General features: G+C 37.3%; 17 protein-coding genes, 1 non-coding gene and 2 pseudogenes across 33 annotated transcripts; 7 read left to right on the top strand and 13 right to left on the bottom strand.

The window, feature by feature from the left end:
• The first annotated feature begins 6,839 nt into the window (after positions 1–6,839).
• On the top strand, positions 6,840–12,135 carry LOC103964347 (nuclear valosin-containing protein-like). Its single transcript, XM_009377283.3, has 16 exons — positions 6,840–7,341; positions 7,819–7,940; positions 8,045–8,133; positions 8,246–8,281; positions 8,541–8,634; positions 8,757–8,799; positions 8,890–8,984; positions 9,097–9,161; positions 9,253–9,749; positions 9,856–9,943; positions 10,062–10,199; positions 10,306–10,874; positions 10,964–11,099; positions 11,187–11,255; positions 11,361–11,492; positions 11,590–12,135. The coding sequence occupies exons 1-16, from the start codon at positions 7,124–7,126 to the stop codon at positions 11,701–11,703; spliced, it is 2,505 nt and encodes an 834-aa protein (XP_009375558.2). The 5' UTR covers positions 6,840–7,123; the 3' UTR covers positions 11,704–12,135.
• Positions 12,136–12,997: 862 nt separating this feature from the next.
• Positions 12,998–15,042, top strand: LOC103964346 (F-box protein At5g52880). 2 transcript variants are annotated; one of them, XM_048570997.1, is made up of 6 exons: positions 12,998–13,244; positions 13,538–13,716; positions 13,857–13,950; positions 14,057–14,232; positions 14,372–14,517; positions 14,692–15,042. In XM_048570997.1, the coding sequence occupies exons 1-6, from the start codon at positions 13,060–13,062 to the stop codon at positions 14,815–14,817; spliced, it is 906 nt and encodes a 301-aa protein (XP_048426954.1). In that variant the 5' UTR covers positions 12,998–13,059; the 3' UTR covers positions 14,818–15,042. The 2 variants fall into 2 exon arrangements, with proteins under 2 accessions (XP_048426954.1, XP_009375557.2); XM_009377282.2 differs by having other exon boundaries at positions 13,001–13,244; positions 13,562–13,716.
• Positions 15,043–15,555: 513 nt separating this feature from the next.
• LOC103964345 (reticulon-like protein B1) lies at positions 15,556–17,766 on the bottom strand. The gene is made up of 5 exons (XM_009377280.2): positions 17,466–17,766; positions 16,384–16,564; positions 16,146–16,287; positions 15,985–16,054; positions 15,556–15,878 (listed from the first exon to the last, which is right to left on the bottom strand). The coding sequence occupies exons 1-5, from the start codon at positions 17,695–17,697 to the stop codon at positions 15,709–15,711; spliced, it is 795 nt and encodes a 264-aa protein (XP_009375555.2). The 5' UTR covers positions 17,698–17,766; the 3' UTR covers positions 15,556–15,708.
• A 7,395-nt stretch (positions 17,767–25,161) lies between these two features.
• On the top strand, positions 25,162–27,051 carry LOC103964344 (membrane-associated kinase regulator 5). The gene is given in 6 exon segments (XM_009377278.3): positions 25,162–25,607; positions 25,610–25,831; positions 25,833–25,910; positions 25,912–26,347; positions 26,443–26,505; positions 26,589–27,051. Coding segments are annotated over 6 exon segments (1,041 nt in total). The 5' UTR covers positions 25,162–25,454; the 3' UTR covers positions 26,678–27,051.
• Positions 27,052–32,120: 5,069 nt separating this feature from the next.
• Positions 32,121–32,768, bottom strand: LOC103964401 (late embryogenesis abundant protein At1g64065). The gene has a single exon (XM_009377333.2). It carries the CDS (start codon positions 32,766–32,768, stop codon positions 32,121–32,123), a length of 648 nt encoding a protein of 215 aa, XP_009375608.2.
• A 3,076-nt stretch (positions 32,769–35,844) lies between these two features.
• Positions 35,845–36,411, bottom strand: LOC103964400 (late embryogenesis abundant protein At1g64065-like). Its single transcript, XM_009377332.2, has one exon. The coding sequence runs from the start codon at positions 36,409–36,411 to the stop codon at positions 35,845–35,847; it is 567 nt and encodes a 188-aa protein (XP_009375607.2).
• Positions 36,412–48,014: 11,603 nt separating this feature from the next.
• Positions 48,015–50,648, top strand: LOC103966157 (ABC transporter G family member 4). The gene is made up of 2 exons (XM_009379306.3): positions 48,015–49,909; positions 50,445–50,648. Exon 1 carries the CDS (start codon positions 48,076–48,078, stop codon positions 49,882–49,884), a length of 1,809 nt encoding a protein of 602 aa, XP_009377581.2. The 5' UTR covers positions 48,015–48,075; the 3' UTR covers positions 49,885–49,909; positions 50,445–50,648.
• A 5,006-nt stretch (positions 50,649–55,654) lies between these two features.
• Positions 55,655–57,618, bottom strand: LOC103966195 (annotated as a pseudogene).
• A 771-nt stretch (positions 57,619–58,389) lies between these two features.
• LOC103966194 (UDP-glycosyltransferase 88A1-like) lies at positions 58,390–59,878 on the bottom strand. The gene has a single exon (XM_048570970.1). The coding sequence runs from the start codon at positions 59,869–59,871 to the stop codon at positions 58,411–58,413; it is 1,461 nt and encodes a 486-aa protein (XP_048426927.1). The 5' UTR covers positions 59,872–59,878; the 3' UTR covers positions 58,390–58,410.
• Positions 59,879–60,789: 911 nt separating this feature from the next.
• Positions 60,790–62,443, bottom strand: LOC103964396 (annotated as a pseudogene).
• A 48-nt stretch (positions 62,444–62,491) lies between these two features.
• LOC103966155 (UDP-glycosyltransferase 88A1-like) lies at positions 62,492–64,111 on the bottom strand. Its single transcript, XM_009379304.3, has one exon. The coding sequence runs from the start codon at positions 64,063–64,065 to the stop codon at positions 62,638–62,640; it is 1,428 nt and encodes a 475-aa protein (XP_009377579.2). The 5' UTR covers positions 64,066–64,111; the 3' UTR covers positions 62,492–62,637.
• Positions 64,112–67,647: 3,536 nt separating this feature from the next.
• On the bottom strand, positions 67,648–69,441 carry LOC103964342 (trafficking protein particle complex subunit 1). Its single transcript, XM_009377276.3, has 3 exons — positions 69,025–69,441; positions 68,594–68,712; positions 67,648–68,013 (listed from the first exon to the last, which is right to left on the bottom strand). Exons 1-3 carry the CDS (start codon positions 69,361–69,363, stop codon positions 67,962–67,964), a joined length of 510 nt encoding a protein of 169 aa, XP_009375551.1. The 5' UTR covers positions 69,364–69,441; the 3' UTR covers positions 67,648–67,961.
• Positions 69,442–70,112: 671 nt separating this feature from the next.
• On the bottom strand, positions 70,113–73,284 carry LOC103964341 (protein SGT1 homolog). Its single transcript, XM_009377275.3, has 10 exons — positions 73,079–73,284; positions 72,872–72,941; positions 72,297–72,421; positions 71,957–72,089; positions 71,618–71,714; positions 71,399–71,464; positions 71,007–71,142; positions 70,845–70,927; positions 70,655–70,759; positions 70,113–70,501 (listed from the first exon to the last, which is right to left on the bottom strand). The coding sequence occupies exons 1-10, from the start codon at positions 73,236–73,238 to the stop codon at positions 70,394–70,396; spliced, it is 1,083 nt and encodes a 360-aa protein (XP_009375550.2). The 5' UTR covers positions 73,239–73,284; the 3' UTR covers positions 70,113–70,393.
• A 2,571-nt stretch (positions 73,285–75,855) lies between these two features.
• On the bottom strand, positions 75,856–77,761 carry LOC103966152 (probable NADH dehydrogenase [ubiquinone] 1 alpha subcomplex subunit 5, mitochondrial). 2 transcript variants are annotated; one of them, XM_048570992.1, is made up of 3 exons: positions 77,642–77,761; positions 77,274–77,605; positions 75,856–76,407 (listed from the first exon to the last, which is right to left on the bottom strand). In XM_048570992.1, the coding sequence occupies exons 2-3, from the start codon at positions 77,584–77,586 to the stop codon at positions 76,208–76,210; spliced, it is 513 nt and encodes a 170-aa protein (XP_048426949.1). In that variant the 5' UTR covers positions 77,587–77,605; positions 77,642–77,761; the 3' UTR covers positions 75,856–76,207. The 2 variants fall into 2 exon arrangements, with proteins under 2 accessions (XP_048426949.1, XP_048426948.1); XM_048570991.1 differs by lacking the exon at positions 77,642–77,761 and having other exon boundaries at positions 77,274–77,635.
• A 3,282-nt stretch (positions 77,762–81,043) lies between these two features.
• On the bottom strand, positions 81,044–83,229 carry LOC103966192 (probable WRKY transcription factor 27). The gene is made up of 3 exons (XM_009379349.3): positions 82,296–83,229; positions 81,950–82,063; positions 81,044–81,865 (listed from the first exon to the last, which is right to left on the bottom strand). The coding sequence occupies exons 1-3, from the start codon at positions 82,994–82,996 to the stop codon at positions 81,265–81,267; spliced, it is 1,416 nt and encodes a 471-aa protein (XP_009377624.2). The 5' UTR covers positions 82,997–83,229; the 3' UTR covers positions 81,044–81,264.
• A 5,458-nt stretch (positions 83,230–88,687) lies between these two features.
• Positions 88,688–92,222, bottom strand: LOC103964394. Its single transcript, XR_007253364.1, has 8 exons — positions 91,695–92,222; positions 91,416–91,510; positions 91,234–91,313; positions 90,906–90,947; positions 90,706–90,833; positions 90,122–90,302; positions 89,691–89,869; positions 88,688–89,529 (listed from the first exon to the last, which is right to left on the bottom strand). It is a non-coding gene; the product is annotated as an uncharacterized LOC103964394 (transcript).
• Positions 92,223–92,279: 57 nt separating this feature from the next.
• On the top strand, positions 92,280–97,188 carry LOC103966164 (dnaJ protein ERDJ2A). Its single transcript, XM_009379316.3, is given in 13 exon segments — positions 92,280–92,426; positions 92,994–93,224; positions 93,353–93,448; positions 93,603–93,723; positions 93,842–93,948; positions 94,078–94,295; positions 94,521–94,698; positions 94,789–94,908; positions 95,222–95,308; positions 95,754–95,864; positions 96,153–96,581; positions 96,583–96,904; positions 96,907–97,188. Coding segments are annotated over 12 exon segments (2,058 nt in total). The 5' UTR covers positions 92,280–92,426; positions 92,994–93,038; the 3' UTR covers positions 96,990–97,188.
• A 127-nt stretch (positions 97,189–97,315) lies between these two features.
• LOC103964338 (pentatricopeptide repeat-containing protein At4g21190-like) lies at positions 97,316–99,458 on the bottom strand. Its single transcript, XM_048570990.1, has 5 exons — positions 99,148–99,458; positions 98,937–99,035; positions 98,696–98,839; positions 98,194–98,406; positions 97,316–97,944 (listed from the first exon to the last, which is right to left on the bottom strand). The coding sequence occupies exons 1-5, from the start codon at positions 99,229–99,231 to the stop codon at positions 97,735–97,737; spliced, it is 750 nt and encodes a 249-aa protein (XP_048426947.1). The 5' UTR covers positions 99,232–99,458; the 3' UTR covers positions 97,316–97,734.
• Positions 99,459–99,961: 503 nt separating this feature from the next.
• LOC103964337 (DNA-directed primase/polymerase protein) lies at positions 99,962–104,032 on the top strand. 3 transcript variants are annotated; one of them, XM_048571178.1, is made up of 14 exons: positions 99,962–100,120; positions 100,388–100,521; positions 100,811–100,971; positions 101,089–101,235; positions 101,328–101,379; positions 101,493–101,667; positions 101,858–101,940; positions 102,140–102,352; positions 102,470–102,589; positions 102,693–102,849; positions 102,928–103,035; positions 103,188–103,253; positions 103,350–103,549; positions 103,701–104,032. In XM_048571178.1, the coding sequence occupies exons 1-14, from the start codon at positions 100,066–100,068 to the stop codon at positions 103,782–103,784; spliced, it is 1,755 nt and encodes a 584-aa protein (XP_048427135.1). In that variant the 5' UTR covers positions 99,962–100,065; the 3' UTR covers positions 103,785–104,032. The 3 variants fall into 3 exon arrangements, with proteins under 3 accessions (XP_048427135.1, XP_048427134.1, XP_009375545.2); XM_048571177.1 differs by having other exon boundaries at positions 100,811–100,983; positions 102,473–102,589; XM_009377270.2 differs by having other exon boundaries at positions 100,811–100,983.
• A 694-nt stretch (positions 104,033–104,726) lies between these two features.
• On the top strand, positions 104,727–108,640 carry LOC103964335. Of its 12 annotated transcripts, none has more exons than XR_007253395.1 (6): positions 104,727–105,207; positions 105,407–107,175; positions 107,349–107,427; positions 107,628–107,840; positions 107,963–108,079; positions 108,192–108,640. XR_007253395.1 is itself a non-coding variant. In XM_048571180.1 (6 exons), exons 3-6 carry the CDS (start codon positions 107,397–107,399, stop codon positions 108,273–108,275), a joined length of 432 nt encoding a protein of 143 aa, XP_048427137.1. In that variant the 5' UTR covers positions 104,780–105,207; positions 105,407–107,175; positions 107,349–107,396; the 3' UTR covers positions 108,276–108,640. The 12 variants fall into 12 exon arrangements, 8 of the variants coding, with proteins under 8 accessions (XP_048427144.1, XP_048427137.1, XP_048427138.1 ...); XR_007253394.1 differs by having other exon boundaries at positions 104,728–105,207; positions 107,349–107,414; positions 107,590–107,840; XR_007253393.1 differs by having other exon boundaries at positions 104,728–105,207; positions 107,590–107,840.
• Positions 108,641–108,843: the final 203 nt, after the last annotated feature.

Raw genomic sequence — 108,843 nt, 5'->3', positions numbered from 1 at the left:
GAGGTAATGGTTTCATTATTGGCACACACAGCAGCTGACGGATCTGCAATTCCATTGGCTAATGTTGGTGGAAGATCCAATTAACGTCCACATGTATAAAGATCCAAGACTTCTCTAAATGGAAATATTATGTGTGTGTGCGCGCGTATGTGTGTGTGTGTATATATATATATATTGAGTCAAAAAGGCCCTTTAATTAGAGTGAAGTTTTCATTAGTATTATAACTTTTTTATTTGATTTTTGGTTGGGTAGCACAATAGTTACTTAGCTGATTGGAAAGGCGACATGCAACAAAACATCAACAAGGAAAAGAAAGGAGTACACTTTGCTTTTTCATCAACAAGGAAAACAAGGGAGTACACTTTGACTGCTTTTTTCTAAAGCGAAAAATTGTGGATGCATAATTTTACTTTTTTACGCTTTCTGAAAATTATGATTGAGATCTCCGCAAATAAAATTATTTGAAAGATTATATATGCACAACCAACATGCATGGAATAGGAAAAACAAAAAGGTTTGGTGAATCATAACATCTCCTCTCAAAAGGGTATTGATTTCAGAATGATTTGTACAACAGAACTGAGAAGACTTGCATATACATCTCTGCTAAAAGATGTAGTCTCTGAGTAATTAGACAAACTAATTAACATCTACTTAACAAACTGTCAATAGCAATATTAGAATTGAACCTTTAATTACCATAGTTTGTTTTAGTTTTGAGTCAAATTCTAGATAAAATCAGCTGGATATATTTCCGTTTGGGGCCAAATAATGTTTATGTGGCCAACAAATATTTTGGAATACCTATATGCTGTCTCTCAGTGAGGACAACAATCACATCCGTTTGTAAGAGAGGTAAAGGAGTTTGAAGAATTATATGCATGGTTGAAAATTCTCCTCGCACAATCATGACTAGTTGATGAACTTCTCTATGCAAATTGCCAAATCATGAGAGAGAAAGCTGATAATTCACAAAAAAAAAAAAAAAGGGAGAAAAAGCCAATTAATTAACCTGTTGAATAATAAAGAAAGAAGAACAAAAGAATGTGTGTTGACCCGACCATGACCACCATAACTGCTAATTGTATATATATATTTTTTTGGTCTGTGCTAATTTTCCTTTTATATTGTTGTTTTTCTCTTAATTCTTTGCCAAAACCCTAATTTATAATGAAAGAAGCTTTTTGGGGCGTGGACCGGGACCTGTAGTGTGTGACTAAGTGAGTACTTGAGCAAAAAGTAGTTAAAAGCTAAAGTGGCATTGCGTGTAACCCACCAATGGAAATGTGGACAAAAGATTTGTGAACCAAAGCATGTGCAGCTGAGGTGTGAAAGCCCTCAAGGACCAAGAAGATACGATGGATGCTCAAAGGAATCTCTGTGACTAGTCTTGTAATTTCAGATCATCTGTCTCATATATTATATAGAGTATATACATTTTGCTTTTTTTAGCTATGACACATGTATTATTCATCAAATCTTACTTTAGTTTCTACCTTCTATTTTGACTCATTTTATCAGACTTCACTCTTTTCTTCTTTTCTCACTTTATCCCTTACACTCTATATATATTGTCTCACTTTAACACATGCATTCTTCCTCAATGTCTCAATTTATCCTACGTCATCAAATAAGTTAAAAAGAGATGTTAATTGTGCTAATGTGACATGGACAATTTAATCTTTTAACTTTGTTAGTAAGACCTACTCAAACCAGAGTTTGATTTTTCAGATTAAGAAAAATAAAGAAAAAGAAAGTGATATAGGTAGAGATTCTTGTGGTAGAACCCTAAGAATCTTTGCAAAAGGATCTGAAAACATTGAAATTGATTTGCAAATCTTGAAATTCAACATTCTCTTTTTATATTTCAACGTTCTCTTCTTATATTTTTCTCTTAATATGGAGAAATCAAATCCTAATTTGTGTTTAACCTACCTGCCATTACCCATGAGTTCCATGAACATTTCATGTATGTCAAAATAGTTAATGACTTTCTTAACTTATTTGGCGCAATAGGATAAAGTGGGATATTGAGGAAGAGTGTAAGTGTTAAAGTAAGATAATATAGAATATAGGGGGTAAAGGGAGGATACGAAGGAAGAGTACAAATAATAAGTTGAGATAATATAAAATGTAGAGAGTATAGTGAGAGAATTGATAAAGAGTAGAGGTGTTATACCTAATTAAAAATAAGCATATATATTTTGCCCTAAAACCATCGAGGGAAGACGCTCTAATATATAATGCATGTCTCAATTGATAAGTTAATGATAAGAGCTCTAACTGCTCACTAGCTCTTTCCGCGAAGCTTCTTATTGGCGACTGTATCTGTATGTGCAAGCAAAGTAAAAACCCTAAAAGCCATCCTTTTCTTTAGTTTTTAGTTCACACGATCACAAGTCACCGCCTTTGCCTGCATGCCTTCACATGGGAGAATTTGACGCCACAACATAATCCTTCATATTTTTATCAAGCTAGCTACACTACAGTGATACAGTACATGGATCCCCACTCACCCATCAGTGCCATCACACAAAAAACCAGAAAATAAAGTTGTGAAGTATACAACAAGAAAAGTAGGACGGGCAGAAATTGTATGAAGGGTTCTAAGATTGACTGTTTTCTCTTCAAATATTAATTTTAACGATGAACAAAAGCTTATATGCATATATTCTTGAACACTGTTATTGCCGTTTTATCAAACCTGGACTTAATCACACTTGCTACAACTGTGTAAAATATCTATCCTTGTTTAAAAAAAATTAAAAAAAAATTATTGTTTTTAAGTTTGTCTTAGCAAAAGTTATGTCAATTATATGGTTTGCGTTAGGGAATCTATGAAAATTGATGATTAAGCAACCATAATATCTCCAAATACTTAAATTGTATATAAACTCATAAAGGATTATCTATCAAAACCGTTTTAGGATTGTAATTAAGCTTGATTAGGGTTGTAACTTTTTTCTCCTTTTGAAACAACAATGTGTGGATACGAAGTTAACAAAACGTATAACTTTTGTATTGTGGCAGCCGCCTCTTTTAGTCATTTTGCACTTTCTGTAGTGGCAGCAATACTATTGAAACCCAAATATTTCTTCAAAAGAACGACGAAACGTGCAAATTACCTTTTTGAGTCATGTGCTTTCTAAAGTAGTGACCGAAAGTAAAAATATATAAAAATGAAAACCCTACATAAAGTAATTGAATAAGAAACAATAATATTCAGAGTCCAAGATAAATAATAATATCTTGGATTATAATAACTATTTTTTCAATTACCGACGTTGCGTGCCTATATAGATTTTTTACTTGTGTTTGAGAAATGAGTAAATAAAAATGATTTTAACGCTTACTAATTTGTTTGAATGCTCCATTAATTTACGGTTTCTAGCGGATTTCAATTTTACAAATTGCAAAGAAACATAATTTGCAAAGAGGTATATTTGATTCTACATATGACAATTTATGAAGTAATTCTTATAGGATGAGTCAGTCCAAGTTACAACGGGGGCGTACAATTTCCTTCTAAATATTGTTGCCAATTTGCTAAACCAAGATCACCTACACCAAATGGGAACATTTTAATTCCTTCAATCTGTTTCTAAAACAACTAGATTAACTGATAGCTAGGATCCTTAATTAGCAATAGGACAACGGAAAAACAAAGAGGAAGACTCTTTGTCAATTACTCTTCCCATTTCTCCCTTGTCCTCGTTGTTCTTCATTTGTGGATGACTACATAAAAACCGTAAATTAGTAAGTTCAATTTGCAGTTTAAATGAGTGGATGAAAGAAAAGCCGAATAAGCACTTATATATCCATCACTTAAGAGCAGATGAACCAAAAACTTAATGCAATTTTTAGGAGGTCTGGGTGGAGAGGAAGTCTGTGACATCCCACATCGCCCAGGGGACTGATCCTTAAATGTATATTCCCATCCTACCTAGCACGAGGCCTTTTGGGAGCTCACTGGCTTCGGGTTCTATAGGAACTCCGAAGTTAAGCGAGTAGCGCGCAAGAGCACTCCCAGGATGGGTGACCCATCGGGAAGTTCTAGTGTGAGTTCCCAAAAACAAAACCGTGAGGGAATGGTAAGCCCAAAGCGGACAATATCGTGCTACAGTGGTGGAGCGGACCCGGAAAATGGTGCGCCCCGGGCCGGGATGTGACAAAGTCTGTAGTTTGCATGCTTTGAGTACACTCTCTTCCTGCAGTGGGATTTTGTTAGAAACCCTAAAAGAAAGAAATAAGCCAATAATAATACAAAATGATTCTTTTATCAAAAACTGAAATTGGAAGAATACAGGAATGGTGCATCTGGTGACATACCTGTAAGCGAGAAGAAACTCAACCCTAATTTTTTTTTTTTAATAAACAATATTATTTACGTTAACACGGGGGAGTGGGGGAGGTGAGCCAAGTCTCTCAATGGGCTAGCAATAATGTGGTTTAAATTCATCTTTGGCAAGAATCAAACCTAATACCTCTCACTTACAATTAAATGAAAATGAATATTATTAAACCGTAGTACTAAATGGCAACTCAACCTCAATTGTGTGAATTTTATTTACACAACTTTCGTTTACTTTTTGCTCGAATGTTAAAGTATTTAATCCGCCAGACCTAACAAATAATAACTCATCCTTAATTTCTTACCATGCACCCTTCCTAAATAAATAAAATCAAGAGTTTCAACCACTTAATACTATAGTCTAGTGAAATTTCTCTTCGCTTTCTGCTACTTTTTGCTCAAATACTAAAGTATTTAATCCCCCGGACCTAACAAATTATAACTCATCCTTAATTTCTTACCATGTACCCTTCCTGAATAAATAAAATCAAGAGTTTTAGTCACTTAGTACTACGATCTAGTGAAATTCCTCTTCACTCGTAAGTGAGAGGTCTTATGTTCGATTCTTGACAAATGTGAATTTGAACCACATTATGATGACTAACATTGTGAGGCTTATCCCACTTCCCCACCCCTTATTGTAGATAATTAATGTTGTTTGTTCAACAAAAAAATCTAGAGTTTTAAGTAAATATCTTTAAAAAGAAAGAAAGAAAATATCATTTTAAACCTCAAATAAGTCTGTCATTACCATCAGATACCAATCCCCCACATTTATCACGAAAAATGGTCAGCACAAATGGAATTATTAAACTGCATACCATATACAAATAACAGAGATAATGTATATAGTTATTCGATCAAACACATTAATATGGTAGCAAGTCAATGATTTACGAACTGGATATGCTAATTTTTTTTTTAGACAAGTACGATATTCATTGATATGAAAAGAGGAATACATACAAATTGAATGATAGAGTGCATTTAGAATGGGCATTGATAAAAATCTTATCGGTGATTTTAACCCGGTGAAGGAAAAAGAACGTTATGTACCAACAAATTACAAAGTTGTACTATTCTTAAAAATAAGATTTGTATCAGATGGTTCTTCAAATCAAATCATTTGTTGATTCAACAACGAACTCGATATGCTAATTAAGTAACCGAAATGGAAAAAATAAAACCATAAATTATAGGCGTTATATATATAAAAAAAAGAAGTACATTTACTATAAGATCTCAACAAATATTCCAAAAAATAATATTTGGCAGTTGAACTAGAGTACATCAAATTACTAAATTTGATTGAAATTATTAATGGACATTAATGTACAACCAAACGTGTCGATTAACAACTATATCATTGAGAACTTGAGGCCACACCAAGGTAGGTACAGTTGTATATGCCCAACAAAATAATTCAGCATGTACCAAAAATAAGAAAATAGTAGAACATGGTTTTGTGTTTTCGTTTAAGTCAGAAAAAGAAATTATAAATGAAAATGTTGTTGAACCCAACCAAATCACAACTCAGCTATACAGTTGCAAGATGCAAATTGCGAGTCCCATGCATGCTACCTGCTGACACAACTTAAAATATCCCTAAATTTTCTGTTTTGTTTTTGTCTGTAAAAATATGGATGCATTCTCATCATCCCACTCATCCACGATAGATTTTTTCGGTGTACTCCAAATAGTCGACGTGAAAACTTTACAGCCTCAACATGGTACACCATTAACTTAATCACTTATTATTAGGTATTGAGTTTTATTACAAAATACCTCGATGATATTAAAGTTGAAAACTCTCCATATATATTAATTGTATTTTATTTTATCATATGACTGATGTGGGATAAAATTCTCCAACAACACCACGTGACAAGTGCTTCCAATACATATAAAACAAAGAATTAAATTGATTCTAAACAATATCTTGTTCTTGATAAATATTAAGTTTTGTAAACAATAAAGTAAATTAGAACGAAATAAATCTCCACAACTATAAATTTTTAAAGAATAATTTTCTTTTATCTATCTACTTGTTATGCTCTAATTGATTCTCAGATTGCAAAACCCTTTGATGCCTTCTCCTATTACAAGGTCAATAGAGTTCTTTTACTAAACTATTGGGTTCGAAATATTTTTCTCTGGTATAATGTTATCAAGGGCCTCGTACATGAAAACTCCTAAGAATAATATTAGTATAAAAATTGAGCAAAAGAGAAAAATACTTACTTTTAAAAGGAGAGGGGAAAAAAGCAAATTGTAAAAGTTAAAAGAAAAGAAAAGAAAGGAGGGAAAACTCACCAGAAAGAATTGGAGGTGACCGGTTAGTCAAAAAAAAACAACTAGTAGTACCAAAGGTGAAAAAAGAACGAAACTGTAAATTCCATCGTTTTCATCTGGTTTTTCTTTTCTTGGACGAGCATTTAACGTCCATTTGTAATAGGCATGCTATAAATAGCTGCAGAACAGAACCCCAAGAACATAAGTAATTCACAGCACAAACGTTGTATTCGGACGTGTGTTGTGTAACACATACATACGCACCCAAAGAAACACACAACAAATCTCTCTCTCTCTCTCTCTCCAAGTTTCCTTGATTGTCCAAAAAGAAATCCCACCAACCCTTCATGAATCTCTTCCCCATTCGTTGAATATCAATCTCGTTTGCTCTGTATCTAGCCGGAAAGTCCGGTGAAAAAGCACCACCTTTGTTCTCTGCCGTGAAGGAGTTGGCGTTTGTTCAAAAGGGTTGGTGAAGGATGGAACAGAAGCACATTCTGCTGTCTGCTCTGAGTGTTGGGGTTGGGGTTGGGGTGGGGCTGGGATTGAGTTCCGGGCAGGCTGTGAGCAATTGGGTGAATGGTAATTGCTCGGTGGATGAGGTGACGGCGGAGCAGATTGAGCAGGAGTTGATGAGGCAGGTTGTGGATGGCAGAGACAGCAAAGTTACATTTGAGGAGTTTCCTTATTACCTAAGGTAAATTTGGAGAGTTTCTAACTCAATACCACAATTTTTATATCAATTTTATGAGCAGGATCACATGGAAGATGGGTGTGTTTTTATGTCTAATTTTCCTTGTATGTTATTACAGTTCATATTTTCTTACTAATTTTGTAATAATACAATCCACAAATGCCAAGATTTTTTATCTTCTTTCTTGGTAAAATTTTGTTCACATAAAATCTGCTTCCAGTTGAAACTAATTAAGTTGGATTATATCTGCTTTTAATATAATAGTTATACTAATTTTTCTGGATTTTTTTATTTTTTATTTTATTTTTTTATGATGAGTTTCCTCAGCTATGGATATTGTACTTCTGCAAAATTGCTATTGAATCCAATCTTTGCTTGTATGGATGTTGAGCCTTTTTTATTTGACATTTGATTCGTTTTTTAACTGTTTTATTTTTGGATCATATCTAACAATTTTTGTTTTGATGATGGCGATGTCAGAGAGAGAACTCGGATGTTGTTAACAAGTGCTGCATATGTTCATCTGAAGCACTCCGACTTGTCCAAGCACACCCGGAATCTTTCACCTGCAAGTAGAGCTATTTTGCTCTCAGGACCTGCAGGTATGCTACTTAAAAACGTTACCCGATTTTGGCATTTTCCGCTGAAATACTCATACCTTAACCTTTTCCTTAAGCTAATCCAATTCATCTCTTGTTTCCCAAAGAACTTTATCATCAAATGCTCGCCAAGGCTTTAGCGCATCACTTTGAGTCGAAGTTGCTGTTGTTGGATATAACTGATTTTTCGATCATGGTAAATATTTGTAATACAGCAGTACTATATCAGTCACCTTTACATGTTTACATAAGTTAGATTTGGCTCGTAATACGGTAGTACTAAAAATCTGAATTCTACATGTTTGCAGATACAGAGTAAATACGGCTGTGCCAAAAGAGAATCAGTAAGCGTTCTCTGCTTCTTACTGAGGAACTAATCGTGTTTTTTCTTTTCCGGAGTCTTAGCGTACATCTTAAGTTTAGCAAGTGATGAAACCTGGATCCAAATGTGGTGGGATGCTTTTTTGTTTAAACTCAATGTTATGCATTTCTGCACTTCATGTATCTTTGTCAATGTACTGCAATTTTATTGAAAGGAAAAGTTCGAATTTGCTCGATTGGATTTTTTTGTTTCTTTCCTGATTCATTGCATTCTTTTTGTAGCATCATAAAAGGTTCATCTCAGAGGTGACATTGGAGCAAATGTCCAATTTGCTCGGTTCCTTCTCAATGCTCCCTTCAAGCAGGGACACTAAAGGTACGAAAGGAAATATGGCTATATCTTTTCGTTAAAGCTCCTCTGATCAACATGTCCTCAGTTCAGTGACTATTGGTAATGTCCACGCTTCACTGGTATTATAACTAATTGTTTTCTTACAGGTGCACTATGTCGGCAAAGTAGTTCTTCTGATTTCAAATCAAGGTACAGTATTGGGGGATTGATTCTTGTATCAAATGTGCCGGTGTTTATGAAATGTCTCGTTTCTAAAACACTGCTATCTTATACCCGCAGGGGCACAGAAGGGCCAACTCGAACGCTTCAAAGAAATGCCTCTTCTGCATCTGATATGAGTAGCATCAGTTCCAAATCTGCTTCGCCAAGTTCAGGTTTGTTCCTACAGAAAAATACTGGCTTTTTAAGAACGTAATTTGTGCATTAGTTATGCGCGGAATTGCTTTAAATTTATACTATCACTCTTACATTCTTTGGTTTTTTCAGCTCCTCTCAAACGCGTGAACAACTGGTGTTTCGATGAGAAACTTTTTTTGCAGTCCCTTTACAAGGTAATGTCTTTTCTTTTGGTTAGATACAAGGTAAGATTGCTTGAAAATGTTAGTAAAGTACTAATAGGCATTCATATTATTTCTTGTACAGGTCTTATCTTCAATGTCAGAAACTGGTTCCATCATCTTATGCCTCAGGGACGTCGAGAAGCTTTTTCTCCAATCACGGCGGTTTTACAATTTGTTCAACAAAATGTTGAAGAGACTTTCAGGGTCAGTGTTGATACTTGGTTCCAGAACGGTAGACACTGAAGATGATTGCAAAGAAGTCGACGAGAAGCTTGCTGCTTTGTTCCCCTACAATATTGAGATCAGTCCCCCGGAAGATGAGACTCATCTTGTCAGCTGGAAAGCTCAACTGGAAGAAGACATGAAGATGATCCAATTTCATGACAACAAAAATCACATAGCCGAGGTGCTTGCGGCAAATGATCTTGAATGTGATGATCTTGGTTCAATCTGCCATGCAGACACAATGGTAGTCAGCAACTACATAGAAGAGATTGTGATTTCAGCGATATCTTATCATTTGATGCAAAACAAGGATCCAGAATATCGAAATGGAAAGCTTGTTATATCATCGACGAGGTAGATACCAAATTCTCACTATCATAATTTCTTTGGTTATATTTCACTGCAAAACAGACTGTTTTATGATTTTATCTATCTAATTACGACTCTCAATCTGGAACAGTTTGTCCCAGGGATTGAGTATATTCCAGGAGGGAAAATCTGGCGGGAAAGATTCTCTGAAACTGGAGACCAATGCCGATTCCAACAAGGTTTTTCTTCTACTTTCATTTCTAACCTCTTGATGTTTTACATTTTGAGTCGCGGATTAAATGGACCTGCTGTTAACTTCTGATGACTTAATGGTTTACCATTTCTCTTAAATTTTAGGAAACTGAAGGGGAAGAGGCTGTCGGTGCAAAGACTGAATCGACATCTGAAACTGCAGCACCGGAAAACAAAGGTGAAGCTGAGAAGTCTGGTCCCGGGGTGAAGAAGGACAGCGACAATCCACCTCCGCCAAAAGTAGTAAGTTCAAGTCCTATAATACTATCCACAAAATCCACATGGTTCCCAATGTCTATTTTTTTTCAAATCTCCGTTGTCATATAAAAAATTCATGGTGTTTGTGCAGGAAGTGGCACCTGACAATGAATTTGAGAAGCGCATAAGGCCGGAGGTTATCCCTGCAAATGAGATTGGAGTCACATTTGCAGATATTGGTGCATTGGATGATATCAAAGAATCACTTCAGGAGTTGGTCATGCTCCCGCTTCGAAGACCAGACCTTTTCAAAGGTGGGCTACTGAAGCCTTGCAGAGGCATATTGCTTTTCGGTCCTCCTGGCACTGGAAAAACAATGCTGGCAAAGGCCATAGCAAGTGAAGCAGGAGCAAGTTTCATCAACGTCTCAATGTCCACGATCACCTCAAAATGGTTTGGAGAAGATGAGAAGAACGTTCGAGCTCTCTTCACACTTGCAGCAAAGGTCTCCCCGACTATTATCTTCGTGGATGAGGTTGACAGCATGCTGGGGCAGCGAACCAGAGTTGGGGAGCATGAGGCCATGAGGAAGATTAAGAACGAGTTCATGACACACTGGGATGGACTTTTGACAAAGACCGGGGAGAGAATTCTTGTTCTCGCCGCAACCAACAGGCCATTTGACCTTGATGAGGCAATCATCAGGCGATTTGAGCGGAGGTAATGATCCACATTGTGTTACATTCAGATTTTTTTCTTCCTTCTTTTTAACTGTCTGCTAATTCGAAATCTTTGTCTCTATTGAACAGAGTCATGGTTGGCCTTCCCTCAGTCGAGAACAGGGAAATGATCTTGAAAACTCTTCTTTCGAAAGAAAAGGTCGAAAATCTTGACTTTAAGGAGCTTGCAACCATGACAGAAGGATACAGCGGAAGCGATCTTAAGGTTAGATTTCGAGTTAACAATATTAATAACCAACCTTAAATTGTGATCAGTATAACGAACTCACAAAACTAAATCCTGGAAAAACAGAACTTGTGCGTGACAGCAGCTTATCGACCAGTTAGGGAGCTTATACAACAGGAGAGGCAAAAGGATGTGGTAATTCGCTACCTTCACACTCTTCCTCTGCATCGGCATATTCTTATTGTTTTTCTTCCCAATTCTGGTAATGCTTAACGACTTTGATAAAACTCGGAACTACAGGAAAAGAAGAAGAAAGATGCAAAAGGAAAGGGCACAGAAGAAGCTTCAGAACCGAAAGAAGAAGAGAAAGAGGAGCACGTAATTACCCTGAGGGCCTTAAACATGGAAGATATGAGGCAGGCAAAGAATCAGGTAACAAATTTCACTTTCTTTTCGTACACTATTCACAAAACTATCATTTTTCGTTTGTTCTGCATGTATCTTTATGCATGTCTGTGGTTCGATGCAGGTTGCTGCGAGTTTCGCTTCAGAGGGATCAGTAATGAGCGAGCTGAAACAGTGGAATGAACTGTTTGGCGAGGGTGGCTCGAGGAAGAAGCAACAGCTAACTTACTTCCTGTAAAATATTAGTACACACGGGGAAGCCGGCATCTTAGGCACCAGTCATCAGCTTCATTCTTTGGGAAGAATGTGAAGGTTTCGAGGAAGATGGAAACTCCACCTGAAAAGGCAACAGTGTTCGATGGCTTGCAACTACGCGACGATCAATTAGAAGCGGCTACAGCTCTGAACCTCCGGCGAAGGAAAAAACTTGCAGCACAAGGGACGTGTATATCAGTGTACAAAATGTAAGAGAGGGTGGGTTAACGGTATCCAGTAGCCACAGTTATTTGGGATTTTTGAGTCTATGTTCTGTGAAAAATGTGTGTGGTGTTGGGAGATGCTTGTGGGATTTTCAGATTGGTGAGAGGAAACTTGGACTGAATTTAAACAGCATTTGTGCACATTGTTCTTAAATTGTGTAATTATTTGATAGTGCAATGCTCTTTATGCATGTAGAGTTTGCTTTATTTTTTCATTATATATATACATATATGAAATGAAATTATCATTCTGTGAAATTGCAAGTCTATAACCAAATTTGATGTCTTATTAAAAACGAAAGTAGCACCTACGCCTGACAGTTCCATCCAGAATTTAAATATCAAAATTAAGAACAAGAACATGAATTCCAAGGTGAGAGCCTCTTCATGTTTTAAACTTTCTTACTCCGCATTGTGTGATTAGTTTAGGACGCCATTACTTTAGCATCCAAGTTACATTATCTTCATCTATAAAAGTGTCAACACAAAATTTTCTGCAATGAATAACAGAAGAACACATGTACAAATAATATTTGCATTAGATGAATGTTTAGGGTTACAATCTCTGTGGTTTATTCTTTTAGAAGAATATTCTCTAATTTGATCTCCAAAGTAGAATTCAATTCAAAGGCGATGAACACTTGATCTTGAACGAAATAGGACCATGAGGAGTTTCACGTGGTGGGTCGTCTTCAGCTTTGGTAGTGGATGAATCGGCATGTTTATGAGTTTGTAGTGTTTTGGAAAGTCTCCTTCTTTGTCGAGAATGACTTGTATGACACAGGAACAACTCTATAATAGCATTTCATGCTAATAGTACAAAGACATATTAACTCTCTATGTGTTTTTGTATCATTGCCACATAATGCTACTATAATGAAGTGTGTCATACACGTTGCTCTCCTAACCATCACAAAAAATTTAAATGAAAGTTGTATGGAAACTTGTTGGTCCTTCTTACGTAGCCCAATCAAATAATTAGAGCCCATCATATTATTGGTTGACAAAACTAGCCCATCAGAGTAATTGTAATATACTAATATCCGAAGGAACTCTTTCCCCTCTTCTCTTTCTCCTTTTTGCTTTTTTCTCCATTGAATCTCAGAGGGAGAAGCATGTCAAAGCCACTGGAGAGATACCAAAAACTCGTCCTCAAAGAGTCATTGCCCAAAATCCACAGGTACCCTTTTGCCTGCAGAGAGCTCAGCTTAATCCTCAGAGGCGCTTACAAGAAATTCCCCAAGAATCTCCAATCTCTCATCTTCCAAGACACTCTCACGGCCTTTCGTCTCCTTCCCGAGTAAGCTATTTTCCTTATCATTTCTCAAAATTCGTAACTTCTGTTTGTTCTTCTTGTGATATTTGTGAAAGATAGAGGATTTTGGCGTCTGGGTTGTCTCTGTTTTTCGAATTCTGAGATAAGTGTATTCAAAATTGAAACTTCATAACAATTTGGACTGAAAGTTTGAGATTTTGTTTGTTGTTCTTCTGATCTAATGCAAATTGTTGATGAGGGTAATTTGGATTGAGCTGAAATTTTGTTAATTTTAGAATTTATTTCGTGTTTTCGCTTTCTGGTTGCATTGTGTTAAGTTGTTTGCTTTTCTGGGAAGCTAGAATGCAGACGCGCAATGCTGTTTTGGCAGCCCATCTCCTCCTCCAGAGTGCCGAGGCCACGTTGCCGAAGCAAAAGAAGAATCTGGCTGTCGCAGAATACAAGAACGCAATGGTTGCTCATAAGAGGCGCAGTAAAGCACGCCAAGAAGAAAAGGGTATCGAGATTTTACTTTGTGTTTGCTCATATCTTAATATTTTTCGAAGTTTATCAGTTGGAGATCATGAAATTGCATGCTTTGATATGTTAATCGAAGAAGGTAGTCCTTGTTAACTGTTTCGCCTCCTATCCACATAGTTTCGGGTTCAACCCAGCTGCCACAAGATGTTCTTGTTCACATATTTGGTTTCCTTGATATGCAATCCTTGGCCTCTGTTGGACTAGTCTGCTGGTAATCCCAATTTCCTTCACTTAAGTTCACGTATTTGGTTTCCTTGATTTAAACTGCATTTTTAATCACCAATTGGGTCTAATGCTTCTTGATTGTTTTGATGAAGGTCGTGGAACATAGCGGCAAGTGATAACCATCTGTGGGAGACACAATACACTACTTTCTTCGGGAATTCTGAGGATGATAAGCTGATTAAGGCTAGGAAAATTAGTGGTCGACAGGTTGAAGATGAAGAAGGGTACACACTATTTTGGAAAGAAGCCTTCAAAAGGGCATATTTAGGTATTTTCGTGCTTCCCTAGAAACTAGAGTTTCAATTACGCTCACACATGCGTGTGTGTGTGTATATGTTCCGCTTCCTGTTGGATTGCAGGTGTGAAGTCATGAATTCTTACCATTGCCTAATATGCTTGGATTTCAGGCAGCTCATCGAAGAAATTGAAATCCGGTAGGGGATACTGTAGAGACTGCAACACGATTGTTTGGCTTGACAACAGGAAATGCTCAAATGAACATAGGGGACAAAATTCAGAAAACCAGCAAATTAAGCCCGTGTCACCAAATCAGGTATTTTCTATCATACTCTTTGCTCTAGTTTTTTCGGTTTTAGCTATTTGAATACAAGTAGGGTTCAATGAATACTAGCTGCGACAGTAGTCAGTATTAGTTACCTGGCAACGTGAACACCATCGTCCCGTTTCCGGTGAGCTTACATCGATCCCATATCTTCATCTTTTTCAGGTGGTTGAGTATCTGTTGGATGATTCTATATCAATGGTATCTTCTTCGGACAGTGATAGCGATTCAGATGAAGGGCCATTTTCCGGGTTATGGGCCTACAGAAGACCCTTTAGCAAGAGTCAGTGAAACCTTTCATTTAAACCTGAATACCAGTGTGTAGAGATGCTTGATTAGGGATGTGGATACGATAAAAACTTACCCATCGTATGTGTTTAGTAAATAACTTATACGATAACTGAACTTCTTTTGTCATACAAAATTAGGTTTGTGTTTAGTAAACAACCTATACGACTCAGTATCTTTATTTCGAGTTTAGATAGTTTATACGAATTAGTATCATTTTTATATTTAGATACGCTCTCTGGAACTTGATTTGGATTTCACTTTGCCATGTAACTTAAAAGTCACAACTTTACTCTTTAAAATTCGTCCCGTTTTGACGTGTGGGCTCTCTTCTTCCTGAAACTCAAAAATCTCCGTTATGCGTTAACATTAAACAATAAGAAAATATTAAGTTTAAAAGAAGAAATTAAAAAACCCACATAATGGAATTAATAGAATTATGATAATATGAAGCGAATTTTAAGTTTTACGAAGTAAAATAATGACTTTGAGTCATAAGAACAAGATAAAATTAAAATCGAGTTTGATGGGGCAAAATGAAATTAAGGTTGAGTCCTAGAGAATGACGTAACTAAAAATAAGCCAAACATAAAATTATATTCATTAGTTTGGTCGATTACTTCATCCACAAGAATCAATTCGAACATAGACGTAATATTGCCTAGGTGCCAATAGTAGGCTTAAAATCTAACGTAGAGAATAAAAACTTTCAGACAATAATAATAGCGAAAATTCCAGGCATCCATCTAAAACGCATATGTTCATTAAGCTGTGTGCAACCAGAGTACTAAAACATAAAACAGAAAGACGGTAACCTAATGGAATTAAACGATTCGACTAAAAACGGTGACTAAATGCGAAGCCTGGTAAACGCTTAACGTCGGAATGATGTGTCTAATCCTTCTTCTTCTCCTTCACTGGACCCTTGGGGATTTTACTCAAAACCTTGGCATCAAACACTGCGTACTGCTTCTTTATTTCGATCCACGCCTTCTCGCCAAGGGCATCAATCTGGTCATCGTATTTCTCATAAATCACGGGCAGTGTGTGCAGCAACACAAAAACTGCAATTCAAAATTCGGGATGATGTCAATGACAGAAATGAAGTTTCCCGAGTCTGAATTCAGAAAGGCACGAACAAAATTGAAACTCAAAAGAAACTGTCCTTACGTATGTAGAATAAGGTCAGAAAGTTGAACCATTTCCCAACCACCGATAGAATCCACAAGACGGCTATAACCTGATATCAGAAGCGCAACACCTAGTGAGTCTAATCAAATAAAACCTACACATACAGGATACAGCATAACTTAAAGAAATGATCAACTTACACCGAGGAATGCCTTCAAATCTCTCCCGGATGCAATATCCCGCAAAACATAAAATCCTTTGTTGAGTTCAATTCTCAGAGCAGAGGCAAGCTCAAGGACAGTCTTCTCTGGAATTTGAACTTTTGGGATTTGTGGTTGCGACCTGATTAAGTAACGTAGTCAAGTCAAGACCATACGGTATTGCATGAAGGATCAAAAACGCGAAAAAACAAAAAGCTAGAACACCCCAACGCCTTACTTGTTGATAAAGTTGGATGCATTGGACCACAGGTAAAAGACAGCCAGAGAAAGTATCAACAAATGGCACACCAGCGTGATTAGATGGTATTCCAGCAACTCAAAGAAAACCCATAAAACAGTGGCACCGGCAAGCACACTTGCAGATATTTTCTTGTTCCTCCATAGGAAGACATCAGCAGCTGCAATGAAAGACCGACATTAGATCGCAATTGACAGCCATTTCTTTCTAAGTTTCTTCTCACGGGCGTTGTTCATAAACGCACAAATGGAAAACTGTGCCAGAAAATCTCTTTTCTAAGGCACATTATTAAAAACAAATCGCCATTTTCCAAAAGGAATTGTTATTGGCACTCCAAAAATCTCATTCTACACTCTAAACTTTCTATATTTGGAAAGAAAAATACACTTGTGGATGAGGAGTGTAGAATGAGATTTTGGAGCGCCAATAACACTTCCCTTTCTAAATTCGAACTGAAGATGTCCATATTGCTACGGAAACCCGGACAAAATAAGGAAACACGATCAATGTATGTTTATTGCAATTGGCAATCTATACATATACACAAATCAGAAAGCACATAAACAATAAATAATAATAATTATTTAAATCAACAATTAAAAAAATGCCAAACAAATCCTCCCAAAACCACAACCACAGCCAACAAGGCTCCACGCTTTGCGTGGGTCAGGAACGTTCCCTCAGTCTATTGTACGCACCCTTACCCTTAGTTTGCAAAGACACCATTTCCAGAAGACGTGACCTTTTAGCCACAAAGGAGAAACATTTCTGTTGCGCCATACAACAATATAAATAAGAAGAACAAAATCGAATGAATAAACTGCGATCAGCTCGCTCAGACGAAGATTCATGTACATTTCTCAAACTTTCAAGTCAATAATTTCAAGAAATTTTTCACTTTCTATGCAATTCAGGCGAACAAAATGATCAAGAAATCAACTTTCAGAATTTCATCTTCTTCGTAATTTCCCACATTTTCCGATCAGCCCATCAAATCCATGCAAAAAAAAAAATTATATTAACATGTATAAACGGATTAAGACAGGGAAAGAATATAGTACGTTTGCCGCCGCCCAAGACCTTGTGAACGGGCTTTTCCCTGCCGAAGAGCCTGAAAATCTTGGACTTGACGGAATCGCGCGCCGACGGCTTTTCGTCTTCCACCTTGGCTTTGACGGAAGCAGCGTGCTTGGACTTCTTGTCGTCGTCGGAGTCCGACGACGACGAAGAGTGGTGGTTGTAGATCTTGTCCATCAGCGATTCAGCCGTGGGCGTTGGTTTTGGCTCCGCCATGGATCCTTTGATCGATGAGAGAGAGAGAGAGGGAGGAAATGGACGTGTTAATTTCCAGAGCGTTGATATCGAGTGTTATGAATGTGTGTGTGGAGGAGGGGTGGTTTTGTAATTTTATTTTTCTAGAGCGAGAAGTTAGGGAGATGAAATCTGGGCCGTTGAAGATGGTGAAGAAACCGAGGCTTCTGTGATCACAGCGTGGGCGTGACTTGTCCACTTAATTAATTACTCGCCGTTTTTAATTACTTTTTATTGTTTTTCTAATTATGTTTCCTTTTTTAGCAATTTAAATTGCAATCAAATTCTAATTTTTCAAAATATTTTTATATAGAGCTATTTGTTGGTTTTTTCGTAAAGAACTGTTAATTTTTCATCTAAATTTTAATTTTAGCGAACCATAAAGAAATGGACAATTACAAAGAAAAATCTACCAATAAAAGAATATTAAGTACAGGAAAGATGTCCAAATACACATCATGTATATGAATAAGAAACAATGAGGATGAGCAAAGGTTTGAGCCCGAAATGTACTGGTTTGAAGAGAAAGACCTTAGTCACAAAACCGATAAACCCTTGCAATATGATTATTATTTGCAATTTAGTTTTTCCCAAGTGGCTGTTTAGTGGCTGGAGACAAATTTCAAGTTTGCATTTCAAACTGTACTTCTTGAGTTCCGTTCATTCCTACTGTTGGTGAATCACACAATGTTGGTTAGGGGTAGGTTGAAATGTCTAGAGGTAACAAATCAACCTATTGTGTTGTTAATGGGTACCCATTAAGACCCATTTAGTTTGATTTTACCTTTTACCATCATCACCTCTACTAATCTCACATTTATATTATGATGATATCAAATTAAACGAGTCTTTAATAGGTACTCATTTCTAAGTCTTTTCGGCTTTCAGAATACTGAAAGTGACTCATCAGATAAACTCTTTTTTAAAGAAAAAAATTTAAGTATTGAAATTCCAAAACAAAAATGACTAAATGCAAAATCCGTGCAGGTATAAATTTGGTGAGAAAAAAAAAAAAAAAAAAAACTCAATTTAAAACATCTGAGCACCTGGCTATGAGCTTGAGACAATAAACAAGTTGAGGTCGAACCGAATAAATAAAAGGCTCCAAAATCATGTTGGTCTGGTTCGGGTGGAGGCTAACGGGGACGTCATTTGATGTTTATTGGCGTAACGGTATTGAAAAACTAAGAAGCATACGTGAATTAGACTAATTTAGAACAGGGTGTGTGATAGTCAAGTTCCATTTAAATATGAGTTGGATAGTTTTCTTCGTAATTAGAGTAATCTAAAACGTCGTGATATGAATTGCAATGCAATGCAACAAGAAATAAACTATGTACAAATTCAGAAAATACGCAAAATAGATGCTATAGTTCAAAGTTAAGAGGTACGCATTAATTTGAAATTGGTAAAACAGTGATGGAGCTGCCGGAGATGTTTTTGTGTGTTTACGTTGTTAGGTTTCCGACGTGAGACATGCTTCAACATTGCGGTGGCGGATTAGGTCTAAATTAAAATCCACTGCCCTGCAAAAGGCTTGTTGCTTCCGGAAGAGAAATGTTTAGGAAGAAAAGTTGCCAATCATTTGGGAGAAATGGAGAATATACCTAAAGCCTATAGTTGTTATAGAATAACCGAACCTCACAGAAGAATATGACTTATCTCTCTCTTCTCCCATTTGATTTAAGTTTTAACCAACCACACAACTAGCTAGATAATCCATTTTGTTTATTTGGATGGTTTGAACCCGAACGCAGTGTGTTGAGGACGGAACAACGTCTAACAACCACAGTAATTCGCTACGTCCAATAGACGACGACAAATTTTTTTTTCTTCAAGTAAATAAACGACAATTGTTGATAATAAAAATATTTCACATTTGCTAACACATTTCGTTTTATTTGGATAAAAATTGAAAAGACGTTGAAAATGATGAAAATAGGTCTCATTGACCCAAGCCCATGAAATCTGTTGGGATCAATAGCATTGAGGAGAGTTATCTGGGTCCCCCACCCAAAGTTTAAATTTTGCCAGATAACCTTTGTAGCCCATTCAACAAATTAAAAAGTCCAATAGAAGTTCTTGGCTGCCTGGTTTGGGCCGATCCAAAGCTCTTTTTTATTTTTTTTATTTTTTAACTTAACTTCTTCAATCATTTTTGAGATAAACTAATTTCTTCAATCTTTGGGTTCCACGCAACTGGTTTATTAAGTAAATCGACTTGGCCAAGTGTAGAAACGAGGGTGGGTGAAAGTAGGTTAGGTTTATAGTTCGAACCCCTAACTATAATAACAAAAAAAGGTTAAGTGTGTAAATTAAGAACTTGTTTAAACGTGTTTTTAAAATAACTGAAACAGATTTTAAAGAAAAGTTTTTGGCCTAATAACATACTGGTGTTTCTTGTAGGAAGCACTTCAAGCTTTTTCACTTCCACTTTTACCAAGAATTGGTTCCACTAACATTTTTACCAAAAGCTCCCAAAAGAGCTTTTAATTTTTCTAAAAATACTTCCAAACGAATCATAAGTTCAAATTCAGATGCCTTAACATGACAAATTAAACATGAATTTTGCAAGTGAACATCACCATCATTAGGTTAGACACCAATTAAACATGAAAACCCCACCAACAACTAAGTTTCTTCGAGGCATAATTTGACCAGCCAACCGCATCTGAAATTCTTAAGCAGACCAATGAGCTTTCTTTCACCGACTCAGAAACCCAACAGCCAAACGCACAATAACCAAACGAGTACAGAAAAAACCCTAGAAAGTCAAGCTAAGCTCTTGAGAAGTGAGTGGAAAAGAGAGTTTGGATGGGGACTAGTTTGATTCACCTGTGATGACAACAAGAAAAAAATTGAACATCTGATCATGGGTGGGGTTCACCTTCTTTGCTTTTAAGCAAAAATGCAAAACCTAACGCAAAGATGTGTATAATCATGATGATTTGAATCCTCTCCCAAACTTTACTGTTTAGAGTTTAAGAATCAGAAAATTCTCGATTTTTGTGAAAAATAGATCAGAATTCTTAATTTGTGTGAGATGTGATAGCAAAATGAATTAATGAAGACCGTCGGATTTAATTTGAGTAATACGAATTATCTATTTTTTGACTCCAAATAGTAAGATTCAAAAAGCATCTATGTCCCATAAAAAATTCTATGTTGCTTATGAGTATGAGATAATTCAAAAGTATCTCACACTCTAGAGTATTGCATACTCTGATTTTTTTTAACTTTATAGTACCTATAGACATTAACGGTAGACATTTTTAAATCATTAGATCAAATCCGATGATCACCAATTAACATTTTAATGTCGTTAGATTTTATTTAACGGTTAAACGTGAAACAATACGATACTTAACGACCATAAGGTATTCAAGAAAAATAATCATGACATGGGAGCTTCGCTTGTGACTTGGATTGCAGAATAATGTGATTTGACCAAGAAAATTACCCCTCACAAAGTGTGTGACAATGCACGACCTCATCCATGGGAATTGTTCTGGTGAGTTGGGGTGCAGAATCTTACAAGTTTAGGACAGCATAATTTAAAAATAGGACTAATATATTCTTCCCTATCCTAATAAGTACGTGTCATGTTAATGACAAAAATGTTGTGATTTAATCATGATTAGTAAAAGTATAGCCTTTTCTATTATGTCGTGCACACGGCAAATTAGACTTTTTGACATACGTTTTTTAGGATTTAGATCATCTCCTGAGCTAATGAAGATAATCTTTCTGATCCATCATCATAGACCGTTAGATTTTGATCTAACGGCTACAATTATTATAACTTTAAAGGGACCCTCCCTGTTTATAGCCGTTGGATAAAAATCCAACGGCCCACGATAATGGGTTAGGAGGATCCTCTCCATTAGCTCAGGAGAGGATCCAAATCCCGTTTTTTATATTTCATTTGTAGAGTTCATTTTAAAGTGTATGTTAACAATTTGAACGGTCTACATTTTAGTTTATCTTTTATAAATTATTATTCTTAAAATAAAAAATTAGACAAATCTAAAACCATTATGACATTCGTTTGTAGTGAAGAAAATAGACGAATACAGTTCTACAAAAGAACATTAAATTTAATTTAACAGTCATATGGTTTCAGATTTAAGTGATTTTTCATAGACATGATCTTTGAGATAAGATATTACAAAAAGATATTGTTTAATCGTTGAAATACATTACGAAGTAAGCCACATCAAAACATGTGTCAAAATGTGTGTCAAAAACGCTGAAATTTTAGAATCACATGATGCAGAAGTTTGGTTCATATCTTTGTGAATGGCTTAAAGCTATAATTTGAGGGGCAGTGAAATTAGTGTAGCTTCGAACCACAAACATGACAAGAATATGCTTAATTACCATATAAATTAAAGGCAGTGACAAAGAATTTGGCACATGGAGCATCCGATCCAACATGTCCCATTCCTCTTAAACCAACCAATTAGAATTTCTTTTCTTCACATGGTCGGAAAGATTATATAAAACAAAGTCATGTTTTGCAACTCATGCTATACAACTTTTTATATTTCAAGAAACTATGTTATGTTATGCACTCGCTACTTCAATATAACTTTTACATACAATAGATAGAAACGTAAATTAATCTATTCATAAATTAGAGTTGTAACTGTGTCGATTTTTTAACGCTCTTCTCTCCTCTTTATTCTCCATTGGACGGTTTGGATGGACTTCGTCATTCTTTACCAAGTAAACTAGAAATAGCTATATCATATCGAGATGTCTATCTGGTTTTCCGTCTCCAATGAGTTGAAGAATTTTTAAACACCTATTTATACTGTATTTTTTGGGGCCCTTCATCTTGCGTCATTCCAACAACTGGCGGAGAGCACCTTAGTATACGATCGGAGTTGTTAACATGTCAATTTTTTAAGCCAATCGCACAGATTGCGTGCATTTTATATGTTTCACATGACAATGCCATGATAATTACAGTCCATATAGCATTTTCGCTGAAAAGAATTTAAAGGATCACCTTGCATACCCTAATGAGTTTTCATATTCAAAGAAAGCATATTACGGAGCAACTTTTCTATGACAGAGATACTTAACTTAAATCGGAAATGTTTCTGTGTCGATATCTAAATAAATTTGAAGACTTTGGTACAACAATTAAGTAAAGACCTTTCTCCGTAGTATTCTGCAGAATGCAGCCCTGAATGATCCAACAGATTGGCCAAGAGTCCAACACCACACAACCAATTTTACAAGTCAAACCTTTTACTGCAAAAACTTGAACACTCCCCCTCCAAATTTGCTTTCCGGCCATAAAAAATTAAAGACTTTGGACCCTCTCTTTAGTCTTTAAGCAGAAGAGAAGCGTGCCCCATCTGCACACCAATGCCTTGCCTTTGTAAATAACCCTAATTCTCTGACCTCTCTCTCTTTCTCTCTCTCTCTCTCTCTCTCTGCGAAAGCAAAGTTAAAGCCATTGTAGTCCTTTCTTTTTGGCCTTTTCTCTTTCATTTTTCTTTCTCTTTTCTCTCTTTTCTGTCTTTCTTTTTGGAAGTTTCTTGTCACCATCCTCCATGGCCAAACATCCAATGGCAGAAGTAGGAGAAATTTTACAGCATCGTAAACACGGACGAATATACATGTGTTATAATACAAGTGATTGGAATTCCTTTTTAAGTATTAAACAACTTATATCATGACATTTTATGTATCATATCGTGTTTCTAACATGCTGAATTTTCTTTTAAGATTTATATTCTGAAGTAGGACTTGTTAGATTGGGAACTACACCTTGTACTCAATTCACTATCAAGCTCTTCTCCGATAAAGTTCCAAAAAGATCATTTAACCAAGCTCGTTTAACTTTACTCTTTTTTTTTTCCACAAGGAAAAAAAGATCATTTGACCAAATATATTTATAACTTTCAACACCTTTGTGTTGGTTTATCTTCTTTGTTTGGTATTTTTATCTTCATGAAATCAACTTTAAAACAAAATTCAAGGGCTTTATTTGCATTGTGAACAACTTATAACTCAGCTGGTTTATGACATTAGCATTGTACATGAAGTTTTGATTCTCTCATTAAATTGACTATGTTCTTTTTATACAAGCGATGCTCCACAAAAAACTAAAATTAGTTATGAGAGTACACAAACTTGTGTTTGATCTTTCTGTTAAGTTGACCAGCTATTATCTACTATGTCATAAACAAATATGAGTTATAGAGAGACTTCAAACTTGTGTATATTACAAAGTAGTTTCGTTCAAATCAATACAGTCATGCTTACGTCAACGTTAAGACGATGAATTATAGTTTTTTTCCAAACAGCATAACTAATCTTAAAAAAAACAACTAAAAAGAATAAAGAAGAATAGTGCTAGTCACACATTCCTTTTTATCTCTCATATACTTTTTATAAATTTTTATAATTTAACTTTTCGAATTCATTTTATTCGGCTGTCGAAAAAGATTGAATTTTTATACTAGAGGAAAGTATAGAGGACTCGTGGTCCACTTGTGCAGCAAACAACAAAAACATCACGTTGTGGTCGAAAGTTTCTGCAAATAAAAGTTCAAAGTTCAAAGTTCAAAGTCATGAGACTAAAGGACCGGCGCGTGGGGGCCAGCAATTGAATGAGAGAAAACCTCTGCGTCATCTCTTCACCAAAAGTTCTGAAAATCAAACCTCCATTTTTTCATAAAACAGTGTATGGATCTGTACATACGCGTATGACCTACACCTCTCAATTCTGAAACGTTTCTTAGAGCATCCCTTCATAAAACAAGAATTCGGATCCTCTTTGTGAGGATTCTGAAGATTCGTAAATTATATCTGTTTATTGTACTTTGTATGATAAAAAATTACTTTAAATATTTTTATTTAAAATTAAATACAAGTAGTACCTGATAAAAAATTAACTGCACTATATAGGATGAACGAACACTATTTACAGATCTTCATGATCTTCACCAAAAGGATTCAAAGAGGAACATGTTGGATAAAACAAGAACATGTGAACTTACGTGTCGTAAGTGGCGAGTTTAGGATTCGAATAAAAAAAAATTCAGTTTATTTACTGAGTCATTTTGTCAAACAATTGACGAATTATATCAAGAGAATTTGTTGAGTATTGTCTATGCAACTTGTTGAGATATGTTTACCAAATATTACATTAAACACATTCAGAGAATCATCAGTAGACCGTTAATGCACATTTTATGAACTTTGAGTAGTTCAATCCTAATGTGCATCCCTTTCTGAGCGCAACATCTCTTGTTAATAAAATAAAATATAAATAAAAAGTTCATAAATAAAATTTACAAATTTTTATTTTATTAACATAGAACGCGCTATGTGACCATCTAAGTCGTTCTCAAATCATAGGCCAAGCCTATCGATTCTGTGCTATCGGTGTGTACTTTTAGAATCACGTAATCAAGCCATGTAAACAAAAACAGAGAACCTACCAAAATACAAAAACAAAACAAAAAGCAATCTCTCTCTCTCTAAAAAGCAAAGAAAAGCTTGTTTCCTCTCTCTCTCTCTCTCTCTCTCTCCCTCTGTTTTCGATGCTGCAAACGCAACGCCATAAAACGAAGTGAAATTTTTAAATAATGCTCCTCTTTATTTCACTCATTTCTTCACGTTACCCTCCTCTCCCTGTCACTCACTCCTTCCTCGTATAAAACCCCTCGAAACCCTACCAGTCTCTTAACCTCTCCGTCTCTCTCCCCTCCATAGCCATGGAAACTCTGTACTTCCTCAAGTTCTGGAAACCCAATGCCTCCACCGCCACACCTCCGAACTCCTCCGTCGCTAAAGAAAACGACGTCGAAGAAGAAGAAGATTCTTTCTTCGACTTGGAATTAAGTTTCGACCTCATCCAAACCCCACAGGCAACAACATCTTCGAATCCAAACCAAAATCAAACACCTCGGACAAAACAGCCGGCATACCAACCCTTTCTCTGTCCACTTCCGATCCGATTTCCAAAAGAAAAATTCTCCCGATCGAGCCAGTTTCCAAGCCTCCACAGTCCCCCATCGCTCTCCTTAAATCCGCCCCAAAGTTCGGAGCTTTAATGCTCAAAAAACCCAGACAGAAAATAGAGAAAAAAACAGGGGGAAAAAGCAGAGCCCGAGGTTTCGATGGAGTCCCACAAGCAGAAAACCAAAGTAGTAATTGTGAAACAGCTCGCCTGGAGAAGAGGCTCAAAACCCAACCAAGCTCACCCGTGAAAACAGCTCCAGAAGAAGCGGAATCGGATTGCAGAATCCGAGGCTGGAAGACCCGAAAACAGAGAGATTTTCCAAGGATGTTTTGCAGAAGTACCTTAATCTGATCAAACCTCTATACTCGAAGGTTTCCAGGAGGTCTACTGAGAAGGTGAAACCTTCTGTAGACTCACCGACGGCGTCGCCGGTGATGCCGATATTCTCTATGTGTTCGCCCAAAAGGGACAAACAGGGGAACTTTCCGGCGGGATTTAGAGTTGTCTCTAAGAACTTGGGGAAGAGCAAGTCGGCCACGGCGATGGTGGCGCCGCCGGTGCAACGGAGGGACGATTCCTTGCTGCTGCACAACGATGGGATTCAGAGTGCCATTCTGCATTGCAAGAGATCGTTCAACTGTAGAGGTACTGAGAGTATTAAAGGTTTCAAATTTTCATTCGTATTTTACTATAATTAATGATGTTTATTAATTAATTTCGACTGTTCAATTTGGTTTCAGATTCCTTGTCTTCGTTGTCGCGATCAACCAGTGATTCCTCCTCTACGAAATCATATTCTACAGGTGGAAATCACATTGTTTTGTTGAACAAATCAAGTGAAATTTCAAATTTTAAAAATTTACAGAAATTTTAACGTATTTTGCAGATTGTTCTGTGTTGGCACGGTTTGCAAGTGAATCCCAAGACAAATCAGCAAGAAACTCGATCGAGGATGGGTACGGTGCCGAAATCTGAACCTTTGTTGGATTTTAATGGATAAAACGCGGGAAAACAGAGGAACCTTATCGCTCTGTTCTCTCTGCTTCCGTAAAAACAACGGAAGAAATGAAAAGGAAAATATAAGGTTGGGTTAGGGTTGTTTTTGGTATTTTAGCTTCTAGGGTTTTAGCTATGATGACCGGTGAGCACAGCATATGAGGTTCACCTGTTGTTGCCTTGTAAAGTGGTGTCATGATGAAAAAACTGAAGAAAAACAAAAAGAAATCTGAGATTTTGGGGATCTTTTTTGGTTTAGGGTTTCTGCTCTGAAGCAGCATCATGTTGCTTTTGAAATGAATGTTTGATGAGAGAAAATGTGTTTAAATCAATCTGAAAGATGTGTGACATTATTTTCTGGGTTCTCTGAGATTTTGATTTGACTCGACAAGTTGGCATCTTTTGGTTTTTTGTTTTGCAAAGGGATCGATACCTTCCATCTAATTTTTGAAATTTAATTAACGGTTAAAAATTATTATAATTTTTAGTAGAATTTTTTATTTATGATCGTTGGATAAAATTTTAAAAGCCTGTATTTGTGAATCATGAGGATTGGGGGAAGGGGTTCGGAGAGATCCCTTTTCTTTTGTCTGGGGATTCCACTTTCCAGAAGAAATTGACAGAGGATGGAATCAGATGCTTGTTTTTTTTTTTTTTTTTTTTGGGGGAAAATTCAGATGCTTGGTTTTTAATTCCTCATAAAAACGGGCAGTTGGAAGTTAATTTTGGTTGTTGCCTGTAATAGTCTGGCTATTGAACGGACGTTCGTTTTGTTGCTATGTCATTCATAAAGTCTCGATATTAATGGGTCCAAAGTGATACGTAAAGAATTGTCGTACGTGTGTAAGTTATGAAATGAGGTCTGTAAGTAAGTTGTATTGGATGGAATCAGATGCTTGTTTTTTAATTCCTCATAAAAACTGGCAGTTGGAAGTTAATTTTGGTTGTTGCCTGTAATAGTCTGGCTATTGAACGGACGTTCGTTTTGTTTCTGTCATTCATAAAATCTCGATATTAATGGGTCCAAAATAATGTAAAGAATTGTCGCACGTGTGTAAGTTATGAAATGAGGTTTATAAGTAAGTTGTATTGGCCGAAATCTTGACTTTCTTTATGAAACAAACTAAGGAAACTTAACAGCCTCATATGCTACACGTCATTAAAAAAAGCTTAAAGTTTAAGAAACAAAGAGTATATGAGCTTGTGAAGGGTGTGAATTAATTGTCTCACGTTCAAAAAGTTTAGAAGCAATGAAATACGAGTGCCGAAGAAATGAAGATTTATGATCACAACCGGGGAAAATTTGGTTAATTCGTTTCCGACAGCATTTTTTCTTTTTATAAATATAAAGTGCTTTTGAATTGCGAAAGAAGCATTTTATTTGGCTTTTATTAAAATCTGATTTCGTTTCAAAGCGAACAAAAGAAAAGCGTTCAGAAGGTGGCAGATGCTGACACTCTCTCCCCCAGTCTCTCTGGCCACCCATCCCATCTGGTTATGGTAGCTGGGTTGGATGGAGAGGAGAGATTCAATTCAACTTTTGACTGATTGTTGCAGCAGCAAGAGGGGAGTGAGACCTTTGGCGCAATAAAAAAGTTAATTTTTTGCAATTAAAAAATTAAGGATTCAAGGCGTGAAAAATAGTCCTTCTGTAAAGTAGGAGTAAACTGTGTATAATTGACAGTTAATTTCCGACACTCGTAAAACGATGAGTCTTGTTAATTACAAATTCTTCCATCACTTTCCAAAGTTTTACATGCATTTTACTGTATTCTTCCTAAGTTCTGCCTGTAGTTTTATCTGTCCCAGTTATATTGAAAGGAGTCGAACTCTAAACCTCCTATAATCCTTACGTAATATCCCGCTCTCTGCACCACTTCAGCTAGCTCTAAGAGCTTCTCTACGTGTAGATTTTGAATCTAAAATTGAGGACTACATAATTTATTATTAGAATTCATGATCGAGATTATAACAAACCCGAAAATTTTTCTTCTTTCCTAAGCTCTACTAGTAGTTTTACCTGTCGCGGTTATATAAAGAGAAGTCAAACTCTAAACCTCTCATAATCCTAACATATTACCCCTCTCTTTGTCCCACTTCAGCTAACTCTAAGAGCTTCTCAACGTCCAGATTTTTAGTCTAAAACTGAGGACTATAGAATTTAATATTAGAATTCATGATCCAAATTATAACAAACCCTCAAATTTATATAAAAAACATATCAGTAAATCGAAAGGAGCAAGGCATGCACTTGCACTGCAGTTCAAACACATAATTATGATGACCAAGAAATGCCAAGAAAGACACCAAAATTTGTGGCCCCAAAATTCCATTTGAGACACGAATGCAATCACGGTGAACCACATTGCAGACATGCCAAAGAAGAAAATATGACAAAAAATAAAGAGGAAACCACATATCTCGGGCACCAATAGGTTTCAACTTCACAGTTGAGACCATTATCTAGTCACAAGTTAGGTGATACTGACTTACATGAAACGAGAACATGAAGTTGTCAGTGTTCCATACTAACCATGTGATATCATGTGATAAAAGAAATGAGAAATTGTTGTAGATTTGAGACACTACCATCTTCACGTCCCTCAGTTTCATGTAGTCCCTTGGAGGTACCCTACTTTCTAATACCAGTTTCAGACCAAAAGTAACTATGTTGAGTTGTCTTCAACTCACCCAATTCGTTCCACTAAATGAATATGCATATGCAAGGGAGGATAAATCCTAAAGTTCTTCTTTTTTTTCGACATGATATAAAGTAGCGTTAATACATTATCCTATCTTTTTAAAAAATTATTTTAAGGAGGGATCATTTTATAAATTTCGCACAATGCCTTCAAAATCTTAGAGACGATCCTGAGTACAGATGGTTTTGTAAGTGCATTTCTAATGGTTTAGGCAAAGAAAATAGGCAAAATTGTACTATAAAGGTTGATGTGTCTTTTTTTTTTTTTTTTTTTCCTTTCTCCACATAAAATAGTGACAAGGCCTCATCTGACTATAATTGGGTCTAGGAAAATTTTGCCTACCCAATTGACTACGTCATTGGAGCATGTTTTTGCCTATGTGACTCATCAAATAGATTTGACTATTCATTTGCATACTCCATTAAAGATGATTTTGCACTTATTCGCAATAGTAAGTGCCATGTACCTACGTGCAAACTACACACACAATTCTTATAAATTTATTGAATTATGGTTGACAAATGCTCGACGTAATGTGAACACAATACAAAACACCACAAAATCGATTTTTAGATTGTGTTTCTTGGCACTCTTACAAGCACAAGTATTCCAAATTCTCCGAGACAAGATAGTAGGGATGATATATTATGGTTAGTATTTTAGGTGGGCTTCATATTTTTAACCAATATATTAACTCCTAACTCCTAAGTGCCTAAATTAGGACAAAAAAAGAGTTGATAAGTCGAGGCAAATGCTACTGTTCACTGCATTTGCACAAAGTTGGAGCAGCAGGAAGACGTGATTCAGTTGAAGTGTTTCATATAAGAAATGTGATAAATTATATATATGCAGATGAATGCAATGCACCAAGAAACACCACACAAACACACACCCGACACCATATTTTCAACCGAGGACAATTAGATTTGCTGTGTTTCCTCCACGGATATCGAGTCTGGTGATAATATATAAACTTCTGGGACAATATTAGTATCTATTACTTTTTGGCAAATTCTTGTACAATTCGTTAACCTGACACACAGTGACAAGAAAATAACTAATTTCGTGTCAACCTATTGACGAGTCAGGTCATTATTAGATCATCCGTTAACAAGTCAAGTCATTATCGGGTTACTCGTTAAGAACCAGATAAGATATTGTTTGCTAGATCTAGACATTATACATGACAACTTCTTGCATGACCCATTAACCTGACACGACCTACTAATGAATCGGATCGTTATCGGCTCGCCAGTTAAGATAACAAATTTGGTACGAACGAACTGTTAAGATAATAAGTATGATACAAAAAATGATGAACACGACAAACTATTGCGTTAGGTCATTAGCATCCGTGTCTATGATCATGTCACGTGAGCTCATTTTCCAACTTTAGCTTTCTTTTAGGGTAAAACAACATTCTTAGGAAACATTAGGATTCGAATTAGATTTCTTTTGCTGCAGTTCATTGGATCTGTCTCAATCATCGGCCAAGCTTTCTGGAACGTTTTAAACGGACATGGATTCTCTCCGGATTCATTGGTCCTAATTCATCAAGTCACATCATTTGGACCATTAAAATTTGATCTAACGGCTAAAATTATTATAACTTTTAAAGTAAGCCCCTGTTTGTAGCTGTTGGATTAAATTTTAATGGTCCGAATGATGTGACTTGGTGGATTAGGACCATTGGATCCAGAGAGGATCCATGTCCTGTTTAAACAATATGTTAACACTATCCACAATGTCAAAGTACCGACTCATGGTTAGACCGTTTGTACGTATCAAATTGTGATTTGCAGAAAGAATAATAACTCCTTCCAATAAACAAGCTAAGCACAAGCAAAGTTTTATTAAAAATGAATGGTCAAGATTGAATTAAAAAAAAAAAAACTATTTTCTAGTAAATATAAAGCTGGATTACTCAGAATTTACCCCAACAACCATAAACACTTGAAGTCGAGAATGAAAATAACGGCGAGTTATATACCTGACAACCCAAACTGTTAAGGCCCGGACAATCATTTTTCTCTGTTTTTTGAAAGGTCCGTAAAAATCATTACAGCCCAGTGGAGGGGTATAATTAGGCCGAAATCTTTTATTTGGGCTACTTCATGGGTCTACTTCAAACCAAAATTTAAACAAGGGCATAATCAGAAAGTTTTTTTTAACCAAAATGATTTTTGAGATTGACATAATTCTTTATTTTGGTATTTGAGATTTAAAATCAATAGAAGTGGTTATTCAGTTTGTCCACCATCAATCATTTTGGTCATTCCATAAAATCCTCAGTTAAACTGAGGATTTTTTTTTCATGAAAGTGAAGGGGTTGAATTGACAAAAATACTTTCAATTTAATGGAAACTTTTCACGAAATGATAAAATGAGGTGATGGATAAACTCATGGATCATTTCTATCGATTTTACATGTCAGGGACCAAAATAAGTAGTTATGTCAATTTTAGAGATCATTTTAACTAAAAAGCCAAATCATAATGGTTAATGACAAGCTATAAGATTTTAAAACCATCAATCATAACAATGTGCAATTCAATTCAATATTATTAACACTTCAAACCACTTTCAAATCACTAATCACAAACAAATATTATTAGATAGGAAAATTAATAACGGACTACATTGTATAGCTGCAAAATGTCTCATATCTCACAAAACAATCTAAAAATGAAAAACGAATTAAACAGTATACGTATGAAGTATCACTTGCAGACAATATTTTGCACCGACTGCGTAGCAAGAACGATTTCCATGGTGCAATTCATCTGAGCAGACCTCTTCTTCTTGATCACCTTCATCAAATGTATCTTCCCCTCCAATCTAGAAGTGGACGTAACCGGAATAATCCCCGAGCTAATATCACTCGCTAATAGAGAATTACCCTTCAACTCATTCGAACTTAAGTACAGAGGCGCGTCCACCTTTTTAGTCGATCGAGCCCTGGCACGGGCCTCGTACACATTAGTCTGTCCAATTTTTGTTCCTCTGTAATCGAACTCAACAATTCCATCCTCGTACTTGAAGTGTCCAAAGTTGGTGTTCTTCACACCAAACTGAACATCCATTACAAGGTTAAATGAAGGGCTCGTTACACTGCCAACTTCGAACTCACTGAGTGAGGCTGATCGAACTCGGTACTTAGGGGTTTTTATTTTCATGACGGTGAGTGCAAAGACTGTGATAACTACAACTTGAAACACAGCAAAGACAACAACGTATAGTAGGCACCTCATGCGCTTGTTTCTTTTCAGCTCGGCGGGGTCTGCTGCGACGGCGGATTCTTGGTCGCTCCGAGTGTAGCCGTTTGCTGAGGGTGCCGGGGGAGATGTTGCTTCTTTCTCAGCTGCCATTGTATTTTCTCAGTTTGTATATTTCTTTCGATTGGTGAGTAGAATATTGATAATGGTGGTGGTTTTGATAAGCAAGTATTTATAGATATGTGATAGGAGGATTAAGAGCACTTATTTTGCAAATGGGATCAGCAAAGGTCCTCTTTCTTGTCACAAACGCGGATGTAGGCTCATACTATTTTACGAATGATATTTCTACTCTAAGCTAAACTATTGAATTGAAGAAGGTTATGTCAACTAACACAATCTATCACTTGCAAAATCAAATTTTATTTTATTAATAAGCATATAAATTATAATCGTAAGACAATGTCAGCAGCCTAATGACATCGCAGATCGACCTCAAGCTAATTAATCAAAATATTTTGCATGATGGTGGCCAAAAAGTTAACGTATTATTATTTCTTATTTTACTGTAATTATTATTTGGCGCAATTAGGTAGCTTAATAGAGCGTTTGACTTGTAAATTACCGGTTCTGGAAGTAGGAAAAGTATGCTTCGAGTCTTTCAACAGAAGGAAAGTTCAACGATATTTATAAGAGAAAAAGTAAGTGACATACACAAGCTCTATAAGAAATATCCCAAAGGCGGCTAGTTAGATAGGATCAATTCAACTGTGCCGCGTTGAAAAGATCATGGTATTGAAACATGTCGTGTTTCATCTTTATACGCACTGTTATATGTATCACAGTGTCAGTGCCACTAGATCAATCAAATTGGTCATGATTTTGTTAAATGCGGGTGATTGCACCGATGTTAAATGTACATACTCGGAATATATTTAGAATAAAAATAGTTATAAAATCATTAGGTGTTCACTTAAAATATAATGCGTGGATGGTACACCACATGATTTGTATTCTTAGTATTTAAAAAAGTTTCTATAGATAATCAATCCATTAGTGCATATTCTTTTATCCGTTCGTAATTTTCTGTTAGAGCGAACAGGTTGGAATTTAAATCCAATTCAAGCAATCAAATTGAATCCGTGGGAAAGGTTAGGGTCCCAGATATGATTGCTCTATCAACTTGACTCCTCCCTTTGTGTTGATGAAGCAAGAGCTTTGAGAAGATGCTTGCGGTGATGGGCAAGCAAGGTCTGGCATAGATCATCTACTTTTTTCAGCTGAAATTGATCACAAATCATCTCCTTCTCAATCTAATTGAGAAATATATGTCAATCAAATACTGTCAAATTTTCCTCTTCATCTAAAGCTGGTAAGGCAGATAATCAGGCTACATAAGGGCTTTATCCTTTTATTCCGCTCCAAATAAGCCTTCCTATTTTTGTGGGTACTTTTATAATATGAATGCCTTTTACGGTTAAAATTAGGATTTTTAGTTAAAATAGTCTGAGATTGACATAATTTCTCACTTTAGTCCCTGATAATGATAATTGTAAAAGAGGTCATTGAGTTTGTCCACTACAAATCATTTTGATCATTTTGAGAAAAATTTGTCAATATGCTTGTTCACGTGAACGACCCCGTGATCACCTATTTAAGGGTATTTTTGTCAAACCAACCTCACCACTTAATGAGGATATTGACAGTTTTTGCAATGAATGACCAAAATGATTTACAGTGGATAAACTCATGGACTATTTCTATCAATTTTTATTATTAGAGATCAAAATAAGGAGTTATGCCAATCTCATGGACTATTTTAATTAAAAAACTTTAAAATATGATCAATTTCTCAATTATTTTATTGCAATGTTATATGTAAATTTCTTTACATAATATTACATTAGTAGACTGAAATCTATATCCACTCAACGTAAGTATACAGGCCTGCAAAATTAGATCAGTGCTTTTTTATAAACAGCCAAGAAATCCAGGTTTGTTCGGTTATCAAAAGTACACACAGTAAATACAGTACTTTATCAAATTCACGCAACTTTTTACCCTAATTATTTTCTTCAACCGAAATTTGAATAGAAAAGTCATCATCTCCTTCTTAAATATGATCATGATATATGCAGATGCGACAATATTCGTAGGCAATCACTACCAGTGGGCCATCAGCCCGACATTACATGCTAATGTGGTTAACATGATTTTCATTTCATTTGGCTAGTTGAATTCAAGCTGGCAGGCACAACCTAAATAATTCATGCTCTCGTTACTGTCAATGTCATCCAATCAATTTCAAGCTCCAACTTGCTATTTCTTTTTATTCATATATATAAATCTATAAATTTTTTTGATAAAACGATTGTGTCATTGGTTAAATTGTTAAATGTTAGCGGGAATGAGATAAGTGAGGGTTGAGCTCACACCATAGTGCACAAATGTTATTGTTTTCCGTCGTTGCGGTAATCATTTACCATACATAAGCCTTCGAGAATGCGTCCGAATGCTTGAATGCTCTAAGGTGAAGGAAAATGAAGCAAAGGCAAAAATCCTCATAACGAAGTTAAGAAAAAGAGGTTAATGTGCCAAGTAGGCATATAAGTGAGAATATTCTTCCGTTCACATCATTGGAAAATTCAACCATTTCCCTTAGCTTGAATATGGTTCAATCTATAAACACACGCAATCCCATCTCCAACGAAGACCACTTAGCCGATCTCATCCACTTGAAAATTTGTGTATTATCTACATTAAATTTATTTAAACAACAAGATAAATGATTCAATTTTGAGTTTAATGGTGAGACCACAAATTTGCTTGAGACCTAAAAGTTAAAAAGTAGTTAAAAAAACGCAGGGAGAATAGAAATGCAGATACAGTTGCCCTAATTTTTAATTGAACAAATTTGAAGTTAGTTAATAGAATAATTCTTTTCTTTTTTTGTTCGAAAAGTTAATGAATAATTCGTTGCAAGCAAATAGTGTAGAGATCTCAAAAATTTAAACCAATATTGTACAAAGAATATGCAAAAGATGAAAACTCGCACAACCTTCAACATACTTATAATATTTTCCTCCATATGAAAAACTAAGAATACAAATTAATATTCAACAACTACCAAACTTCAAACCCATAAAAATGAAACGAAAAATAATTCCCAAGAAAACCCAATAAAAAGAGAAGAAGAAGAAAATAATTAATCAACGACTTAATAATTTGATCACTTGCAAGTCAAGACGTGGACCAATTTGGCCTTAGTATCAAGATTTACAGTGCAGTTCATGTCAGCAGACTTCTTCTTCTTGATAATGTTCAACAGATGAACCTTCCCATCCAACTTAGCGTACGCTGTGAAAGTCAAATTCCCAGAAGTCAGATCGCTACTCAACCGAGAGTGGCTCGAAGCCTTGTTCGAACTCAACGAGACTACAACATTAATCCTCTTTGTTTTCTTAGCCTTAGCCTTTTCCTTGTCTATGGTTCCCTCGCCGACTTCGATCCCTTCGTACGAGAAAGTTGCATTGCTGCTCTCGAACTTGTAGTGTCCAAAGTTGTTGTTTTTGACCGCGACGACGGCTTTGATTTGAACGTTGAAGGAAGGAGAGGAGGTGCTGGAGTTTACCACGAGTGTGTCGACTGCAACCGAGTCTAAACGGACTTTGGGAGTTTTGACTCGTAGGACGAAAACCACAAAGAGGACTATGATGACGGTTTGGACTATGATCCCGGCGGCTATGCAAAGCAAGCACCTGTTTCGCTTTCGGTGCGAATCGTCGGTTCCGGTCATGTTGTAATGATTCTGGATCTGGTTTGGACTGAGATTGGGAAGTAGAGGCTTTCTTTTTGTTGTTGGTTTGGTTTGAAGGTGTTGTAAATTTGGTGCAAGAAGGAAAGTGTATTTATAATAGGGCTGTGGACCTTGTAGGGTTTTTTTACTATATTTCCATATTTTGGATGTTGGACGGGCCTTACATAATCCCTTTTCCAGCTGAGTTCGCCCTAACGGGTTTTTTTATTTGAATTTGTTCTAAAAATGTTTAGACGTTATTTGGAATAAACTAAACTTTTGTAAGACAAATTTATACAAGCTTCGAATGTTTGAAACTCGGTATATAATAATTACTTATAAGAAATGAGTATTTTTTTTATTTATGTTTTTAATAACAATAAAATAAATAAATAAAGTAGATGAGTCATGATGATTTTAATTATGGTATATTGAAAAATAAATATAAATTATGAGATAACTATAGAAAATTGTTTAGTTCACAACTTAGAACTAAGGTTTTATATAGGAGGTATGGTGTGACTTGTGAGTGAAAAAGTGTATAGTAATTACCTAACCTAATTCCTATTGGGCGACTAAGTCGAATGACAGGGTGTGTTGAGCTCAGAGTGAGGTAGAGAGTCAGAGAGATGACTTTGAAATGTCACATATTGTGATATGGAATATTTCACGCAGAAGGCATGTAATACTAGGACGAAGTTGCGTCGCTCAAGTTTAAAATATTCGCAGTTTGAGGGGGTGACAAGCTTCCCGTGATACTGGGAAAACAAGGAGATTCATATATATACATATATACATGCAGCTAGGATCTTAAGAATACTTTGGAAGCTCTATTTGTATTCGACTCTAAAAACAATCACGTAATGATGATGATGATGTTGGTGTCAAAATTTGGACGGAGATCTAGACTGGGTTTAACATGTATTTGCTCTAAGTGTTGCTTTCGACTTTGTTGCCACATGATGGCTCGAGAGAAAGAGAGAATAGGTGTGTCACTGTTAGCGGCTGTCAACAGACATTGTTTGTGTTTTAAGTGCTTGTGAAAGGTGCGAGTAAATTGAATCATAACACGGGCTGGGAAAGCTATAAAAATTTAAGATCTCAGGGGTCCAATCAGTGTTTGCATCGAAAGAAAGTTATGAGATTGTAGCTGAAGAGCTAAGAGTTTGCTAAAAAGCAGTTGGATTGACTGAAGAATTACTCAAGGTTTTGTATAATCATAGAGATTGATTTTAACAAAGGCCCTAAGCTTGAAGACCTCTGGTTCTATTTATACAGTAGAGAAGGACATTGATCTTATTGTTGAGCTGGAGCCGGGATAGATCATATTGGCGGATAATGACTGTAATTCCTGGTAGGTGTTATGTCTAGTGGAGTTTCGCACGATTGATGTGGCGACATCAGTGTGTAGGGTGATGTGTGCATCGACATTTAAGTAGGCAACATATTCCTAGATTTGACAGTCTGCATGGCAGAAGCGCATCAAGGAGGAACCTATTCGAACCCTCAGACGGGTTAGAGTGTAGTGAGGTGGTTGTCCTAGCCCTAGGGTATGATCCTTAATTAGGCTTCAAAGTTGGTGGGCCGGAGTCATGCAACTTTGCGTAAATAAAACTAATTGGTCCCATAACATATGCCTTATTTTTATTTATGACCTAAACAGATAAAAGTAATACAAAATTTAGGATGAACTGGGTGATTAAAGTTAAAACTCAATTTATATCATGATTAAACTCATGTTTGATATAAACTCTCTTGCCAGTTACAGATATATGAAAATAATTCTAGGATGGATTATTATATTCATCCAACGATGCAAAACAGCTCAGTTCTCTTTTGAACCAAAATCCATCAAATCGTCAACTGGAAAATATTTAATTCAGGGAACTTGTAGTGTATATATAGTAGAGGTATCACCCTGGCCATGCTAGCTAACTGAAGGATTAAACAACTATATCAGAATATTTCGAACAAGGACTTAATTTCCAGGCGCACCAAGAATGCGTATATCAAATACTATCATAACATATAATACCAAACCCTAGTTGTTATTTTCAGTCATTGTTTATTGTTACCACAGTGTGATGATTTAACTTAATTGGCCTTTGGGTGGCTGGTCTTCCACGGCGGCGAATTGGTCCCTACCATGAAAGTAATATTCGATTCCATCCAAAGCTTCTTGATATAAATTATCTGGGAAACAATGTAACAATATTATTATATACCATCATAGGCTCCTTGTTCCTTGAGATCCAAAATGTGTGAATAAATGTAGATTGATTTTTGCAAATACAGAGAAAGACGTGATTGATCTTTTCAATTATGAAGAATATCATTCATCATTGTCCGATATTTTTTTAAGATTATTGTTGAATGTTAATATTACGAAGTAAAAGCATAAATTATGTAGGATGGTCATATCATATTATTACAATAATTAAGGCCTCGAAGATCCTTCTTTAAACTAACACTTTTGTTCATAAGCACTTCTATGATAAGCACATCGAAACTTTTAATAAAAATGTAAGCGTTTTAAAAAAAAAAAAAAAAACTTGGAAGCGTTTCCTAAAAAAAATCACATGTATAGATAGTACTTCTTTTATGAAGCACTTCAAGTGAAACACCTTTGATTTTTTATATCAAACACACAAACGTTTTTGGTGATTTGAAAACAATTTTAATTAATTTAAAGATCACATGTGATGCCTTCTTCGTTGAACTTGAAGATCCCATGTGCTTTCTCTTTCTGGTAAAATATGATTAGTGTTAATCATGTTTCTTAATGACATTGAGAGACTTTCTTAATTCCTAACCAATAATGTGACAAATGAATCATCAATTAAAGATGCGTATTACGAGGATGGTCCAAATTAATCCAAATATTCTTAGTCCTACGAGTCCAGTCAAATAAAGAGAAAAAGAAAATGGAAGGACGTTGGGGGTGAGTGGGGCGCTAGCTTGGGGAGATTAGGGTTTCCCCTTGTTTGTATTAACTATAAAATATGGATACAACAAAAGATTAAATTATAAAAACTGTAAGACCTTGCATATTTCCATGAATTCTCAACACAACTGACCTCTGGGGCGGGGGGGGGGAGGGGGGGGGGGGGCGGTGGGCGGACAAGGTGCGCTGTCTTCTGCGGTGTCTTATTTGCCGGTCGATCAATCTTTATGCCAGAGTGAAATTTGCAAGTGCTCGACTTTGTTCAGAAGAAATATATAATAAATTATTCTTGAGCAGGTTTTAGGCCCATGTCATTCTCTTCTCACTATTTGGAAAATGGGCTTATAATCCTGATCACCGCATCAAAGTTTTTTGTTTTGGGGCTGGCACCATTGGATCAGTAAGTGCGTTACAGTTTTCCTACCTTACAACACACATAAAAGAAAATTATCACTACTCTACGTAAATATAAAAGGGAGCAAGATTCGTGTAGTTTAAGTGGTTTATCGTTTTTTTTAAATTGTAGTTTAAGTTTTTATGAGTATAGTTTTTTATCTGGAGTTTTAGGTTTGGTTCTCTCCCCTATCATCACATATTGACAAAAGAAAAGTTATTAAACATCATTTTGGGTATTGTCTGTTCTCTCATTGTAGTAGGGTAATATGATATAGATTAGATGACAGAGTAAATATATCAAACTAAAAGGCGCAAATCCTGTTGGAACTTGTAAGGGACTATTGTCCCACATCGCCCATACACTTTACCTAATTCCCCTTTATAAGCGAGTTCACTCACTTATTATTTGAAAGGAATTGGGCCAAAACCATGGACCTTGGGCCTTGGACTTAGAAGGTTTGAGTGTATATATTAAATGTCAAAGATGGGCCTTGGCCTTGGAGCTCAGATGGACGAAAAACACAAGTACAAGATAGACGTCCCTGAACTACTGCACAGGTATATGGGCGAATTTTTGTCTTAGGAGATTGCTACTGCAAGCCTTTGTCTTCCATAAACAAGTCAATGATTATTGTTGTGATTTTATATGCAATTTTATTAATTATTCATAATCTAGTATATTGTGTATATAGTGAAATTGTAATTCGAAATAAAATGTGCAATTATTATATATTGTATAATTGATATTTGATTGGTTATAACAATCTAAGATAGAAAATTCTATTTGATGGATCAATCAAATGTTGGTGTCTTCAAGCAACACGTTGAGAAACCTGAGAAATTCAAAGGAGTTGATTTCAAACGTTGGCAACAGAAGATGTTGTTCTACTTGACAACTCTGAACTTAAGTCACGTCATTACTTTTGAGGCCCCTGAAACACCAGAAGAATGAGATATTCCTATCGAAATTCTGCAGGCTATAGAAGCCTGTACTCACAGTGAATTTCTATGCAGGAACTACATTCTGAATGCTTTAGATGACTCTCTGTATGATGTTTATTCATCATATAAGATGGCTAAATATATGTGGGAGTCTCTGGACAAAAAATACGTCTGAAGTGGCTAGTTCCAAGAAGTTTGTGATAAGAAAATTTCTGAATTAAGAGATGAGTGACACTAAGTCTGTTGTCAAGCAAGTTGAAGAGCTCCAAATGATTGTTCATGAGTTAGATGAAAAGAATCTTGGTCAAAAAGAAGGCTTTGTGGTTGACTCTATTATAGAGAAACTGCCTTCAAATTGGAAGGACTTTAAGATTAATCTGAAACATCTAACTGAAGACATGAGCATGGATCAATTGATTCTCAAACTGCGTGTGGAAGAAGATCATCGTAAAAATGAGAAGTATGATGCCTCATCACTGGAGGCAAAAGCCAATATTGTGGAAGGATGAGACTCACACAAGGCAAAACACCAACAAAAAAACAAAGGCAATGATTCTGCAAAGAAAGCACTGATTGCTGCGAAATGGAAAACCTTCAAGAAAATCAAAGGAGGTTGCTGGGTTTGTGGAAAGATAGGTCATAGGGCAAAGAATTGTCGCCACAAAAAGGATCAGAATACTGAGAATTCCAATCAAGCAAACATTTCATAAAGCAAGTTTGTTGTTATTGTACCTGAGGTCAATTTATTTACTAATTCCAATGACTGGTGGGTTGATACATGAGCAACAAGGCATGTTTGTGCTGATCGGAATTTATTTGTTTCTTACCAACCACTTGATGGTGGAGAAAATCTGTACATGGGAAATGAAACTGCATCTGTCCTGGTAGGGAAGGGAAAAGTGACGCTCAAACTCACTTCTGGAAAAGAGCTTTCACTCATCAATGTTTTGCATGTTCCTGATATTCGCAAGAATTTGATTTCTGAATCGCTTCTGAGTAACAAAGGTTTCAAATTAGTCTTTGAATCTAATAAGTTTGTAATCACTAAGGATGAGGTGTATGTGGGAAAAAGCTACCTGGCTGAGGGGCTCTTCAAATTGAATGTATTTTCTTCTGATGCTATTAATAATAATAACAAGCCTAGTGCTTCTTCTGCTTACTTGATTGAGTCCTCTACATTATGGCATGCAAGATTAGGACATGTTAGTTTTTGTTCTCTTCAAAAAATGGTTAACTTAGGCTTATTGCCCAAATGTTCCATGAACAAAGTATCCAAATGTGAGATATGCACAGAATCCAAATATGCAAGATATTCTTATAAATCAGTGGAAAAATCCAATGCAATACTTGGTAGTGATCTTTGTGATTTCAAGTCCACACCAACTCATAGAGGAAAGAACTACTATATTTTTTTCATTGATGATTGCAGCAAGTATTGTTATGTTTATTTGATTCATAGCAAAGATGAAGCTTTAAATGTGTTTAAGACATTTAAGGCCGAGGTCAAAAATCAACTAGACAAAATAATAAAAGTCTTAAGGTCGGATAGAGGTGGTGAATACTAATCTAATGACTTTGCAATTTTTTTTTTCGAAACATGGAATAATACATCAAACGACAGCACCATATACTCCTCAACAAAACGGAATGGCTAAACGAAAAAATTGAACAAAAATTGAACATTGAAAGATATGATTAATTCCATGTTAAACGATTCTGGTGCACCACATAATTTATAGGGTGAGGCACTCCTTGCTGCCAACACAATATTGAACCGAATTCCACATAAGAAGACTAATCAATCTCCTTATGAAATCTGGAAAGGTACATTACCTACATATAAAACTTTGGAAGTGTGGGGTTGTCTTGCGAAAGTTCAAGTGCCTCTTCCGAAGAGACAACTAAAAACAGTGGATTGTATATTTATTGGTCACACCAATAATAGTTCAGTACAGAGATTTTTGGTTCATAAATCCCAAAAATCTGAAATTGCAAACATTCATGTAAATACAATACTTGAATATGTCGAAGCTAAGTTCTTTGAGGAAACTTTTCCTTAAAAAGATAGGTCATATGTTTTGAATAAAAGAGTACATGATGATACTACGAGAAATAATAACGATAATCAAGCTTCAACTTCTAGAATCCAAAGCCAAGTTTGGAACCACGGAATAGTAAAAGAGAAAAATTTGCAAAGAATTTTGGTCCTGATTTCCTCACTTATCTAACCGAAGATGAGCCTCAAACTTATAAGGCTACATTAGAATCCTCTGAAGCACCTTATTGGAAAGAAGTTATTCAAAGTGAAATGGAATCCATTATGCAAAATAATACATGGGAATTGGTTAATTTGCCTCCGGAAAATAAATCAATAGGACACAAATGGATTTTCAAGAAGAAATTGAAACCGGATGATACCATAGACAAGTATAAAGCTCGTCTAGTTGCCAAAGAGTATCGTCAAAAAGAAGGACTTGACTACTTTGACACTTATTGACCAATAACTAGAATAACATCTATAAGGTTGTTAATAGCTATAACGTCTATTTACAATCTTGAGATACATCAAATGGATGTCAAGACTGCATTTTTAAATGATGAATTAGACGAAGAAATATATATGGAACAATCTGAAGGTTTCATTGTCAAAGGTCAAGAAAAGAAAGTTTGCAAATTGATTAAGTCATTATATGGACTTAAACAAGCTCAATGACATGAAAAATTCGATCATAATATGATCACAAATGGATTTGTAATCAATGAAAGTGATAAATGCATTTATGTTAAGCAAATGAAAAATGCATGTGTTATTGTATGCCTATATGTTGATGACATGCTCATAATGGGAACAAACAAAGATGTGATTAATTCCACTAAGAAAATGCTAAATTCTAGCTTTGATATGAAAGATATGGGAATAGCTGATGTGATTCTTGGAGTTCGAATTCTAAGGAATTCAGATGGATATGTTCTAACTCAATCACATTATGCTGAAAATATTCTAAAAAGATTTGGACATTATGATTATAAACTTGCCGTAACTCCATTTGATCTCATTCATAAACTTACTAAAAATGAAGAAGATAACGTATCTTAATTGGAGTATACCCAAGTTATAGGTTGCTTGATGTACATTATGAATTGTACAAGAATGATCTCGCTTATTCAATAAGCTGATTAAGCAAGTATTCAAGTAATCCTGGAAGATATCATTGGAATGCTTTAATAAGGGTATTAAAATACTTAAAGCATACAATGAACTATGGTTTGCATTACACTCAATATCCCTCAGTATTAGAAGGATATAGTGATGCAAATTGGATTTCAAGGAGTACAGACAGAAAATCCACAAGTGGACATGTATTTACACTTGGTGAAGCAACTGTGTCATGGAAATCGTCTAAGCAAACGTGGCACGTTCGATAATGGAATCAAATTTTATACCCTTAGATGCAGTTGCTGATGAAGTTGAATGGCTTAAAAATTTTCTAGAAGATATTCCATTATGGCCCAAGCCTGTGACTGCAATATGTATACATTGTGATAGCATGGCTGCACAAGGTCGAGCTAAAAACGCTGAATATAATGGGAAGTCGAGACATATAAGACGACGACATAGAACTATTAGACAGATACTCAAGAATGGAACTGTTTCCATTGACTATATTAAATCTAATGAGAACATTGCCTATCCTTTGACTAAAGGCCTACCCAAGGATCAAGTGGCATTTACATCGAGGGGAAGGAGTTTAAGGCCAACTCAATGAGTTATAACTTGACGGAAATGTACCCTAACTAATTGGAGATCCCATGGTCTAGGTTCAATAAGCAAACTAGTTAAGGAAAACTCAAGGTAAGAAATACACAATCCTTACTCATTCTTATGATGCAAAACAATGTGTTGCCTGTAAGATGAAAAGGGTGAATAACTATTCTTAATAATGCTAATATCTTCTGGTTAAGATGAATAGAACATGATATTCTTGATTAGCATTACCTATATGAGATTGATGTGGGGTTGCATCTTTAAGAATTGATATGACCATCTCTAAAGGTCTCATGAAATCAGGACATGCTCAAGACCAAAATGAACACAACCATATGAATTTGAAGTGTGTCAAGATGTGATATGTGTGATACTTATTGTTTCGATTTACTACAAAGAATGATCAGTTCAAATATTAAATTCACTGTTTCATTAGGTAAATCCGATAAGTACTCACTAGAGAAGGTTCAAGTCCAAAAGACACATATCCTGATGCGTATCATATCTTAGTTCTCTGGAAAGACGTTACAAATTTAGTTAGTATCTTATTTTCTATTCAAATGTGGGGTATTGTTGGAACTTGTGAGGGACTATTGTCCCACATCGCCCATACACTTCAGCTAATTCCCCTTTATAAGTGAGTTCACTCACTTATTGTTTGAAAGGAATTAGGCCAAAGCCATGAACCTTGGGTCTTGGACTTGGAAGGTTTGGTTGTATATATTAAATGTCAAAGATGGGCCTTGGGGCTTGGATGGACTTAAAATACAAGTACGATTTTTACATTTTTGATTTTAGGATTCAATTTTTTTCCGAAAGGATAAGACTGTTTACAAAAACAGTTACATCCATTCTGAAAGGATAAGAATGAACGGCCATAACTGTTCAAAACGACATTATATATATGGTTGTGATATCAGAAATGAAGAAACAATTCCATTGCTCTCTCTTTGATCCTTCACAAAGAAACACATAGTAAATTTGTCAAGAATCCAAGTTTGAGTGCAAGAACTTGGGTTAGATAGTTGTATCCTACAAGATAGACATCCATGAACTACTGAACTGGTATTGGGACGAATTTCTGTCTTAGGATATTGCTACTGCAAGCGTCTATCTTCCATAAACAAATAAGTGATTATTGTTGTGATTTTATACGCAGTTATTAATTGTTCATATTCTAGTATATTGTGTATATAATGAAATTGTAATTCGAAATAAAATATGTAATTATTCTATATTGTATAATTGATATTTGATTGGTTATAACAAATCCGACACAAAATTTCAAACTTTGCAGATTTAAACCCAAGGACCTTGATCCGGTTCGAAGAAAACGACATCATAAGTAAGCCTTAGCGCTTCGCCTTGCTGTATAGGCATTTTCAGTCGAATTTCATTGTTTAACCAATGTTTTATCATTATTTTAAGATTTTAGAATATACTTTTCTCTATTATGTGATTTTTCTAGTTCGTTTTGTGTTTGTACTCCTACAAAGTCTAGGGCCAAGAAGGCCTATATAAGCAATTTTTTTTAGTACATAGATATTTTTTATATTAAAAGGAGGAGGAGTTTGGCAAAACCACATAATAGGCAGCTTAATTGGTATTAAATTCACCATCCACGACATTCGAACTTGAGACCTCTTACTTCCAAGTGAAAAGAAATACCACTTAATCGTAGTACTGAGTGACTATATAAGCATCCTTTAGAAGACTAGAGTTTGTTATCTTTCATGGTATTCAATCATTATATTTTGAAATTTTCTGCTGATTTTTATTTTATTAAGCTTTATGGTTGTCAATTTTTTTTTTGTCAGAACGTTATCGCTTGATACTTTCTTTTTGTCACGTTGTGTCATTTTCTTATTCTTTAATCAATTCAATTCTTATATTTTATCTATAATTAATAATCTTGGTACTACGTGTGCTTAGTTTGCCTTTGATCATCAACCCTACCTATGGCTTCCTATTATATACACGTACTGTGTAATATTGGCTCATTACCAAGCCTGGCTCCAACTGACAAAAAAAAGAAATAATATCAAGCCTCACGCATGAAGGAAACTAATAACTATATATTATGGACGAATAATACTTGTAATCCCCCTCTTGGAGGGATGAGTTTATTCCACCTCTTACAAATAATCTATTTTACCATAAAATTATAATCAGAACTGCTCAATCTCTTAATCACCATTAGAAGATCATTGTTACAAAAAAAAAAAATATCGAACCAGAGCTTGTTTATTCATTCAAATGTATCAAAATAAATCAATGGTGTAAGTACCAAATAGCATATTTATAACCATTGATTTGTTTGATATATTTGGATGACTAAATGATGTCCAATTCGAATGATTTTTTATATAGAAAATCTTTAAACGAAGATTAAGAGATTTAATAGTTTCGATTATAAAATTTTAACAATAAAAATATATTATTTACAAGTTGGGAATGAGCCCATTTCTTGAGTGGGAGGATGCAAAGCATTATTTATCTCTACTAATTAATAAAACACTCATTCTCAACCAAAATCCTATGAAATTACTAGTTTAATCCTCTAATTGAAACAGAACATGAATAAGAAATATGGGGCAGAAATGTAATTTCACACAACCAAATTTTGCTGTTTTTATTTTCAAAGCATCATCTACATGTAATTCTAACATATCTCTCATTATAAATAAATAAATAAAAAATTCCTACTCCCACGTTCTTTATTACTCCTTTCCTCTCTCCTTCCATTTCAAAAATAAAAATAAAAAATTTTCTCACACATTTTGTGTGTGCCCATATGCTAGTATATTTTATGCAAGTGCATATCATTCCATCATGCATGTAGGGTGGTAGGACTCACGGACGTGCAGTTACTTAATACAAAAGCATGTCGTCAAGTGAAGGTAGCCTATTGAAATGTTTTTTTCCAAGCCTCAACTATACTATCAAACAAAAGCATATGACAGATAGAGAGCACAGATGTAGGCTCGTGAATTTGGAGTGAGATACAAAAAAATGGATCTGCTCACATGCTTCTTCATGCAACATATTGGCCAATTTGCCAACTCTACTTCCACTACTACTTTTGAAATTTCTTTTACTTGCACTTTTCTTTATATTTTACCCTTTTTTTTTTTTTTTTTTTTTTCTTATTTAGTTAAATAGAAAAGCAAATTCCATGCATGTTTCCTAGTTTCAGTTCAATATCAATTATAAGAATAAAACTTCAATCATCATAATAAACTGAGAAGTTGAAGGACGAAAAAAATTACCTAATTCTTTTATACAAGGGAAATTATAATTTAATTTGATTAATTTAATTGACAAAAAAAAAAAAAAAACTTAATGCAGAATAATGCAGAAGAAAGATATATACTACCTTAACTAGCCAACTTGATTTCGTACACATCTACAATCCCCAACCTATTTAATTAGTTTTGGCCTTTCAATTCATAGTACTCCACCAATATTACATGCATGCCAAACTCAAAGAAACCAAATACCATCAGCACACAATAATTTTCAACTGTATACATGCATCCCTCTCTCTTCCTCACTTCTTCAAGTAATATTCCAACTTCTCTTTCTTCTCCGTGTCCAACCCACCACCTAAAACTCCATGGAATCAGATGCACCACCAACCCAACCACCCTCCAAAACTTACGAACTAACAGCCTCTTCCATATCCTACACCAAATCAATCACAGCCGCCACCACCTTCTCCCCATTTCACCTCCTCTTCAAGCAATGCACCTTCCCCACCCCCACCTACATCCTCAAAGACATCTCCCTCACCGCCTACCCCTCCGAAATCCTCGCCATTGTGGGCCCTAGCGGCGCCGGAAAATCAACCCTCCTTGACATCTTAGCCGCCCGAAGATCACCCACAAGCGGCGCTCTCCTCCTCAACTCTTTCCCCATCAGCGCTTCCTCATTCCGCAAGCTCTCAGCCTATGTCCCTCAGCACGACGCATGCCTTCCCCTCCTCACCGTTTTCGAAACCTTTGCTTTTGCCGCAAGCCTCCTCGTCCCTAACCCTAACCCTTCAAACATTGCCGCCATTGTCTCCTCTCTTCTGACCGAGCTCCGGCTCACACATTTGTCCAACACCCGCCTCGGCCAAGGCCTATCGGGCGGCGAACGCAGGCGTGTCTCCATAGGCCTCAGCCTTCTCCACGACCCTTCTGTCCTCCTTCTCGACGAGCCCACCTCAGGTCTCGACAGCACCTCTGCTTTCAACGTAATCCAAACCCTAAAATCCATCTGCACCTCGCGTCACCGCACTGTGATTTTATCAATCCACCAACCCAGCTTCAAAATCCTCTCCACCGTTGATAGAATTCTCTTGCTATCAAAAGGGTCAGTTGTCCACCACGGAACCCTTTCCTCTCTCGAAGTTTTTCTGCTCTCGAATGGCTTCACTGTCCCTCCACAACTCAATGCCTTGGAATATACCATGGAAATTCTCAACCACCTCCCTCCCATCACATCTACAAAAACCACATCATCACCTCCTAATGATCCTATTGATCATGAAAAGCAGGCATTTAGGCCAGTCATTAGATACAAAAGCTCTAGAATTCAAGAGATATTGGCTTTATACAACCGGTTTTGGAAAATCATCTACAGAACAAGGCAGCTCCTTTTAACAAACACTCTTGAAGCACTTCTTGTAGGCCTTGTCTTGGGAACTATTTACATCAACATTGGATTCGACAAGCAAGGAATCGAAAAGCGGTTTGGCCTCTTCGCCTTCACTCTTACATTCCTCCTCTCCTCCACCACCGAAGCCCTACCAATCTTCATCAACGAAAGGCCGATCCTCCTCCGAGAAACCTCCGGCGGAATCTACCGGCTCTCCTCATACCTCATCGCCAACACTCTCGTTTTCTTGCCCTACTTGCTTGCCATTGCGATCATATACTCCGTTTCGGTCTACTTCTTGGTGGGTCTGTGTGGTTCTTGGCAGGCGTTTGCTTATTTTGTTCTGGTCATATGGATCATTGTTCTAATGGCGAATTCATTCGTCTTGTTCTTGAGCTCTCTGGCTCCCAACTACATCGCCGGGACTTCGCTCGTGACGATATTTTTGGGCGGGTTTTTTCTCTTCTCCGGCTACTTCATCTCCCAAGGTAACATGCCCAAGTACTGGCTCTTCATGCACTTCTTCTCCATGTACAAATATGCCCTGGATGCCCTTCTGATCAACGAGTACGGTTGCCTTGTGTCAACGTGTTTGATATGGTACCAAGAAAGTAACAGTGATAGTAAAGTTTGCATGGTGACGGGAGGCGACGTGTTGCAGAAAAGAGGGCTGCATGAAGGGCAGAGGTGGACTAATATCTACATCCTGCTAGGGTTTTTCGTGTTCTATCGTGTGCTTTGTTTGATGGTTTTGATCAGAAGGGTTTCCAGATCAAAGAAGTAGTCAACTAAAGTCAAATATGAATAAGGTACAATAAATTAGTATGTTTGTGTTCATGAAATTTATTTGCTTGATTTCCCAAAAAACTGAAGCTGGCTACTGAAATATCCTCCTCCATATATGCATGACGAAATTAAAAGGCACGTTGCTCCTTTTAGCAATTAAAGTATATTGTTGATGTCGATAAATACTAAATGAAATAGGTTGAAAGTGAATATTTGTTTGTTCATTTTTGCATGTCCTCTATTTGCAATTCTATGTTCAGAGAAAAAATTAGGGCTTTTCTTCGAGTTCTTTTGATATAAGCCATACTGAGTAGAGAATTCGATCACAAAATCTAGCATATAAATTATAAATTCAACGCTTTTAATCATTGGAGCTACCTGCAATTCACTATTAAAAAATTTGGTTATTGAACTGTCGTTCTATAAATTTAGACTTGGTAAAATTATATCCTCAAGAGCGTGACAGTAGTACATAGATGATAGAACTTAACATATCATTGTCATCATTGTTTGAATTGATCATTGAGATCTAAATCAAGCACACCACATGCAAAGCAGATGAAATACATCGGGGAGCCGTACGTACTGAATCGAGTGAAATGATGACGACGTAGTAGACGGTGATTGATTGGTCAGGGAGTAGGTTGTGGTGTAGAATGGTAGGTGGAAGTTAGAACAATATGTAATCACGGGTCCCTTCAGGAAGCAAAACGATCGATGCGCAATGCATTGAGATTGTGAGCGAAGAATCCAAGATCGGCTCAGCCTTAAACAAATATATTCTGATGACATCGATCAAGAGAGAGAAGGTTTTGTTGTCGGGTGGTGAAGTTGAAGTAGTCACAAAGAAGTTGAAAAGAAAGACAAGGAGACTTTGTTTGTTTGTTTGCCTTCAGTGCAATGTCCACGGTCACGGGTTTCTCTTAGTTTGGTTTCTTGACGTTATCCCGTGACCCAGCTCAACTCATTCTCGTCGTCTTGTCTTTGCAATTGTTGGCCTGTTGTGTCTTTTTGCAATTCCATGCACACAACACAATTGATGTACTCTACTTAATTATTGAAAGATTCTAATATTCTAAATGACACAAGGGGTTGTTTAATTTAGTGTATAGATCAAAATTTTAAGAGTTTCGATTTTAAATTTCAAGTATCAAAATATAAGTGGTTAACTAATCTAAAACCAGAAACTTAAAGTTTAAGTTCTAGCTGATAATTGAACACTTTAATAAAATAATCAACAATACCAAAAAATGAGATCAAGGTTAAAGAAAATGCACATAGCCGAACTGCTAATAATCAGTCTGAAAAAACATGTACTTTACTTATCTATGGACTAAGCGATAATACTACGACAGTTTAATACGACTGGGTACTTTACTGATCCATGGACTAAGAAATACTATAGCAGTTTGATACGACAGGTTGTTTTGGATTCAACTGAAGATTTTCATCCGCTAGGTTACTAGGTTGGGCTTCTCCTTTTACAATAAAATATTACACGTAATAATTGGTAGTTTAGTTGAGACAATATCGATAAGGTGAAACAAGAATGTTTGGCCTAAAAAGTTTATCACGTTTTTTGATGTTAATGTATATTAGCTATCTACCCATTGTGGATAGGGTGTGTACTCGTGAGATCTAGTACCAAACTAACAACTTCATACAACCAATCACTTTAATGTCACACTTAGTTACAAGCTCTCGATACCAAACTCGGCTACCACTTGGCTCCTTATATGTAAAGAACCATTCATTCTTTAATAACAACGCGGCATCATTTCATTGTACAAATATCCTAATCAAAACATTCATTCTCTTTATCATCATCATCATCATAATCATATAAAAGATCATTTGTTTTAAAATTCATTTAGTTTGGAGAATGTTTAGTCATCACGTGTCAAACAATTCAACAATTAAAGTAACAAACTAATGTATTCATGATGAATTGTCATTTTGTCAACACATGCATGTGGACGATAAATAATCTCCAAATTGAATGAATTCTTCAAGAAAAAAATTTAGATAATGTGAATGAGAGCGCATGGTTCCATATTATGATGGGTGTACACTAAAATGACAACACATCTACATGTAAAAAAGAATGACTCCTTGTATATCTAAGTAGTGTCCAACTCCTTGTATATCTAAGTAGTGTCCAAAAGGAAGGGAAAGTGACAATTGAGTAATCAAACATTCATACAAATCCAAGAATTGATATTTGATATAATCGGTGCCCACTGACTTATTTACTGAGAAAGGATAATCCGTGACAACAAATAAAAAAAAGGAGTCATGATCACGAAAAGCTACTCGGGCGTTCACCACAAGTAGACCCTTTCCGGGCCTATAACAAAAGCAAATTTACTTGAATACACGTGGTTCAATTCATGAAGTCCGAAATATATTAAAGTAATGTTAAGGAGACGATCAATTTAAATGATACTTTTGTAAATTATATAATATGATTGTCGATGATTGATTTATTTAGCATTAGTCTATATATTGACATTAGGCTCCATAACCTTTCTTGTTAGTAATGGAATGAGTGATAATGTTGTCATAAAAAGATTCTAAAACTCTCTCTCTTTCTTTTTTGGCCTAATTGGATAAATAGTCCCCATGGTCATAAGGTATTAGGAAGGTAGCCCCTGTGGTAAAAAAATTCGGATTTAAACCCTTGTGGTCTAAGTCTATTAGAATTTATACCCAAAATTGAAACTTCCGTCATTCCGCCATTAGTATTATGCACGTAAGTGTCACACATGAGGATAAGATGGTCATTTCATCCCCCGTTTCATTATAAACAAATAATTTTTGGGCCCCTCATCCCAATCTCTCTCCTCCAAACTCTCCTTTTCTCCCAATACGCCCCAGAAAATGGGCATCGGCCAGCTGGAAATTTTTTTGCTCCATTCACCCTAAAATCTCTACCAAAACATATGAAGTTTATCTCAAAACAAAGATCACAGATCAAAGAGTAGAAATATACCATTTTTACACCAAGTTGTGGCCAGATAATGACCTGAGGTTGTCAGCCCGAAACTGGGCTTTTGGTTTCTCGCGAAATCGAGGCAGATTCAAATCTCCCATGTTTGAATCTGAACCTCAGGATGAAGGGGAAGTGATCTGTGGTCCAAGTCTCGTCCAATCTGACCAGGAATTGACAGATTTTCATCTGAAAACTGCGAGATGGTTTAGGGTTTAGTCCATCTATGTTGTTGTACAGAGAATATGAGAGGTTAGAGAAAACTGGGGAGTTAAGCGTTGAGGGAGAAAAGAAGAGAGAGTGACACGGTTGTGGTGGTGGTCTGGTGATGACCATTCTCTGGCGCTCAGCGTCTCTATGAACACAGAGAAGAAAAGATGGTGAGCGTTGAGAGATGAGGGTTTGAGGAAAAATGACCATCTTATCCTCACATGTGACACTCACGTGCATGATACTAATGGAGTAATGACAGAAGTTTCAATTTTGGGTATAAATCCTAATAGACTTAGACCATAAGGGTTTAAATCCGATTTTTTTTTACCACAGAGCTACATTCCGAATACCTTATGACCACATGGCCTATTTATCCGATTAGGCCTTCTTTTTATTTGGATCAAAGGTTACTTCATAAGCAAAACAAACATACTAAAAAACTAGAGGTCCAAGTACAATATCCACAAACAAAAATATGGACCTCAAAAGTAACCTAAAACCCAAAACAAAGTTTGGCCCACAACAAAAAAACAGAAAACCTAAACCTAAATGTTTTCTTCCAGCTCTTCTGTCGAAATCACCATCGCAGCAGCACACCCTGACGATCTCGAACCACCACCACCAAACTATTACCAAGAACCATCACCTCAGAGGTGGAAAGAAGATGGATTCAGACTTCCAAACGATAACATCTCGTCAAACAAGACCACTAAAGCAAATAAGCCTGCGGGATTACCACAAGCAACACTGTCAGAAAAGGCAGATAGAGAGAATGAGGTGGTGTGGCCACCCAAACAAGTGTGAACACTAGAACTCAACATACCTTCTCAATAGAGATGGAATCGGTGGAATCCAGGATTTTAAATTCGGAGATGGAATCGGTGGAATCCGGAAGAAAGACATGTAGATGAGTGTATGGATTAATGAAAGGATCTGAGAGTTCGATGAGTGGATAGAGAGATTAGTGATAGTCAGTGGTGAAAAGGCTATGGAATTCGTAGGAAGAAAAGCAGGGGAAATAAACAAAAAGGAAAGAAAAAGGTTGTAGAAGGAAAGAAGAAAAGGTTGCCACCGACCCTAATCAGAATACATTTACTTCATATATGTATACATTTTCTTCCAATAAGGAAGGGTTACTGAGCAGTTTGTGTTGGCATTTTGTACCGGACTATTTCGAACTTGACTAACTTGACTAAGCTGGATTAACTTAGCATGGATTAAGCTGTATAAGAATAATGAAGTATTTGGTGCAGTGTAGAACTAAGCTACTGACTAAAATATTTTTGGAACTTAAATTTACATTTTATATCATTTTAATTAACTTTTATCTTAAACACACAAAATAAAAGAAATATTATATTAATTTTTCGAACCCCTCCCTCCGCCACTTAGTACTACGATCTAATGGTATTCCTCTTCACTTGTATCTGAGATTTCAGGTTCAATCGATTCTCACCAAATGCGAATTTGAACCACATTATTGTGGCTCATCCATTGTGAGGCTTATCCCACTCCTTCACCTCTTAGTGTAGAAAATATTTCTTGTTCAGGAAAAAAAAAAAACCACCACCACCATTTTTCTTCTGTTAATCTCAAAATGAGATCTCGTATACCCAAACTCTCCTATCTCTCTCCCTCACTTCCTCTCACAAACTCCATGATTGCCTGCAAATATTCAAACCCAAAATCATGAGGGCAAAATGTGATTGAAAATTTAGGAAAGTGGGCTTAGTGCAGAGGTTGCGGTGCACGCGTCAGATGATAAAGATGAGAAAACAGGTCGCATGGGTTCGTTTGAGAGGGAAATTTGGCTTATGGTTGTGGGTTCGTTGGGTCTCACAAAGGGAGAAAAATCAATTTGAAGCAAAAAATGGGTTAGGTTTCGAGACGATAGAAATCGGTGAGAGCTGTTTCTGATTTGGTGACTAGAGAAGGGGTTGATGTTACTCATGTAAGAAGGAGAAGGAAAATTTTGGTGACTAAGGTTGCGGGATGATGGAGATTGGCGAGGCATGCAGGCGTGCAGCGATGCAGGTGTTGAGACGGAGAAATTTTTCTGTGTAACCAATACACAGGATGGTACACCACATGTCACTATACAAATGGTGGGATATGTGTGTTAAAAAGTTAATAACTTAAAAAATAAAATTTCCCACAATTTATATAAAAACACATGGTGTACCCTCAGTATTTCGATCACAATGAAAAATTTCTCGTTGAGATGGGATTAGAAATCCTCTATTTTTCGTGGAGTCCCACTAAGACTATCTTGTGGAGAGATTTTTCAGTGTGACCGATACACAGGGTGGTACATCACATGTCATTATAGAAATGATGGGATATGCGTGCTAAAAAGTTAATAACTTAAAAAATAAAATTTCCCACCACTTCTATTAAAACATGTGGTGTACCACTTGTGTTCCCGTCACAATTAAAAATTTCTCCATCTTGTGAAGCATTTAGTTGACATGAGTTTGATTTAACTAGTCTCACTAAAGTCAGTCTTTACTCGCATTAAACATGGACTAGTAATCCTAATTAAGCCAATTCAATGAAACTTAATGAGGATAAACAAATGCGTCCTTAGCTCTTTATCGGGTGATATTTTACTATTTTATCTTTTCTTGATTAAGTGATAGATGCTTCATTACTTAATTATTTAGGCGATACTTTGTTTAGTTATGTCGTAGCATTGGAACACATCCCAAATTTGACTTCCTCATAAGCAAGAATGTTAATTACAAGGCTCATTATCCCGAGAACTTAGTTTATGATTATCCAATAGTAGTTTTACACCATACATATGAACTAGCTTACACAATTCATGCAATGTTGGAAGAGGTAACTTGCATAAACTTATAAGTAAGTTTGGCAACTTTTCATATTGCCAATTGATTTTATCATGAAATCTTAACTTTCCTGAATAATACTTGGCTACTTAATGATGAGTAAAAACTCCTACTCAAAATTGTTCGTTGTCAATTTATAGAACCTTGTGTTTATAAGTAGAACCGTTCATATTATAAATCACCCTATAAAGATCACCTCTATAAAAAATCAATTAAAACTAAGGTCATTTAGTCATCAAACTGTTTAAAAATAAATGAACGGTAATGATAAAAGAATTACGAAAGTGTCTATGTATGTGCTACAATAGATTAACGAAACAATCTATTTTTAATTTATTTTTTGTAGAGATAATATTTATAGTATGATTCATAATATGAACGGTTTTGATCATAAGCACAAAACTCTGTGATTAAACACTAAGAATTTTAAGCAGGAATTCCTACTTATTTTTTAGTAGCTAAGTATTGTTCAACTTTCTTCATCTCCGACTCCGAGTCCATCAACTTCCTCACTCGCTTCTCGAACTCCTCCGCACTCACAAACCCGCTCTCCGATTCCTTCACCCCCACCGCCACCCTCATCGCATCCAAAAAAACACCCTGGTCATCTCTTGCTCCGCGTACAGAGGCCACCCCGCCATCGGCACCCCAGCGCTCAGCGACTCCAACACCGAGTTCCACCCGCAGTGAGTAACGAACCCACCTACCGAGTCATGACTCAACACATCCATCTGCGGAGCCCACTTCCACACCACTAGTCCCCTGTCCTTCGTCCTTTCCAGAAAACCGTTCGGCAAAATCTCATCCAAACTCCGCTCGGGCTCGTCATTCTGCGTGGGATTCCGCACCACCCACAGAACCAACTGCTCGGTGGAAAACACGCCCATGCTTCCGAAACACAAGAACACAACGCTCTGCTTAATTAGGCTGCGCGTCTAGCCAGCGCAGGCACGCATGCTCACCACCTCCTTGCTTATTTGACTGAATCAACGGTCCGGTGCAGAAAATTGGCGGGGTGGGTTGGTTGGCCAAGCACTTCCCGTCCCGTTACGCTTTTATAGCTTTTGATTCGAGCAATTCGAATGTGTTAACCATGATCCCGTCGGATTGTGCGATATGGGTCCCGGTGTCTATGAAGCTCTTATAGAGCCTAGCACTACGGTAGAATTGTTGTGGGCCATGCTGAAACTGGGAATTGCGGTATGCCGGAGATGGGAATGGGCAGTTAGAAAATCAGTTGACTTGTTTCGGTGAAGAACACGGCAAGGGTATTGGCGGCGGAGGTGTAGAAGCAAAAGATTGGGACGTTGAGGTCTCTGTCAACGCCAAGCGCAGCGTGGCAGAACATGTCGATGGTAAAGGCTTTGGAGTTGGTTGTTTGGGAAAGGGTTTGGAGGGCTTCGCGGATGTTGGGGATGTGAAGTCGCGTGATCTCGAAAGCGACATTGGGCGGATCGAGGACAGGTTTGGAAGGAAGGGTGGGGAGGTGGTGGAAGTTGAAGGAAGTGTGGGTGGCGGAAACTGATTCTACGTATGTTGTTAGTTTTTTTTTTTTTTTATTTATTTGCCAAGTACGTATGTTGTTAGTTGAGTCTTGGAGTCTGTAACAAGTTTTGTGGTGGCGACCGTGGTGGTTGGCCTGGTGGAAACAAAGATTGTGATGGGGGGTCGTTCTATCAAGGAGTTAGCCCTTTTTCATCGCTCTGAGCGGGAAGAAAGTAGCCTACTTGTAGTTGACAGCTAATCCTGGGGCTTGATTCTTTCTTTCCGCATTGTGCGGGTTTAGAGAGTAAGGTTTTTACTATTTTAGTCCGACAACCAAGCCTTATGTGTTGCTTGACTCGCCTAATCCATTATCTCCCTTATTAATAAAAAAAAAAAATATTACATCCACCATATTTTTACACTGAGGAATGAGAGATTTTTGGATGGCAAGAGAGAAAGTAGTGAAATCAATAGGGAGTTGCTTTGGTATGTATAGAGGCGTTTGATATAAATTATCAACCAACTATACCATTCTTTTGGAAAATACGTACAACATCCAACTGCACTTTCCTTTCCACACTTTACCCTCCAATCACTGAATGGAAGATGACATTAGTTTTGCAAGCATCCAACTGCATTTTCGGTTCGACACTTTCCGTCCAAGTACTGAATGGAAAATGACATTAATTTCGGCTTGCAAAAATTGATGTAATCTATCAGAATTGAGCTACGATCTTCTAGTCCTCAACTTGCTTTGTTGTTTCATGAAATACACAATAATGTATATAATCTCTTAACGTATGGCTAGCTACATTTTATACGTAATACTACACTTACCATTTATTTATACAATAATTTGTATCATCTCTAATGGAAATAGTGTCCAGCCAACGCATGTGAGTTTATCTTTCTACAAATAAGTTGTAAGAATAATAGTTTTTGCCCTAATATTTTTGTGATTTTCAAAACGAAAAAAAAAAAAAATCTCCTATGATTGGTTCCACGACTTTAGGAGTCTAGTTAATGCAACCCTAGACGTCCCGCTCTCACTCAATGCAGCACGTGCTTCAATTTGTATATCCTTGGCCCTCGCCCTGATGGAATTACCTTCCATCGAGTCCGAGTTCATCAATTCAGTAACTCGTTTCTCCACCTCAGCTGCACTCACAAACCCGTCTTTCGAATCGTCCATCGGCAAAGCAATCTTGATCTCCTCCACCAGCACAACCCTATTAAACCTTTGCTCCGCATACAGCGGCCAAGCAACCATCGGCACCCCCGCGCACACCGCCTCCAACACCGAGTTCCACCCGCAGTGAGTAACAAACCCTCCTACCGAGTCATGGTTCAACACCGCCACTTGTGGTGCCCACATCTTCACCACAAGACCCCTGTCTTTGATCCGACCCAAAAATCCATCCGGAAGCAAAGATTCCAAATCCGGTCCGGCTTGAACCGTAAGGTCAACGGTTTGACCGTTTTGAGAATTAGGAGGATTTCGCACCACCCACAAAAACCTATGCCCACTCCTCTCCAACCCTAACGCTATTTCCTTCAGCTGCTCTTTACTGAACAACCCTAGGCTTCCAAAACATAGAAACACCACGCTGCCAAGTGGCTGCGAGTCCAGCCACGTCAGACACTTGGACACGTTATCATCTCCTGTGTGCATTCCTGCAGCTCTTTGGTTGTACGCAACGCCTACTATCAGCGGTCCGATGCAGTAGACAGGCGGCGTGGGGCCATCCGGCACACACAGTCCGTCTGATATTTCTTTAACGGCTCTCGGCTCGAGCCGTTCGAAGGTGTTTACTATAATGCCGGCTGATTTGGTCAACTCGATTGAGTTTTCGACAAAGGAGTCGTAAACTATATTGTTACGATCTCGAAGGGGCTTCGGCATATCTGAAGATGGGATAGGTGGTGATCCCGGGATGGTGGGAAGGGTATTTAAGTCTTTTATGCTTTTGTCTATGGTTTTGTGAATGGTGGGAAGGTAGAGGGCGCAGGCGAGGCAGGCTGCGCCAGAGGTGAAGAGGAAATAACCAGGGATGTTGAGTTTGGTGACGACAGAAAGCGCAGGAGAGCAGAAGATGTCCATGACAAAGGATTGAATCTTGTAGTTTTTGTTGATGATGGAAAGGAGAGAATTATGGACATTAGGGTTGCTGAGGCGGAGGACGTCACAGATTAAGGTTTCGTGTGCGGGCACTGAGGAAGTGGCGCAGGGAGGGAGTGAGATGGCGGGGAGATGGTGGAAGATAATGGAATCGAAAGAGACAGAGGCGATATACGAAGCAGTATCATCCACCCTATATGGGGGAGTGGTGATGAGAATGTGGATGGATATAGAATTTGGAGGGCGAGTTGTAAGTATGAGTTTGCCAAGCTCCACCATGGTGACCAAGTGGCCTATTGCCGGTGATGGGTATAAAACTATAGCCTCCATTGATACTTTGGAGTATTTTTCGGGTGAGCTTGGTCTAACTTTTCATATATAGAAGATGAAGAGATTGATCGTGATACATCTAATTTATTCTGGTTACATGCAATGTGCTTGGTGAATATTTTTGCATATATATATATATATATATATATATATTTATGGAGATCAGCAAATCAGGTCAAAATCATTGCTTCCAGAACTGGCATTACAAGTTTCTCAGTTATTCTGGATCTCAAAATTCTCAACCGACAGTGAAATCACTGGCTAGTGTGTGTGTGTGTGTATGAGATTTGTGTTGATTTTGTGAGTGTTCCAAGTTGTTCTAATTGCTTCTTGATGATCTTCTCATCTCTCTCTTATGGAAACTGGTAGAGCTTTTATAGAAAGCTCTTACAGTCTCACGTAGAATTTTGAGACGTACGAGATAAGTGTATCAGAAGAGACGTACGAGATAAGTGTATCTAGGTCTTTCATCTTGTCTCTTATAACTAAGTCAATATTTGCAGCTCCCTTTTGTTTTTATTTTTTCTTATAATCTGTACTCAATAAATGTACGTAATATGTGAGTAGCAGATATGGAGTAGGTCATTTAGTGAGAGGATTGTTCCTGATTTTGTACACTATTGTTCAAATTCATTTAGAAATTTGAACAATTTAAGGGCTCGTTTAAAGGTGCTTTTAAAATGACTAAAAATACTGTTGATGAAAGTGTATTTGAGTTCCAAAAGCATTTCAATTGCTTTTTGGTGCTTCTTGCAGGAAACATTTAAAAAATTATTTTTCAAGATTTGCTCACATTTGTATTAAGATTAGTTTCAAAAGTACTTTCATAAAAACATTTTTAATCATTTTAAAAACACATCCAAACGAACTCTCAAATATCGCTAAGGTAGGAAACAAAGCACAATAATGATACATGATAAGGTTATTTGGCATATGCTGCGAGGATAGTGGACGTACGTACACCACAATCCTACAACTATGTTTCAATAATGCACGTTATTATAAAACCATTACTGGAGATTTTTCATTTTCTTTTTATCTTCTGCAGAATGGGCAAGAAAACATATATACTAGGTAGGTCCATGCAAAAAGAATAACCTTCATGTCTATCGGTGCCGGAATAACGTTATATAAAGCTAATTAAATATTCAGTAAACCGTTGTAAATAGTTTTTAGGGTAAATTTCAGTTTACTACCCTCAAGTTTCGTGGTTTTCAACATTTGGTACATGAAGTTTTTTTCGTCCTAAAGTCATACCTAAAGTGTTAATTTTGTGACAGTCTTGTACATCTGTTAGTCTAATTGTTAAGTCTTTCGTTAACTGATAATGTGGCATCCTTGTGGACGATGACTGGGCACCACGTGTTATTAAAAAAAATTTAATTAAATAAAAGTATTAAAAAAAAAAAAAAAAAAAAAACAGAAGTCAGAACCCTCCATGGCGTCGTTGCAGACGAGCCCCGATGACATCATCAGCTCTGCGAACCGGATCGAGTCCAACGAGAAATTCCGTTCTGTTCGAAATTGATGCCCTAGCGGCGAAGTAACTCGACCAAGTCGTGCGCGTGGGCGTCCTGCGCGACGTCGAAGTCCCAAAAATTGAATTCCCATATGTACAGATTCTTGGTCCCCAAATCCGGTAGATTTCTGCTATCGTTCGAGAGGGTGAGGCCGACCTAATCAGATTGAGGCCGTCGACGTTGGCCTTGAGCATGAGGTAGTGCGCGGCGAGCTCGAGATGGTAGAAATTGGGATCGTTAGAGTTGGGTCGAACCACGATGCCCGAGAATTCGGTGTCCATGGAAATCAAAGGTTAATCGTCTCGAACTCAAGGTTATCGGACCACACCGAGCAGATCAGGATGTCTGGTGACGGCGGAGGCTTGGGTGGAGGAGGGCTGGATGATGACGAAGGGGTTTCGGTGGGGAAGACGAAGGCGTTCTAAGGTTCCGGGTGCTGGTTATATATATATAAATTAATTTTTTAATTTTTTTAAAGACTCGTGACGTCCCGTCATCGTCCACATAGGCGTCATGTAATTAGTTAACGGGAGACTTAACAACCAAACTAACGGATGTATGAGACTGTCTCAAAATTAAGACTTTAGATATGACTCTGGGATGAAAAAAATTTCATGTACTAAATGTTGAAAACCACGAAACTTGAAGGTAGTAAACTGAGATTTACCCTAATTTTTAAATCATACTTATTTTGACTGGTTTGGCAAAACGACACCAAAATATGTCCCAAACGTAAAATTTCCAATTATAGATGTCTGCCATCGAGGAATTTGTTGACGCAATGGCTTACGTCATTTTAAGATATGTGGTGACAGAACAATATGAATCTTCCTTTGTGGACTGAGAGGAATTAAATGAATGCCTTTGTTTTTAAGAAACACCAAACTTTGCTGTTAAAAGAATGGCAACAAGTTCGGCTGAAATTCAATTATAAATAAAAAAATTTTTATTTTTTATTTTAATTATTCAGATACGTGTTCATTTGTTATTGGTTTCAATCGTACTTGCAACTCTTTTTTCATCAACGAAGCTTGATTCTTTTGAGAATTCATCTAACACAATTAAAATAACATGTTGCAGATCAAATTAACTTAAAAAAATGGAAAATCATTGTCGGAAATACTATTAATCGTTGTAATTATTGACATGAATCTTATTGATAATTTGTAATTGAAGATTCCGTTAATAAAATTGAACAAGAAGAAAATCATGGCCGGAATTACAAAGTCATAAACCCGGTCGGACTCTAACCGGTTTGGCTCCATAGTTCAAGTAGTTTAGTCAATGCAACCCGAGACGACCCGCCCTCATCCAACGCTGCATGGGCTTCGTTCTGAAAAGCCTTCGTACGCTTCCTAATCGACTCGCCCTCGGACGAGTCCATCAACTCGATAACTCGCTTCTCCACCTCTGCCGCACTCACAAACCCGTCTTCCGACTCGTTCATTGGCAATGCAATTTTAATCTCCTCCACCAAAACCACCCGGTTGAATCTCTGCTCGGCGTAGAGTGGCCAAGCCACCATCGGCACCCCAGCACACACCGATTCCAACACCGAGTTCCATCCGCAATGACTCACAAACCCACCCACCGAGTCGTGATTCAACACCGCCACTTGCGGGGCCCACGTCTTGACCACGAGACCGCGATCTTTGGTCCGATCCAAGAATCCATCGGAAAGCAAAGATTTCAATTCTGGATCGGACTGATCCGTAATGGCCACCCCAATTTGATTTTGGGCTGGCGGATTACGGACCACCCACAAAAATCTCTGCCCGCTATTCTCCAAACCCATTGCAATTTCCTTCAACTGCTCCTTTGAAAACAATCCCAAGCTCCCAAAACAGAGGAACACCACGCTTCCACTTGGCTGTGAGTCCAGCCATTTCAAACACTCGACCTCGCGGCCTCCACCGCCGTGGGAAACAATCAGCGGTCCAATGGGATAGATCGGCGGCGTGGGAACGTCCTCGGGCAAGCACAGACCGTCCGATATTGCTTTGAGAGCTCTAGGTTCGAGAGATTCGAACGTGTTTATGATAATCCCAGCGGATTTGGGGAACTGCTTTGAGTTTTCTAGGAAATGTTCGTACGCCTTGTCGTTTCGTTCAAGAATCGGTTTCGGCATATCGGAGGAAGGAATCGGCGGGACTCCTGGAATGTTGATTAGGGTATTTAGGTCTTTGAGGCTTTTGTCAGTATTGTTGTGAATGGTGGGGAAGTAAAGGAAGCTGGCGAGGGTGGCGGCGCCGGATGTGTAGAAGATGTAGCTGGGGATGCTCAGGTCCGTGGCAACGGAGAGCCCGAGAGCGCAGAAGAAGTCCATGACAAAAGCTTTGATGGAGAAGTTGTGGGAGATGGAGAGGAGGGCTTGGTGGACGTAAGGGTTGTTGAGGCGTAGGACTTCGAAGGTTAGGGTTTCGTGGTTGGGGGAGGAGGCGAGGGAGGGAGGGAGAGAGATGGTGGGGAGGTGGTGGAAGATGATGGAAGGGATGGTAGCGGAGACGGAGGTGATGTATGAGGCGGTGTCGTCGGCCCGGTAGGGCGGGGTGGTGATGAGGATGTGGATGCACAGAGAAGGGTGGTGGGTGAGTATGAGCTTGCCTAGCTCTACCATGGAGACCAAGTGGCCAATCGGCGGTGATGGATATAAAACGATAGCTACTTCCTCCATTGCTCTCAGTCTCTGTGAGGGTTTTGCAGCTGCGCTCCCTTATCACAACTGTTCTTATATACTTTCTTCGGTTCTTCCTTATCGCTCATCACTTTTTGTTGATAAAAATAAGAAATAAAAAATTATTATCTGTCAATTTTTTATTATTGGAAAATCAAGATGACAAGTGCATACATTTTTGTAATTATCATAAATGTTTTATTTCATTTTTAGAATTTTAAATTACGGGGTAACTTGGTTTATGTCCATATGAATGGTATTCGGATTTAAATTGTGAGGATCTTAGGAATTCTTACACTTTAGCTGTTTATCATATATTATGCGGTAAAAAAATATTTTGAATTTTTTATATAAAATTAAACATAAATAGTATCTAACTAAAACTGATCGCACGATAAACGATAAACAGCTAAATTGTGAGGATTCGAAGAGGATCTCGACCCATATGAAATTATGAATTGTCTTTTTTCCACTTAAAAAACTAATCCTACCAGGGAAGGCAATTTGAATTGTGCTTATGATATAAAATTCACTAACAGTTTCAGGTTTTGAGGATTACCAAATTTGAATTGTGCTTGTGATATTCCTATTCACTTAGAAGTGAGAGATCTTATGTTCGAATCTCAGTGGATGACGAATTCAATACCAAATTAGACTGCCCTATTATATAACTTAACCGAACTTCTTTTCCCTCTAGTTTAAAAATATCAATGTACTTAAAAAAAAAATATTTCACTAACAGTTTTTTTATTAGAAGTTATATTCTATTCTAATAATGTTGGAAAGAGAGAGTTCAAATACTATTTAATTTTGAAGGAGAGATTTGGTTTCAGCGTCAAACAGTTTATAATGCAAATATTTAAAAGAAAATTACAATTCATGAGGATATCTAACCAGGAATTGGATCCTCTCCGAGGTAATGCCTCGGGATCCTACTTACCGGACAATATGGGACTGTCGGATTTTGATCAAACGATTAGAATTATTATAACTTTTAGAGAGACTCCCTGTTTGTAGCCGTTTGATCAAAATCCAACTACCTATATTGTTCGGTCAGTAAAATCCCGAGACATTACCACAAAGAGGATCTAATTCCATCTAATCATATCAGTGATATTGGTGAATGGACTAAGTTGACTGAGGAGTATGCATCTGAAAATTTTAGAGTGCATCTAACTCTTGCCACCAGCCACCAACTGCACACAGGCAAGCATTGTCACCCTTAGATCACGGTTGGAGGTGAGTGAGTGTTTGAACACTATTTAATATTGGAAGAGAAATTGAATTCTATGTTTGAATTTACTTCAATGCAACCCTGTTTTTGGAGTAAGCAGTTTCTAATGAAAAAATTCAAAACAAAGTACAATTGGTGAGAAATTCCAATTTGTTATTTTGGTGGAGGACGCATGGAGAAATGAGGAGTATGCGTGCGTTGATATTAAAGCGCGTCCAACTCCTATTAGCCACCAACTCCTACAATAACTGGCAACGCACGATAGGCAGCGGGACCACTTCATTGCAAGTGAAAATTACATTAGTACTACCATTAGCAATATTTGTTGCCACCTGCGTTATGGCCAATATTTCACAATATGATTGTTCACGGTCCCCAAGTCACATAATTATTGTTTGTCAGAAAATCAAATGATCGAGAGCATTTTTACTACCCATTATAACTATGATGTATGCTCAGCATACATCTAATTATTTGTCGTATGTTTATTTAAAAATCACAAAGTGAAAACCTACATGAAGAGAAAAGTCCTATCAAAACAATCCATCACCCGCAACTTAATGTATTTAACAAAACATGCTTCTCAGTCCCTCAGTTACATCAAATTTATCGATTTATCATGAAAAAAAACAAATAGTGCGAACTTAGTGTTTTCCTATCACAAGCTACATGTGGGCCACTATGTAATACAATTCAACAATTTCACGCAACAAAAACAAAGACATCACATGGGTTTTCTGTTCTTCCGTATAAAAACAAGCGAGAAACGTCTAATTTGCTAACCCTTCAAGTTTCTATTCAATCAATAAGCCATATATCCTTGTGAGTTTTGAGTCAGTCAAGTGGTGGTCGGTAAACTATGTTGTCACTCAAAAATATTCATGTACATGTACATATGCTTTCATTTAGAAGCCTAATCGGACAACGGAAGAAGGAATATGTTAACATCACTTGAAAGTCTCCTTGGTTCCGACTCCGAAAGGACGACAGAGAAGAAGGAAGGATCGGAGAGGCGGTCTAGAATCGAAATTTGGAAGCAAAACTTGACCGAGGACGCCCCTCGGCCCCTCTCCCCAACAGCCGGATTTTGTTTCCCTTGCTGCAAAGTTTGTAGATGCCAATGCATTAGAACATTCATAGCTTTCAGTTTCCACTTGCTTTCTTTCTTCTGTTCTTTTGGTCATTCACTTGTGAAATTGAAGCTATTGGATTGGTGGTACCCTTGCACATTACTGAGTTTTGCACCTTGTTGCATTTTTTTTTTTTTTTGGCATCTGTTTCCCACACCAAAACGTGGCACACTAAGCTCACCATTTTTTTCTAGTACAAGCGATATTACTACACTAAAATGATGAGAAGAGGAAGGATTTGAACCCCGAACGCTGTAAGTTGCTAATAAAACTCATTTGTCACATATCAATTGCCATTAATTTTCTGTAGGAACACGGAAATATACCCGCTTGTATCTTGTCATAGTCGTTTCCCTTTTCCATTCCAATCGTTACCAAACACCAATGACATTTTTTGAGGGGAGGAAGCGAACTCGAAAACACGAGTAATAGTGAATGCTCTTAATCAACTGAATTACAAAACCCTTCCACGGAATGGAATGGCAATTAAACTCTCCCATTGCGGCTGTGAATAATTATTTGCTCCATAAATCAATCTTTTCCATTTCAATCATTCCATCTTCACCAAGAAATAAAATTTGCTCAAAATAATGGCGGTACCTATAAGAAAAACTTGGTAATTTGCTAGGAAAAAGTCAGTCATACCAGCAAGGATCACCAAATGAAGTTTAGCTCAACCATTCTGTGCAGCGACAATCTGATCTATCCCCGCTGATAATGAGTGTGTTTCGTGGTTGGGAGAAGAGGTGAGGAAGGGAAAGAGATGGTGCCGAGGTGGTGCCTGCGCAGGGAGGGGGTGGGGGGTGGCATGCAGTCTAGCAGAGATGGAGTCGATCTAGCTTGCCTGGTTCTACCATGGCCACCAAGCGGCCAATTGGTGGCGATGGGTAAAGGAAGTTGCAGCCCTGTGGATCCTTAATCTTATAAATTTGTTAGCTGCAAACCTCAAAAGGAAAGGGAATAATATTTCTAATCATCTCCGGAGACACTAACAATATACCAAAAGATTACAGTTTCATCACTAATAACAGTACCATCGCAATTCCGCATCTTCTACAAAGGTCAAACACTGGTTCGCAACATACATGATATCCGAAAAAAACAACAGGAAACTACAGAGTTCTATTCCGATAGACTAATTGAAGCCTACGGCAAGAGGCATAGAGACACTAAAATTGATAAGAAAAACCAAACAAATTAATCGGTAACTGCTGACAATTAACAAATCATGCTTCCAAGCATTAAATCAATTTGTCATAACCAAATAGGACACTACATGATGACACTGAACACATCAAGTCCACACGATGAAAAAGTACGCTCATATCTCATTGTAAAACTTTTAGAATCAAGTTGCAGAAAATATCCTCTACATGGTAGATTCAATAACCTACGTTCTGAATGAACCCAAATGTACATTGGCTTCGGTCCAGGGTAAGAGTAAATGTGGGCAGAAAAGAAGCCTAGACATGATTTAGTATCCAAGCACAACACATATAGGTGAAATTTTCCAATGCACTTCCCTTTTCCTTCTATGAAATGCTCCTGACGTATTGGTCAAGAGTTGTGTTGAATAGCTCACACCTACAAGGAAAATTACTCAATTACTCTGCAACTCAAAGACCTTTTTCCGATTGTGTGAAAACCTTATGAAGTATATAACCACACAGTGACAGAACAGTTGAAACCTGTATTGAAATCACTTAAAAAAAAAAAAAAAGCAATCGCAAGATACTACAAAGCCTTTCTAGTGGTGTGACAGAAAAATAAATTGCTTTAGTATCAAGACGTCAACTATTCAGGAATAATGAAGTATCTGCGATGCCTAAGCCACCAAAAGAATTCAAATAGACATGTTGCACATACAGAATATCAAGACACATCGACACGCAACACAATATTTAAGGACACATTTTCTTCACCATTAGTTGCATCTTTCTAAATTTTTTACTTGACCAACCCAACGCGATGCATCAGCGTGATAAGAAAACATGAAAAAGGTTTCATTTATATTCATGTAGCAAGGAATAGGGATTGCTATCAATGAAACTTCTCACTGTGATAACACGAATAATTATCTATGACCTATCACATAAAACTTCTCCGTGTGAGAACTGAAGATTATTGCTCACTATGTTATAATGAGGAGAACAGAGTCAGTTACCTGATCGGAGTTCCGGGAGTGTAGAGCGGGTTCTTCACAACATACTCGACATACAAGTTATAAATGTACTTCAAAGACTCCCTCAAGTCACCAGTTCTAGGATGTGTAACCAATATAATCTGCACACCAGAAACAGTAACCAAAGCACATCAATTAAAAAGCTTTTTCTAGCACATTAAACTTGCAGTAAGAATTATCATAAGATTACGAAGTTCGGCATAATCAACGACGCATATCGAAATCGCTAATTGCGAAGCTAAGCACAAATTCAAGTTCAAGAATCTAAATTGCTAAATGGGGTAGATCTAGTGCGAGCAAATTGCCACCAGAATCAGCAAAACCTTTAATTCCAATCAAAATCCAAACCCATATTTCTCAATTTCTAGATCCGAATGCCAATGATTTGCAAAAATTGAGAAGAAAAAAAAAACCTTAATGCCAGAAGGGGACTCCATGAAAGTGAGCTTGTAGGTGTTGGTGCGGAAGCTGTGGAAGGAGCAGCCCTGGCCGGGGAGCTGAGGGACGCCGAGGTTGGCCTTGTCCGGCGTGGTGGGGTCCATCTTGGCGGTGAGGGACTTGAGGGAGAAGAGGAGCCCGAACATCAGCTTGTGATCCTGCTGCTGGTTCAGGGTATGGAGCGGCCGATTCCACTCGCGGTAGAGCAGGCAGACGCCGTTGCGGTTGAATACGTACATCATGTGCCCGTTGTTCCCCGACGCCGTCGACGCCGGCAGCGACGGGCTTATCTCCGTTCCTCCGAAGAATTGCATTTCTTGGTGATATTCCTGCTTCGCTGGATTTCAAATTTCGAAATCGGAATCCAATAAACTGATTGATCGTATTTTCCGAACTCGCCGTCGCACTCGCAGACCAAAGAAACAAAAAAAATGATCAGATTTTAGAGAGGACGATAGTGATACTGCAGAACTTACAGGTAGCAGGAAACCATCAGATCGTGAAACGCAGCGTTTTCGTCCGTGAGGGTCGAACGCTGTGTTTTATGCTATGCTTTAGAATTTAACTTCAGTTTAATTTTTTGTAAATATGTATTGCTTGTTTACGTTTTCTTTTACAAACGACAGTAAGTTAAATTATTAATGTCACAGAGAAATGAGCGGTGCAAATCGAATTCGTACCAGAATACATAGGTATTGTTGTTATCCGTCACTACGATAAAACGTCAACTGCTACTGCTTGTTTATGTTAACCACTTGATTGATTGATTGTATCAAAAGAGAAATATTCACGATGACAAGTTTTCTTTTTTGATTAATCAAAAGTTTAGCTGTACCATCAAATCAAGTTAGCTAAAGCAAGATGCTCTTCGCTCTCGCTCAACACCCAAGTTTGAATCGCTTTACCCATTTTCTTTTCCAGCTAATTTCAAGAACCGACCGCGATAAAAACCCTAGATGAAGAGATACAAAAAGAGCGTGAATAGCACCACTCTTTCGCACATCGTCACACCGAGGACTGGCCGACCGCACGAGTTAAAGCCGGACTCGGCAAAACCGGAATATGATCAAGGCAAGAACAAAGTAATTAAGTATTAAACACTTCAAATTCGTCCAGACAGGTTCGGTTTCGATAGTACAACGCACAAGCAAAACACAGGAGAGAAAAAACCAATTCTGGCTGATTTCAAAAGAGAGAATCATCATCCACACAGCCAGAGTAGTGCCAAAGACTAATTGGAAACTAATCGTTGTCTGTCCAACCAACAAAATCAAACACCAATAGGTTACAAGCCAAAAAAGCATATCATCCAAGTTCCAACTAGTACAAGAATTCAGCAACAGTCTAGAACTCCCATTTCTTCATCTCCATGCCGTCGGGAGCACTTCCCTCAACCTTTTTGTTTCCCACTTCTTTCCAGTTTGTCGAAAGCACTGTCCCGTTTGACTCCACCTGTGCAGTACAAACACAACGATGCAATATGCAAGTCAATATAACGTAAGCTGATTTTAATCCCAAGACTGGTGGTTCCACCAGAATCTTTCATGGTGATCGGAATTATGAATTTTACTGGATATCAAAATACAAGATACGAAAATGCCTTACAAAAGATTTTCTCATGGCCCTTCTTGTGTCCTCATCAGCATCCTTGTATATGTCCTGGAAAAATTTGTTCAGAGCTGCATCACCATCAAGCTTCTCTTCTTTTTCCTGAATCACAACGCATCGGAGTAAGTATCGTGAAGTGAAACATGCAAGTATAATGTCAAATCAACTAACTGGGTTACGAGCAAACCTCCTTCTTTACTTGAGCCTCAAGCTTATCCCAGTCCTTTTTTGGTTTTGAGGATGGGTAGGATGGTCTTGTCGCTCCAACAACTGTTGGCAGTTAACACTTTTTAGTAGCTAATTTCTAATCTAGTTTTAGAATCAGAGGATTGCAAACATATTAACATACCTGGGCCACTGACCCTTACTGGAACAAGGCTGTCCTTGCTGAATTCAAGAGATGTCCAATGTATTGGTTCAGCTTTAGCCAGGCGAATTTCAACTTTGGTGGAGAGAATGTCGAACCTGCATTTTTCAGGTATTATCTGTTCGCAACCACCAAAGCTCACAGTTATTTTTCATTTGAAAATATAAGCCATCTATAATGCATATATAAAATCAGCCAATGGCTCAAAAGGATACCAACTACTGGGGCCAGATTAAATGCAAAGGATACGATACTGCCAATTATTTGAAAATAAAAATTGGAAGCGGGCATGCAGTGTTTTTCTTTAATTTTCTGTATATATCCTTGTTACAAACAAAAAGAAAAACCTCAGCAACATAGAATTGGTGCAATACCTTTCCAAATAAGCGAGGTTGAAAATGATATGTATCTTCACCAGCAACATCGATGCTAACACTTAGCTGGAAACAACCAAGAAAAGTGATTCATCAGCCGTAAAACTTGTACACAATTGACAATACCCAGAAAACCTTTTTACTATGTAGGTTCTAGACAACTATGAGATCACTGCGAACAAATAATAAAAAGAAGCACTGAATCAATAAGAATCATACTATTTGTTCACCAAAGTCAACATGTACATCTTTGGCAGGTATGCCCTTGGCGAATATAGTCACAACCACTTCTTCTGGCTTCTGGTAGAATTCATGCCTACATAAAAAATTTCCACCAAATCATGCATCTCAGTGACTAAGGAGTAAGGATACAATAGATAAAAGCAAATATGAGGGTATTACCCAAGCATGCATAGATATCTCGGAGCTTCAATACAGACAGTACAAAAAGATGAAAAGGAATAACAAAAAACTGCAAACAGAATGTTTTGGTGATGCTCCTTAAAAATATGAAACTAAAAAACTTCGGCAACAGAAATTATATTGATCTCGACTAACCTGTATTTTGGTTTGACAGTTGCTACGGTCAGCTGATTGGAAGGTTGACTCACAGGCTCAACATCTTTTGCAGGTATAACATTCTCTGTAATGTTTTCCTCCACCGAATGCGTTGGTAGAACACCAGTTTCCTCTGATTGGACATGAAACAGTATAAATAAGACAAAGATGATCAACTACATGAGAACGAGTAATTTCTATTATAATGATTTCCTCAGATGCCCCTGTTACCAGGAAAACAATCCATTGTATAAGAAAGCTAAACATCTAATTGTGAGAAAGGCCCGCCATTACATGAATCCCTAAAAAGGTGCAAACTTGTAACAATCAAACAACGCACCTGCAATTTTTTCATCACACTCTTTTATCAAACTAGCAAATCTTGTCTCCTGCGGGGCAAAAGGAGCACCGGTTTCCAGGGCCGCCTTTGCAGTCTCATATTCCTCGAGCTTGATGCAGGCAATTCTGTAGCCATCAACAGCAAAGAACAAAAATTGTAAAACAATCAGTGACATTAGCAATGACACTGTTCCCAGTGCAGAACATAACTTATAAAACCCTACATGCAATACATAACGAGTTTCATGAACGGACTACACAATACCCTAGAAATGAGCCCTCCAAGGTTTTGGCCAAAAACATAACTCAAAAGTTTCGAAACACTTAGAATTAGCATTATAAGCCTTTCCCTTTCGCAAAAGGCGAAAGATCCACAACGATAACGGAGGATCAGCATGACCTTTATAGATTTTCAGAGCTGATGGTTGCAAGATTTAGGCAAAATTTAACACCCCATTAGATTACAGACCTAAAATTTCAATTAAAAGTTACACTCTTTTCAGTATCCAATACAAACAGGTGCTCAAAAACAACAAATATAATTACGGGTTATCGGTGTTGTGCATTCGAGCTCACCCTTTTCGAAAATACGCTTTGTACAATGACGGATCGAACTCAATTGCCTTGTTCGCATCCGCAACAGCCTCTGATAACAAGAAAAACCCACAACAGATAAAGAGGATTAGAAAATCCAATCGAGTATTTTCTCGGGCTTTCTTGGGAACCAAACATGAAAAAAAAAGAAACGGGTATTCACGAAATTACAAGAGGAAAAGAGGGTACCAGTGAGATTGCCGGCTTTGATGTTGGCCTGGGCGCGGTCGGAGTAGAGCTCGGCGTTCTGGGGGTTGAGAGCGATGGCCTGGGTGTAGAGGTCGACGGCCAACTCGAAGTGGTCGTCCATGAACGCCTCCTTGGCACGCTGTTCGAGATCGGAAGCCATGGGCGGAGCAACCTTCACCGTGGACTGAGAGTTGGAGATCGAAGGATCTAGAAAAAAATGTAGCGAAAGTAAGATTGATTTGCGGTGGCAAAGAAGAGGAAAACACTTATCGAAGTCGACGCAAATAGTGTGGTGTTTTGGGCCTTTGGGCTTCGGCCCTATGTAGTTCCCACCAATACATACATATATATATATTTTTTTTTTTTTTAAGAAGAAGAATCTATGAACGTTCCAGGGAGACTTTGATGAAGTCTTTGACTCCGTTGAAAGAAAAAAAAAAAAGGGTCGTTTAACCCTTGAATTATTACTAGCTTGCAACTGACCTCTTGATTTACTTTCTTTGGTTTTTAATTATTTGAAATTAACCAATTAATCCATTATCGTTAGATTTTAATGAAATTCATGTACTTTGTCATTAAATACTGGCGTGTGATTTATTCTTGAGAGTAAAGTCGTGCCAGTACTTTCTAACAAAGTTGACGAATTTTTTATCGAACCGTACGGTGAGGGTTAACTAACTGATTTCAAATGGTTTAGGGAGTTAATTTACCAAAAATTAATTTAGAATGTCAATTTCAACTGGGGTAATAGACTAAGAATTTATGTAGTCAAGCAGTAGTTTACCTTTGAAAAATAGACAGGGAGATTTGAATTTGGCTAAGAAGGTGGAGCATATTACTCTAGCTAATTTAGCCAAATCTAGTCTACAAGAAAAATCTATATTCGAAATTAGTACGAGATTCTCTATATTTTAATCACATCCGACCTAACGCTGGCTCCACCTCGTGTAGATCATCTCTATACAAAGGTCTATATAGAAGCTCCTTGGTTAAGTTAGTGACTTTGCAATGAGAAAAGAGTATCAAACAAGATTCACAACAAAAAATTAAATGTAGCGCGACAAGTAGATTGATGAGGAGTTTATTTCTCCAATTGAACTCCTATGGTGTTTTGATACAGTTGTTATATTTTGGTTTCAGTGGCACCACACAAATTCGTTATCTTTTTGTTGCTTCCGGTGGGAAAGTATTTTTCCAAGAAAAACCAAACAAGGAAGGCAACTTCTTGTACTTTTCTTAGCAGCTTCCATGTTTCCATCTACTTTTATTTACTCCCAATCCCAGGATGCGCTCAAATGAATACAATCTATACTATTAGACAAGTCAACTCTTTATTTGGGCAGGTGGGCATCTAATAAGAACCAAAGTATATAAACAGAATTATTTTTCGTCACTGAAGTAAAGCGTTATATACGATAATATAAAAAACGTTTGGCATGAAGTGGTATATTGTTAAAATTAATGTCTCATGTTATATTGTGTCGTTGCGCATAGCACACCCTTATTATAAAAATATCTCTATGCAAGGTTTTCGCACGTATTATATAAAGCAAAGCAAAAAGGAACATAATTTTTCAGATATAAGTTTTCGTGGTAGCTTCCATATTCATATACCAGCAACCCAATCTTTGAGAAAGGAAGCTTCCCTTTGTCCATGACTAAATTCAACAACAACGACCATTGACCTGCACCGATCATTATCCCAATATACTAAAATTCAGCAAATGCCATGTTGGCAACCGAGGTGGCGAGTAGCGTAGCCTGATTATTATGACACCTGGTATACCGGTTGTGTTTTTGTCACGTTCAAAAATTTCTCCTATATAATACCGTTAGTTTTCTACTAAGTGTGACAGTCAAACCGTCACGTGCTGTTTAGTCTTTTCCTCCCTCAAACTTAACTACACCAGAAGGTTCTGAACTTTGATGTCTCTAGCAGAAGTCACCAGGCTCGTTGTCAACACAAATGAAGTCAACTGTTTCAAAGAAAGTTGCCTCCGCGTTCTTTCCGCGTGCAACTCAGAGTCCCTGCTAGGGGGCATCTGTGTCCGCAGTGCAATTACCAACCCGCGTCTTGACGACGACACTATCACGTCTCGCTTGAGTATTGGCACTGGGGAGCTGTCTGCTTATGTCAGGAACGGACACTATTACGTCTCGCTTGAATTCTTCGATTCGATGATTGTTTCCGGGCAGTGCCACCAACGAGTTTACGCTCTCCAGTGGCCTAAATCATGCTCATCGTTGGGAGAGTTGGATTACAGGACTCGAATCCATACATATGCGGTCGAGCTTGGATTCATTCGCGGGTGATCAATGCTTGGAGGATGATACTTGTGCCGGAGGTGCAGGAGTTGATGTGCACACGAAATGTTTTCTGACCTCATAGAAGATGGTTTGAGAGCGTTTACGGAGATAAAAACATTGCTCCCGGGGAATATACAGCAAGGCGAGGGATGGAGCTTGACCCGTCTGATCCAGCATTTTACGTGCTGCTTGCAAGTTTGTACGATGATTCTGGTCAGCCGGATTTAGCCAAAAGTACACGACAGGCAATGAGAGAGAGGGGATTAAAGAAGGGGGGGTTTAGGGAGTTGAAGAAGAGAGGATACCCGTATCGGACTATGAAGATTCATTATGTCATAGTGAGAAGTTAGCTGTGGCATTCGGTCTCCTCAATACAACGTGTAACGCCTCCATACGCGCATCTAAGTATATACGTATATGCAGCAGAGGAGCTTTCTGGTTGTTTTAATACGTAAAATTACAAGAATTCAGAAAGCCACAACAAAGAGTTTATAACTATGCAATTGTGTGATCCAAATCAAGAACCAGAGATCGTTCATAATGCCAGAACCACGAACAATCCCAATGCCAATACTCGAAGAGCTAAAACTGTGTTACATTATTCATTCTCAATGGGAATCAAGGACGGAACTTAAGTAAACAGCATCTAAATGGTATCAAGTGCAGAAATCGAAAAATTCAAGCGTTCCTCCCATGATTAAAATTTATACAGCCCAGCAAACAGGCATTGTCACCAGCAATAAACAGGAGAGAATACAAGAAAAAAGACGTCAATTCAAATCTGGAATCCAGAGTACCTAGAAGCATATGCCGACGAATGGTTTACTCCTTTGCTTCTGAACCAATAGAGGTGACTTTAGCCTCATCCAACTTTGGTTGGTTTGTAGTAAGTCCTTCCAGCGTTTTGTAAAACTCCTCAGGAAGAGGACCAGGTCGGTGCAGAGGAACATGTTTGGGAACTGGAGCATCGTTCTCGATCACCTCACATTCGTAATCATCAGGAACACCCCATGGATCCCACTCTGCAATGCAAGTCAATACAGAACGCAAACTATTACAAACAATCCATTGTATATTGTATTTCAAAATGTCAGGTCAAAAAAGAACTTCATACAAAGGCAACAGAAAGACATCAGTTTGATCATCAGAATGATAAAACTCTGAGACGGAAGAACCAAAAAATCAGCATTAACTGAAGCATGCAAGTACACAATGGCTAGTAAAAACCATAGTTCACAGTTCACACAAACAAAGATTCCTACTTTGGACATTGAACGAGAGTTTGAAATGCTTCAAGGTGAAGAAAACATATTTGCTTATTATATGTTCCACTTGAACTTGGATTCAATTGTGTCCATTAACCGCAACCACCACCCGCCCCCTGCCAGCCTCTTTTTTCTTCTTTAACCACCTCATATGATATGCATTAACAACCAGCATTCTCGGGCAATCATAGTTTCTTCGGAACTGATAAAATCAAGTACCCACCTTTCGTTTCTTGACGTAGTAAACAAAAAACCCGACTGCTAAAAAATTTATGAACTTCGCTCACTTTTCCCCTAATTTCCACTACTAGAAATGAACAACTTATTAAGTTATCATCACAAAACAAAACTACACAGGCCAGATGAATCACCAAAATTTCTAATTCCAATTCGATTACTTTTCGATTTCTCATCAACTAAACTAAGCAAAAATGTCGAAATCACAAACAAGCACTCAATTTCCCAACATAAAACCACATTTCTTAGCTAAATTTCAATTTTCATGGCCAATGTCAATCCCAAAACACAAATAACCATTTTCAATTTCATTTCTTTCAAAAACGAGAAAAAACTAAATAAATCAATTACCAAAACCAGCAATAAAAATAATATATTATACTGACCGATCATCTTGCCGATGAGAGTAAGCTCGTCGCGCGCCTCCTCGATCAGCTCCTCGACCTGACCGCAGCCGAGCTTCTTCTCGATGACCTCCCAGTCCTCCTCTTCGCGGCAGACATTGAGGCGGTGGCGTGTGAAGCTCTCGACGGCCTTGCGGTAGCCTTCGTCCTCGGGGACCGCCTGGACCTCCTTTAGGGTTTTGGAGTAGAGCTCGATTAGGACCTCCCTCGCATTGGGGACCACGTCCAGCCCTACAATCCCCGTCGTCTGCTTCACCCTGGCCAACAACGGCCGTCCGATTGCTCGCAGGAACATGTTTTCGAATCCTCTCTCTATCTCTCTCTCTCTCTCTCTCTCTCTCTCTCTCTCTCTCTCTCTCTGCGATTTGAAAGCTCCGAGTCGGATTGGTTCTTCTTCTCTAGGAGCTCTCACTCGCACGCTGTAAAAAACCCGTTTTGGGAAACGGATATGGTTTCAGAATTCGGGTTTCAAGTAATTTGTTGTTCCCACGTCGTCATGAGCCCAATCATGTAAAAGCAATCAAGGCCTGCAGTAGACTTTGGGCCTGATCCCAAATACGAATGGTCGAGCGAGTTTTTTTTAATACAAACAATATTTTATATTAATTTACAATTAAAGTGAAAAAAGTTTAAATTTGAAACACAGCGCATCAAAGAGGAAGTTCTAACCACAATAATAATTCATCACATATAAATTATTAATTTAATAAGTATAGTACCACATCTCTTATTTATTAAGATTAAGAGGTACAAAACAAATAATAAACAAGAACTCTTGTTATTTTATTTTTATTTTTTTATAATTTATTCATTTTGTTATAGGGATTTGGATCCTCTCCTAAGCTTAGAGGTTGAGCCTCCTGAGCAAAGAACTTGGACAGTTGATTTTAATCCAATGGCTATAAACAGGGAGCTCCTCTAAAAGTTATAATAATTGTAGCTGATTAATCAAAATTCAACGGCCCATGTTCTTTGCTCAGGAGGCTCAGTTCTCTGAGCTCAGGAGAGGATTCAAATCTTTGTTATAGACATGGTCCCTCATACTAAATTATTAATTATTAATTTAATAAGTATAGTACTACATCCCTTATTTTTATAATAAACCAGCAACTTTCTTCACCATTAAAATTCCTTGTATTTTTCTGCAACCACACCCCATTGCTTATGATATAGGATTGATGCTCAATCATTAATTTATAATTCACTTGTAGATATTTATATGTCGGAAATTGATTTTCACACACTTATTTTTCTTCTCACACAATTTTTTTATTTCTCAGCATCGGAATGAATAAATTAAACAGAATTAACAATTAGATTTAAATAGAGGAGTTTAAGAAACAAAGGAGTGTAAGAGGCTAAAGACTCGTTTGAAGGTGCTTTTAAAAAACGAGTGTAGAGAAAATGAATTTTTATTCCAAAAGCACTTGAAGTGTTTTTTCAGAATTCACTTGCATTTATTAATAATTGATTCTAATTTTTTTTTTTTTTTTTACTAAAAGCGCTTTCACCGATCCTATCCTCATGTTTCGAGGAAAAACTTCTCTTTGTTTTGTTATCTATGCCCTTTTTAAAACAATTTCAGCCATTTCAAAAACGCTTTCAAACAAGCTCTAATTAATGTGTAAAAATGACTTTCCCGGATGTTTTCTTTTCCACATAAAATATTCAATAATATTTTCTAATTACAGTTAAAGACAAAACCCTAAGTAAAATATATTTGACCTAATCTAATCCTTAAATATCCAAAGAGATTACTTTGCCAATAAGCCACCCGAATTTTGTCCTCTTATGTGAACATACAAAAAGAGAATAGCGTTTGTATTGTGACAAAGGACATAAACCGGAGCGGTTCACGGTCTGACTAATTAAACCATGGGGATAACATATCTTACACCATGGTTTGTCAAAGGATATAAACAATTTCTAAAAGTACAAACATTTTCCCAAATAAAATTGTTACCTTAAAAATTAGACGTTACTGACCACTTCACTGATACAAGTGGCCTCCATGCATGCATGCATCGAAATTAAAAAATAACCGTATCGATAGTAATAAATGTGGTCTAAAAAACAGTATTGACTTATTATCCAATCAGATTTTTCACCTCTTCTTAAGAAAGTATTGAAGCTTTAGTTAATAGGATGTCTTTTTGTTGGATATTGTCATAAATACCATAACATAAAACGGAGAGAAAAATAAAGATACCAAAAACAAAAGTGGATTGTAGGTAATTACAATAATAACCTTAAATTTCAAATAATTTAGTAAACGATTTTTTATCACTTGTAAGTGAGTAGTATTGACTTCATCTTTCATGAATAGTGAGTTTGATATCAATTATTGATGACTTATTGTGATGGTTTAGCCCGACTCTTACATTAAAATTTTTAATATAGTCGTTATCTATATGAAGAAGAAAAAAAGCAAAAAAATTATCACTTAACAAAAAAGAGTATCTTTAATATAATACTAGCGTTTGCCTACATACTTTATGTGTATAAACACATTTTTTAGAAAAACGAGAATGAGAGAGCTAGGTGGGGAGGAGAGAGAGAGAGAGAGAGAGAGAACGTGGGGAGAGGGGGAGTGGGAGGTTTTTTTTTTAAATTTTAATTTTAAATATTGAAAATATTTTAACATCATCTGTATGTGAAGTTTTAATAAAAAACAATAAAATTTGGACTTGTTAAATTACATTATTGCCCATCATTTTTTTGTGTGATAGAAGACTAAATAATCTTTTCACCTTCTTTTGGTTAACAAAAAGAGTTTCATTAATTAATAGAGATATAAAAATATCGTTTCAAAAGTACTTTTAAATGTTTGGAAACGTTTTTAGAGAAAATAGTTTTGAAATCAATTCTTAATAAAAATGCAAGTTAATCGTGAAAAAACACTTGAAACCCAAAAACATTTTAAAAGTGCTTTCAATTAATATCACTTCCCAATTGAGCTATAGATCGCTAAAACATAACTCTACTTTGTGTTTTTCTTTTACAAAATTTGTTATTTATTGTACTGTCTTTTTTTCCTGAAATTTTTAATATATTAATATTTTTTATATTTCTGATGTAATTAGTTAAATGTTTATTATATATCATGTCATGAATGTGGTGGAAGAAATTGTTCAAGACAAAGTGCATACAAGTTAAATATACAAATGCAACAAGTATCAAACTCATAGCACCTCATGATCCATGGTTACATATAAATATTCATTACATCATCAATAAGAGATGAGGGTTTTGTCATCCTTAATCACATTTGTTAAACTAGTTTTTCAGAACACACGAAACTCATGGCTAATTTTTTTTTTTACCCCCTACCAAATTACCACCCTTACTGTTATATAAACATCGTTTAATGATGATATAATTGATTATATCTACCTATATAAATGAACTTGTCGACATATTATCAGTTATAGAAATGAAATGCGTATTTCTAAGTATCATGTTAATTTAATGATTATGTTACGATATCTTACCACGTGGATGAATTTACATGAATATGGCGAAGTCGGTAAGTGTTATAAATAGTTTTCTTTCTATTAAAATGAAACGCGTGTCTGAGATTTTAAAGTTGGTAAATCAGTTATAAACGTCTAACAACGATATGACTAATTGTATTTCTGTACGGGAATTAATTTTACTTTGACGTGATTATGATGAAAGTTGATAAATTCGTTAATCGTTATAGATAAGATTTTTTTTTTTTCTCATTAAATATTAAACACCAGAAGTAATCATTAGCGAAAAACAGAAACTCTTCATGTTCAATTGAAAAGAAGAGAGAAATACAGCTGAAACTCTATGAGGAAGAAGGAAGAGACTCTTTTATCTGTCTCTTCTATACAATCTAATAATATAAGAACCCTTCCTCTCACTCTTTTTCTCTATCTCTCATAGAACTAACACAATAATAAAAGGTTAAATAAAAACCCTATGCACCCTCCCTACTTGTTGGCTACTAGCAACCACCGCCAACGGTTGCTCCGGCAGCGGAGGAGCAATTAGCATCAGTCCAAGAATACCCCAAACTCGATTGCACATTATCCGAAAAATTATCACCGGAAGCACCCACCAGAGAAGAACTTCCACTTCCACTAGAACTAGTACTACCTAGTTCCTTCTGCCCCATGAATATCTCATCCGACATGTCCATGTCCGGGATCACAACTTCATCATCCTCGTCCTCATCCCCGTACTCGGTCTCATCCATCTCCTCATCGTCATCGTCAAATTCCTCATTTTCTTTGTCGAGTGAATTGTCAGAATTGACCTTATTGGCTAGAGCCTCAGCTTGGACTGTCAAGGGTTGTCCGGTGGTGGGAGACGAGGGGTTGGGAACAGCTGCCCAACCGGAATCGTTGTTGATTGGCTGCTTTTGATTCTTAGACGCAGCTGACTTCTTGTTCCTGGAGGTACCGGCAAGCGAGTTCCGATGAGTCGGGCGAGCGTGAGTGTGGTCGCCGGAGTATGTGACTGTGAAGATGTTGGGATCTGTCGTGCTCCGTTCCACATGCTTCCTCGCCGCACACCCTTTTGAGGTGCTACATCGGTAATAGTTCCTGCAAAGAATCATGATTCAGAGAGAAAATCGCGAAGAAAAGGGAAGGAGAAATTGAGTGTGGAAAATTAACCTAATTACATACCTTGGATGGGGAGAACCCTTGATAGGTTTTTGGCCGTACTTCCGCCACGCCCATAAATCGGCCGTGAGATCCTCAGCTTTCACTTCACACACCTTTTTATTTTGCTGGGTTCTCCTGTGAATCAATTCATGTAGTTCACATCATGTGAAAAATGCAAAAACAAGAACAAAGATGAATTAAAATCGATTTATGTGCACTTATTTCTTTCTCAACACTAATTTTTATTTTTATCTCATAATTATCATTTAATTTATTCAATTTAAAAGTTAAAAAAGGTAAAAAAAAATTAGAAAAAGAAAAGGCGTGCGTAAATCATTTCTCAATAGCAAATTTTGAGTATATATACCTTCTTCTTTGAGAGCGAGGGGTGTGCAATGGCATGGTAATTGGTAGCCGAGGGAGAGGATAAGTGGGATTCATGGACCCGGGCCTCATAAATCCCTGCTGATTTTGGGGCTGCTGGGATTGAAGAATTTGATACCCCCGCTGCATCATTTGCGGTTGTTGTTGGCCATAGATTCCTCGAAAAGCAGGAGCCGGTATTCCCCGGGTGAAATGATCAGGCATCAAATGATGTTGCTGGTTCTGCTGCTGCCGCAGCTGTTGTTGTTGGAGTTGTGCATGATGTTGCTGTTGATGTTGTTGGAGGTGATGTTGGCCACTACCACTTGATCCTCCAAAGTCAGAAATAGTGGGGGAAATTGGAATAATATTATTAGGTCCACGGGTGGTGTTGTTAGTGCTAGGATTGTTGTTCTTGTTGTTGTTGGTGGTGGTGGGGTTGGGGATAAAGGACTGTTGCTGCTCTTGCAAATCATTGTCTTTGGGATCGTCTAGATCCGGAAAAGAGAACAACGGATCGGTTAACTCGTCGGAACTGATCAACAAATCCCAAAAAGAGTCGTCTGCGAATTCATCCGACGGTGTATGGATAGGGGTTGTGGGTACGATCGCGGTGGTGGCGGCGGTGATGGTTGTGTTTGTGGTGATTTGGGCGGTTGATTTGCAACCCCTTACCACGGCGTAAAGATCCCAATCATCTGCCATTTTCAGAACGGCAGCGGCTGCGGTGTTTTGTGATGGTTTTTGGTTGCAGCTAAAAGGAAGGAGAGGTTCAAAGGACGGCGCTGACTTGGAGGAAGAGAGACATAGACACAGATACAGGCATAGACATGGACAAAGAAAGATTGTAGCTAGTGAGAGGAAATGGCGCACTGACTTGGTAAATTGTTTAATTATTTATACTGAAATTTAGTACTAATTTAACCCAAAAAGAGAGAGAGAAAAAACCCAAAAAAAAATTGAAAAGTAAAAAGATAGTGGTTTTGATGCATTTGAACCGTGGCTTTTGATTGACTTTTGTTAAAATGTCAAAGACGGGGCCGGACACGGTGGCAAGGGCACTGACAGTTGGTACATATGCCGGTCCTAGTCGAAATCTGATTGGCTGTCGAACTGTGAAACCGTCGTGTGTGAGCGTTAGAAAACCACCATGCGAGCACACGGTCTGTGCACCACTGCCCTAGCATGCCCTACAACTGGAGGTTATATGGAGTGCTGGGTTTTATCTCTGCATAACGCACGCCCAGCCAGATCGATCCCTTTTGAAAGGCATATGATCAAAAACGTTTGAGGTTTGGTAAAGAGGTACAAGACAACAGCAATGCTGCCACATTGTCAACATGCATGTTTGCCATTAATTTCGGATTATGTCATGGAAAATTGAGTTAAACTATTCTCCATTTTTATATTACCAAATTGTGTATATATTCATATATTTTATGAAACCATAGTTTAAATGTGTATAGTATTTGTCATTAGGTACGAGGGAGGCTTGATAAATTGTTTTTTTCAAACAACTCTTTCATATGAAATTGAGCTGGTTCTTACTTGTGGCATTAATGTAACACACTCATTATAGTTGTTAATATTAGTGAGAAACACTTAAATTGATACATGGTGCGACAATAGTTGGGTCATAGGTCATTTTTCTTTTCTTTTTCTAATCAAAATAGCATTTAGGTATTTTTACCTATAGGATAGAGTTGCAAATGGGTAAACCAGTTGGCAGGGCATTGTGTTTGTCGCCTTCTTGCATTCAAGTTCAACTGTGTACATGTTTGATGAAAAGTATGAAAAAGGAAAGAACATAATGGGTTAAGTCAGTTGGCAAGACATTGCATGTGTTTGCCGCCTTGTTGCATTCAAGTTCAATTGTGCACGTGTTTGATGAAAAGTACGAAAACAGAAAGAACAAAATGGGTTTAGTTAGTTGGGGCAGGGCATTGTGTTGGCCGCCTTGTTGCATTCAGGTTCAACTCCGTAAGAATTTGATAAAAGTATGAAAAAGGAAAGAACAGAACATGACAAACAAAACTGTTTATGTTTCATTTAAAGAGTCAATGATAGTTAATGAAATCGATAGAATTGGTCAATGAGTTTATCCAACATAAATCATTTTGGTTATTCTGTAAAAAAAAAAAAAATCGTTAATATCCTTGTTAAATTGTTATGTGAACGACCGCGTGCCCACCTTTTTAAAGGTATTTTTGTCAAACCAAAACCTCCACTTAACGAGCATATTAATAGATTTATCGCGAAATGACCAAATTGATTTACGGTAGACAAACTTATGGACCACTTCTATTGGTTTTCATTATCAAGGATTAGAATGAAGAATTATGTCAACCTCATGGACCATTTTAGCTAAAAACCTAAGATGAATTGATCTTAAACTAACTTGACGACTTAGTAGGAAGAATCAACAACGGTTAAGATAGACAATTTGCAAAAATAATGGAAGAAACATAATTCAGTTCCAAAATTTTTGGACCCACATTTTTTATAAAAGCAATATTGAGAGAAAGAGAATTGAACCTAGAACTTCGTGTGTTCTCTTAACTGCTTAATCTACAAATCACTTGCATGACCGACCTTTCTATTCCGACATTTTGTTACCAATTTTTACTTTTTTGGTATTTATCATAACTTATGAAATAGAACTTGATATTAGTACGAATTGTGTGGATTACTGTTTGGTCTAATACTCAATTTCTAATTCAAATCTTAGAATGACGTTAATTTAAATTTTAAATTTTTTCAGTCCATTAGTCAAGAAAAAGAAAAGAATCCTCTCATGAACCAAAACTTATGACACGATGAAATCGACAAGAAAATATCATATCGTGACCTCAAGTGAAAAAGTACTTAGAAAAGAGCATTGTTCTAAAACGTAATTATAATTTTTCGAAGGGTTTATCTAAAATATATTTCCGCCAACGTTCATGAATGTAAATTATTTGTAATGGAAAAAAAACAGTAATTCTGCACTTTGTTTTTTTTATATTATTATGTTACCTTTAAAATGATACAAAAACTCTCACACATTTTGGCATATTGCACTTTATAATTAATTAAAAAGCACAATTAGATAAACCCAAAAAAGAAAAAAAGAAGCTAAGTGCAAAAGCCCATAACGCGTGATCCGCACGTGGGGATGAGAAAATCCTAATCGTTCATCAAGCACACCTTACCAACGATCCTAATTCTGGAATCTGGTCCCACGGTTGGTGGGGTCCTGCATAAAGCATAAATCCACTGGTAGGGAATAGGGACAGAAAGGTAAATGACAACGTTCCTCTCATTTGAGCTTGTCTCTTCTCCTATATACCAAGTTTTTGTCTCTTGTCCCATTTATATTATTTAAATTTGATGTGCTGGTGTTAGTTGGATTGAGGAATCTTTGGCCGTCAAGGCTGGGTTTAATTTTAATGTTTTGAAAATATGGATTACAGAATAACAAAATCATCGCAGAAAAACACGAGTGATTTTCTGGTTGTAAAATTTAAGGGGATGTGTGCCATTTGACTGCTGTGAAGGTGAGCTGAAATGCTTTTAACTTTTCGAGCTTCATTGGAGATTAATCATACCCTTCAGAGTATGTAATATCTTAGATTTCAATGAAAGATAAAATAAGAAAATCATCCTAATTTTTTATTTATTTTTAATGTGTCAAGTAATGTTGTTTTTTCTTACTAATTTTTTTTTTGTTCGTTATTCAAATTACTGAGTAGTCTCGAAAATTAACGATTAGATATTACATAAAGGTATATGATGACTCTTTGCAACGTCTACGAGGCAACTAACATAAAGCTACCGTAACTCAAATTTTCATCATAAATATACATTATCTTTATTCACGTGAATCAAATTAATTATTTTTAAAAAGTAAGTAGACATAATTTGTAACATCCCACATCGTCCAGGAGAGTGAATCATGTAAGCCTTATATGTATATTCTCATCTCTACCAAGCACGAGGCCTTTTGGGAGCTCACTGGCTTTGGAGTTCATCGGAACTCCGAAGCTAAGCGAGTAGCGCGCGAGAGCAATCCCATGATGGGTGATCCACCGTGAGGGCGTGATCGGGACTCAAAGCGGACAATATCGTGCTACGGTGGAGTCGAGCCCGGGATGTAATGGGGGTTCGGACAGGTTTGTGACATAATTAGTGAATGCAAATTCGTAGTTAGTCTAAGTATAATTTGATTATATGATATGGTTCTCAATAGAATTCAAGTTTTTGGGAAGAAATGGTTTGTTATGGTGGTTCATATTGTTAGTTAATTATTTCATTAGACTCTAAAATCGATTCCATAAGTGCCAACTATCGTTGTTTTTTTTAATGTGAATAAACAGGAAACATTTAAATAAAGACACAATAATTATGGCTACAAAAATATGTACCAAATGACAGGGCTGCCTCCGTTTATTTGGAAGAAATTTTCTAGTACGCCGAAAATACAACACGGTATATCAAGTGTTATAATACAATAGGTTGAAAAATTGGAAGGAAAAAAAGTTCAACTAGCTAGTTCTCCCTAATCAATTCCATGAAGCACACATAACTTCCTCCAGCAAGCAGCAGCTTTTCATACACCAATCTTCCAAAATAATAAGCAGAAGGTGCATAACAAAACTTTAGGGACCGTTTTATAAATGTTTTGTTTTTAATTTATTTTCCTTCAATTTTTTTAAAACTGAAATTTTGTTTGGTAACTAGTTTTAGTTTTCAAAAAACTGAACACTGAAAACTATTTGTTTTCAAAATATGGCCTTGAGTTTTCACTTTTTAGTTTTTATTTTTCATTTTTTTAATTAAAAATAGTTACCAAATAAAATTTAAGTTTTCAAAAAATAAAAGCTAAAAACTAAAATTGAAAGGGTTGGCAAACGGCCCCTTACCAATTTATTTTTACGATTCAATATTCCATAACCTCTATAAATGGACATAATTCGAACGTAGGTGTACATAACGAACACTAACCTAACATACGTCTGCAAAACAAACCTTTAATTGAAAAAAATGTGATTTGAGACCACCACTACCATTTCTTTTCCGTTTTAATGTAAGGATCAAATCTAGTTAGGGAATAAGAATTTGTGATTGATATAGTTCTTTCGTATCTTTTTTGTGTGGTGGCAACTTGGAAGCTTATGAATGCATTATATATGTTTGGGAGAGCAGGTTGACTTTTAGGTTTGGTCCAACAAGTTCTCAAGCTAGTTGACTTTTGGACTGTGGATGAAACCATGGAGCTTCATGTCTTTGTGGAGGTTGAACCAGTAAGAAGATTAGTGATTTGATTGCTGCCAACGTCATGAGAGAGAGAGAGAGAGAGAGAAGAAGAGAGAGAGAGAGAGAGAGGGGTGGGGGGGGGGGGTCGGTTTGGCGAAGAGAAGAGGAGGGAGGGGTCTCAATACTCTCAACCATCATTTTTTCGATTAGTGGATCATCAATCTCTTGTGAGACTCTAAGCCATTGATTCCTGATTAGATACATATATATCAATGACTGACAATCATTTATTTGTGTCTAAATCTCAAGACTTTCAACCATCATTTTTCGATTAATGAATCATGAGTCGCTCTTAAAACTTTGAGTCATTGATTCATGATCGAACACACATACATTAATGACTAACAATCACTCGTGTTTGTGGCTTTTGAGGAGAAATTTTTTAGCATACTAAGAACATGACCCAGTACATCAAGTGTCATAATATTGGCTGAAATTCTATTTTTTTTTTCAAATATCTAACCCTGTATATTATAATACTTAATATACCGAATCATAAATCCGACATTCTGAAAAATCTCTGGTTCTTGAAATAAGAGGTCATTAGAAACCACTTTATGGTGTGGGAAAAGTGTGTCACACACTAGGAGCTAGGTGCAGATTGTAGAGGCACTCACACACCAAAGCACCGAGGGAACCATCTCCACCACCACGATGACCACCACAACATTTGTCATTTGTTGTATATTTTAAACTTTCTTGTCGCCTATGATTGATTACCTCATTTGCCTTACAAAGTAAAATTGCTAGAAGATAACAGAAAAAATAGAAACCAATGGACTCATCCATGGAAACCCGATTCACATCCCAAAGCAAAAAAAAAAAAAAAAAAAAAAAAAAAAACTAACGAAAAGTACTTAAAAATTTTAGTTTTAATGAAAATGATAAAATAAATGTATAAATGAACAGTATCAGGAGTGACTTTTCAAGGTAAAAATGTCTTACGTTAAAAGTGAACGATACCAATATCAGAAAACTAACAAAAAGTTCTCAAAAACTTTAATTTTAATGAAAATAACAAAATAAATGTGTAAATGAATAGCATCAGGAGTGACTTTTCAAGGTAAAAATGTCCTTAACGTTAAAAGTGAACAATACCAATACCAGTACCAGAAGTGTTTCATTAAAATTTCCAAAAAAATATCTATTACAGTACCCAGTTCACTCAAGGAAAAAATTTTTTTATCCATTCCGTTACACATACGCTCTTTTACCCTTTCTACAACAATGGTCGGATCACATATCGTGAAATACATGCTACATCGAAAATGCACGAGAAACTTAGAGAAATCAGCATCCCATCATCAAAAGAAATACATGGCATGGGAACAATGTATCTTCTTTTGATGGTGGGAGAGGCAGTATCATACTATATTCTCTATCGTACCTGAAGAGAACACAAAAATGGTTTCATAGCGAGGCCCCCTAATTGTTTCCTCCACGAACCCATCTAGATGAACCCGTCTTTGCCATGCCAGAATAATAATCACCTACATTTGCCACAAATAGCGGATCTCTATCTTCAAATCTTAACTCATTACTTGTATCGCTACCAAAACCATTTCCTGAATCCGTCTGCTCCAACTCTTTTGTTAAATCCTCCATCGTCTTCTTTAAATTTGCTTTACTCATTGGCCCTGCCTCACCAGTTGAAATGCCAACCATAGTAATCTTAGGAAGGTTTGGATTTTGTAGTGAGCTCTGCTCTATGCTGTTCGTTTGACAGCTCTTCATTTTGGTCCCTTTGTTTCGACCACAGATGACTAAACCAATCTCCGAAAGGAAACCGGAGTTTTATTTTGTTTCCTTTATTGGTGTGAATATCATCCTTTAATTTAATCTCCGAAGTGCTACAATCTAGAGAATCTTCAGTATCATCTACTGCTTCGCCATTGCCAAGGCATCTGGCTGGCTGAGAAGCTCTGAGGAAAGAGGCCGCACTCCTGCAACAGAATGAACATGATTTTGTTAGAAAAAGCCTAAAAGATAGAACAAGCCAGTTTATTAGCATCCAGAAGCACCCAAGTTAAAATTCAAAGAATGTTTAATTTGAAAAAAAAGGTATTTGATATCTCGAGAAAGCAATTGCTAAATTCTAATGTACCTTCTCTCGAAAGAGTCAACCATATAAGGGAATTTGGGTTGAATGCCAGTTGCTTTCCGTACCCACCTATTACCCAGAAGTACTTTATCAACAGCATTGAGGAGCTGCATTTCAGCGGCTTTAGAAATGACACTCAAAGGTATTCCAGGATTCCCCATTTCATCCATTACTTCCTGAACCTGTCAAGAAACATATGTTGCAACGAACAAAATACACATACGTGAGAACAGGAAGAAGGTGAACTGGGATTGTTTTAACTTCACAACTTATACACCTACATGTGCAGTTATGTCAGAAGAATGAGTAATAATTCTAAGCTTATCGTTGACGATGCGAACCCGATTCTCGATTCCTCATCTTAAAATCTTGTATATGTCTCACCACCAAACTACTTGCTCCATCAAAATAATACTTGATATGAGATTTCATACCTCTGGAGGCTCCCATAAGTTATCTCCCATCTCTTCAATTACTTCTGCTGGTATGTTGTCATCAATCACATCATGTCGCCGGTGCATGTGCCGAGTTTGAATTAAAGAATGGAAATGCTGATCAACAGATTCCTCAAGAATGTTATCAAGCATGTTTTTATCAAAAAAGTAGGGAGTATACCTGTTGGAACAAAGGATAACAATAGAGCATCAGCTATTCTACTTAAAACTCACCAAAATACAAACTTGACTCGTATAAATTACAAGTAATCTTGCAACAAAAAAACCAGCCTTCAGTTGAAAAATCAAATAGGTGCCCAGTATTTCCATAGCGTAAAGGTGAATAAGGGCAATAAAAATTGCAAAGTTTTATACCACAAAAGAAAACAAAACAGTATTGCCATATACTACAGACATTGAAGAAACTTTTTTCATTGAAAATCAAGATCTGACTGTAGCACAGAACTTGCTACAAAAGAACAGCTCAGATAATCGGAAATCATTCATATAATGCTAAATGAACAGGAAATACATATCTATCAAAATCCTAAAACTAGAAGCAAGCACAAAACATTAGAACACACCATTTGATCCCATCTGAGCTTGCTATTGCAATATCCAAGTTTTGAGCACCAAAAACTGGAACTCCGTCAACCCTTTTGCATTTGCCACTCTGCGGCATTGTCTTGAGAAGTTTGTTAGCTGCCTTGACCTGTAGGAGCAGAAGATTTTGAGAAATGCCATACAATGTTAGGGAAGACGGTTGTCACTTGTTATATCCTACCTGTTTTTCATTTGGAACAAACTGGAACAAGTGGGGCTTTTCCTGCATAAGACATAGTGAACAACTCACTCATTAATCCAAGAGGAGCATAACGCACCACAGAAATAACTGACAAAAAAGAGTCTATGAAAAGCAATATAAGTATCGATAAATCTATAATTTGACACAATCCAAAACACAACAAAGGCGCACGATTTCTACCCATTACTTCATAACAGACCAGAATGAAGCTAAACCCATGTGAGCTTAGTGCAAGATGGGTAATTAAGCCAATGTGAAAACTTGCAACTCTCACATCTATCTTACATACTGTACAAACTGGGATTACCTTGAAGTGTTCATATGCTAAATCAAGACGACAAGCACCCACCACGCCACTCGGAATATTCAGCCGTTTCACATACGTAACTAACAACACAATCTCAGTCAGAATGCAGGTCACCCCGAGATAGAAATAAATTTGACCAAATAACCAATAAAACCAACCAGTTGTTTATGCAGAATCCTTACCCGCATCGCCTAAATCCATGAAAAATCGAAACACGGGGCCATTTCTCTCACTATTAGTAATTGATTTAAACATCTTCTTCAGCCACTCAGGAGTTCTACGAGTAAATGCCATGAAAATTAAACAAAATTCAGCTGGAAAAATCTCAAACACACTAAAAATTTCCTCAATTTTAATAATCTCAAATCAAACACAGCATCTTCATCAAAAATTGAACTGAATTCGATATCTTTATGCATGATATGAAATACCATTGTTGTAAAAGTTGAAAAAAAAGTTACCTTCTGGAAATAAAGGGGATGTCGAAGTGGGTGGAGACAGCCATGAGACCAGTCCCGGAGAGGTCGCACATACTGAAGACCTGGCCCACAAACGCCGGCCCAGCGCCGCTCTTGATGTTCGAGTTCAGCCCTGCAATCCTGACCGTTGACGGGAACCCGGAGGTCGACTCGGGCGACGACGCCACGCCCTTCATGGCGGAGGTATTGGAGTCGGGCTGGAAAGCGAGAGGTTTCGGCGAGTTTGGGAGGAGGAGCCAGACGCGGATTGCCGGCGGGGTCGTGGACGGCGACGGGGTCGTCTTGGGGGAGGCGAAGATGGAGAGGAGATTGGATGCGGTGGAGTGGACCAGGTGGGTTACGGTGGGTCCGAGTTGCTGATTGGTGTGTGGTGGTTCGGACGGTGAGGCCATGGATTTGTCGAAGTGTTTTTGTCTGTGTATAAGAAGGAAGAGGATGAGGCTCGGGAGAGAGACGCAGAGAGATATCTGCTTAATTTTGGATGTCGTTGGAATTATATTTTCCACAACGACAGGTCGTGTAAACATTCTGGGCCTGGGCTACGGCCCATTAGAACGGATCAGACGTCACCAAATAAAACCCAAAACGAAGCTCTCCCCCTCTCTCCTCCCATCTGAGAAACGCTCTCACCTCCCTTCTCTCTCCGTCTCTGTAATCACGCCATCGTAAGGACAGAGGGCCTCCGAATCAGATCTCGACCTCCGATTTTATCAGGCAAGCTATACATATACATATATCTATATATATATATATTTATATTTCTGATATATTTTTCATTTCGATATTTTTAAATGGAAATTCAGTTCATCGAATTTTGATTGAGGTGAGCATGCGTTTTTAAATTTTTATTTTTTATTTTTGCAATTTTGATAATTTATTTTGATTTAATTGTACGTGTAGCTATCAGTATTCAATTGGCTGTACTGAGTGTGAGCTCGCTATCTCAGTCATTGACTTGATGGACTTCACAATTATTGGCTGCAGTTTGTTATATATATATGTGTGTGTGTGTATGTGTGTGTGTATCTCATAATTTGGCTGTGACACCGAGATTCGGTGATTCCGATTGGCCATAGTCATATAATGTCCTAATTTTGAGTTTGATTCGGGTTTTTATAAATTCCGATATGGAAATGAAATTGCTGCGAATGATGTTTTCAGCGATATAATCGTGAATCCTAATGTCGTTGCATTGGAGATGTTTTGAAATTCGTGATGCCACATTGGTCACGGCTCTGGTCTTTGTGAACTGATTGGTTCTATCAAAAATCTATTCTGCAGGCGTAATACGCACATAGGAGTAGTCTAGGGAGTAGGGAGGTCGCCATGGCTGCTTCGGAAGAGAATAGTGCGTTGTTCCCAATTTTCATTTTGACCATAATGGCACTGCCCCTAGTGCCTTATACAATTACGAAGTTATGTCGTGCTGCATCCAAGAAAACAAAGAGCATCCACTGTCAGTGCTCTGAGTGCGCTCGGTCAGGAAAGTACCGCAAGTCAATTTTTAAGCGGGTTAGTTCCTTCAATTGTTGCTAAGATCTGTTCTTTAATAGTCACTGCAAGAAGAATACCAATATTTGTTTTAAACCATCTAACGACTAACGAGGGTCTGGATGTATGTCCTTATCATTCATTTGCAGATTTCAAACTTCTCAACATGGAGTAACCTGACATTAATACTTCTCTGGGTTATCATGATAGTCCTGGTTTATTACATCAAAAATATGAGCCGCGAGGTAAACATTTTTAGCCATTTTGAGGCATTAATGAAAGCTGTTATCGTATGGTCTTCCTGCCCATGTTTTACATTTCCATGCCTTTTCAGTTTAGTTAATTCGGACTTTATATTATATTTTTAACTTGTCCTGAGAATCTTTTATAATAACCCAGATTCAAGTTTTCGAGCCATTCAGTATTCTTGGACTGGAACCTGGAGCTTCTGATTCAGAAATAAAGAAGGCATATAGGAGACTCTCCATACAGTACCATCCAGATAAAAATCCAGATCCAGGTTGATGGTGTTTTAGTTTTCAGTTTATGCATGCCTATCATTTTAACCTAAAACTAGCAGGAAAGATGGGGCCTTTATGAAGCATACACTAAAATTTTGATTTGTATTCTTTTTCTAGAGGCCCACAATTACTTTGTGGAGTTCATATCAAAGGCTTATCAGGCTCTGACGGATCCAGTATCTCGTGAGAATTTTGAAAAATATGGCCATCCAGATGGCAGGCAGGTAATGTGCAATCTGCCAATCTCATTCAAGGAAAACGGATAGCAACTTTCATTTAGTGTTTCCCTGTCAAAATCATATGAAGTAGAACAAATTTTGCTTTGAAATTGAACCAACTCTTTTTTCAAATAGGGGTTTCAAATGGGCATAGCTCTTCCTCAATTCCTGCTACACATCGATGGGGCATCTGGTGGAATACTCCTACTCTGGATTGTTGGTATTTGTATTCTATTGCCATTGCTGATAGCTGTCGTATATCTTTCAAGATCGGCAAAATATACCGGCAACTATGTCATGCATCACACATTATCCACTTACTATTACCTCATGAAGCCTTCTCTGGCTCCCAGGTAATCAAGTAGAGTACGCTGAGTACCAGAAATGTCGAGATTAGCTTTTATATGTTTATTCTTTCTTGTTTGCTTCTAAATAGCAGCTGCTTGCAAGTCTGAAGTAGAATAGTAACATAAGCAGATGCTGGGGGCAATATTTTTTGATGTTTTGATGGATCAGGTGTACATTAAGCTGTATTGTTTGTTAATTTTTTTTACTGATCTTATGACATAATTATACAGCAAAGTAATGGATGTCTTCATTAAGGCTGCTGAATATACGGAAATTCCAGTTCGCAGAACTGACAATGAACCCCTTCAGAAGCTTTTTATGCTAGTCAGGAGTGAGTTGAATCTGGACCTTAAGAATATCAAGCAAGAGCAGGCAAAGTTTTGGAAACAGCATCCAGCCCTTGTAAAGGTAATTTGTGCTCCAATACTAGACTAAATGATCAGCAAAGTTTGTCCCAGTCCTTGATATATGCTTACCTTTATGCCACCTTCTACGCAGACAGAATTGTTGATTCAAGCACAGTTAACTCGTGAGTCAGCATCCTTATCTCCATCTTTGCAAGATGATTTTAGACGTGTTCTGGAACTTGCCCCTCGCCTCCTTGAAGAATTGATGAAGGTGATTTCTACATTTTCCTGTCTTATCTTACATTCTATTAGCAAACTTGACAACAAGTGCTGATGCTTCTTAGAAGTTACAGACTTTCCTTAATCCTGCACTGCTTCACTCATATTTGTGTTTAGAATTGTTCCAATACTGTACTTAAAAAATTAACCGACAGATTTAGAAGGGGTACAGAAGTTGGTTACTTCCTACTAGTATTTCTGGAGAACAGTTGATCAATTAATGTGCTAGCATATCTCATGACATTTGTACCAAAATTGGAAGCCATGTTGTGCTAGTTTTACTTATGTTTTATTCTATTATGCAGATGGCAGTTATGCCACGCAATGCTCAGGGGCAGGGATGGCTGAGGCCTGCTATTGGTGTAGTTGAACTTTCTCAGTGTATCATTCAGGTGATAGTCCATTATCCACTTTTGTCAAGCGTGTAGATCTTACAAATACACTAATCACGCGAAATCCTAATTTTGCAAAGATCTAAGATTTCTCTCATACAATCACACTGTGAGGGCTTATACATAAGTTACCATGCCGTCTGTTCCTCGCACACAAATCTTGTTCTGAAGTATCACAGCAAGGGCTAATTTCTGAAAGCTGGTTGCATATTGATTTAAGCTTTCTTGTTAATTAAGTATTGTTGTACAAATATATGGAAGTAAATAATTTTCTCTTTTCTTTTGTTTTTTGCAAATATGTGCATCCTTTAGCTTTTGTTGTCTGCCCTGTCAAAACGCTTACTATGTTTGCAATTAAATTAGCACATAGCTATGACATTTATTATTGTATCTTATGAATCGGTACTCATTTTGAAGTTCATATTATTTTGTGATCATAATGCAGGCTGTTCCTCTTAGTGCAAGGAAGGCAATTGGAGGATCCAGTGAAGGCATTGCCCCCTTTCTGCAGCTGCCGCATTTTAGTGAGGCGGTTGTAAAAAAGATAGCCCGCAAGGTAAACAGTCTTTGTTTGGACAATGCCATGCTGGAATAGAACATATGATCCATCTCTTGCCTAGCTGCAGGGAGCAGGATATAGTACTATATTCCTACATGAGATAGTTAAAATTGAAAATGTTCTGTGAAATCCCTCTTTTCGTTACTGAATGAGCAGAAAATCTTCATTCTGTTATACTTAGTCAAGTTTATTTCTTTCACTTCTTTTGCTGATCTATTTTCTTCTCCTGATAGTATTTTTTTTTCAGTTTGATCTTAGCTTTAATTCTTCTTCTTTTGCTCGTAGAAGCTGAGAGTGTTTCAGGAGCTTCAGGACATGTCCGTGGAAGATCGTGCTGAGGTACTTTCTCAAACAGCTGGATTCTCATCCGCTGAAGTCCAGGATATTGAAATGGTATTGCAGACTATGCCTTCAATATCATTTGAAGTTAAATGTGAGACTGAAGGTGAAGATGGTATACAAGAGGGTGACATTGTCACGGTTCATGCTTGGGTCACACTAAAGCGTGCCAACGGACTGATTGGTGCCCTTCCCCACGCCCCATACTTCCCGTTTCACAAGGAAGAAAACTTCTGGTTTTTGCTTGCAGACAGCGTCTCCAATAACGTTTGGTTTTGGCAGAAGGTAAATTTCATGGATGAAGCTGCAGCCATTACTGCTGCTTCCAAGGCAATAGAGGACACAATGGAGGGTTCGGGAGCAACTATGAAAGAGGACTAGTGCTGCTGTCAAAGAAGCAGTCGGGAAGGTGAAGAGTGGGTCTAGACTGATAACAGGCAAGTTACCGGCCCCAGGGGAGGGGAATTACAATTTGACATGCTACTGCCTGTGCGACTCTTGGATTGGTTGTGATAGAAAGACAAACTTGAAGATGAAGATTTTGAAGCGCACACGGGCTGGTACCCGGGGAGGTTTTGTGGCAGAAGAGGGACCAATTACGGAGGATGGCATTGAAGAGGAGGAAGAGAATGAAGATGAGGAATATGATGACGATTATGAGAGCGAGTACAGTGAAGATGAGGCGGATGAACAACACGACACAAAAAAGAAGGCCCTGCTACAAACGGCACTGTCGATAAACAAGGCTCCGGCTCAGATGGTTCAGGTTCGGAGGACGACTAAAACAAACAAAACTTCACGTAGTTTTCTACTTGGTTTTATTCGTTTATCATTTATTTGGTGAGAGGATTGAAAGAGCCACAGGTGATAGTTACCCTATTTTCCATCTTTTATTTAACAGATAGTAATTTTGATACTACAAAACGTGGGTTCTAAACCAATTTGACCCCTTTCAGTTATTTAAAATTATAAACCTTTTAAATTTTTTTCCATAAATTAACCTCATTATTGAGAGTTACATGAAATGGTTCATTGCTACGTGACGTTTCAATCTAGTAACTGCAATTATTAGCAATGCGGTTTTATGACGTATTGTAAGGCACAGACAAATTCTAGAGTACATGAATTTACAAAACTTGTAAACTTACGTACACCTAATACAATTATAAAACTTCCTTCACTACAATTTTGAATAAAGCTAAGGTCATTTAACCGGCGGATTTGAGCCACTTAAAAGACAATGTATATATTGTTATGGTCAAAGGACTCAAATCGCGAATCCTACACTGATGAGAAATTAGGTTAGGGACGATTAAAACGTCGTAAACTTGCTTTAGCTTCATCTAACTGGTAAAAAAGAGTTTCAAGATTGAACACTCGGTTCATCGGAGCTTTTTTTCGCCTTCCTCCAGTAATTCATCTGAGTTCCGGTTCACTTCCTCGTCTTCAACAATGTGTTCGTTTGGATTTGATTCGGGTTCCAACATTTCTTCCGAGTCGCGAACTGTTTCCTTCCCTCACTTAGCATTTATGCAGCATCATCAGACCAGTTCTGATAGTTTGCTCGGACTTTAACACGTTTTCCGTTGATGTACCGATACTCCCATTTCGGAGGCGGATATTTCTTCTTCAACTTATTGTACTTGTCTAGCATATCTAGCTCCTTAAAGACATTTCCAACCTTTGTAACAATCGAAACATTTGGTTGGACCCCAAGCTCCTCCATGTCAGCAAATATCTGCAACAACAGACAGTTTCCGACAAGTTAAAACTCCTTGCTGCATGAAAAACGAGGATCCAATATACAAGCTAGCATGACATTCGGCCTTTCGGGATATGAGAACGAATCCGTTTATCAATCAAAGTTCCCGGAGTTTCGGATTTGCACCAAGTTTATGCAGTATTACAAGATGCACGGCTCATAGATTGACTTAAGAATCGATACGTTCATAAATCTGCTTACGAAAACGTGGTAGGACTGTAATACCTCAAACATCTTATCGTGCAAGCCGTGTTGGTAGTAAATTGAAATCATTTTGTCGAAGAACATGCGAGGCATGCTTTCCAAGTACTGCGAGAACAACTTAGTCCACAACTCTTCAGCTTCTTCAATCCTCCCATCCTCTGCCAAAGCAGTTAACAGTGTGAAATAGGTCCCCATTGTTCTTCCTTGCCCTTTGCTCAGCATCCACTTCGACACCTACAAAACACACGTCATGTCTTAGATTTCAAAAGTTAAGGCCCATCCATAAACTACCAAAAGGAATTCGAACTCGGGGTGCAAGAGAGTGGAGACCTTGCCCTCACCAACTGGCCTAACTTACGTCGACATTATACATCGAGCATTTTCTTTAGCATTGCCATATTCTAAACTATCAAAGGTAATTTGGACTCAGGCGCAAGAGGGCGGGTACACTAACATGACCAACTGGCCTAACTCACGTCTACGTTACATATTGAACATTTTCAAGCAAGGAGAAAAATCAAACCTGAATTATCCTCTTCCACTCCTTTTGATTCTCAAGGGACTTGAGTGCCTTCTTCACTGTAATTAAAGGGAAATCTAATTCCCAAGCAATGAAAGAATCAAGGGCTCCATAAACTTCCTCTTTCACATTTGACAATCCCTTAATCTACAAAAATTAATTATTATTACAGTTATTTCTCAAAAACCAAGCAAAAATATGGAAATTGAGAAGAAAAAAAGATCAAAGAAATATAAAAGCTTACAGATTCAACAAGTTTGAGGGATTTGGAAACGGTTCCAATCCGTTTATGGGCTTTCCAGACTCTTGGGTATCTGGGTCTTGGACCCTTTTGAGCACATACCTGAAAACTTCGTTGAAAAATATAAATTTGAGAAGAAAGTGACAATCTTTCCGCAACAACAATTTCGAATTATGCAAATGCAGGAAGCACTTCAGTCAGAAGCAGCTTCTACCACTACACTGCTTCTCCTGTGGGGAAATTTGATGAATTCCAGTCCTCGAGTGAAGGCCGGAAGAGAGTGTTTCAACGCAAGCATGCTCGGTAAAGCATTTAAAATCTCAGCTCCAGTTCGTTCAGGCAGCCAGAGAGAAAGTGGCTGCCAGCAGTGGCTCTTTGGTTCTGGTGGAGCAGGAGGGAAGAGGGAGGAGAAGAGAGAAAGACGGAGAAGGCGAGAAAATGAGAGAGAGAGAGAGGAGATCGCCGGCGGAGAAGCTGTCGCGGAGGTTGTAAGGAGTGGGTTGGGTGGCTGTCGTGTACAGTATAGCCGGGTTTGGGTTGTTCCTTCAACTTTATTCTAATCGGTGAAATCCTTTTTTAATTAAAAATCCATGATTATTGGTTTCTTAATTCATTAAAACGTACAATTATAGTTATTTTCGTCAATTCTTTTAAAATTTTCATCAAAATGAGTCACGTGCCACATGAGTGAGCCTAAATCAAGGAGAAAATATGGAAAGCCAAATAAGAAAAGTTATAGTAATGTCTTCTCAACTTTAACCCAATTAAAAAAATAATTTCTCAACTTTAAGTTAATTAGATAAATGATCCCTCGGTTGTGATGACATTGTTAAAAAAAAAATCATAACGGCATATTTTGATAAATTAAAAACCAATAATTATAAATTTTAGTTAAAAAACCATTAGTCCGAATTAAAGTTGAGCGATAATTTTTACAATTTTTTTTAAAAAAAAATGACGCACTTTACCAACTGACGTGGCGGAAACGAGAAAGTGGAGGGAAAGAAAACGTTGTGGAATCAAAACGGGATTCTCAGGTTTCCCTTGGAAAATTCAAATTGCCGCTTAGAAACGAAATAAGCTCTCTGTACGGGGTCGTTTTGGAGTGAGCAGTGACGACGGACGAGTGACGATGGACGACGTCGATCGGTTGTTCGAGTGCTTCAAGTGCGGCATCTCTCCTCCGCGTAAGCTCCCTCTCTTTCTCTCTCATCCGCCCTGTTTGGCTACTGAGAATTCAAAATAAAAAACGAAGAAAATCAAATCTTTTACTCGATTAACAATGTTTTTCATTTGGGAGGTTAAATTAGGGTTTCGAATTGGAAGTATGAGATTCAATTTTCTTTTTATTGCTTGTGGAGTGCATTTTGTAGAGGTTTCAATTAAAGCGTTGTTCTTGATTCATTGAGTTGTTACTGATATTTACAAGATTTGTTATTTTCTTGTCTGACCAGAATCCGCATTGAGGGAAAGGAAGAGAAGCAAAAGCGATTTGAAGCGGAGGAGTAAAACTCCGGAAGTCTCCTCTCCAGGCTCAGCAGAGAACACAAAGAAAAATGCATCAGAATTACAACTTTCCGCCGACAAGGTACTTATGTACAATGAAAATTGGTTTCGTTTTGTGCAAGGCTGCAAATTAATCAACCATATGTTTGATGGAGCATTCGCACGTAATGGTTTTGTGTCCAAGTAACTTGAATTCATGCTAAATTCTTGATTGGTTCGAAGTTCGAATTTTCCCATCCATGTGTCTTGTTGTGTGGAAATTGTTTCTTGGTTGAATGAAGCTTGACCTTTTATTTCGTTGGTAGTTGAAATGTTCTTTAACTGTGTTTATCGGTGACTTTGATTTTTGTCCTGCTGATTTTCTGATTCAGTCTGGTCCTACAAGTGTTAAACCAAACAAGTTTAATCGTCAAAAGGAGTTTTCCCCAGTTGTATTCTATGGATCTCCACACGGTGTGCCCCCCAAAAAACCATCAAGGTCGTTTCTGCGACTGCTACGTGAAATACGTATTGATCTCGCTGCACAAAAAAGGTTGACTTCAAGGTATTTGTGTATTTCTTTGTCCACGCAGTCATGCTTTAAGAAGGTTCTTTTCTCTTGTGATACTCTTTTACAATGTGACTCGACCCTTGTTTTTGGTTCATTTAGGAAGGAAGTATGGACTACGTTTCCAAGGCAGGATGAAGCAATGCAGTTTGCCAAAGGGCATGAGAATGTTCATGTATTTAGTTATCAAGATCATTATAGTGGACAGAGAAGGTTCCTCGTTTCAACCTATAACGATTTTTGGAGAAGGTTACCTTGTCCTTTTCGATTTTTTATACTTTTTCACCATATGAGGTATTATATTTTTTTTATATTTGTACTGCTTTCGTTTCCTTTTTCAGGTATAAAAATATGAATCCCAAGTTCCGTCACCACTACGAAGTGATCCAGGAGGTGACCTATTTTCCTTCCTTTTATTTAATAGAAGCAATAAATGGGTACCGTGTGCAGAAAACTGATTTCTGTTCTAGGTTGTGGTTCCTATAATTGGAATGTGTTGCTTTCAGGGTTTGCCGTGTCACCTTTATTTTGACTTGGAATTCAGTAGAAGGGACAATGCAGACAGAAATGGAGATGAAATGGTTGACCTCTTGATAGCAGCCATTTATGAAGCCCTGCTTGAAAAGTATTCTATTATTGGAAACAAGGAATGGATATTGGAGCTTGATTCCTCTAATGAAGGTGGGTCACAATTATTACTCCTTCCCTTGTATATGAGGCTGATGTCTATGTGCATTTAAATTTTCATCGAGTCTAAAGATAGATACCATATATGGGTTTTGATTTCTGTTTCATAACGTCATCTATTGTATATAATTTCCTGGCGAGGTTCTTGAAGTTGATTGTCACTTATGGTTATACTTTCGTGCAGCAAAGTTCTCTCGTCACCTAATCATTCGCATAGAAAAGGCTGCTTTTAAGGACAACTCACATGCAGGTGCATTTGTAACTGAGGTATCATTTCATTATGATATTTGTACGTTGTTTCTTAGGATGCCTTTTGCTTGATTAAATTTAAAAATGGGAATTTATTTCATTACCTATAGCTTCTTTTTATTGTGATGAACAGAAATCTGCTGCATTTACTACGATTTTTCCATTTTATATTCCCTGTAGAAATATCAACTATTGTCACTGTGATGACATATATCAGATATGCTCACGGATTTCAAGTGCAAAGGAGAGAGATGGAAGATTTGGAAACTTATTTATCAGAAAAGATTCAAGCTCATCCGACTCCCCTAGTAAACTATTTGTGGACACTGCTGTATATACCCGAAATCGTTGCTTTCGTTTAGCTCTGTCATCAAAGGCAGGGAAGAATTCAGTGCTTCTGCCTACTGGGCGTTTCAAAGCCAACAAGATGGTATTGCCACCCTTCCGATTAATATAACAGTTGCAACCTGGAGCTTTGTTAGTGATGTTTTGATTTTACGCGTTGACTACATAATAATCATATAATCAACGGTATGTTATTTAACAGCAGTGTGAGGGGGAGATGTTCATGGCATCCTTGATCTGCAATTTGGATGTTGATTGTGAAAAGCTTCTAGTATGCAAACCAGATCTTGATTGTATAAAGACTCTGCATTTTGACACTGAGGTTCCAAAACCGTTCTACACTCTTGATGCTTACAGATATGAGATAACCATAAGCATAATGACATTAGTGCATTTTAACTATATCAAATGCTTTCTTGATACAGGTAAACTGTGGTCTTGGAAAATGTTACAGTTGGCCCCAAGAATATGCACTGAATGGTTGCACAAGTGGTGCTTCAGCAACATACTTCCTGGGCAAATCTCCATTTCCAGCTTTGGATGCATTTGTAGAATCTGTTGCGACCATTGGAAATGTATCAGGTGGTACCTTGTAGCCGGCATCAGAAAAGTTTGATAATTTTCTGCAGTCACTTTGTAAATAACTTGCTGCTTCTCCAGGTAAAATTCGGAGCTGGTATTGGCTCTCAGAGTTTGCACTCATGGTCTACAGCATGTCAAGAAATAGATACTGTGAGCGAATTGGCAGACAGCATAAAAGCAATCACGGTAAATCTAATATGTTGTTGGTATCTTAATTCATGACTCTGATTCCTGTCTGCTTATACACACGTGAAGGTATTGTCTGGAACTTGCCCTACGCTTTTTTTCTTATATGTAACACAGAACCTGCTAATGCGCGTGATGGTTCTATTGGTTAGTGATATACGTTGCTGACCTCAGAAGGGCTTCTTATTATCAGAAATGTCATGATCCTGACTGCAGAGGTGCAAAAAAAATTTCAATTTCTGTAAATATTTACCTATTTTTAATCTCCTTTAATCAATAAGCGATCACTTTCAACTTGCATATGATGGCGACAGGTTATCGTTCTGCCTCGCGACCAATTCCATGGGAAATCATCCCTGACATGGTGTATGAAAATAAAAATGATCCTGAATCTGTTCTCTATGGTGATGAGAAAATGAGAGGCAGCTGCGTTACAGATTCATGGTGGCGTGAAGCCATTAGAGTTGCAGATGATGTCGAGAATAAGCAAAATTCTTTAGGGATCAGTAATATGGTGAGGCTACATTTTCTGAACATCTGTCCTAGTTTATCCTACTGTTTGTCTCTTTTCTGTTTAGTTTTGCTCACTGGGTGCAGTGAAAGGGATGGAACCAATCTTCTCGTTTTCCTGAAATCTGATTTGTCTGAGTTTCCTCGACGAATAGGAAAACATCAATTCCGATGATGAAGACTGGTGGATGGCTGTGGAAAGGACTGCATCCCAAGCTGAATTAGCGCATGTCAACTGATTCGAGGTCTAGTACATTGCCTGGCGATCCTTCCGGATATTTGGTTCTGCAGCATTTCGTCGTGGAAGACGGAATTACCGACCATTCCTACATGTGGTCCTTATGGGTTATGGCCCCGTTTGTTACACGGTACTAGAAAAGCTAGGAAATCACCACGGTTGATTTCGAAGAGAATTAATTTCATTACACAATTTTGAGAGAGACATTACCCAAACCCATAATTTCAAGAATGAAAATTGTTGCCCTTCGTTGGAGCGCGTCACTTATGGATTCCCATCATCTACATTTAGCGCATTTACCCTCGTTAACGTAACATGATAGAGAGTGATCAGTTTATTAGACACTTGGCAACCAAGATTTTTCATTCCTTGAATAAACTAACTAATAGAAAATAAAATATAACTAATTTGATATAATTGCTAGATAATGTGTTATATTTCAAAACTATTAAATTATTAAGAGTGGTTGAATATGGCAATACGAATAAATACACAAGACTCAGAATCCCTCTATATGGGGCACTCAACCAAACAAGCTACAAATTAAGAATAAGAACCCTATCAGGAAATCATGCTATGGAGAAATCATTAAAACATAAACAAGTGACAACTAAGAGTAGCAACTCAATGGGAATTCATACGCAAACAGTCACAATTGTAGAATACCACCTCATGAGGCATTCCTACACCCAGTTAGCAATCTTAAAAGGTAGTAACACACATTTTATCAATGATTCAAAAGCCTTAACCACATTAAAGTACTGTTTCTATGAAATCATTTGACGTACTTGGCCTTCTTGCATCCCTGATTCACAAAAACCCATACAATTTGAGTGTTAATTTTTATAATTAAAAAAAAAAGAATAAATTAAAATTAATTAATTTTGTTCGATATGGGTCAGGTATGTTTGCTTCTACAGTACGGTACCTTTGTAGTGGTCGATGAAGTCGGACTTAGTCTTGCAGCACCCGCAGTTCGAGCATTTGCCGCAGTCCTAATGTCTATCCTTCTGATGAACTTGATGTTAGGATATAGCCAATGTGTCACAATTGTATTGGAGGCTCTTAGGGTTAGTTATAGGTGTGTTGTCTTTATAAGACAAGTTGGTCATAATTGTTGTAATGAAAAACAGAAGTTTCCCTCTCTTCTTTCTCTCTCTACTTCTTCGTGGTTTTCACCTCCACTGCTTCTCTGCATTACATACAGTAGCATTGTTATCATGGTATCATCGCCGGCAATGGCTGACGCCGTCGCCTGACGATCCCGGTGCTTCCGCTTTTCTTCGTTCTTGTTCCGGTAGTGTTCTCTGGATCGCTGGAATTTGGTTGGTTACTCAAACCCTAGAATTTTGGGGATTCTTGAGTCTGTCTGTGCTTTTCCTCTCGTTCGTCGATGTTGTTGAGGTTCGTCGCTCTGGTTGAAGGTATCTGTTTAGTTTCTTGATTTCTTGACTTCATTTTGTGAGTCTTGCTGTGAATCTTGTTATGGATTGAGGCGTTGATTGTTAGTTTCTACTAGTCAATTGCTTGCTTCTCGTTGGTTGTTGGTGTGTTTGTTGAAGATTTCTGCTACTTGCTGATCAATTGTTGTGGTTCTTGTTTGCGATTCTTGATTCCTGCCAGTTGAAGCAAAGATTGTTATTTGTTGATTAAACATGGTGACTCATGCACAATTAGCTTATTCAATCGCCTATTTCTTCCCTGATGTGTTGGCAATACTGTTACAGTTAGAACTTAGATGATTAAAACCAAAAAGATAATGTAGATAACCCAAATATAATCAGAGAGAGAGATCAGTTTATGTGACACTTTGGCAATTAAGATTTTTCTTTGCTTGAATAAACTAACTAATAGAAAATAAAATATAACTAATTAGATATAATTGCTAGATAATTTGTCATATTTCAAAACCGTTAAATTGTTAAGAGTAGTTGAATATGACAATACGAATAAATGCACAAGCGCCAAATGTAGAGACTCGGAATCCCTATATATGGGGAACTCAACCAAACAAGCTACAAATTAAGAATAGGAACGCTATCGGGAAATCATCCTCTGGGTAAATCATTCAAACACAAACAAGTGACAATTAAGAGTAGCAACTCAATGAGGAATTCATTCAAACGCAAACAAGTCACAACTATAGATTACCACCCCATGCGGCATTACTACAAACAGTTAGCAATTTTAAAAAGTAGTAACACTATGTTAGGCATTTTATAAATGGTTCAAAGCCTTAACCACATTACAGTACTGTTTTCATGAAATCATTTGACGTACTTGGCCTTCTTGCATATTCACAAAAACTAATACAATTTGAGTATTAATTTTTATAATTAAAAAATAATAAGGGATAAAATAAAATTAATTAATTTTGTTCAGTATGGGTCGGGTATGTTTGCTTTTACGGTATCTGGATAGCCAAATGGTCTGTGAAGCAGGACTTAGTCTTGAAGCAGCACCCGCTGCTCGAACATTAGTCGTAGTCATGGTGGCTGTTCTTCTGATGAACTTGAAAGGCTTTATTGGTGCCAAAGCGTTTGAAAACTTGGTCTGCCGCCTATGCTTTAGAAGATTTGGCACCAAGAAAGCCTTTCAAGTTCATCAGAAGGACAACCACCAGGACTGTGGCAAAAGCTCGAGCTGCAGGTGCTGCTTCAAGACTAAGTCCGACTTCACCGACCATTTGGCTATCCAGGTATCGTACCGTAAAAGCAAACATACCCAACCTATATTGAGCAAAATTAACTAATTTTATTTTATACCTTAATATTTTTTAGTTATAAAAATTAATACTCAAAATGTATGGGTTTTTGTGAATCAGGGATGCAAGTACGTCAAATGATTTCATGGACACAATACTGTAATGTGGTTAAGGCTCTGAACCATTGATAAAATGCCTAACATAGTGTTACTACTTTTTAAGATTGCTAACTGTTTGTAGTAATGCTGCATGGGGTTGTATTCTACCGTTGTGACTTGTTTGTGTTTGAATGAATTCCCCATTGAGTTGCTACACTTCATTGTCACTTGTTTTTGTTTGAATGATTTCGCCATAGGATGATATCCCGATAGAGTTCCTATTCTTAATTTGTAGCTTGTTTGGTTGAGTGCCCCGTATATAGGGATTCCAAGTCTCTACATTTGGCGCTTGTGCATTTATTCGTATTGTCATATTCGACCACTCTTAACAATTTAATGGTTTTGAAATATGACACATTATCTAGCAATTATATCTAATTAGTTATATTTTATTTTCTATTAGTTAATTCATTTAAGGAAAGAAAATATTGGTTGCCAAGTGTCACATAAACTGATCTCTCTCTGATTATATTTGGGTTATCTACAATCTCTTTTTGGTTGGATATTGGAGCTTGATTCCTCTAATGAACGTGGGTCACAATTATTACTCCTTCCCTCCCTTATATATGAGCCTGATGTCTATGTGCATTTAAATTTTCATGGAGTCTAAATATTGACACCATATATGGGTATTTTTGTTTCATAACGTCATCTATCATATATAATTTCATAGATTGTCACTTATGGTTATACTTTCGTGCAGCAAAGTTCTCTCGTCACCTAATGATTCGCATAGAAAAGACTGCTTTTAATGACAACTCACATGCAGGTTTGTCACTGAGGTATCATTTCATTATGATATTTGTACGTTGTTTCTTAGGATGTCTTTTTCTCGATTAAATTTAAAAATGGGAATTTATTTCATTACCTATAGCTTATTTTTATTGTGATGAACAGAAATCTGCTGCATTTACTTCAATTTTTCTTTTTTATATTTCCTGTAGAAATATGAACTGTTGTCACTGTGATGACATATTATCAGACATGCTCACGGATTTCAAGTGCAAAGGAGAGAGATGGAAGATTTGGAAACTTATTTATCAGAAAAGATTCAAGCTCCTCTGACTCCCCTAGTAAACTATTTGTGGACACTGCTGTATATACCCGAAATCGTTGCTTTTGTTTAGCTCTATCATCAAAGGCAGGGAAGAATTCAGTGCTTCTGCCTACTGGGCGTTTCAAAGCCAACAGGATGGTATTGCCACCCTTCCGATTAATATAACAGTTGCAACCTGGAGCTTTGTTAGTGGTGTTTTGATTTTATGCATTGACTACATAATGTTTTGATCGTATAATCAACGCTATGTTATTTAACAGCAGGGTGAGGAGATGTTCATGGCATCCTTGATCTGCAATTTGGATGTTGGTTGTGAAAAGCTTCTATTATGCAAACCAGATCTTGATTGTATAAGGGCACTGCATTTTGACACCGAGGTAATTGGGATTCCAAAACCGTTCCATACTCTCGATGCTTACAGATATGAGATAACCATAAGCATAATGACATAAGTGCATTTTAACTATATCAAATGCTTTCTTGATACAGGTAAACCGCGGTCTTGGAAAATGTTACAGTTGGCCCCAAGAATATGCATTGAATGGTTGCACAAGTGGTGCTTCAGCAACATAATTCCTGGGCAAATCTCCGTTTCCAGCTTTGGATGCATTTGTAGAATCTGTTGCGACCATTGGAAATGTATCAGGTGGTACCTTGTAGCCTGCATCAGAAAAGTTTGATAATTTTCTGCTGTCACTTTATAAATAACTCGCTGCTTATACACAATTGATAGCACTTGATATGGTCCGTACGTCTGTATTTTGTCTGGAACTTGCCCTATGCTTTTTTTTTTCTTATATGTAACACAGAACCTGCTAATGCGCGTGATGAAGAACGCGGTTTAGACTGGTAGCGGTGTGGAATTACAATCTAACATGCCTACTGCCTATGCGACCCTTGGACTGGTTATGATAGACAAAAGTATTGCTCGATATATATAGTATGTATGTGCGTCTGCATTTTTTCTTATATGTCAAAAATAAAATACCGAATCTCAGACGGGAGTTATATAATGCAGATCACGAAAATAAATAAACAAACTCCAAAGAAATAAAACAAGCTCTTTGGAGGCCACCAAAATTATCAGGTTCACGGCCACCAAAATTAATTGTTGTGTGACGATCATAATCATGGGTGAAGT

Source organism: the organism of the source record quoted next, unplaced genomic scaffold (genome assembly GCF_019419815.1).
Source record: "Pyrus x bretschneideri cultivar Hongxiangsu unplaced genomic scaffold, Pyrus_bretschneideri_v1 Contig57, whole genome shotgun sequence".
Lineage (NCBI taxonomy): Eukaryota > Viridiplantae > Streptophyta > Magnoliopsida > Rosales > Rosaceae > Pyrus > Pyrus x bretschneideri.
This window is presented reverse-complemented; position numbering and strand designations above follow the sequence as displayed.

Excerpts from the sequence above, each read along its gene's own strand:
- LOC103964347 (XM_009377283.3), top strand. The coding sequence starts at position 7,124 with ATGGAACAGAAGCACATTCTGCTGTCTGCTCTGAGTGTTGGGGTTGGG. Across the intron at positions 9,944-10,061 it reads CCAATGCCGATTCCAACAAG|GAAACTGAAGGGGAAGAGGC; the intron begins GTTTTTCTTCTA and ends CTTAAATTTTAG. Across the intron at positions 11,100-11,186 it reads ACAGCGGAAGCGATCTTAAG|AACTTGTGCGTGACAGCAGC; the intron begins GTTAGATTTCGA and ends CTGGAAAAACAG.
- LOC103964346 (XM_048570997.1), top strand. The coding sequence starts at position 13,060 with ATGTCAAAGCCACTGGAGAGATACCAAAAACTCGTCCTCAAAGAGTCA. Across the intron at positions 13,245-13,537 it reads GCCTTTCGTCTCCTTCCCGA|TTGTTTGCTTTTCTGGGAAG; the intron begins GTAAGCTATTTT and ends CATTGTGTTAAG. Across the intron at positions 14,233-14,371 it reads CTTCAAAAGGGCATATTTAG|GCAGCTCATCGAAGAAATTG; the intron begins GTATTTTCGTGC and ends CTTGGATTTCAG.
- LOC103964345 (XM_009377280.2), bottom strand. The coding sequence starts at position 17,697 with ATGGCGGAGCCAAAACCAACGCCCACGGCTGAATCGCTGATGGACAAG. Across the intron at positions 16,565-17,465 it reads GGTCTTGGGCGGCGGCAAAC|CTGCTGATGTCTTCCTATGG; the intron begins GTACTATATTCT and ends CTTTCATTGCAG. Across the intron at positions 15,879-15,984 it reads TCTGACCTTATTCTACATAC|TTTTTGTGTTGCTGCACACA; the intron begins GTAAGGACAGTT and ends TTTGAATTGCAG.
- LOC103964401 (XM_009377333.2), bottom strand. The coding sequence starts at position 32,768 with ATGGCAGCTGAGAAAGAAGCAACATCTCCCCCGGCACCCTCAGCAAAC.
- LOC103964400 (XM_009377332.2), bottom strand. The coding sequence starts at position 36,411 with ATGACCGGAACCGACGATTCGCACCGAAAGCGAAACAGGTGCTTGCTT.
- LOC103966157 (XM_009379306.3), top strand. The coding sequence starts at position 48,076 with ATGGAATCAGATGCACCACCAACCCAACCACCCTCCAAAACTTACGAA.
- LOC103966194 (XM_048570970.1), bottom strand. The coding sequence starts at position 59,871 with ATGGAGGCTATAGTTTTATACCCATCACCGGCAATAGGCCACTTGGTC.
- LOC103966155 (XM_009379304.3), bottom strand. The coding sequence starts at position 64,065 with ATGGAGGAAGTAGCTATCGTTTTATATCCATCACCGCCGATTGGCCAC.
- LOC103964342 (XM_009377276.3), bottom strand. The coding sequence starts at position 69,363 with ATGCAATTCTTCGGAGGAACGGAGATAAGCCCGTCGCTGCCGGCGTCG. Across the intron at positions 68,713-69,024 it reads AGTCCCCTTCTGGCATTAAG|ATTATATTGGTTACACATCC; the intron begins GTTTTTTTTTTC and ends TCTGGTGTGCAG. Across the intron at positions 68,014-68,593 it reads ACTCCCGGAACTCCGATCAG|GTGTGAGCTATTCAACACAA; the intron begins GTAACTGACTCT and ends TTTTCCTTGTAG.
- LOC103964341 (XM_009377275.3), bottom strand. The coding sequence starts at position 73,238 with ATGGCTTCCGATCTCGAACAGCGTGCCAAGGAGGCGTTCATGGACGAC. Across the intron at positions 72,090-72,296 it reads GTGTGATGAAAAAATTGCAG|AGGAAACTGGTGTTCTACCA; the intron begins GTGCGTTGTTTG and ends ATGTCCAATCAG. Across the intron at positions 71,143-71,398 it reads AACCTCGCTTATTTGGAAAG|ATAATACCTGAAAAATGCAG; the intron begins GTATTGCACCAA and ends GGTTGCGAACAG.
- LOC103966152 (XM_048570992.1), bottom strand. The coding sequence starts at position 77,586 with ATGTTCCTGCGAGCAATCGGACGGCCGTTGTTGGCCAGGGTGAAGCAG. Across the intron at positions 76,408-77,273 it reads TCTCATCGGCAAGATGATCG|AGTGGGATCCATGGGGTGTT; the intron begins GTCAGTATAATA and ends CTTGCATTGCAG.
- LOC103966192 (XM_009379349.3), bottom strand. The coding sequence starts at position 82,996 with ATGGCAGATGATTGGGATCTTTACGCCGTGGTAAGGGGTTGCAAATCA. Across the intron at positions 82,064-82,295 it reads CCTCGCTCTCAAAGAAGAAG|GAGAACCCAGCAAAATAAAA; the intron begins GTATATATACTC and ends ATTGATTCACAG. Across the intron at positions 81,866-81,949 it reads AAGGGTTCTCCCCATCCAAG|GAACTATTACCGATGTAGCA; the intron begins GTATGTAATTAG and ends GATTCTTTGCAG.
- LOC103964338 (XM_048570990.1), bottom strand. The coding sequence starts at position 99,231 with ATGCTTGCGTTGAAACACTCTCTTCCGGCCTTCACTCGAGGACTGGAA. Across the intron at positions 99,036-99,147 it reads ACAGGAGAAGCAGTGTAGTG|GTATGTGCTCAAAAGGGTCC; the intron begins GTAGAAGCTGCT and ends CGAAGTTTTCAG. Across the intron at positions 98,407-98,695 it reads AGTGGAAGAGGATAATTCAG|GTGTCGAAGTGGATGCTGAG; the intron begins GTTTGATTTTTC and ends TGTGTTTTGTAG.
- LOC103964337 (XM_009377270.2), top strand. The coding sequence starts at position 100,066 with ATGGACGACGTCGATCGGTTGTTCGAGTGCTTCAAGTGCGGCATCTCT. Across the intron at positions 102,850-102,927 it reads GACCATTGGAAATGTATCAG|GTAAAATTCGGAGCTGGTAT; the intron begins GTGGTACCTTGT and ends CTGCTTCTCCAG. Across the intron at positions 103,550-103,700 it reads CTTTAGGGATCAGTAATATG|GAAAACATCAATTCCGATGA; the intron begins GTGAGGCTACAT and ends CTCGACGAATAG.
- LOC103964335 (XM_048571181.1), top strand. Across the intron at positions 107,841-107,962 it reads GTTTCAAAGCCAACAGGATG|CAGGGTGAGGAGATGTTCAT; the intron begins GTATTGCCACCC and ends GTTATTTAACAG. Across the intron at positions 108,080-108,191 it reads CACTGCATTTTGACACCGAG|GTAAACCGCGGTCTTGGAAA; the intron begins GTAATTGGGATT and ends TTCTTGATACAG.